The sequence below is a fragment of the Erinaceus europaeus genome, chromosome 16 (genome assembly GCF_950295315.1).
Source record: "Erinaceus europaeus chromosome 16, mEriEur2.1, whole genome shotgun sequence".
Lineage (NCBI taxonomy): Eukaryota > Metazoa > Chordata > Mammalia > Eulipotyphla > Erinaceidae > Erinaceus > Erinaceus europaeus.
The window spans coordinates 77,731,058-77,862,565 of record NC_080177.1 but is presented as its reverse complement, the minus strand read 5'-3'; the positions used below and the strand labels follow the sequence as shown (position 1 = coordinate 77,862,565).

Here is a 131,508-nt window from a genome sequence, read left to right as displayed (position 1 = left end):
CTTTTTTTTTTTTTTTTTGCCACCAAGGTTATCATTGGGACTCAGTGCCAACACAATGACTCCATTCCCCACACACACTTTTTTTTTTCTTTCTGATCTGCAACATTATGTAGTTGCTTGTGAAACTTCCACTTTGCAGGTGGTATCCAGGGGCTTGAACCCTGCTCCTTGTACGTGGTAACGTGTACAGTCTGCCAAGCACTCCACCACTCTGCCCTGTGTTGATGTGCTCTCAGTGACACAGCACACTGCTCTCTAAGCCAGGGCCAGAGGAGTCCATGGTGCTGCTCACTACAGGGGAGGCAGGACTCGGTCTTCTCCCTGCCACAGTCCACACGTGGTGGGCCATCCTTTGGGGAGACTAACCTGCAAGGACCGTAATTCCCCTCTTTCCCTATAGATAAGTTCAGAAGCCATAGATGTATTAAAAATTATTATGCAATTATGTCATGAAAAGTACAATGATTCACCAAGATACTCCAAGGGTCTGATAATTGCTGCATTGACTGATTTTTTTTTTTTTTTTGAAATCAAATGTAACATTTTTATGAGTGGAGGTGGGGTGATCTGACTCAAACCCAGCCCGGGGACTTCTGTCATTCTGCCAAACTAGGCTCCTTCCCCATGGGTCCCTGACTCTTGGAAGATTGTCTCTGCCAGGCAGCACTGTGTCCTGTAGCAGGCAAGCCCTCCACCCCTGGGCCCCATCTCCTCTCTGGGACCTGGGCCAGCCCAGATGTTTGAAGACACGCACATACGCACACACGCACACTCACCCTGCCCTTCCTCTAGTGCATGTTTCTCACGCTCCAGGACGTTGCCTCCCAGGCTGCATGGCCCCTGCCTCTCCTTGTCACCATCAGAACAAGCCCTAGACCATCCTCTGATTAGGGAAGCTGACAGAGGAAAAAGTACAGGGCTACTCACACATCTGTGTAGCTACAGCGGCTGGCTGACCTGCCCTAAGCCCTCAAGTGTCGTCCTGCAGCACTAGGTGTGGAAGCTGCCAGCCTGAGTGCCAGGAAGGCACAGGGTACATGTGTCTGCTGTCCCTCTTCTAGACTCCTGGGAATAAAGGAATGCGTGTGGATTGGAGGCCCACAGGAGGGGATTTCCATGCAGGATGATATAAACAGGACATGTATGTGGAGACGTGTTTGAAGTCAGTGTAAACATCAGCCAGTCCTGTCCTTGTTTACTGGGCTGCACTGGAGAGCACAGGCCCTGAAGTTATTTGGCCTTATCTAGTAAGAGGCCCAGCAGTTATAAACAGGTGGTCAGTGCCTGAATCCAAACAGGATTCTTCCCCAGGGCATGTTTGTGACAGTGTGAGAAATGTATGGCTTTCTCAGGCCCATGGCGCTCACGCTGAACACAGAAGGAGAAAATACTAAGACAAGCTTCAGAAGAACAAACCTGCTCCCCCAGCTCAAAAGCATTAGCTGCAGATAGGCCCCCAATCCTGTGCTATGTCCATCACAGACTTTGCCTTGGGTCCTCTTCAGCCTCCTCTGTGAGTGCAGGCCTGCTGTCCTTGTTTTACAAGTGAGAAGATGGGAGCTTCCATAAGCTAATAGCATCCCAGGCTCGCACACAGACGCAGTGGTAGAATCTGCCTTTTACCTTGAGGAGAGTGGGACTGGGTCACCTTGCATGGCCTCTCTTCTCTTCTCTTCTCTCCTCTGGAAAATAATATAATCTGATTTTTGCTTTTCTTTCTTTCTTTCTTTCTTTCTTTCTTTATTTTTCTTTCTTTCTCTCTCTCTCTTTCTTCCTTTCTTTCTTTCTCTCTCTCTCTTTCTCTTTCTCTTTCTTCTTTCTTTCTTTCTCCCCTTTTTTTCCACCAAGGTTATTGCTGAGGCTCGGTGCACCTCCAGGATCGTTGCTAGGGCTCGGTGTCTGCACTACGAATCCAATTCTCCTGGAGGCCATTTTTCTCCTTTTGTTGCCCTTGTTATTGTTGTTGTGGTTATTATTGTTATTGTTGTCGTTGTTGGATAGGACAGAGAGAAATGGAGAGAGGAGGGGAAGACAGGGAGAGAGAAAGATAGACACCTGCAGACCTGCTTCACCGCTTGTCAAGCGACCCCCCTGCAGCTGGGGAGCCGGGGGCTCGAACCCAGATCCCAACACCATTCCTTGCATTTTGCGCCATGCGCCCTTAACCTGCTGTGCTACTGCCCGGCCCCCCTTTTTTTCTTTTCTTTTTCTTTTCTTTTCTTTTTTGACAGGACAGAGAAATTGAGAGAGGAAGGGAGATGGAGAGGGAGAAAGACACCTTCAGACCTACTTCACTGCTCAAGAAGGATGCCACTTGCATATGGGGAGCTGGGGTTTGAACCTGGGTCCTTGTACATTGTGATATGTGAACTGGGTGTGCCACCACCAGCCCGCCAATCTGACATTTCTCTAAATTTTCTCCTCAGAGCTGGTTGGCCAGCAGAGGAACTCAGCAGACAGTGAGTTTGCAGCCCAAAGTGGCATCACATGCAGAAATGCTTCTGGAGCTACAATAATAAAAAAGACTTTAACCGTCTCTCACAATGCACTTTGTTTAACTCTGAGAAATATAACAATTTTTTGCCATTTCACTCACACTTCATTTGTTTTGTTTTGTTGTAGAGAGCAGCAGAGACCACGACACTGAAATTTCGTTCAGTTCAGTGGGGGCAGGACTTGAACCTGGGTCGCATGCATGGCTAAGCCGTGCCGTATCCACAAGGGCCACTTCACAGGCCTTGCTCTCTTTATCATTTAAGTGTGTGGTCCTGTCGCGGGAAGCTGCATGGCCACTATCACCACCCGTTTCCAGGATGCCTCTCATCTGACAAAACTGAAACTAGCTCCCCACCTCACCCTCCGCCCCTGACAACCACCATTCTACTGTCTTGAGTCTCACCGCTCTAAGTACCTCAGTTAATGGGAATCACACGGTGCCTCTTCATGCCTGACGTATTTCACTTAATGCAAACTTCTCAAGGTCCACCCCTGTTTGTTACGTCTTATTTATTTTTTTTGAGAGGGGAAGAACAAAACCAGAGCACCGCTCCTGAACATGTGGTGCTGGGTGTCATGCGTTTAAGTCTTTCTCTCCACCTCCAAGGTCACACACACTCACTTCTTCTTCTTCTGTTGAATGAGTGAAATGCTGTTATTAAATCTAGTAGTTGAGGCCCCACACCTATGGACATCTAATCTTTGACAAAGGGGCCCAGACTATTACATGGGGAAAGCAGAGTCTCTTCAACAAATGGTGTTGGAAACAATGGGTTGAAACATGCAGAAGAATGAAGCTGAATCACTGTATTTCACCAAATACAAAAGTAAATTCCAAGTGGATCAAGGACTTGGATGTTAGACCAGAAACTATCAGATATTTAGAGGAAAATATTGGAAGAACTTTTTTCCGCATAAATTTTAAAGACATTTTCAATGAAACGAATCCAATTACAAGGAAGACTAAGGCAAGTATAAACCTATGGGACTACATCAAATTAAAAAACTTCTTCACAGCAAAAGAAACCACTACCCAAATCAAGAGACCCCTCACAGAATGGGAGAAGATCTTTACATGCCATACATCAGATAAGAGTTTAATAACCAACATATATAAAGAGCTTACCAGACTCAACAACAAGACAACAAATAACCCCATCCAAAAATGGGGGGAGGAATTGGACAGAATATTCACCACAGAAGAGATCCAAAAGGCCAAGAAACACATGAAAAAATGCTCCAAGTCTCTGATTGTCAGAGAAATGCAAATCAAGACAACAATGAGATATCACTTCACTCCTGTGAGAATGTCACACATCAGAAAAGGTAACAGCAGCAAATGCTGGAGAGGGTGTGGGGTCAAAGGAACCCTCCTGCACTGCTGGTGGGAATGTCAATTGGTCCAACCTCTGTGGAGAACAGTCTGGAGAACTCTCAGAAGGCTAGAAATGGACCTACCCTATGATCCTGCAATTCCCCTCCTGGGGATATATCCTAAGGAACCCAACACATCCATCCAAAAAGATCTGTGTACACATATGTTCTTGGCAGCACAATTTGTAATAGCCAAAACCTGGAAGCAACCCAGGTGTCCAACAACAGATGAGTGGCTGAGCAAGTTGTGGTATATATACACAATGGAATACTACTCAGCTGTAAAAAATGGTGACTTCACCGTTTTCAGCCGATCTTGGATGGACCTTGAAAAAATCATGTTGAGTGAAATAAGTCAGAAACAGAAGGATGAATATGGGATGATCTCACTCTCAGGCCGAAGTTGAAAAACAAGATTAGAAAAGAAAACACAAGTCGAACCTGAAATGGAATTGGAGTATTACACCAAAGTAAAAAACTCTGGGGTGGGTGGGTGGGTGGGGAGAATACAGGTCCATGAAAAATGATGAATGAAATAGTGGGGGTTGTATTGCTAAATGGGAATCTGGGGAATGTTATGCATGTAAAAAAAAAAAAAAGAAGAAGAAGTAGAAACGCAAAGCAGAAATTGACTGAGTTTGGAGTATGGCACCAAAGTAAGAAAGCAGAAGTATACTAGAGTTTGCAGTGAGTACCTGCCTAATACTTCCTCTCCACTTTTCCAAGCTTTGGGTCCATGATTGCTCAACAATTTGTTTGGCTTTGTATGTTAACTCTCTTTTCAGTCACCAGGTTCCAGGTGTCATCAGGATGCCAGCCAGACTTCCCTGGATTGAAGACACCACCAATGTGTCCTGGAGCTCAGCTTCCCCAGAGACCCATCCTACTAGGGAAAGAGAGAGGCAGACTGGGAGTATGGACCAACCAGTCAACGCCCATGTTCAGCGAGGAAGCAATTACAGAAGCCAGACCTTCTACCTTCTGCAACCCTCAATGACCCTGGGTCCATGCTCCCAGAGAGATAGAGAATGGGAAAGCTATCAGGGGAGGGGGTGGGTTATGGAGATTGGGTGGCGGGAATTCTGTGGAGTTGTACCCCTCCCACCCTATGGTTTTGTTAATTAATCCTTTCTTTAATAAAAAAAAAAAAAACTGTAAAAAAAAAAAATCTAGTAGTGATATAGGTTAGAGATGGAGGTATGAGCACATGGCAGGTAGGAAGGTTCATGTTTTGGTCACTGGACTCATCATAAATATAGAAATTCTTTTGCATGTATTTTGCCATTACTCTAGTGTCTTTGTTTTTTAACTTCATAATTTTTTTAAAAAATTATTGGGACTAATGGTTTACAACTATTAATGGTTTACAACAATAAATATAGTTGTTGGTACATGTGTAAAATTCCTGTTTTTTTTTTTTTTCTTTTCTCTCCAGGGTTATCACTGGGGCTTGGTGCAGGTACTACGAATCCATTACTCCCAGTGTTTACTTTTTTCATTTTATTGGATAGGACAGAGAGAAATTGAGAGAGGAGGGGGGAGAAAGAGAGAGAGAGAGAGAGAGAGGAAGATACCTGCAGACTTTCGGCCTCCCTGCAGGTGGGGAACAGGGGCTTGGACCTGCTTCTTCTGTATGGTGACATGCACACTCACCAGTATGGCATTGCACGGTTGTCCCCCACCAGACACACACTCTTTATTTTTTTTTTTTTTTAAGTCAGAACACTTCAGCTCTGGCTAAGCTGGTGCTGAGGACTGAATGTGGGCCCTTTGGCACTCAAGCGTAAGTCATCTTTTCATAACCATTATGCCATCTTCCTAGCCCAGCATACTCCAGTGCTTATAGGTGATGTTCCAGGAGGTTGTATCGGTCTATTCTGTTTCCCTAACACTTTTCCCCAAGTGTAGACGTCTTCTGTGGCCATGTGAGCCGGACTCCTAGGGACCGTACTGAGTGAAGGCCTGTGGGGAGGGCCCCCTGTGAGCCATTGTGTGCCCCCCATCTAGAATTATGCCCACGTCCAGTCTGCTGCTGCCCTAGTTTGTCCTCAGTCTCTGAGGCTGTTGTTTCTAGGAACTTTCCACTTAGGCATTTATTTATTTATTTTTGTATATTTATTTATTTTCCCTTTTTGTTGCCCTTGTTGTTTTTTATTGTTGTTGTGCTTATTATTGTTGTTGTTGATATTGTCATTGCTAGATAGGACAGAGAGAAATGGAGAGAGATGGGGAAGAGAAAGAGAGACACCTGCAGACCTGCTTCACTGCCTGTGAAGCAACTCCCCTGCAGGTGGGGAGCCATGGGCTCGAACCAGGGGTCCTTGCGCTTCATGCCACTAGCGCTTACCCTGCTGTGCTACCGCCCGACTCCCTATGCATTTATTTTTATATTAATCCATTCTCTCCCTTTTTAAAACAGAGACCCCCATGCCAGGATGTTAACCTTGCCAAAATGACAAGGCCTGAGAATGTAGATGCCAGACTCCAGCCCAGGCCCACCCACTGCACAGGCTCCCATCAGCCCCTGCGTCTCCCACCCCAGGGCCCAGCCAGCCTCCATGACTACACAGTCCGCCAGCATCCCTCATGGGAGCCCTGTTTGCTCTGTAGTTACACTGTGTGTAATCTGCACAGGTGAAATAACTTTTTTTTAAGTTAAGAATTCAAAACATGCTGAAAACAGAAAGGTGTCTCCAAGTCTGTGAGTAAGACCTGGAGTGAACTGCAGTCGGGCTGTTAAGAGTCCATCCAGCTTGTTTGGCTGAACATTTGTATGTTTTGCAGTTAGGAGCGTGTGCGAGCTTTTGTTACTGTTTGTTATTTGGATGGTTTTGATTCAAGAGGACTTCCGGAACTGGCTGTAGTAGTATGTAAACACAGTTTAGTAGCTTCTAAAAACTCAGAAATTCTCAAATCTGAAACGCATGTGACCCTAAGAGCTTTGGCTAAGTAACTGGAATCTAAATATATCTGATAGGATTGTAGTTAAGGAAAAGTTGTCAGAGTAAAGAATGGAGACCTACTTTGCTGCCTATCTATCTTTGCATGGCATTATCCTCTAAAATAGGAGCCCAGGAAGACAATTTTTGAAATGACTAAAGATTAGTAATTAGTATTAGTAATATCCATCCCACCCCATTTAAGCTGAGCTTTGGAAAACCTATTCTCTTGTCTTCTTTGCTCTGTATGCAGTTTCATGACTCCCAGGCCACTTTTCATTCTGTTTATTTCAGATATATGATGTGAGAGAGAGGGAGAGACACCACCACAGCACTGGGGCTCCCCCTGCTACCAGAATACTTCTTTGTGGTGCTGGGTCTCAAACCCAGGCCATGCACATAGCAAGGTTGGCTTACTACTACTGGCTGAAAGTCTTTTGCATAATCAACTTTTTTGTCACTGGGGTTATCACTGGAACTCAGTGCCTGCATGCTGCATGATGAGTCTACTACTCCCAGCAGGCTTTTTTTTTTTCCTTTTATTTGATAGGACAGAAAAATTGAGAGGAGGTGGAGAAAGACACCTGCAGATCTGCTTCACCACTCGTGAACTTCCCCTCTGCAGGTGGGGAGTGGGGGTTTGAGCCCAGGTGCTTGTGCATGACAGCTGGGTACTCTGCTCACCATTCTCACATAACCAAATTTTCTTTAAAACAAAGTTGGAGCTTTATAGTCCCAATACCACTTTGAGGCCTGAAGTTCAAAAACAATGAGAAGCAGAGCAGATGTCCGATCCAGGTCTGTCTGCCCCTCAGGACGTCTTCCTCCCTCCCTCCCTCCCTCCCTCCCTCCCTCCCTCCTTCCTTCCTTCCTTCCTTCCTTCCTTCCTCTCTTTCTAGAACGCTACTCAGGTCTGGCTCATGGTATGAAAGTTTTTTTTTTTTTTTGCATAACCATTGTGCTATCTCCCCAGCCCACCCTGAATCTTTTTTTTTTTTTAATTTCCTTATTGGGGAATTAATGTTTTACATTCAACAGTAAATACAATAGTTTGAACATGCATAACATTTCCCAGTTTCCCATATAACAATACAACCCCCACTAGGTCCTCTGTCATCCTTCTTGGACCTGTACTCTCCCCACCCACCCACCCACCCAGAGTCTTTTACTTTGGTGCGATACGCCAACACCCTGAATCTTCCTACACCTCCCTTTTGTATGTGCATGTACATGCACAGTTACATTTCTGGCCCTGTCCCAGGCGCAGCTAGTGAGGGTACAGGTCTTGAAGAGAAGCACATGTCCCAGTCAGCAATTGCTGGAGCCTTGCTGGTGGACCCCAAACTGCCCCCCCTAATGCTGTGTGTGTTTTGCCTCTCCAGCCTGTTTTTCTGTTTGTTTGTTTTTGTCTTTTTGCAGCAGGGTAGGGAGTAAGAAATCATGGGCTTGGTATTTGGAAAGGAGGGCACAGAGAGGAAAACAGAGTGGGAAGGTGGTGCCTTGGCCGCCCACACTCCCATAGGGGAGTTTGACTGAGCTCAGACAGCCAGGAAGTCCGGTGGGGACAGGGAGTGGGGTTTTCTGGGAGGAAGAAACTGTTCCCTTTGCTGAAGGGGCTCTGGATAATTCCACTCCCCGTTTTCTGCCAAGCTTTATCTTTGCCAAAGAATTTACACAGTTCCCTGGGGCCTCCTGCTCCACAGCTGTTGCTTCAGTAAAAGGTTCAAAAAAATGTTGGGGGGGAAGTGGGGGGGTAAGGGGGTGGTGGCGCACATGCACGTACTGGGTTAAATGCACATAGTACAGCGTGCAAGGATCCGGGCTTCCCGCTTGCAAGGGAGGGCCGCTTCACAAGAGGTGAACAGGTCTGCAGCTACGTGCTGTTCTCCCTATCTTCCCCACCCCTCAAGCTCTCTCTGTCCTAGCCAATAAAAAGGAAAAAATGGCCTCTGGGAACAGTGGATTCTTAGTGCCTGCACCAAGCCCCAGTGATAATCCCAGAGGGAAAAAATGGCCATGGGAGGAGATTAAAATGTGTTTTATGGTGGTCCAGGAGGTGGCACAGTGATAAAGCTTTGGGCTCTCAAGCGTGAGATCCTGAGTTCAATCCCCAGCAGCCTATGAGCCAGAGTGATGTCTGGTTCTTTCTCTTTCCACCTATCTTTCTCATAAATAAATAAATAAATAAATAAATAAATAAATAAATAAATAAAATCTTTTAAAAAATGTGTTTTATGTATTTTTACCAGAACCCTACTCAGTTCTGGTTTATGGTGGTGCCAGGAATTGAACCTGGGACCTTGGAGCCTCATGCATGAAAATATTTTGCACCACCATTATGCTGTCTCCTAGGCCTTAATTTTCTTTATTATTATTTTTTTAATAGAGTCAAATTGAGAGAGAAGAAAGGTAGGTTAAGCACACGTGGCACAAAGCACAAGGACCGGCATAAGGATCCCGGTTCAAGCCCCGGCTCCCCACCTGCAGGGGAGTCGCTTCACCAGTGGTGAAGCAGGTCTGCAGGTGTCCAACTTTCTTTCCCCCTCTCTGTCTTCCCCTTTCTCTTTCCATTTCTCTCTGTCCTATCTAACAACGATGACATCAATAACAACAACAAAAGTAACTACAACAGTAATAAAAAACAACAAGGGCAACAAAAGGGAAAATAAATAAGTAAATAAGGACCCCTAGAGCAGAGCAAGGAGGCAGGGGCCTCCCACACTGAGTGACGCACATGGGCCTCAGACTGAGGGACTGAGGGACCAGGGGAGTCCCATTCTGAGTGAAGCTGACAGGGTAGTTGGTCCGGCAGTGTGTGCGCGCGCAAAGAAGTTTAGGATCCTCGGGAGAGAGGCCAGGAGGCTTCTGGAAAGGTGTGTTTAGGGTGGGCACGGAGCAGACAGAGGAGATGGGGCCGGGCAGGTAGGTGAGTGGTGACTGACGGACAGCGAAGGCTGTGGGGCTCTGCAATGGGGCACAGTTCAGGCTGTGGGCAGGAGGGACCTCCTGGAGGAGCTGGGGAGATTCCAGGAGCAGCAGGCCCCACATCCCAGCAGCCTCGGAGCCTCCGTTCCCTCAGGCCTTCTGCCACCCCAGTGCGCCCCCTAACTCAGGTGCCTGTCTGCACCCCCAGAACCCCAGGCTCATCTCCTGCCTGACTCCAGGTCGGAAGGGGCTGCTTTCAGTCTCTGGGTGCTGTTCCAGGCAGGTGCACAGGGCAGGGCTGGGGGGGGGTTGCTGAGAAGAGCCTTGCGGGGTGCTCACCCCTTGCTTCTGCCCCAGCTAAAGACAGTAGGTCACTCGAGTTGGGCTCCCAGTCCCACCCCACTGCGTTCAGGGAGCACCTTGGACCCTGCCGGGGGAGGGCAGCCACAGGGGCCGTGGGGGTGCCGCCTCAGAGCAGCCCAGTGGCCAAGACTCAGGACGGGCTGGCTCTGCAGACAGTTTTGTTTTGGTTTTTGCAGCCAAATGTGCTGAAATTTCTTCAGCCTGTGGAGAGTCTGGATTGCAGATACAGAGCCTTGGTTAAGTACTTGGAGCGGTGGCCCAAGTCCTGATATAAATCACAAGTTCTGTCCTGTCTTTATTCTCTCCTTTTTAAGGCCTTCTTACTATTTCTCTCTCTCACCCCTTGTGGTGAGACAACAAGAAACCAATCTCCAAAATATAGAGAACTTTATTGCTAGGTAGGGACAACTATTTGGGGACTGGGAATCTGGAGTGGGGAAGGGGAGACAAGTGCAAGTGAGAAGTCCCCCCCCTCCCAGGGTTGCCCACCAGTCAGTCCCCCAGGTCTGCGTGCGGCCCTGCCAGCACCCAGGACGTGTCTCAGATAGAGACTTGGGTCTGGAGCAGGTTTCATTCGCCCCCCCAGGGGAATCTCCTTTGGGAAGCATCCTAAACTCCCCGTGTGGGTGAGTATGGGGGGGGACTGGGCTGGGGGCCCTGCCAGCACAGAGCTGAGCCTGAGTCTGGGCGCTGGGGAAGAGGCCCACACTGCCTTCACCCACGCCCCAGCCCCATCCTCCACCCCAGAGCCCCAGGAATCTCTGCTTTGACTGCAAACAATGACTGAACAAATGACGACACCAGCCAGGTCAGCTGGTGCAGAACAGGTTTCATCCTTGTGAACTGCAGCGAGAGACAGAACACTGGCAGACATCTATGTTCATCAGAGATATTGTTCTGTAGTTTTCTTGTTTGGTTGTGTCCCTGTCTGCTTTTGGTATCAGAGTGATGTTGGCTTCATAGAAGCTGGAAGGGGGTAGAATCACATTTTAACATTTAAGCAAAAAAGTCAGTACTTGTGTAGTGTTTTGCACACCACAGGACCTGTTTCTGTGATTCTCCAGGGCAGGTGTGCACACAGGGAACTGCATGGGGTGTGCTCTCTCTCTCTCTCTCTCTCTCTCTCGCCTCTTTCATCTGCTGAGGGGTCTGGGTGTGAGCTGCTTCCACCCACAGAGAAGAAACAAGCTGGGTTAACGTTTTGAAGCCCTGAAGTTGAGCTTGAAGACTGTTTTCAGAGGCTCTTACATCTCGATGGGTTTTATCTCTTTAGTAAACGCAACTGTGGTTTCTAACAGGTTTCAGCTGTTGATGCCACCCGAGCCTTACCTAAAAAAAAAAAAAAAAAAAAAAAGCTTATTAATGAGGCTGTCTTTTAAAACTAATGCAATCAGTTTTTCAAAAGGACTCCCGCTGACTTCTGCCTGCTTTACCCTGAGCTCCCCCAACGTGGAAGCGCCCGTCTCCCCTCCCCAAGGCCGAGGGAGGGAGCGGCCCCGCCTCCCGCACGTGTGACCCGCGCAGACGCCACTCCAGCCGGGCTGCGGGCTGCGGGCCCCTCGCCGCGAGATGCGGCCGCTCCTGCTGGTGCCCTTGCTGCTCGCCGCGTCCGCGTCCGCGTCCTCGGTGAGTGCGGTGCTGGGGGACCTGCAGCGGAGGTGGGTGCAGAGCCCCCCGGGCGGCGACAGCGACAGCGACAGCAACCCCCCCAAGTCCAAGTCGGGGAGGAGGGGCGCCTTGGGGAGCAGGGGTGGGGGGGCTCGAGGGCACCGCGGGTGCGGGGTGCGGGGTGCAGGCCTGTGAAAGTTCCGCCGCCCCCTCCCAGGAAGATGGGGGTCGTGCAAGCGTCAGACCCCCCCCTTCCTCGCTGGTGAAGGTGCGGGGTCGGGTGGGCTGTGGCGCCTCATAGCCGCCAGGGAGCCAGTGTGGCCGCCCTGGGAAGAGAGGAGGCGCCCACCCCCCACCTGGGGCCGGCACAGGACTTGGGGAGGCCGCGGAGCTGGTGAAAGGCGGCTAGGACAGCAGGGGATGAGTTTTAAAATCGTGATTCTAATTTATTTCAGTTGAATGGTTGCATGGGCTGCGCACCTGCATGACTTCGTGACTCCCGGGGACCCCCCCACCCCTGTAATTTTAGACAGACAGACCACAGCACCAGTCATGCATCTGCCTGGCAGATGCTCCCACTGGTGGAGGACTTGAACCCCGGCTCTCCTGCATGGCAAAGTGTGTGCGCTGCTGGGTGACCCAGCTTCTGGCCTCCATCTGTTTAAGTAGTCAAACGTGGCTGGCTTCCACATTGGGCAGCTTGGTGAGGCCTTAGAGTGGGCTTCTGAGGGGGACTTCCTGGGCCCTGGATATGCAGGGACCTTCCAGACACAGCACCCACCTTGGCCCTGCAGGTGGCTCCCACCCAGCTTTCTCCAGGCTGACAGGGTGGAGGGCACTGAGGCAGCCAGGCTGTCCCTTGAGACCTATCTGTGGTCTGAGGCCGGTGCTGTGGCTGGTGGGTTGGTTTGTCTGTCTAAAATTAAAAAGGGTAGAGTCATGCAGGTATGCAGGTGTGCAGCCCCATGACATCAATCAACTTAAATAAATTAGAATCCACAATTTAAAAACTCTCTTCCGGGAACCGGATGGGGGTGCACTTGGTTGAGCACACGTTACAGTGTGCAAGGACCTGGGTTTGAGCCCCCAGCCCCCACCTGTAGTGGGAAAGGTTTGTGAGGTGTGAAGCAGGCCTCTCTCTAATAAATAAAAATAATTTTTAAAAAAGAACAAAAATGAAAAAAAAAACATTGGGGGCCTGGGCGGTGGCGCAGTGGGATAAGCGCACATGGCTCCAAGTGCAAGGACCAGTGTAAGGATCCCGGTTCGAGCCCCCGGCTCCCCACCTGCAGGGGGGGTCGCTTCACAGGCGGTGAAGCAGGTCTGCAGGTGTCTATCTTTCTCTCCCCCCCCCGTCTTCCCCTCCTGTCTCCATTTCTCCCTGCCCTATCCAACAACAACAGCAGCAATAACAATAATAACAGCAACAACGATAAACAACAAGGGCAACAAAAGGGTAAAAATGGCCTCCAGGAGCAGTGGATTCATAATGCAGTCACCGAGCCCAGCAATAACCCTGGAGGGGAAAAAAAAAAACCCCAAAACCCTCATTTCCTCAGTTGTCCTAGTCACGCTGCAAGAGCTCCACAGCCTCACGAGTCAAACTGCTGTCCAAACTGGGAGGCCAGGGAATGACAGCCGTGGACATGTTTGTGAGTGAGACAAAAAACGTTCTATGGGCAGGTGGGGTGCGCCCCCTGCCCCCAGGCACAGGACACAACAGCCCAGTGTCCTCAGGCCACCTCCACCTCCTGCAAGCTTCCCACGACACATCTGCCAACCCGTAGTCCTCACTCCTTAGGTCCTGTTTCCTGGGAGCCTGGCTGTGGGCTTCTTCCCAGCTTCTGGTTGTGGCGCCAAAGCCAGACTCCAGGGTGAAACCCGGGACCACCCTAAGAGCTGCAAACCACCAGGCCTTCAGTGCCACTGATCTGCAGATGGTGGTGCCCACCCCAGGCCGCTCTGCACACACAGTGAGTCAGCGTGTGCCAAGCAGCTGGTTCTGTTGGGTGCTTTCTCCTTAGGAACACCTGCCTCCTGGCAGCCCGTGAGTGCAGTGGGCTGGGCCGGGCCAGCTGAGAATGCTTCCCCTCACTGCTCCCAGCACACATGCAGCTGCTTGGGTCCCAGTTCTAGCCGGGCACAGACTTCCCTTGGGGTCCCAGGAGCCCCAGCACTTCTGAATGGCTCTCAGTGCTGACGGGAGGGAGCTAGGACAGAACGTGCAGTACATGTCGGAGGAGGAAGCCGCAGAGGTTCTGCACCCCCACCCAGGCCGGTGCGGGGAGGCCCCCAGGACGTGGACTCCTGGCCCCTCCCCACCTGTGGGCATGCACCCTCGTGCCTCTGTGTTCACCCATCAGGCACTGAGCCCCGGGGGTGGGGGAGGGCCCAGCTGCTTCTGCTTAACTGCAGAGAAGCAGGGTGCAGCTGAGTGGGGTTGGGCTGGGCTCCAGGCTCTGGCTGCCGCTACCCCGAGAGGCTGAGGCCAGCAGCTGCTGGTGCCTGAAGTAAGGGGAGGTCTGTGGGGCTTTGCACTCAGAGGGCCCTGAGTTCAGGCCCCTTCTCTTCCCCTAGCCCCCCATCTTGAAGACGACAAAGTGGCAGGGATGTCCCTGTGGATCAAGGAGGTTTGTGTGGTTGTTTCAGGTCTGGGTCAGAGGGTGACTGCAGTCACCGGCTGTGGTCTGCAGGGCCAGCGTGGACAGCCCCTGATGACAATGTCTAATAATGTGACGAAACGGGGGGTGGCGGTAGTGCCCTCCAAAGTTCCTTCTCACCTCAAGCAGCACCTACCCTCTTAAACTAGGAGCTTGGCTGGGTCCAATGGTTAAGTGCACACATTACAGTGCGCAAACCTCTGGTCCCCATCTGCAGGGGAAAGCTTCATGGTGAAGCAGGCAGGGCTGCAGGTGTCGCTCCCTTTCTAATTATTTTTTTTTTGCCTCCAGGGTTATTGCTGGGCTCGGTGCCTGCACCACTAATCCACCGCTCCTGGAGGCCATTTTCCCCCTTGTTGTTGTAGCCTTGTTGTGCTTATTGTTGATGTTGTTCATTGTTGGATAGGACAGAGAGAAATGGAGAGAGGAGGGGAAGACAGAGGGGGAGAGAAAGACAGACATCTGTAGACCTGCTTCACCGCCTGCAAGTGGGGAGCCGGGGGCTTGAACAGGGATCCTTACGCCTGTCCCTGCGCTTTGCACCTCCTGTGCTTAACCCGCTGTGCTACCGTCTGACTCCCTATTTTTTTTTTTAAAGATTTCATTTATTAATGAGAAAGATAGGAGGAGAGAGAGCCAGTCATCACTTTGTGACATGTACTGCCAGGGATTGAACTTGGGACCTCATGCTTGAGAGTTCAACGCTTTACCCACTGCGCCACCTCCTGGACCACACACCTATCTCTTCTTTAAAAAGTAAAGGTTCTTTAATTAAAACATACATACACACACACACACACACACACACACACACACACACACACACACACTTTTAATTAAAAAGTAAAACTTTATGGTCTGGGAGGTGGTGCACTGGATAGGGCGTTAGACTCTCAAGCATGAGGTCCCAAGTTCAATTCCTGGCAGCACCTTCCGCCTCCCAGCAGACTGGGATCAGGTCATCTCTTTGGGGCTCTGGCGTCTCACTCCACGTGTGCCCCCACCCATCGGGGCTGCTGGGTCCATAGACGTCTGGCTGAGAGCAGAGGCTTGGCGTGAGGTCGACCCTCCCTGTGCCGCTTGTTCCGTCTCTGCCCCACTTGACTTGAATGTGCGAGGGGTGGTTCTGGGGTCAGATGAGAACTGGGTATTCGACAGGATCGAGTCTCTCTTGCTGAAACACTTATTTGAGGTTCTGTAAGAGGCACAATTCCCTGTGCAAACCGCTTCCACTGGAAGGTCTGCTGCCCTACAGCTGGCTCACTCACTGCAAGGTGCCTGCACTGCCATGAGGAAAACCTGGCTTCAGTGACCAGCACCATGTGGGCGGTGCTGTGGCCATGGAGGAGGCCCCAGTGTGTGTTCTCTCTCTCTCTCTCTCTCTCTCTCTCTCTCTCTCTCTCTGGATGAAAAAGCGACTCAGAGCAGTAAAATGGTGCGTGTACGAGGCCTTGTTTCCACTGAGAATAATGACAGAGTGAGAGCGGATTTGACGCGGGATCTGGCCAAACCTACCAGTCCTGTGCGCTGCCCATTGTGCCGCCTCCTGCCTCCCTGTGCCCTGAGCATGTGTTTCCCCACAGGCTCCAAGGGTGAGGCGGAGCGATGCCTGGGGCTCCTGGGGCGGCTGGAGCCCCTGCACACGGACCTGTGGAGGAGGCATCAGCTTCCGGGAGCGCCCCTGCTCCGCGCAGAGGTAGGGGAGGCCAGCCTGCCGGGGAGGGGGCAGGGGCTGCGCCCTGGACCCTGTGATTCCGGCCCAGGCTCTACAGCTGGCTCACCGCCTTCTCACTGTCGGAGGAGGGTCGTCCTCAGTTCCTTGCGTTGTTTGAAACCTGGGCTGAATCACTTTCCTTTGTTTCATTCACATGACAAGACAGAGAGAGAAGGGGGCAGACACCCCAGCTCCAGAGCTTCCCCCCTTGCTGTAGGGCCTGCGTGCAGCAGGCCTGGCATCCTGCCCTGAGAGCTGGCTCTCCTGCCCGGTCATTCCTAAGCCGCGTGGCTTCTTGCCCTTAGCGGCCTTGTCAGGTGTCTTTCCACCAGCGGCGGCTTGTTGAGCACCTACTATGTGCTCTGATAACGGATGCCGCCTTGAAGGAGTGGGCCAGGGAGATAACGAAGTCACGCTTTTCATGAGCGGTGCTCCCCCGTGGAAATAAGTGAAATAAACGTGTGTCCTGGTGAATGGCTCACTTGGATACTGTGCTGCTTTGCCATGTCTGTGACCCGGGTTCGAGCCCGGCCCCCCCATGCACTGAAGGGAGCTTCGTTGCTGTGGCCTCTGTCTGTACGAAGACATGGGGAGGGCGAGGACGCCTGCTGTCCTCGGTGGGTGGTTTCAGGGCCTATTCCCGAGGTCCTGCTGTGCAGAGGGGCCTCACGTGCTGGGATCCCAGCCAAGTTTACCCCAACACAGGTCTGATCATGCCAGGAAGTTGACTTTGAGTGGATAGACTCCCAGGTGGATAAACTCCAGAACAGTTCGGACTAGGCAGGGCGTTGAGAGGAGAATAGAGGAGCAGGGAAGTGGCTGCCCGGTAGAGTGCACACTTCACCGTGCAGGAGGACCCAGGCCTGAGCCAGCCCCCGGCCACCCCGTGAGGCTTCATGAGCACGACAGAGAGACAGAGACTCTGCTGGGGCAGGGACTGTGCAGGCCCAGAGCCCCAGTGATAGTCTAGTGGGCAAAGAAAAGTCTTTTTTTTTTTTAATTTTATTATCTTTATTTATTGATAGAGACAGACAGAAATCGAGAGGGAAGGGAGGGATAGAGAGGGTGAGAGACAGAGAGACACCTGCAGCACTGCTTCACCACTTGTGAAGCTCTCCCCCTGCAGGTGGGGACTGGGGGCTCGAACCCAGGTCCTGGCACATTGTAACGTGCGCTCAACCAGATGCGCCACCACCCAGCCCCAAGACAAGACTTCTGAGCTTGGTTTCTCCTGGGAACAGCCGTGAAGCCCACTCCCCTCACCTGAGGGGATTTGTGTAGGCGCACCCCCCACCCTGTCGCCCTCTGCTTAGTGTTGCCCACCGGGGCCTCCCCACAGAAACTGGGAGGCCCTGCAGGGGAGCCTCAGGAAGGACACAGGACGGGGCTGTTGGGTGGTGTGGGTTTGGGTCTTCCCAGGGCTCTTGACCCTCAGGCCAGACGGGGGCCCCGGCTGCGTGGGACCTGCCCGGAGCTACCGCATGTGCCACCCAGAGGTAAGGCCCCAGGTGTGTGTGTGTGGGGGGTTCCAGCTTCCGGGACCCCGACTCCACGGACGCTCTGGCCCCTGGGGCCCCTGTGCGGCTCCAGCCCCCTACTCACCTTGGCTTGGAGTCTGCTGGCCCATAGCCGGGGGACCCCAGGAGCCCTTCCCACCCCCACCTGCCTTGCCCCCTCCCCAGTTCACCTCTGGGACATGCAGGGGAGCACAGAGGCCCTCTGGGGGTGGGCTTCTCCTCCTGAAGTTGAGCCTTGACTGAGGAAGGGGGCTGCAGCCCACTTTCCCTGGACCCTCAAGCTTGGCAGGTGGGAGGAGTGGGCCCCAGCCCACTGCCTCTGCCCGACCCGCAGAGCTGCCCCGAGGGTGCCCCTGACTTCAGGGCCCAGCAGTGCGCAGAGTTTGACGGCCAGGAGTTCCAGGGGAGACGGTACAAGTGGCTGCCCTACTATGCAGGTGGGTGGCGGCTGCACGGGGCTCCTGCGCTTCCCCCACAGTGGGGAGCCGGGGCTTGAACCCAGGTCCTTGCTCATGGCGGCATGTGTGCTGACTCACTGCGTTTACTTTTTGGCCGCCAGGACTTCACCCAGCCCGTGTGCCTGCCTACAGGGTTCTACCACTTCCAGCAGACTTTTTCTCTCTTCTTTCCCAGAGAGAGAGGAGGGAGGGAAGGAAGGGGGGGTCGGGACGGACACCACTGCACCGTCTACTGCTGAAGGGGCTTCCCCTTTGCTTGGTGCTCCTTGTGGGAGTAGGGGGCTTGAACCTGGGTCCTTGAACAGGGTAAAGAATCCTCTCTGAGAGTCGGGCGGTGACGCAGCAGGTTAAGCACAGGGACCAGCGTAAGGATCCCAGTTCGAGCCCCTGGGTCCCCACCTGCAGGGGAGTCGCTGTGTTTACACTTTGGTGATTATTATGTATTTATATTATATACATTTTTTGCCTCCAGGGTTATCGCTGGGGTTCGGTGCCTGCACCACAAATCCACTGCTCCTGGAGGCCTTTTTCCCCATTTTTGTTGCCCTTGTTACCCTTGTTGTAATTCGTTATTGTTTATTCCCTTTTGTTGCTCTTGTTTTATTGTTATTGATGTTGTTGGTGTTGGATAGGACAGAGAGAAATGGAGAGAGGAGGGGAAGATAGAGAGGGAGAGAAAGATAGACACCTGCAGACCTGCTTCACTTCTTGTGATGTGACCCGCTTACAGGTGGGGTGCCGGGGGCTCAAACTGGGATCCTTGCACCGGTCCTTGAGCTTTGTTCCACGTGCGCTTAACCCACTGCGCTACCACCCGATCCCCAATTATATGAATGTTTTACAAGCATTTTCTCATGTCACTGTATAGTCTTCATCTTCACAATTATATATATATATATATATGTGTGTGTGTGTGTGTGTGTGTGTGTGTGTGTGTATGTGTCATTGCTGGGGTTTTACTGTTCCAGGTCAGCTAGCTTAGAGAAAGAGAGAGAGAGAGAGAAAGAGAGAGAGAAAGAGAGAGACCGTGTCATTAAAGCTTCTGAGATTGGCTTTGACCCTGAGTACCTGGATCAGGTGCAGGAGAAGCAGGTACACTGTCTAGGCAAGCTTTCTCTCTCTCTCTCTCAAGATAGAGACAGGGCGGGGTGGGTGGATGAGAGAGATCACAATTCCACATGTTGACTGACTTGTTAAAAGCCATTGGAGGCCAGAGAAGGGGCATCTGTGGCCTCCAGTGGCTTTTAACAGGTCAGTCAACATGCGGAATTTTTATTTCTAGATGGTGATGTTTGACTCAGAGCGTAAGCTGTCTGAGCACTGGGGCTCTGACTAGTGCTGAGAGAGACTGAGAGACGCTTCTCTCTCTCCTGGGGTTTTCCTTTTGTCTAGCAGCCAGAGGCACAGCTGTCTCCCGGGGCATGTCCCTTCTCCCGGGGCGGGGTGCGAGTCTGGATGCTCGGTCTGAGGGCTTTCTCTCCCAGTCAGTGTCCACGTGGGGCCCAGCTGGGCCTGGTGCTTCAGGGTATCCTGTGCTCCCCCTTTCCCGCCGCAGCCCCCAACAAATGTGAGCTGAACTGCATCCCCCATGGGGAGAGCTTCTACTTCAGGCACAGGGAGGCCGTGACAGACGGGACACCCTGTGAGCCTGGCGGACGGGACGTCTGTGTGGATGGCAGCTGCCGGGTGAGTCCTCCCCCCCCCACACTGAGGCCAGGGGTCTCAGGACAAGACTAGCATTTAGGGTGTTAGGGTGCCTGGCTTCACAGACGCCCCTCAGTCCCTCCCTCTGCCCTCTGAACGCGATTTCCCTCATGTGGGATGGGGCACCGTTCTCCAGGGACAGCTTTGTGAGCGGTGCTGTAGCGTCTCCTCACTCTGTCTCTGTTTCTGCTTGTCATTGAGAGGGGAAAGTGTCCTCTGGGAGCAATGTGGTTTCACAGGCACAAAGCCCCTGTGAGGCCTGGTAGCATGAGAGGGGGCAGGGAAGATGGTGTAATGGCCATGCAGACTCTCACGCTGGAGGCTCCTTGGCTGCAGCTTCCATCCCCGCACCACCACGAGCCAGGGCTGCAGTGCTCTGGGGAGCACACACTCTGGAGGGGTTTGGTGCAGGCACTGGGTGCTGCTGCTGGAGCCATCTCTCCCTGCCTCTCTCCACCGCGCTGGTGTTAGGTGGCCATTTCCGTGGGTGTCCCAGCCCGTAACACTCGGGGGTGGGCGTGGTGGCCCAGACTCCCGAGCTCTGCCATCCTGGGGAGACCCCTGCCTTGGCTTGGGGCTTCTCCAGACCACTCTGAGCAAGGGGTATAGCCCACTGATGGGGCCGACCTACCTGGGGGGCTCTCCCAGTGTGGTTGGAAGGGGGTCCCTCCCACAGAGAAGTGCCAGGGTCACTGTATTGCTTGGGACTGTAGACTCTGCCTGACCCCCGCCAGGCCCTGACCCCTCGGCTGTGACCCCTACTGCCTGTCTCTACCAGGTGGTCGGCTGTGACCTCAGGCTGGACTCCACCCTGCAGGAAGACGAGTGTCTGCGGTGTGGGGGCGATGGCTCCACGTGCTACCCCGTCACGGGCACCTTTGATGCCAGTGGCCTCAGCAGAGGTGGGGGTCCAGGGGCCAGGACAGCTGAGACATAAGCATCCGTCCCCTGTGCCTACCTCACCATCTCACACCCTGGCTAGGGCTCCAGGCCAAGGGTGCGACCCAGCGCTCAGGTCATGTCTAAAGGGTGGGGCCAGGCCTGTCACGGGAGCTCATGTGAGTTGGGGCTGTGCCCCCCAACCCAGTCTCAGCTCACCTGCCACACCTGCACCCCCCCCGACCTCCCGTGTCCCCTCCAGCACACGCTCCCCAGCCTGCCCTGCCCTGACACCCCCACAGCCTCAGTTCTCTGGGGGACAATCTTCCTGTGACTTGTGCGGCCCCAGGATCTCTCTGCCCCTCAGGCTACAACCGGGTCCTCGTGGTCCCCGCGGGCGCCACCAGCATCCGTGTGGAGGAGGGGGCGGCCAGCAGGAACTTCCTGGGTGAGGGCTGGGGCTGGGTGGGGGCGTGTGCAGGCGGTGTGGAGGTGGTGCCCACCTGGGCAGCTCGAAAACGGACCCCTCTTCCTCCCAGCGGTGAGGAACGTTCGAGGTGACTACTACCTCAACGGGCACTGGAACATCTCGGCTGCCCAGGCCCTGCCCGTGGCCAGCACCCTCCTGCACTATGAGCGGGGGGCAGAGGGGGACCTGGCCCCAGAGCGGCTGTATGCCCGTGGCCCCACCTCAGAGCCTCTGGTCATTGAGGTGAGCTGGGGGGGAGACAGGAGGGAGCTGGGGAGACAGGAAGGGGCTGGGGGACCGGAAGGGGCTGGGGGGACAGGAAGGGGCTGGGGGGACAGGAAGGGGCTGGGGGGACAGGAAGGGGCTGGGGGGACTGGCAGGGGCTGGGGGGACTGGCAGGGGCTGGGGGACTGGCAGGGGCTGGGGGGGACAGGCAGGGGCTGGGGGGGACAGGCAGGGGCTGGGGGGGACAGGCAGGGGCTGGGGGGACAGGCAGGGGCTGGGGCTGGGGGGACTGGCAGGGGCTGGGGGGACTGGCAGGGGCTGGGGGGGCAGGATGGGGCTGGGAGCACAGGGTTGGGGTCCATGAGGGTGGTGGCTCTCGGGCCGCCCTCAGCCGGGACCTTCCTGCCTAGCTCATCAGCCAGCAGCCTGGCCCCTGGGTGCTCTTCGAGTACCACCTGCCCCGGGCTGCTCCCCAGACCCGCGTCCGCTGGAGCCACGGCTCCTGGAGCGACTGCAGCGCCCAGTGTGGTGGAGGTGAGGACTGGTGTGCTCGGGTGGGCGAGCCCATGAGGGGCCTGTGTGGCAGAGGACTGCGGGGCTCAGTCCACAGAGGGCCCCCGCCTGAGCCCAGAGAACCCTTGTGGGCTTCCCAGAGGTGGCGCCATCTCCCAGGAGATGTTCCCCCAGGGCGGCCGAGGCCGGAGCCCTTGGCCCAGAGTCCATGTGCCGGTGACCCTCCTGTCAACGGGGCCGGTGGTCGCCTGGGAAGCGTGCAGCCCACGTTGGGAGTCGGAGTGGGGCTTGGTGACTGTCGCCGCTGGGGCCCGCAGGTCGGCAGTCCCGCCTGGTCGTCTGCACCGTGGACAGCGAGGCGTCCCCGGACCACGAGTGCCGGCACCAGCCCCGGCCGGCCGAGCAGCGGCCCTGCAGTCCTCAGCCCTGCCCGCAGACCGGCCAGTGAGCCCCCACCCCCCCCCCCCCCCCCGTCCCTGGCGCTCGGCAGTGAGGGGCCCCGACTGGGTCAGGGGTGCGAGGAGGGGGGACGGCTTTTCCCTCAGCGTGGAGGGCGGGGGACAGTGCGGCCCGGGGCTGGGCCGCCCACCGGGTGTATCTGACCCTGGCGTTGGTGGGGGCCGGCGGATGTAGCGGAGGACCCCAGGCCTGGCCGCAGGGCACCTAGCCGGGCAGGTGCGGGGGGCCGGGCCACGCACAGAGGGGCCTGCACCGTGCTGGGAGCAGACTACTTGGGGCCCAGTGGCCGCTCCTCTGGGGGGCCGCGGCGTCCTGGCTGGGGGGAGGGCTGGATCTGCACGGCAGGGTGGTCCTGTGCCCCTCTCCTGTGTGTGAGGGTGCTGGCACCCCAGCCCCAGCTCCGCGCCCCAGGCCCCGCGCCCCGCGCCCCGCGCCCCGCGCCCCTTACCGGTGCCTGCCCCCCACCTCCCCAGCTGGAAGACAGGGCCCTGGGGCCCCTGCTCGGCTTCCTGTGGCGGCGGCTCCCAGTCCCGCTCCGTGCACTGCGCCTCGGCCGGGTGCTCGGGGTCGCGGGGGAAGCCCCCCAGCACCCGGGCCTGCGGCCTGCAGCGCTGCGCAGCCTGGAGCGCCGAGCCCTGGGGAGAGGTGAGGCCTGGGAGTGGCGGCCGGGAGGCGCGGGCCCCTCTAGGGAGAGGCTTTGGCGTGGGGTCGGGGGGCTGCTGGCCTCGGGGTCTGGTCAGCCTGGGCGTGCAAGGGGCAGGAGCACCGTCCGTCCGTCCGTCCCGTCCCGTCGCGACAGTCTGTCCTTGCAGTGCTCCGGCAGCTGCGGTGCTGGGGTCCGGAGGCGGAATGTGACTTGCCGGGGGGCCGGGGGCTCTCCGCTCCCCAGCACGGCGTGCTCCCGGGCAGACCGGCCCCCCCTCGCCGAGCCCTGTGCGCGCGACTGTCCCCACCTCAGCGACCGAGCCTGGCGCGTCGGCACCTGGAGTCTGGTGAGCACTCGGCCGCCCTTCACCCCTCACGGCTGCTGCCCCTGCTGGCCCCGGGGTCCTCGGGGGGGCTGCCGTGTCACCAGTCCCCCCCACCCCCGTGGGTGCCACCGGTCTCAGGACCTCTCTCTGTCCCTCACTCCTCCCGGGGTACCAGTGCTCCCAGAGCTGCGACTCGGGCACCCGCAGACGCCGGGTCGTCTGTGCCCTGGGCCCGCCGGGCTACTGCGGGCGCCTGCAGCTGCCGAAGCCGGTGGCCGTGGAGGCCTGCAACGCGCAGCCCTGTCCTCTGCCCCCCGGTAAGCAGGGCCCAGGGCGTCCAGCCCAGCTCACCCGGTCCTCGGCAGTCCCCTTCCTCTTCCTCCTCTTCCCGTCTGAGTCACCACTGCTGTCAGCATCTCCTGCGCGACACCCCCTCTGTTCAGCATCGGAGAGCAGAGAGGTGACAGCACTCCACGGGGTGAGCCTAGTCCTCGTCTCCGACTCTAAGAGGACGGAGCTCCGAGCTCAGCATCGAGGAGAGTGTGTCTGCTCTCTTCCAGCCCCCGAGGTTTAGGGCTGCTGACACGGCTCAGCTGGACGGTGTGCTCAGCCTGGCCCCCACTGCTTTCGAGCCTGCGGCTCTGAGGTCCCAGGTTCAATTCCCAGCACCACCATAAGCTTGAACTGAGCAGTTTTGGTGTAGAGAGAGAAAAAAAAGACTTTATGCCTGGGTTGGGGTAGCAGAGGGCCGTGTAGAGACTTCCCTTCTTGAGACTGAGTCCCAGGCTCAATCCACCAGTCAGGGCTGAGCAGTGTTCCGCTTGGTCTTTCTCTACCATTCTCTGTACTTTTCACACCCCTATACACTCCCAGATGTGTGTGGTGTCGGGGTGAAGCTGGGATCTCATGCCTGCAAGTCCTGTGTTCTTGTCCTGACGTGTTTCCCAGACCTCCCTGGTTTGCATTCAGTGCTGACACTATGACCCCACCACTCCCGGCGGCCCTCCCCCCTTTTATTGGCTGGGACAGAGGAATTGAAAGGGGAGGGGGAGACAGGGAGAGAGAGACAGACACCTGCTTCACCGCTCGTGAAGCTTCCCTGCAGATGTGAAGCGGGCTCCAACCCAGGTCGTTGTGCACATACTGTGCTGCCATCTGTGCCCAGTCCCCAACCCTTCCTTCCTTGTCATACCCCCCTTCCTTCCCCCAGAAATCAGAAGCTGGCAGGTGTTTGCCAAGTGAACGCTGTCTGCGTGCAGGGGAGGGAGGTGGTCCGGGGGAGGCTGCCCCCCCAGCTCCTTCCCTTCCTGTGTCTACTGGGAGCAGGGCTGCAGGGGAGGAGCTAGGCTGGTGACTGCTGGGGCTGTGGAGACATGATGCGGCCCTGTGAGCCAGGAGGGTGAGAGGCAGGCGGGTAAGAACGGGTGTCGGTGCCGACGTGAATCTCTGCCCCTTGCTCTCTCCTCCCCGCCTGTGCAGTGGGCCAGAGTGGTGGGTAAGGGGCCGGCAGTGCTGGTGGTGAGGCTGTTGGGGGGCCCTGGGGCACATCAGCCTGGGCCTGACCTTCGAGGTACGTGGGCAGGAAGGGTCCTGGGGCTCCCACAGGTCAGACTCTTTGGCCTCAGCAACCCTGGCTGCCTTCCTGGGAGAGGGGCCCCGCTTGGCCTGCGGACTGGTAGGATTGACCTCAGCAGGTAGGAGGGAAGGGCCTAGGAAGAGCTTCAGACCAGGCTCATGTCTGTCAAGTGAGTTTCAGTTACTGCTGCCTTTTTTTTTTTTTTTTAATTTTGCTCCTCCCCCCCCCCTTTGTTGCCTTTTAAAAATAATTTATTCCTTTTTGTTGCCCTTGTTGTTTTATTGTTGTAGTTATTATTGTAGTTATTGATGTCGTCGTTGTTGGATAGAACAGAGAGGAGGGGAAGACAAGAGAGGGGGAGAGAAAGATAGACACCTGCAGACCTGCTTCACCGCCTGTGAAGCGACTCCCCTGCAGGTGGGAAGCTGGGGTTCGAACCGGGATCTTTACACCGGTCCCTGCGCTTAACCCGCTGCGCCACCACCCGGCTCCCCGCTTTTTTTTTTTTTTTTTGCCTCCAGGGTTGTTGCTGGGGCTCAGTGCCTGTACCTGAATCCACTGCTCCTGGAGGCCTCTCCACGCTTTTGTTGCCTTTGTCGTTGTAGCCTTGTCGTGGTTATTACTGTTGTTGTCGTCCGTTGTTGGATAGGTCAGGGAGAAATGGAGAGAGGGGAGGATCCAGGAGCCTCACTCCGGTCCTTGTGCTTTGCGCCACGTGCGCTTAACCCGCTGCGCCACCGCCACCGCCGGCCCCCCGTGCTGCTGCTTTTGTGCTTAGAAAAGCTGTGTGGGGGGGGTCGAGTCGCTTCACAGGCGGTGAAGCAGGTCTGCAGGTGTCTATCTTTCTCTCCCCTCTCTCTCTGTCTTCCCCTCCTCTCTCCATTTCTCTCTGTCCTATCCAACAACAAAGCAACGTCAACAATGGCAATAATAACCGCAACGAGGCTGCAACAACTAGGGCAACAAAAAGGGGGGAAAATGGCCTCCAGGAGCGGTGGATTCATGGTGCAGGCACCGAGCCCAGCAATAACCCTGGAGGAAAAAAAAAAAAAAAAGAAAAGCTGTGTGTGCACCGTGGCGCGTGGGGAGCAATGAGGAGCACACCTGGCCAGGAAGGCGCTCAGCCAGCTCCACGCCCTTGTGCGGGACGTCCTGGCTGGAGCCCAGGCCCGACACAACACTGTGGTGGCACCAGGCCGAGGGCTGGCGCTGGGATGTCTCTCCCCTTTCAAAAGCTTTGAAAGCTGACCTGAGGCGATGGCACAGCACGACACGAGGCCTTGGGTCCACTTCACGGTGGGCCTGGGGGGAGGCTATAGGAACTGCCATCAACAACACTTAGTGCATCTACTTAGGAGGATGACTGTCAGTTGTTTTCGTAGTGCCAGGGAACACTGCCAAGGCCTCACACACAAGCTGTAAGCACAACTCTGCCTCAGCTTTTCTGTTTTAAAGTCTTGGCTGTGCTTACTCCCTTTTAAAAAATATTTATTCCCTTGTTTTTTTTTTATTGTTGTAGTTATTGTTGTTGTTGATGTCGTCATTGTTGGGTAGGACAGAGAGAACAGAGGAGGGGAAGACAGAGAGGGGGAGAGAAAGACAGACACCTGCAGACCTGCTTCACCGCCTGGCCTGTGAAGCGACTCCCCTGCAGGTGGGGAGCCGGGGGCTCGAACTGGGATCCTTCCACCGGTCCTTGTGCTTTGTGTCACCTGCGCTTAATCTGCTGTGCTACTTCTGTCCCAGTTTTTAAAAAACGTTATTTGTCTTGGACAGAGACAAACTGAGAGGGAAAGGGGGGGAGGTAGGGGAGAGTCAGAGAGACACCTGCAGGCCTGTTTTCAGCTGCAGCTTCTGCCCTGCAGGTGAGGACCAGGGTTTCAATCCAGGCCTTGTGCACTGTACTGTGTGCTCTCAGCCAGGTGCCACCACCTGGTCATGTGGAGTGGTGCTGGGGACCAAGCCCACACACCGCCTCTGTTCTGTGCATTGCGTCCGCGTCCTCACCTGCAGCTGGTGAGCTCACTGTGCCTCTGATTTGCATTTCCTTGCTGCCCAGCCACCTCGGCCCACGTGCTTCTAAGTGGTGTTTGTTTACTGAGAAAAGCCTGTTGTTCTGCTCTGCCCATTAAAAAAAGTCTTCTCAACCTATTTTTAAAATTATATGTGCTTTTTAAAAAAAATACTTATTCCCTTTTGTTGCTCTTGTTTTATTGTTGTAGTTATTATTGTTGTCGTTGTTGTTGGTGGATAGGACAGAGAAATGGGAGAGAGGAGGGAAGACGGGGAGAGAAAGACAGACACCTGCAGACCTGCTTCACCGCCCGGCTCCCTAATCTGTGCTTTTTAAAGAATGCAACTGGGGATGGTACAGGTGGTTTTACACCTGGCTCTTACTAGCTGAGCCTGGGACATTACAGTGACTGAGGACCCCTTTGGAGCAGGGCCAAAGTCACAGGCCTGCTCATTTTCACTTGTGTCCTGGGCAACCCAGGCTCTGCCTGGCCAGTGGGTGTGAATATGTAGCCATCATGGCTGGGCACCACCATTCAGCCCGCCACTCTCCTGCCTCTTCCCGTGTCTGTGGCCGCCCCTGCTTCCTGAAGAAGTCCCTCACACGCAGGCTGTCAACACCAGCCCCAGACACTCCCCGACGTCTCTGGGCCTTTGGAGGACCCCCACCGCAGGTGAGCAGCCAGAGTCCAGTTTCTGTATCTGTGTGGATGGTGGCCTGGGCTTGGAAGGACGAGGGGTGGGACAGGTGGGCGTGTCACGTCTGTCCTCCCTCTTTCTTTAGCGTCCAGAGACCAGGACCCCCACCTGCCAGCCTCAGGCCCAGCCCCGTCTCTGCAGCAGCCCCTGGGGTCTGACTTGGGGGGCCGTGACTGCAGACACAGCCCCCACGGATGCTGCCCTGACGGCCACACTGCCTCCCTTGGGCCTCAGTGGCAAGGCTGCCCCGGGACCTCGTGTGAGCAGAGCAGGTGGGTTCCCACACTGGTGCAAGGGGAGGTGTGCACAGCCCTGGGGCCTCGACTCCTCTCCCGGGGCGACTGGTGGGCGTGTGCACAGGCCCTGGCTGCTCTGCGCTCAGCCTGCTGAAATACAGCTTGGGCCCCATCAGCACTAAGCTGGACTTGAGAAGACTTGAGAGGAGACAGACATTGCAAGAGAGAAAGACAGCACTGCTTATGAAGCTTTCCCCCTGCGGGTGGGGACTGGACACTCGACCCCGGGTCCCTGCACAAGGCAACGTTGGTGTTCTCCCGAGTTCACCACCACCCCAATGCTTAACTTTTTTTTTTTTAATTTATTATTTTTTTTCAATATCGGAGCACTGATCAGCTCTGGCATCTGTTGGTGCAGGGATTGAACCTGGGACTTTGGAGCCTCAGGCATGGCTGTCAGTTTGCATCACCGTTATGCTGTCTACCCCCACCCCCCACGTTTAACTTGAGGCGTCAGGTTCACCAGCAGGGTGCAAGGGCCTCAGCTTGCCCCGTCCTCACCAACATGAGAGCATTAACACACCCTGGAGTGAGCCCTGAGGCCTGCTGGCTACTAGGGTGGAGACGGGAGCCGGCAAATGGCATGTGCTGCGCGGGTGGGGCACGGCAGGGACGCCAGGCCTGTGCTCTGTACAGGAAGGGCTGCGCCAGGGCTCAGAGACGTGAGGATGCTGGGGGCGTGCCAGGGGCAGGAGCTCCTGCGGTAAGTGTCCCCCACCCCACTGGGAGTTACCTGGGGTCTCATCTAACAGTCTCCCGGAGTCTGACTTCTCCTGCCACCTCCCTCTAGGAACCCCAGGGCCAGCGGTCCCAGCAGGATGAGCCCGGTGCCTGCAGGGGCTCCCGGTTTGGCTGTTGCTATGACGACGTGGCCCCTGCGGCCGGCCCTCTCGGGGAAGGCTGTGCAGGTCAGCCCAGCTACGGTGAGCGGATGGATGGTCCTGTGCTTCTGGTGGCCAGGCTCTTGTCCCCGTCCCCACCTGCCCAGAGCAAAGACCTTTCTGTGGGGCTGGGCTGGGGGCCGGGCACCCGCTGACTCGCCTGCTCTTGCCCTCAGCGTATCCAGTGCGGTGTCTGCTGCCCAGTGCCCTGGGCTCCTGTGCAGACTGGGCTGCCCGCTGGTACTTCGTCCCCTCCGTGGGCAGGTGCAACCGCTTCTGGTATGGCGGCTGTCACGGCAATGCCAACAACTTTGCCTCCGAGGGGGAGTGCATGAGCAGCTGCCTGGGGGCCCAGCGTGCACCTCTCCGACCGGGACCCTCCCATGCACCCAGGGCCTCTGCCCAGGGCACCCGTGGAGAGGGGGGTGGGAGCGGGCCCGGGCCCACAGGCCAGAGTAGGCCCTTGCCTTCTGGCGGCGGCGGCATCTTTTGGCCAGAGCAGGAGCCCAGGCCCAGCGAGACCCACCGCACTCCACCCTACGCAGAACAGGCCTGGGGCCAGGAGCTTGGGCCCAGAGCCTCCACTCTGGGTGGGGGTGACAGGGGACCTGCTCCTCCCTCCCACGGCTCCTCCAGGTAAGGCCCCCTCTGCCTAGGCCTCCTTGAACCTCGGATCCCCCCATTCTGCAGAGGGGGATGCTTGGGCTCTGCTGGGTTCCCGAGGCCACAGGTGTCAGGGGCTCGGTGGCTCATGGGAGGGACCCTCTGGCCGTGGATGGCCTCTAAGCCCTGGGGCAGCTGTGCTGAAGGGCGGCCCTCAGCCCCCCCCCCCCCCCCCCCCGCGCCTCCAGGGCTGGCTCGGAGCCTTCGCTGGTGCAGGCGGCCCAGGGGCAGCTGGTGCAGCTCTATTGCCCAGACAGCGCCTCCCGTGCCGGGTGGCGGAAGGACAGACAGCCCATTGCCTCGGACAGGTGTGCGCGACTCCTCGGGGGGGTCTGGGCTCTCTGTCGGCGGGAGCTCACGCGCCCGGGCCCTTCCCCAGGCACAGGCTACAGCCCGACGGCTCCCTGCTCATCGGCCCTCTGCGGGCGGAAGATGCCGGCACCTACAGCTGTGGCAGCATCTGGCCGGGCCGGGCCTCGCGGGTCCACCTTCGTGTGATGGGGGGGGACGTGGCTGTGCTGAAGGAGGCTCAGCACAGGAACCCAGCCCAGAACCATAGGAAGGACACCGTTTCCTCATCACAGCTGAGGCCGCAGACCAGGTAATGGCAAGGGAGTGAGTGACCCCCACGGGGCCACCTGGCTGCAGCTCTCGGGGGCTGAGGGGTCCCCAGCCCGCTCACAGCTGGGGGGAGGCTGTCCAGCTGCGCCCGGCAGGTAGACACGCGGCGTCATCAGAACCCGCCTGTGGGAATCTGGCTGGTGCGGGGCGCCTCTTCCACAGGCTCCGTCTGGACCGGAACCAGCCCGGGGTGGTGGAGGCGTATCCCGGCCAGCAGATCCGGCTCACCTGCCGTGCGGAGGGCTTCCCGCCCCCGACCATCGAGTGGCAGCGGGACGGGCAGCGCCTTGCCTCCCCCAGGTCGGTGGACGGGGCCCGGGAAGGAAGTGGTCAGACCCGTGTTGAGCCTGCCCGGGGAGGCTTGTGTCTCCAGGTTCGCACAGAGGCTTAACACCGACTGCTCGGCTCCAAGTGGGGGCCCCAGCGTTCACGGGGCAGGGAGGGCGCTGACACTGCCTCTGAAGATGGGGCCTGGAGTGCAGCCGGGCGGTGGCGCACCCAGCACCGTGCACAGGATCCGGGTTCAAGCCCCGCTCCCTACCTGCAGGAGGGAAGCTTCACGAGCGGTGGAGCAGGTCTCTCCCGTTCCCATCCGATACAATGGCCGCCGGGGCAGTGGATGTGTAGTGGATGTGCTGGCAGCTGGCAGGCCCAGGGAAAGACAGGCCGGCGCCGTGCTTGCTTGGCAGACACCAGCGGCATCCTGACGGCAGTCTGGTCATCAGCCGCGTGGCCGCGGAAGACCGAGGCTTCTACGCCTGTGTCGCCTTCAACGGGCAGGACCGAGACCAGCACTGGGTCCAGCTCCGAGTCCTGGGTAAGGCAGCCTGTGGGAGCAGCACGCGGGACGTGCGGGGAGGGCTGCGTGCTGGCCGACGAGCCTGTGCTTGGGCCCAGAGGGGCTGACGATAACAGGGACGCCCTCCGCCGTGACGGTGCCTGAGGGGGACACGGCCCGGCTGCCGTGCGTGGTGGCAGGAGGAAGCGTGAACGTCAGGTGGTCCAGGTAGGTCTGCCGCCCCCAGCCCCCGTCACAGCCTGGTCTCTGACTTGCTGTCAGACTTGCACCCCCGCTACTGCGTGTCGACATCCCCAGTAGCTCTGGCTGCGGAACGTTTGGCAACATCTCCCTGGAGGTGGAGAGCCACTGGGCTGCAGCTGCTTGTCAGCCAGCCCGGTCCGAGGCCCCCGCCTCTCCCCGCAGGAACGGGCTGCCGGTGCGGGCCGACGGCCGCCGCGTCCATCAGTCCCCGGACGGCACGCTCCTGATCCGCAACCTCGGGGCCGGGGACGAGGGCTCCTACACGTGCAGCGCCTACCGCGGGAACCAGAGCGCCAGCCGCAGCACGGAGGTGAAGGTGGCCCCGCCAGGTGAGCAGGGCGGTGGTCGTCACCATCCCCACTGGTTCCACAGCAAATCAGAGACACTGGGCCTAGAACCCGGCCACCCTCATACTGACCATCTTAAAAACAGGAGACAAAGGAGAGACTGCTGGAAGTGGGGACCAGGGTCTGGCCCCGCAGACCTCTCTAGAGTCAAGGGATAGGATGGAGGTGACGGGTCTGCTCAGGTCCAATGGGGAGTCAGGAGAGTCCCATCCACAAAGAAAAGGTTTTTTTTTTTTTTTTTCTGCCTCCAGGTTTATTGCTGGGGCCCGGTGTCTGCACTGAAAATCCACTGCTCCTGGAGGCCCTTTTTTGTTAGCTTGTTGGAGAGGGGAGAGAAAGACACCTGCAGACCTGCTTCACCACTTGCAAAGTGACCCCCTCTAGGGGCTCAAACCGGAATCCTTGTGAGTGAGGGTCTCTGCACTTTGCGCCATGTGCGCTCAACCTGCTGCACTGCCATCCGACCCCCAGGAGGGTTCTTTTTAACTGCTGAGTTGTTGGAAAAGCCCTGAGCTATTTTCCCAAGGCCACAAGCACTCTGTTCAGTATAGGTAAGGCTCTTCCGGGCTAGTGCTCTGCTCTCCTTAATGGTAGAGGAAACCCAGACAAACGGGCAGGTGGGAGAAGGCAGCTCTCACCAACCCAAAATGTACTTAGGGCTGAACAGCAGCACGCCCACAGCATGAACGAGGCTTCTTGTCCTTTCTGTTTATTTTCGCCCCCCCCCCCCAAGACTGACTCCAGTACAAATCCACTGCTCCTGAAGGCCATTTTATTGCCCCTGTTGTTGGATAGGACAGAGAGAAATTGACAAAGGAGGGGAAGACAGACACCTGCAGACCTGCTTCACCGCCTGTGAAGTGACCTCCCTTCAGGTGGGGAGCCGGGGACTCGAACCAGGATCCTTTTTTTTTTTTTAAATTTATTTTTTAAATTTTTTTTATATATTTATTTATTCCCTTTTGTTGCCCTTGTTGTTTTATTGTTGTAGTTATTATTGTTGTCATTGTTGTTGGATAGGACAGAGAGAGGGAGAGAAAGATAGACACCTGCAGACCTGTTTCACTGCTTGTGAAGCGACACCCCTGCAGGTGGGGAGCCAGGGCTTGAACCAGGATCCTTATGCAGGTCCTTGTGCTTAGCGCCACCTGCGCTTAACCCGCTGCACTACAGCCCGACTCCCAATGAACCTGGCGCCATGTGTGCTTAACCTGCCGCGCTACCGCCCAGCCCTCTCCTCTCCGTTGCAGCACTGGTCGCCCCGCTGAGGGACCCCGGCAGGGACTGCATTGACCAGCCTGAGCTGGCCAACTGTGAGCTGATCCTGCAGGCTCAGCTCTGCGGCAATGAGTACTACTCCAGCTTCTGCTGCGCCAGCTGTTACCGCACCCAGCCACAAGCCCAGCCCGTCTGGCAGGACTCACCTCGGCATCACAGGCAGCTGCCGAAAGGTTTGCCTGAAGATGGGTGAGGGCAATTTTTATGGCATCGCAGGCCGGTCACTAGTGCGGACTAGAGCCCAGGCCCAGATGAATCTCAAACACATCCCAGAGAAACTGGTGTGGGAAAATGAGGCCAATGTCACTGATTCCTCACCCCACCCTCCAGGGAGGAAATGACAATTAAAAAGAAAATCAGTAATCTACCCACACCAAGTGGAATTCATCGCAGGGATGGTTCAGTGTGTGTAATACACCAAAAGGCTAAAAGCGTGTGGTTCTATCAGAGGCTGAGAAAGCATCCAGCCAGATTCAACACCCATTGATGATCCAGACGGACCAGAAATCAGAAGGACCATTTCTCAACATAGTAAAGGTCCTACATTCCACCAGGCCCATGGCTGACGTCATTCTCAGTGGGAATAACAAAGCCTCCCCCTCAGATCTGGAACTACAAGGACGGCCACTCTCTCTACTGTTCAACAGAGTCCTAGAGATCCCTTTTCAAACATTCAGGCAAGAGAGGCTGAGGAAGAAATCAAGCTGTCACTGGCAGCAGCAGATGGCATAATAGTATAGAAAACCCTAAAGTCTCCACAGAAAACCTGTGCGAAACACCAGTTTCGTACAGTGGCAGAATACAAAGTGCACAAAAATAAATCTGGGCAACTCTGCACACTAAAGGTGAGTCAGGGAAGGGAAATGGAGAAATTCCATTAACAACGGCATAAAAAAAATACTATCTTGGAGTGAATTTTAAAACCTCAAGACGAACTGTTAAAATGGTCATGCTTTCAAGAGGGGTCTCCGGACTCAGCAATCCCAGTGGCATTTTTCAAGGCAAGTGAACAAGCCAAAAATGTATGTGGAACTATGAAAACAGAACCAAATTCTGAGGGGGAAAGATGAAGGGATCATGCTCCCTAACTTCAGTTTATAGTATAAACTGTAAAGCAATCACAATTGAAACTATGGGGTGTTGGAACCAAGGACCCAGAAATAAACGCATATGAGTCATGCCAGTGCACGGCAGAGTAGAAAGCCTCAACAAACGTAGCTGGGAAAACTGGACACCTATGTGTAGGAATATGAAACCAGATCACCACTTAACACCAAAATTAAGCCTAAAACTATAAAGTACACAGAAGACTTCAGTGAAACTCCAGGACCTTCACATCAAAGACATAGATACTTGGAGACTTGCCCTGTCTTGGGCAAGGATAATTAAAGTGTCTACAGTTTGAAAGAAAACCCTGGTGATGAAAGGAGGCATGCGGCAGCGCAGGTGGCACAAGCACCAGTGTAAGGATCCCAGTTCGGGCCCCCCACCTGCAGGCGGTCACTTTACGGGCCGTCAAGCAGGTCTGCATCTTTCTCTCCTCCTCTGGATTTCTGTCTTACCCAACAATGATGCCAACACTAATAGCTACAACAATAAAACAAGGGCAACAAAAGGGAATAAATATTAAAAAAAAAAAGGCAATCCATGGGTCTAGGTGGTAGCACAACCAGTTGAGCCTACATGTTACAGTGCACAAGGACCCAGGTTCAAGTCCCAGGTCCCCATCTGTAGGGAGAGAACCCTGTGAGCAGCAAAGCAGCGCTACAGGTGACTCTGCCCTCCAATAAATAAAATTAATTAAGGGCAACTCAGTAACGAAGAAGATACCTGTGCAGGGGTAGATAGCATAATGGTTATTCAAAGAGACTCTCATGACAGACTCCAAAGCCCCAGATTCAATCCTCTGAACTACCATAAGCCAGAGATGAGCAGTGAGATCTGCCCCCCCCCCATATATATATATATCTCTCACCACACAGCTGACAATGGTATCAGACACAAAGAAATCACACACTTTTGGCCCAGGAGATGGTATAATAGTGAGTGGTAGAGCTTTGGACTTCCGAACATGAGGCCCCAAGTTTGATCCCCAGCACTGCAGATGCCAGACTGCTGCTCTTTTCTGCCCGTCATGAAATAAACCACGCAGCTCAGAAGCCTCAAGTAACTTAAAATATCGGGAAGGAACATCAGCAGCCAGCTCTTGAAGGAAAATAGAGAATGCCCACTGACATAAACAGGAAAGGAAAGTGTTGGCAGTGAACTGATGAAGCCCTTATGAATCACAGTACCAGGACTCCATAAACAAAAATGGAAATAACTTTAAATCCAGCAGTATCACTGCTAGGCATATATCCACAGCACGTAATCTTTGTTCAGAGGAACACACGCACCAACTGGAGAAAGCAGTTACGGGATACATACTCAGTGGTACTTCAAAGGACATTACAGTCTCAGGTCAAAGATGGATGGAACTGGCCGTGACAAAGCTCAGTGAGAGGAAACGGCCAGAGGGCTTCACGCGTGTGTAATAGAAAGCGCACGGTCCTGCCAAGAGGAGGCGCCAAACCGTCAGGCGTTGCCAGAACTGCGGGTGGTGCCGTGAGGCTTCTAGTTTGGGAACCGTTACTGAGTCACCAGCAGACACTCGGCACGTGCTCTGCTCCCACCAACGTTGCCAGTCCCCCGGGGCCTCTGTGCATGTCGTGAAAGCGACTGTCAGGCTGAGGAGAGGGACTGGGGACGGAAGAGCAGCAGCAGCACTGTCTTCTGAGCACGGAAGGACTGGAGAAGCCAGGGTCCTCCTCCGGAGGCCACACAGCCTGGCTGAGGACTCGTCTCTCCGTACGGAGCTGCGGGGTTTGTTCTGTGCAGTGAGCGATGAGGGCCAGATGGCGCACCTGGCTAAGCACACGGTGCACAAGGACCCGGGTTCAAGCCTCTGGTCCCCACCTGCAGGAGGAGAGCTTCACGAGTGGGGAATGGTAAGGCTGCGGGGTCTACTTCTTCCCCTCTTCATCTCCCCCCTCCCCTTCCACTTTCTATCTCTATCTAGTAATAAAAAATTTTTTTAAAAGACTTGCTCAACCTCTCTTAAACTAACAACAGTAGACTTGAGGAAGGCAGTGTAGTAATAGGCCAGGCTTAAGAGTTTGAAGAAAGGCTTCCCCACCTCTCAGAACCCCCAAATCCACTAAAGAACAATGAATTTGGGAGTCAGGCGGTAGCGCAGTGGGTTAAGCGCGCACGGTGCAAAGTGCAAGGACCGGCATCAGGATCCTGGTTCGAGCCCCCAGCTCCTCACCTGCAGGGGAGTTGCTTCACAGGCAGTAAAGCAGATATGCAGCTGTCTTATCTTACTCTCCATTTCATTCTGTTCTATCCAACAACGACAACATCAGTAACAATACCAACTACAACAATAAAACACGGCAACAAAAGGGAATGTTAAAAAAAAAAAAGAAGGGGGTCGGGCGGTGGCGCAGCGGGTTAAGCGCAGGTGGCGCAAAGCGCAGGGACCCGCGTAAGGATCCCGGTTCGAGCCCCCGGCTCCCCACCTGCAGGGGAGTCGCTTCACAGGCGGTGAAGCAGGTCTGCAGGTGTCTATCTTTCTCTCCCCTTCTCTGTCTTCCCCTCCTCTCTCCATTTCTCTCTGTCCTATCCAACAACGAACAACATCAACAATGGCAATAATAATAATAATAAAAAAAAAAAACAACAAGGGCAACAAAAGGGGGACAAAATGGCCTCCAGGAGCGGTGGATTCATGGTGCAGGCACCGAGCCCAGCAATAACCCTGGAGGGAAAAAAAAAAAAAAAAAAAAAAGAAAAATGAATTTAATGAGTTCCCAAGTCCCCTTCCACCCCAACCCTCTACAGAGCTTCCAGAAGGGGACTAGCAGAGACGGCACAGTGAAGACCGGCATTCTGACAAGTGGCTTCTTCCCAACACACTGGCTAACAGCATCAGACTTCATGGCCCACCTCTTAATGAAAGCAGCACAGGTCATAAAAAATATTAAGGAATGGTCACTTTCACTTACCAGAGCTGGTTTTGCTGTGGAAATCAGAAAATAGAGTGACTTCACTCTGCGGGTGGGGACCAGGGGCTTGAACCCAGGTCCTTGCACACATTGTAACACGTGTGCTTAACCAGATGTACCACCACCTGGCCCAAGGAGTGACTTTTTTGCTTTCCCTAGTTTAGTTAAACCAGTCCTTGCTTTACTGGGTCCATACTTCAGAAGGTAAGTCGAAGCAAGAGTCAAACTCTCTTCACCCTGTTCCACATACGGGCCACTAGAGTGAGTTAAAAGCGTCCCAGGGAGTTTAAGATGTACCCAGAGCGGAAACTGAGTATTTCAGCTTCAGGCCTCTCAGGGCCTGGGGTGGGGCTGAAGTTTGGCATCTCAAACCACCTCCTGGAAGTCCAGGCTATTGCTCTGGACCACACGCCAGCAGCAAGCACCAGAGATGCACTCAGGCTCAACCAGGGCCGAAAGGACAATTCAACATTTTTAATTGACTTTTTGCAATACAATTTTCTAGTCATAAAACTAGACCTAGCAGCAACAGTGGAGAGACCAAGGCTAAAAACTCCAACGAACAACAAGTGAGCTCATTTGGCTAGTGAAGAAAAAGGGAAAGGATAGCCCCTTCGTGGGCAAAGGCTTCTACCACGAACATTTATTTTTTTTGTTAAAGCAGTTTATAAATTCTTATCAGTACAAATATGTATATATATATAATATATATATATATATATATATATTTTTTACATTTGATTGTAAGGCCAGCGTTCAAAAGTGAAGATGAGATGGTTCTCACGTTGTTACCGGAGGTCAGGTGGCTGTTTTGCTCACCACAGGAGAGGGGACACATACACACAGCACTAATAAAACCTGAATTTCCATCCCCACAAAACTCGGGAACAAAAGACAAAACAAAACCGTCCAAGACCCACGTGACAAACCAACACAGTAAACTGTATTCCCACCAATGGATCACCTCGGTGTTAAAGGATTAACATAAGGAAATAGTAGCAATATAGAAAAGAAAAATACGGATTTTTATCGAGTGTGTTTAGCTTGATTCTGTTCACCTATTGGTATTAGCATTTCCTCCAGCACAATACTGTTCTTCCACCTCCTTTATTTAAAAGCACGACCTGGTGACTGTCTTGGTCCTAAGCATGATTGCTGCTGCGGTGCAGGATCACAGTGGACACACACTGGATCCTCTGCCCTGCCCTGCCCTCTCCACTAGGTGTCAGTGGTAGATCATCTTATGCACAATTTCTTACAGCTAACCCTTTTACCTTTGGCAAGATTACTTACAACTCATACAACTTTTTAATATTGATAACTATTTAAAATATTCTAAATGCATAAAAATAAAGATTTTGGCTTTCTGATATATATATATATATATTTATAATATTTATTCTGTTACTCAAAATGGAAGCTCAACTTTACCCCAAAATATAGCTCTGCGGGGTGGCTGCTGCCGTGCCCTGGAGGGACGCCTGGCCGCAGAGCCACCTGTCCCCAGCCCAAGCTCAGGCCCATCCTTGATGTGAGTCAGGTCGCCGAGAGGCCTGCACACTAGGGCCCAGCTGGCTTTCCGCTGTGTTTTTTATTCCAGTAAATGTGCTTCAGACACAGGTTCCTGTCCAGAGAAGTCTGCCTGTTGCCGGGGTCTACAAGGAGCTGAGGGCGGGCGTGTAGCAGCACCGCCTTGACGTCCCTGTCCTCTTTAGGAATGGTTTTCTCTCCTCCTGCCCCTGCCCTGCATATGCCCCTTGGGACCTTTGGGATTAGTAACAAGTGTACGCATCCCAGGAACACGAAAGTTCCTCTTGCTCCTTTAACCTCCACCCCCACCCTTGCCCAAGCACAGACAAAATACAGAAGGCGGAGGGACTGCTTAAAGTTCGATCTCAAATGTCTTCTGTAAGTCGCTGGAGAAGGGGTTGGTGGGGGAGGGGTTAGAGCGCTGCTTGGACTTGCTCTCGAGCGCAGCCCACTGGGCTTCGAAAGGATCCACCGGGCAGGCGCCTCCGGGCGCCTCTGTGTGCTCGTCTCCTACGGTCAGCCTGCCCTCGTCTACACCGTTGAAGGCCGCAGACCCATTGAGGTGCTGAGCAGGAGGCTTAAAGAAAGGGCTGGCGGCAGCACCGCTTGGCTCATACTGCGGGAACGTCTGCTGCTTGACCAGGCTGGGAGACTGGTGGGGGTGGGCAACCTGAGCGTGGCCTGCAGTGCCGAACACATTGGCTACCATCTGGGATGGAGTGATGCCCACCACTGGCACACTGGGGGCTGGGTAGGGCATGCCGTTGGCCACAGGGTAGGGCTGGGCAGGGACAAAAGCTGGCGGCAGCGGCGGGACCAAACCCACCGGCAGCGGCGGGGAGCCGAGGAATGCACCCCCCTGGAAGGGCGGCACCGGCTGGGGCACGGCAGCGGGCAGGTGCGGCTGGTGCATGGGCTGCAGTGGCGCAGCTGGGGCCGGGGGCTGCTGGGCCCGGACACTCTTGGACACCTCTTCTAACCAGCGGTCGGCCTCGGACGGAGTGCGCCTGTGGCCAGCCTGGAAGGGACCTGGAGAAGCAGCACCAGAAGACGGACCCCACTCGGTTCCTGGAAGCAGCAGATGGAGAGAGACAAGAACGAGAGTCACTAGAGGCTCTTCTCACCTGGAAACTCGGGTCATCTGAATGACGCTCATGTTGCACGGCCCCCCCGCCTCCCCCCGGACATTCTGCAGTTTGGCAGGTGGCGTGACAGTGTGACCAGCTGAGGTGCGACAGGGAGCCTGTGTGGACATCTCTATGATTCAGTCAAAGGAACCGAGGCAGAGACTGGCGCCAGAAACTCCTTCCCACGGCCGTGGCTCACCCGGGCTCAGAGACCAGAGGGCACACGCTCAGCGACCCACAGCAATGCAGCTCTGAACACGTGAAACCACCAGGGACTTGGTGCCATTTCTGTGGCCCTGCCTGCCTTCCAGATACGTGTCCTTCTGATCAACTACTTTCATTGCTACTTCATTTCCTTTTTTGGCTTTATAGCCAACAGATGTTCATTACAGAAAAACCAGAAGACACCCAAAGGCAGCACTACAGCACAGGGCCCTGCAGGCCCGCCATCCACGGGGCAGGGCCTCTTCCTGCGGGCAAGCGCACACGTCTCTGGAGCCAGCGACGGACTCGAGCGAGGCCCGTCTGCATTTTATCCAAGTCCTACTGGTGGTCCAGTCCTGTAGTCCCAGGAACTCTCCATCTAACATCTCCTCCTCCGTCCTTTCTGGACAGTATTTTAGCTCTTGGAGAAACTCTTCCCTGGCCCCTGCTCATGTAAATGGCCGATTTGCAAACCAGCGTCACATATCCGGCCCCAGAATCCTCACCACCATCCTTGGCCACCTTACCCGAACGTGTGGCTGCAACTTCCTTGTTAGCAGCGTCAGGGGCATGGGCCCAAGGGTTGGTTTCACGCACAGGCATTGCTACGGGTGCGAGAGCAGTATGGGCTGGCTTAGCAGCAAGCACATGGAAGGCTGGGTCAGTGCCATTAGCTACAATGGGAGCAGACAACATCAATGGAGTTAATTCATGCAGGGTGTACGGTGACCTGTGGAGCAGGTCAGCCGGGCCAATGTGCAGCGCTGTGAGGCAGGCAGGCAAACCGGGGTGGGTCTGGACAGTCATGCCACCTTTTGACGGCTACATAATCTCTTGGCAAAGACAGAAGCAGAGACTGTAAAACTGCTATCCTGGGGCTGGGAAGCAGCTCACCTGGTAAAGTGTACGCCCTGTATCATCGGGGAGGCCTGAGCACTGAGCTCCAGTACCACAGGGGAGCACCACCGCACCAGACTAGGTATATGCTTTCAGGTGCTTAATGCAATCTTAAACTACAAAATTAGCACGACCTGTCTTGTCTGAAGAGGGTTTTGTTCCGCCCTTGTTAATGTCCATGGACTATGCAGCAGCGCTGGACTGTCTCTCCCTGTCTGTCTCCCATGCCCAGACATGTGGATCTAAAATGAGCAAGTCCACCCGAGACTGGTGGAGCTGGGGCTGCACACACTGCTGTACTGGTAAGGACAGAGGGCGGACGGGACGACAGCATAATGGTTCTGCAAGAGCCTGAGGCCCTGAGGTTCCAGGACCAATGCCCAGCACCACCATAAGCCAGAACTGAGTGGTGCTCTGGGGTCTCTCTTTCTCTCTCCCCTCGTATTTACTCTCATTACAATTAAAAAGAAAAGAGACAGATGACGGTATCAGGAAAAACTCAAGTGTGGGGGCAGAGAGGGAAGGAGCCAAGAAAAACCAGTTCAGATTAAGCTGAGTGACCAGTCTAGTCGTAGGCAGAATGGTCTGAGCAAGACATTTCTCCCACTTTTCTAAAAGATCAGATTATAGCAGCAACAATAAACGGCTGTTGATTCTTTTTTTTTTTAAGTTTTTTTTTTAATTTATTTATGAGAAAGATAGGAGGAGAGAGAAAGAACCAGACATCACTCTGGCACATGTGCTGCTGGGGATTGAACTCGGGACCTCATGCTTGAGAGTCCAAAGCTTTATCACTGTGCCACCTCCCAGACCACTGTTGATTCTTTTTTTTTTTTTTTTTGCCTCCAGGGTTATTGCTGGCCTCGGTGCCTGCACCATGAATCCACCGCTCCTGGAGGCCATTTTTCCCCCTTTTTGTTGCCCTAGTTGTTGCAGCCTCGTTGTGGTTATTATTGCCATTGTTGAAGTTGCTTTGTTGTTGGATAGGACAGAGAGAAATGGAGAGAGGAGGGGAAGACAGAGAGAGAGGGGAGAGAAAGATAGACACCTGCAGACCTGCTTCACCGCCCGTGAAGCGACTCTCCTGCAGGTGGGGAGCCGGGGGCTCGAACTGGGATCCTTATGCCGGTCCCTGCGCTTTGGGCCACGTGCGCTTAACCCGCTGCGCCACCGCCTCACTCCCTCAGCTATTGATTCTTAGCATGTTTTATCTCACTGAGAGGGAACAGGGTGATAGAGAGGGAGAAAAACAGAGACACCTGCAGCCCTGCTTTAACACTTGCAAAGCTTTCTCCCTACAGGTGGGGCCTGGGGGCTCGAACCTGGGTCCTTGTGCACTGTAACATGTGCACTCAACCAAGTGCACCACCACATGGCGCCGTCAATTCTCTCAAAAACCCCAGAAAGCAGATGCCAACCCCACATTACAGATGAGGGCCAGACTAGGTATATGCTTTCAGGTGCTTAATGCAATCTTAAACTACAAAATTAGCACGACCTGTCTTGTCTGAAGAGGGTTTTGTTCCGCCCTTGTTAATGTTTACAACAGCTCAAAGTACTTAATATTCTTTGCTCATCTCCCTTGAATCCACCACTCCCAGTGGTCTTTTTTTCCTTTTTATTTTATTTTACTTTATTAGCCAGGACAGAGAGAGACTGAGAGGGAGATAGAGAAGGAGAAAGAGAGAGGCACCGGCAGACCTGCTTCTCCACCTGTAGGTGGGGAGCCAGGGGCTTGAACCTGGGCCCTTGTGCATGGTAATGTGTGCACTCAAACTGAGTGCTATGCCCGGCCTGCTACCCAGCTCTTTACCGTGCTTACTGCAGAGTAGAAAGGCAGCTCCTTCCCCTGTCCTGGCAGGACGATCATTCGCCAACCATGCTTACGCTGCTGCTACCAGTCACGGTCAGCTAGTGGAAACATGAGCTTTCCCCCACGGACTGGGAGCCCCTTAAAGGAACGAGGAGGAGCAAGTTCTGCACGGCTCTGCACAGCCGCCCTGGGAGCAGGAGAGCCAGTGATGAGCAGGCACTGTGCTCAGAAAGCCCTTGGCTTGGAGTCCTCGCTGTGCCTCTTTTTACCTGTCTACAGCAATGCCCAGGGTTTCTGTGGGGAACTGGATGAGATCTTAAAAAACACACGCGCCTGGGGCCGAGTGGCGGCACATATGTTACAATACACAGGGACCCAGGTTCAAGCCCCCAGTCTTTTCCCCCTGAAGGGGGAAAGCTTTGCAAATGGTGAAGCAGTGCTGCAGGTGTCTGTCTCGCTCCATCTCTATCACCCCCTCCCTTCTTGATTTCTGGCTGTCTCTATCCAATAAAGGTAATTAAAAATCATTTTATATATTTACTTATTTTCCCTTTTTGTTGCCCTTGTTGTTTTTCATTGTTGTTGATGTCATGGTTATTGGACAGGACAGAGAGAAATGGAGAGAGGAGGGGAAGACAGAGAGGAGGAGAGAAAGACAGACATCTGCAGACCTGCCTCACCGCCTGTGAAGTGACTCCCCTGCAGGTGGGGAGCCGGGGGCTCGAACCGGGATCCTTACACCGGTCCTTGCGCTTTGCGCCACGTGTGCTTAAACCCTCTGTGCTACCACCTGACTCCCTAAAAATCATTTTAAAATGCATGCGTCCTCAACAGTCGTGTGACTGTCCTAAGCGCTCAGTTAATTGTGCCTATAAGTATTAGGTGAAATGAAGCGCCGCACAGTGCACACAATAATAAAGGTTGACCTGGACTACAGAGATAGCCCCCAAGGAGAGTGCCCGCACTGCCATGTACATGACGCTTGTCTCGGTGTGAGTGCCCGCAGCCTTGATGCAGTGGCGCCCCCTTCTGGAAAGTGTCTGGAAACTGCCTGTGCATAGGCCCTGCCCACCCCCCCCATGAGAGAGAGAGAGAGAGAGAGAGAGAGAGAGAGAGAGGGAGAGACTGACTCTGCCTGGAGGAAATGCGTACAGTTAAGTATACAGTATAAGATTCCTCCACTAGAGAACAGAAGCAACCGCTGGCACAGCTATATACAAGATGCTGGGTACTATACCCCAAACCCTAACAAAGGGACTTTTCAAAGTTAACCCAATTACCAAATAATGTGATGATAACAATAACTATCCATTGTCTTCTTGAACCCTAAGACAGCAGGAACCTCACATCTCCACTATAGAGCCTATATTTCCCCCAGTCCTGGGACCCTAGGGTGAGGCCCACTTTCCTGCATGCCTCTCTCAATTCACATCAAATTATTGCATCCACCAATCACAACCTAATCAACGCAACGAGTGCCACCCCAGCACGCTTCACTTCAGACTGTGTCCAGAGACTTCACGTGTGGAATGACAACCCTTTAGCTTCATTACTTGGGTCAGACCTTTCCTTTCATAGGATTCTCTAATTCCATTCCAGGTGGTTCACTTCCTAACAAAATCCCAAAACCTAGATATAGACCAGGTCCTCTGAGATAGAGCCTATGTTCACACGTGTCCATAAACCAGGGCAAAATATATACCTGAAAGCAGAAGTACACAATAGTCTGCAGTGAGTACCCCCCAACACTTCATCTGCACTATTCCAGCCTTTAGGTCCATAATCGTTCAACAATTTGTTTGGCTTTGTACGTTAACTCTCTTTTCAGCAACCAGGTTCCAGATGCCAACAAGATGCCGACCAGACTTCCCTGGACAGACAACCTCACCAATGTGTCCTGGAGCTCCACTTCCCCAGAGATCCACCCTACTAGGGAAAGAGAGAGGCAGGCTGGGAGTATGGATCGACCTGTCAACGCCCATGTTCAGCGGGGAAGCAATTACAGAAGCCAGACCTTCCACCTTCTGCATCCCACAATGACCCTGGGTCCATGCTCCCAGAGGGATAGAGAATGGGAAAGCTATCAGGGGAGGGGATGGGATATGGAGATTGGGTGGTGGGAATTGTGTAGAGTTGTACCCCTCCTATCCTATGGTTTTGTCAATGTCTCCTTTTTTAAATAAATAAATAGATTCCTCCACTAGAAGCAAAGCTTCCTAGAAAGAAACAGCCACGACAGGAGCTCAAATCTTTCAACATCTGAAATTTAAACCACACAGACCATTTGCTGAATGATTTGCAGAAACCCACCGGCTCTGTAGCTCTATGATTTCTACTAACTCTTCAATGCCAGGAAGCAAAGATTTCAGACACTTGTTATAAAAGAGGGAAACCGAGAGTCAGAAGAAGCCCATTTCCCTTTGTGAGCCTCTTGTGCTCGGGCTTCTCAGCCTTGGCTTGCACTGCTGATACTGTGGGCTGGACAGTTCCTTACTGTTAAGGGCAGGAGTCTTGTGCGTTGAAGAACACTTAGTAGCATCCTAGGTCTTGATCTGGATGCCACTAACACTCCCCACGCCACTTCAAATCATGAAACTAAACACATCTCCAGACGATGACCATCAAATCACACCGAGGTGAAAAGTCACCTGACATGAAGATGGTTCCAGCATGTGCTGGGGAAAAAGCTCAGTCTGAGAGAGCCCTGCCTTGTACGCCTGAGACCCAAGTTCAATCCCCAGCACTGGCTTTGTGAGAGCTGAGCAGTGCTCAGTTCATCTCCCCCCCCCCCCCCCGTCCCACCATCATTCTCTCTCATAAGCCTTTTAATAACAACACAGCCATACTGAGGAAAGCATAATGCTAGAAGCAACTCTGGTCACTTGCTTGTGCCACTAGCCTGGACACTGCCTTGTCAGTCAAGGGGCCAGTGAAGCCGCCAGCTGGGCCTGCAGCAGCTCCTACCTGGAAGCTGGAGAAACAGCTCACACGGAAGGTGCACCTGCTCCCCTGTGCAGTGGAGGGAGTTTCAGTGCTGTGGTGCCCGCCTCTATCTGAAAATAAGTCAGCTCACAGCAGTGAGACCCCAGTGATGAGGGCGGGGGGAGCTATGATGGCGACAGAAGAGAGAGAGGGGAAGAAACCCCTGACAGAATGGGGTGAAAGCTGGTAAGTACAGGCAAAGTGCCAAATGCAGACTCAAGAATTAGGAAGGGGCACGAAACACACAGACATTAAGAGGGGTATTAATGAGTCAGACATTATCAACAGACATACAGTGGGTCTGACCAGCTTTCGGGAAGCTCAGGATGCCAGCTTACAGTCAGTGAGCACGCCAGTGCGTACTGGCTTCAAAGAGAATAGCTGAGCAGGCTGGGAGGACACTAACCTTGGAAGGCAGGAGACTGTGGAGCAACCGTCGTTACTGGTTTGGTCATCGGGGCAGATGAGAAGGGATCCTCAGAGGGGGTGCTGAAGGCGTTGGTGATCTGTGAGCACAGGGAGCTGATGCTCTCTGCTTCCCCTTCTACTTCTGGCACTGCGAAACACACAGAAAATGGATCACGGTGAACTCCCCAAAGCACAACAAGCAAACCAACCAATGGATTAAGCCTGGGATCTGGCCATGAAGCATGATCAGTGCTCTCTCAATAAAGTTTCTCATTACTGTGTTAGATCTGTTATGACTGATTCAGTAAATTGTGTTTAATAATAATCTAAGTAGAAAATACAAAAAAAAAATAATAGAAGAAGACGGCTCCTGAATGAACAGCCGAAATGAAGCTGCGTGAGACACAAGGTGACACTTCACACTGCATCCCTGAGGCCGAGGAGACGTCTCGATGAGCTAGCTGACAGGCAAGGCGACAAAAACAAATTCAAACTGCATCAAAGCAAAGGCCTCCGGGGAAGGTGGGGGGCAGGTGGGCACAGATGAACTGTGGGGTCCTGGTGCATAACCAAATTGTGCCCATGTGCCAGTAACTGCACTGTAAACCATTAACCCCTCAAGTAAAAAGGGGGGATAGTGAGACAGAGATAAAGGAGAGATGAGAGGGGAAATAAACATGAAAAAGGGGCCGGGTGGTGGCGCACCTGGTTGAGCACACGGATTACAATGCGCAAGGACCCGGGTTCGAGCCCCCGGTCCCCACCTACAGGGGGAGAGCTTTGTGAGTGGCAAAGTAGTGTTGCAGGTCTCTCTCTGCCTCTCTCCCTATCACCCTTTTGATTTCTGGCTGTCTCTATCCAGCAAAAAAAGAAAATAAAAATAAAAGAAAAAAAGGTTTTTAAAAAAACATGAAGAAAAACAATTTCTCTGGCTTTCAGATGGGAAGACAGAAAGGGCCTAGCTGCCTCACTGCCAATCTCCAGAGGGCTCTGTCTCCTTTCTTGTGTGATCCTGCTGAGAGCTTGGTATTCTCTTTCCGGGCCAGGATCATTAGATCTTTCTAGATCTGTGTAACTCTTCTGTAACCTAATAGTTACCAAGACTGGAGTCTGAGTTAAATTCTCAAGCCATTTAACAGCTTCTCCAAAAATGGGTTAAAGCCAGGGGCATGAATGTAAGCTTGGTTCACTTCTCAGTAATAAGTCATGAGGACATCATCACTCATTTTATCCAAAGCTCCAAGAATATGAGCTAATATATATATGCATGTATGTATGTATGTATGTATGCATGTATGCATGTATATATATATATATATATATTATATATATGTATAAACTGAGGTGCAGGACTTTAGAGGCTTTGTTATTTTTTTTAAATTATCTTTACTTATTGGACAGAGATAGCCAGAGATCATGAAGCTCTCCCCCTGCAGGTGGGGACCAGGGGCTCGAACCTGGGTTCTTTGGCACTGAGTGCTTAACTAGGTATGCCACTGCCTGGCCCGGAGGCTTTGTTCCTAATACAGACTGAAGGATGCTTCTGTGTCACCGAGGAAGCTAATCAGAGACAGGGGAATTGAGAGGGGAGGGTAGAGAAGAGACAGTAAGACACCTGCAGCCTGCTTCACTTGTGCAGCTTTCCCTCTGCAGGTGGGGACCAGGGGCTTGAACCTGGGTCCTTCTGCACAGTAATGTGTGTGCTTAACAAGGCGCACCACCGCCTGGCCCCGAGAATAATAGTTTTTATTGCTCTTCTGTTCCAGAGAGAGTCTGAGAGTGAGACACTTGAAGCCTCCAGAGTTTTAGTTGTTTTTTTTTTTATCTTTTTTTTAAAATTTATTCCCTTTTGTTGCCCTTGTTGTTTTATTGTTGTAGTTGTTGTCGATCTCGTTGTTGTTGGATAGGACAGAGAGAAATGGAGAGAGGAGGGGAAGACAAAGAAGGGGAGAGAAAGATAGACACCTGCAGTCCTGTTTCACCGCTTGTGAAGCGATTCCCGTGCAGGTGGGGAGCCGGGGGCACAAACCGGGATCCTTACACTGGTCCTTGTGCTTAGCGCCACCTGCGCTTAACCCGCTGTGCTACCGCCCGACTCCCAGAGTTTTAGTTTTTTTTTTTAAATATTTATTTTATTTATTTATTCCCTTTGTTGTCCTTGTTGTTTTATTGTTGTAGTTATTATTGTTGTTGTCATTGTTGGATAGGACAGAGAGAAATGGAGAGAGGAGGGGAAGACAGAGAGGAGGAGAGAAAGATAGACACCTGCAGACCTGCTTCACCGCTTGTGAAGCGACTCCCCTGCAGGTGGGGAGCCAGGGTTCGAACCAGGATCCTTATGCCTATTCCTTGCGCTTTACGCCATGTGCGTTTAGCCAGCTGAGCTACCACCCGACTCCCCAAACTGAGATTCTTACGCGGGTCCTTGTGCTTTGCCACGTGCGCTTAACCCACTGCGCTACCGCCCAACTCCCTTTTTTTAAATATCTATTTATTTATTTATTTCCTTTTGTTACCCTTGTTTTATTGTTGTTACTAATGTCATCGTTGTTGGATAGGACAGAGAGAAATGGAGAGAGGAGGAGAAGACAGAGAGGGGGAGAGAAAGACAGACACCTGCAGACCTGCTTCACCGCCTGTGAAGCGACTCCCCTGCAGGTGGGGAGCCGGGGGCTCGAACCGGGATCCTTATGCCGGTCCTTGCGCTTTGCGCCACCTGCGCTTAACCCGCTGTGCTACCGCCCGACTCCCCAGAGTTTTAGTTTTTATAGGACAGCTGTGCAGACCCTCAGCAGTCATTTAGCTCAAACACTTTACATTCCACCACCACCAGGGGGAGCACCCTATTGAGACAGTTTCTCCTTATTCTGCCGTAGCGATGGCTTGAACTGTCTGAGAGAGCAGGGCCTAAGAAAAGCACTGACCACACCTGCCGCCTCGCGCTCCAGACCTCAGGACAAGGACAGAGCTGCACAGAGCTGTGTGGCAGCTCTGAGGTCGTGAACGTGCCAGCAGGTCTTAGGTCTACAGGAGGCCCGTGTGCAGTTTCCTCCCTGTGGAGCCGGCCAGGCACAGGGACGACGAACACTTCTCTGTCTGTGTCTTCCGGGATTTCTGACAGTAACGCTGTTTGGTTAGATGTGAGCCTAACGCCTTTTAAATTCATTCCTAGCTGGGTCCCAGGCAGGAGAATAGGAAGGGAGACTTGAGAGCCTTGATGTTTGGAAGCTGGCTGGCTAAGAGGTCGTGCACGTCCACAGATAAACCACAAACCCTGTAGACAAGCCGCAGAATCCCCATCATGACTATTTGTTGGGGTAATTCTTTTTATTTTTATTCGTGTCTCCCTCCATGGACCAGAGTTTTCTCCCAGCAGAAAAATGGCACAAGATGAAGCAGTCAGCCGGGCTCAGAGACGGAGGGTTTGCTCCACGGGCCGAGGCGTTGCTGCTCCGTGCATGGGACCCTGTACCCTCCTCCAGGGCTCTGTGCCTGCTCAGTTCCACCACCTGTGTTATTCCCCCTCCCCCCTCCCCCTTCAAGATTGAGGGTGAGAACAGAAAGGAAAGACATGGGGTCGGGTGGTGGCGCACCTGGTTGAGCTACGTTACAGTGCTCAAGGACCCAGGTTCAAGCCCGGTCCCCACCTGCAGGGGAAAGCTTCACAAGTGGTGGAGCAGGGCTGCAGGTGTCTGACTCTCCCTCATCACCTCCTTCCCTCTCAATTTCTGACTGTATCTACCCAGTAAATAAGCAGAGATAATTAAAAAATACAGGAGAAGACGGAGTGAAGGGGAGACACCGGGTACTGATCCGCCGCCTGTGAAGCCTCCTCTCTGCATGGTGCCTGCATGTGGGGGGGGGGTCGGGGCTCGGGCCCGGGTCCTCCTATGTGGTGAAGTGTGAGCTATTTCCCGGCCCCCATTACCCCCTTACCTGCATTTTTTATGGGGAAATCAGTCTTCCTTTGCATTGTGGAAGGCAACTCATTGATGCGTAAGGAGAGTTGGCGTTTGAAGGGTGACATCTTCTGGCTAAGAGCAGGAAATCCCCGGAAAGAGCCTTGGCGAGCAAGCTGTTCTATGGGTGCGTGTCGGCGTGGGATGGCATGAGGGTTGTTCGTCTCCAGAGAGGCCGCGGCATCCAGAGTGGGCGACGTGGGGGAAGATGGGGAGGGCACAGTGTTGCCAGGGGTCACTGATGAACCAACGGCTGTCTTATCTGTTTCACCTCAAGAAAACCAATAAAGATGACCTTAGCAATCATTTCTCTTAAAATTATTTGAACTGGAACAGCTGAGGGACTCAAAAGTCCCCTCAAGTCCCCTGACCCATCTCTTCCCTAACACTGATTAGAAGCAGTTCCCAGAGCGCTTCTTTCTCAGACAAGTAGACGGTTGAATAACCTAGTCCATGCTACACAGTGCATCTACGAGGACACGAATGCTCAATCTCTGAGTCTCATGCAGCGATTCGTAACTTAAGACTTGGAAAAAAAAAGCTTGCTCAAGTACCCAGGCCTTCCTAGTCTGAGTTCCTTTAGTCTGCTTATTTAAGCGTGGCATCGTCGGTCAAATAAACCCGAGTTTAAGGAGGGTTCAGGTGGTGGGGCATGCCTGGCTGAGCGTACATGTTACAGTGCGCAAGGACTCAGGTTCAAGCCACTGGTCCCCACTTGCGGGGGGAAGCTTTACAAGTAGTGAAACAGTGATGTAGGAGTCTCTCTCTCCCAGAGCACTGCTCAGCTCTGGCTTATGGTGGTGCAGGGGGTTGAACACCACTGTCCTCACAGTCCCATGTAGATGCTGAAACTCGACTAGTTTGGCAGCTGTTCTGTGATATCTGGTGTTAGTTAAAGGATATTTCAGTCTGAAAGCCACTGAAGCAGACCAAATAGCAATACTTTTAACGTATTAAAGACCAAATACTTTTAAAGTAGAAGCAGCAAGGTGCTTTTAATTCTGAGTGCAGCACCTGAGACCACTCGGCCATCCTGACTTCCTAAGGTACTTTTAATTCTTGGTAACATGGCATAAATGCTGTTAAGATGGGCAGAGTCGTGGTTGACAGTAGATGTGCAGAGGCCCGGGTTCAAGCCCCAGTCCTCACCTCCCATCTTATTTCCCCCACCTCTCTTGACTTCTGTCTCTATTCAATAAATAAAACAAATACAGTCAAAGACAAAAACGTGATCATCAATACATTTCAAATAAAGTATGTATATGTTGTTTTTAGCTTAATTAGAGATGTTTAAGTCAGCTCTAGACTGCTAAAGATGCCTCCTAAAATCACGAACCCGTCTTTGAAGAGGCACTGGGGGAGTGTCCCGTCAAAGTCAAAGACTGGGGCAGGAGAGTGGGTTTTCAGGCCCACCGTAAGGGGCTGGGGCTGAGGACACAGATCTTCAGTGGTGAGAACAGTATTAAAATATACTATTAACTTATTTTCAAAAGAAAGAGAGGCATTGGGGGTGGGGGAGATAGGATAATGGTTATGCAAAGTGCCAAGGTTCAATCCCCCACACCATAAGCCGGAGCTAAGCAGTGCTGCAGTGCTCTGAAACAAAAAAAAAGGAGCATTACAAAGATATGCAAAAGGATACAGTAAACCATCAGCAAAATATCAGTCATATCTATTTTAACTGAACCGCTGAATTCTAAAATGTTCCTTGTTGGACTTCATCCTAGGCATGCAAAGCATTGCCCAAGTCCTACTGCTCAGTTCGGAAGCACATCTAAGACCAGCCCAACACAACAGACTATATACTGAGTAACTTCACTGCTTGTGCAGACGTTTCTGCTATGTTGTCCAGTGTACCTGAAAAAACTCACATTAGGCAAAATCACAAGTGAAAATCAACAAGGCTATGGGGCAATCAAGTTAGGTGCTAGTTTTTCAAGATCTATTTATTTGCTTTTCTGCTGGGTGCTCCAGACACCGCAATACAGCTTCCTTTGCACGCCGCTCTCAACCCCAGGTCCTCAAGCCTACAAGAACCTATCACAGAAATTGCCGCACCTGGGGTACAGACCTTCCAATTTTCATGTTAGTATCTTTGAAGCTTCTTCAACTGGACTCCTAGCTTCCTCGACAGCTTAATGTAATGGGGAAAGTATATACTTATGAACCAAACGTTCAGATCTCCAGTTTAAGGGCTTCATATACGGCCAGGGGTCCGCCCTGTGGGAGTTTGGCCCCGAGAGCTCCAAATTACTACCTGTGGGGAAAGTTACCTTCAACAAACACACACTGTCTGCTACAAGACGGTACCTTTCTTGGCATCTTGCATTTGCTTCATGATCTCCTCTCTTTCTGCTTGCTCGGTGGCTGTGGTGACGCGGAACGACCCTTCTCTTGTAAAAGTGGTTCGACTGGCATCAAAAGTAGCTGTCACTCCACATTCTTTCTCTCGCTTCTGCTTGCGTTCCAAACAGGCTGCAAAAGCACAGCCTACTGCATGGCTTAGTCTTTCACCCTGGAACATAACAGAGGTTTAAAACATTTTTTTTTTTAAGATTTTACTCACTAATGAAAAAGACAGGAGAGAGAGAGAGAGAGAGAGAAAGAACCAGACATCTCTCTGGTACATATGCTGCTGCCAGGGATCAAACTTAGGACCTCATGCTTGAAAGTCCAGTGTTTTATCCACTGCACCACCTCCCAGACCCCAGTTTAAAATACTTTTACAATCAGTTATGGTGCCAATAATTACACACTGGCTTAGAATACAAATAAGCCATTTTTAAAAAACTGCTATCAGGGTTATCACTGGGGCTCTGGTTCCTGTACAATTAATCTACTACTTCTGGTGGTCATTTAGTTTTCTTTCCTTTTTTGGTAGAGATTGGGAAAGGAGTTGGGGGGTGGAGAGAGAGAGAGAGAGAGCACTGCTTTGCTGCTTATGAAGTTTCCCCTATGCAAGTAGGAACCTGGGGTCTGAATCTGGGTCATTCTGCATGGTAATGTGTACACTCCCCTACTGTGCCACTGGGCCCTTGTTTTTGGAAGAAAGAGGAAGAGATAGGGGGAGGGGGGAGAGAGAAAGGGGGAAGGGCAGGCTTTAATCTGGGCTGCACACTCGGAGTCCATGCACTGGCCTGGGTTCCAACACAATGTCTGCCTCAGCAGTGCCCAAGCAGCTGTGTGGAGCAGAGATGCCGGGGAAGCGCTACATGCCAGCCACCTCTCGGGGCAGCAGACAGGCCTACATTCCACCCGGCCTTGGATTCTGTGTTTTGTTTTGAGGAGGCTTAATGGCTGGCACTGGACTGTCTGACACACAGACACAACCTCTCGTCTTCCCTTGACAGGAGTCTAGGAGACACTTGCTCCCCCAGCCTTGGGTCTCCTCCCCATCAGACGCCAGGACCCCAATGTCCCTCCACCCCACTCCTTTCTCGCTTTCCCCATAGTCCTTTGCAATACACCATACCCAGAAAGCTTCACCTTCTGTTCTCCTGTACTGTTCCTTTCTGGGCTCTTTGTATTTTAAACCCTTCTCTAATTGGGAAATAAAAGTCAGAGTTGATATAATAGCTATTGGCATCACTAACAGTGAGGTATCTGAGAACAGGGAACCCTTAGTGATCTTTTCAAGATCATACCATGCATGTATCTGATCCTATTGACACACCTGGCTTTGAGTAAGTGATTTCACTGCATTTTATGTATCAATATTTGATAAGATTACACATGGCAGCTTAGAGATGGACAGACTTACTCTTTTATAAATCCTCATAAATTGCCACTAACTTCTTAAATGACAAAAAGCTACACAGTGAAGCAAGAACAGATGGAGAAGGTGCCAAAAGCATCTCCAATCGCCTTTACATCTAAACTGAGCTCTACTAGAAGAGGTCCAATTCTCTTTCAGGCTAAACCCTGCTAAGAGTTTGCTGATTGGTAGTCTTCATAAAGTTATACTGTTTGGACTCAATAATTTAGGAATCATACACTCGATGCTATACATTAAAAAACTCCCAATGTTCTTTTTTAAAATTAATTATTTTTAAATTTTATTTATTTTCCCTTTTGTTGCCCTTGTTGTCTTTTTTTATTGTTGTTGTAGTTATTATTGTTGTTGTTATTGATGTGGTTGTTATTGGATAGGACAGAGAGAAATGGAGAGAGGAGGGGAAGACAGAGGGGGGAGAGAAAGATAGACACCTGCAGACCTGCTTCACCGCCTATGAAGCGACTCCCCTGCAGGTGGGGAGCTGGGGGCTGGAACCTGGATCCTTACACCGGTCCTTGCGCTTTGTGCCACCTGTGCTTAACCCACTGCGCTACCGCCCGACTCCCCCTTTTAATTTATTTTTATTTTTATTTTTATTTTTTTTCCTCCAGGGTTATTGCTGGGCTCGGTGCCTGCACCATGAATCCACCGCTCCTGGAGGCCATTCCCCCCCCCCTTGTTGCCCCTGTTGTTGTAGCCTCGTTGTGGTTATTATTATTACCATTGTTGATGTTGTTCGTTGTTGGATAGGACAGAGAGAAATGGAGAGAGGAGGGGAAGACAGAGAGGGGAGAGAAAGATAGACACCTGCAGACCTGCTTCACCGCCTGTGAAGCGACTCCCCTGAAGGTGGGGAGCGGGGGGCTCTAACCGGGATCCCCACGCCGGTCCTTGCGCTTTGCACCACGTGCGCTTAACCCGCTGCGCCACCGCTCTTGGGGGCCATATTTTTCACCTTTTGTTGAATAGGATGAGAAATTAAGAGAAGAGGGGAAGATAGGAAGAGAGAAAAAGAGACACCAGAAGACCTCCACCGCTTGTGAAGTGACCCCCTGCAGGTGGGGAGCCGGGGGCTTGAACCAAGGATCCTTGTGCTGGTCCTCACACTTGACACTACGTGCACTTAACTGGGTGCACCACCGCCCGGCCCCCAGAGGAAACTGCCTGGCCGAGTGAACCTAGAAGCAGTTCAGCCGGGGCTCGTCGTGCTGGGGACTCACCGTGTCCTTCACGGCCATGAAGCAATGGCAGATCCAGCGCCGAGTGGTGCCGTCACGACATATGTAGGAGAAGGCTCTATCAAAGTTCCTGTCTGGGGCACAGAAAGACACCTTTTCTATTGTCTGGTCAACTATGAGGTCCTAGAAAAAGGGAAGCACAAAGATTGCAGAACTTAGGAAGGTATGCAGCTTTCTCAGAAGAAACACAGGATGCTCGTTTCACAATCCAAAATGCCCATTTACTGCAGGGAGGCGAGGACAGCTAGTTCTGAGGTCACCGGTGTGAATACTGAAACTATGACTGAGGGGGAGACAAGAAGTACTGTACCCTGATGCCTCCCCTACCTCATAAGCCAGCGCCTAAAGAACACAAGCTTTTTGATTCTAATTTTATCACGGTAGAATCTATATTCAGTGAAGGAATCTATTATAATCAATTTAAAGATAGTTCACATTTAAAAACAGTTCCTGGGGCTGGGTGGTGGCACGCCTGGTTAAGTGCACATACTGACTTGTGCAAGGACCCAGGTTTGAGCCCCCACTCCCCACCTACGGGGGGGAAGCTTCACAAGTGGTGAAGTAGGTCTGCAGATGTCTATCTTTCTCTATCTCCCCCTCCTCTCTCGATTTCTTTCTATCCTATCCAACTAAAAAAAAGTAAAGAATGACTACCAGGAATGGTGGGTTTATAGTGCTGGCACCAGGTCCCAGTGATAACCCTGGTGGCACTAAAAAATAATAATAAGTAGTTGTCTGTATTCATACAAAGAGTTTTCTCTTTCTTAGGTTTTCCTAAGAAGAGCACAGTCCCTTAACACACTAGTGAACCCGTATGGGGAAAATCATATATAAATATAAGAAATTCAGAAAGACTTTCCTTTTGAGTATGACTTTTTCCTGTTTCTCACCTTGTTGGGTGTAATGGTTACACAAAATACTTTTTAAAACCTTCAGGTTCTGGGACCAGGTGGTGGTGTGTTGAGTGCCATATTACAGTACACAAGGGCCCAAGGTTCAAAGCCCTGGGGGAGGCTTCATGAGTGGTGAAGCTGCAGGTCCTCTCTCTCTCTCTCTCTCTCTCTCTCTCTCTCTCTCTCTCTCTCTCTACCTCTTCTTTCCCTCCTTCCCTCTCAGCTTCTGTCAAAAACAAACAAATAAAACCTTCATGTTCTGAGGCTCTCCTGTACGACATACCAGTGCCCTAGAATGTCTAGGTGGCCGAGTGGGGCTGAGTGCTCGAGCATACACTCAAACAGAAGGGCTTTCCCACAGCAGCAGTGTGCACATCACTGCTGTTTCATAAGCTTCTAGTTATTTTAACCCTGAATTCTCTTGGCTCACTATGACTTTATTTTGGATGACTACTGGCTTCTTAAGCAGAGAGACTCAGTCTTCTGGACTGTCATTTTTCTTATTTATATGTAGGAATTCTTTACAGATTATACCATACACACCACACAATTTCCTTTCTACTCTTGATGGATCCAAGGATGATAAGCTACCAATTCCTCTCCTTTAATGCAGAAAGAATGTCACTAACACCAGTGCTGTAGATAGCCAGCAGGGGGCAAGGTTACAAGCCGTGGTAGAGATCAACTAGAAAGCTTCCATGTGTGACACTGATTCAAACATCAATGAAACACCAGTTCCAAGGCTGAACTACAATCACTTCTGTTTTCAATAGTAGTGTGCACTCAGGAACCACACTTTGCTTGCACTTAACAGTCAGATGGAAGGTCAAAAGAAACTAAATTGTATCGAAAATGCCCATTATTACTTGTACTGTCTCCTGCTCTTAGCGACATTTATAGTTTTCTTAAAATGGTCTTGGTTAAAATTTATCCACAATTTATGTCTTCCTAGAAAATTCTAGTGATTAAATAAAAGTACTTCTTGTGCTCTCCAAGGGCAGAGTCTGTCTCTGTTCTTATTTGGACAACAAAATCATTTTCTCTCAAATGCAAAATGAAACTCATGACTTGAAGTGCTGCGTAGGTCCCAAGTAAATTTAGCCAAATGAGACACTTACTAGTCCTTATGATTTCTCTTAAGTTGGCTTTTCAGTTAAACAGCAGATACTCAGCTCAAATATCACTATCTAAATAACATATTTTTTTTTATTAAGGAGAAATTTCAGATGAATGCTGTCATTTTTATACCAAACTTCAAGCATTGACTTTGATTATGTAAGAACAACAACAAAGCTAGTTCTTACAGTAAATACAAATGCTTAGTATGCTAAACATACTGTGTCATGTGGAACAAAATGCTAATAGAATTCTATTTTTCATAAAGTAAATGAGTTAACTAAGCTTGCTTCCTGAACATTAACTAGTATTCAGAAAACCATACTTTGGACGAAGTCAAAGGATACAGAATGACACTAAAAACTAGGAGATTACATATGACCATTAGGAACAGAAAGCATATGAGCAGAAACTAATATTTAAGCTTATAAAAAGTTTACCTTGGTTTTTTCATCCACAACTCTGAGTCCATCTGCTGATACCCACAGGACTGCCTTAACAGCTTTCTTTCCAGTCTTTTAAGAGAAGCCGAAAAGGGAAGGGAAGGGAAGAGAAGGGGGAGACATACACATACATATATTAAAATAAGTCACTTTCCATAAGAAACACTGACTTTTGCCTTCCTAAAGTCACAAGTACAGATCGAGTCCAAGTTCAGGAGGGGTGGCAAAGCCAGATACTCAAACCAAACTGCAGAAACATCCAGGACATAAAAAAAACAAGCCAAGGCCATTACTTTAGGAACACAATGCAAAACAATACAAGTAAGTAAAGGGGTAGGGACAGATGGAGTTAAAAACCAATATACCACATTCTGGAAAGGGGAGAAAATTCACAGCTAGATTCTTCATCCATAAGTAAAAAAAAAAAAAATCAACCAAGGAAACCAAGTCAGGTAAGTATCAAGTACATAAGGAGTTACACCACAAGTAGCTTCTAAGTGTGTTCAGAGAAGAAAGTCACATTAAGTCTAAATTGAGATGATCATTGTACTGATTCAGCCCAATGAGTAGGGTAGGATACTTGGTCATCTGAATATCTCATGTTAACGACTCAAAAAGTCTTCATTATTATAATAACAATCTTTAAAAACCATGATTCCTTCATTTAGAATCAACACAGAGCTGGCTTAACTCTTGACATTAAATGCATGGAGACATTATAGGAACACAGAAGAACTGGAAGCTTGAGAAAGTTATCTTTACCATGACATTGCTTTAATTGGCCAAGAAAGGGCCTTGTGGTGAGACTAAGTGGGAACATGATGTATGGTTCTTCCATAACAGCATGAAAAATGGGAAAGTGAGAGTTTGTAATAGAAACTTAACTGCTTCCTTTCCTTTAAATGTTCCAAGAGTACAAACGAAACCGAGCTGAGAATAGTCACAAGGATATTCAAACAGAAGGCAATGCACATACAACCAAGTGCGCACAGAACAGAGCCCAAGGTCCCGAGCAAAGGTCCCAGTTCGAGCCCCCGGCTCTACACCTGTGTGTGTGTGTGTGTGTGTGTGTGTGTGTTGTGTGTGTGTGTGTGGGGTGCGGTCACTTCACAAGCAGTGAAGCAGGTCTGCAAGTGTCTTTCTCTCTCCCTCTCCATCTTCCCCTCCTCTCTCCATTTCTCTGTCCTATCCCAAAAAAAATTTTGAAAAAATGGCTGCAGGAGCAGTGAATTTGTAGTGCAGGCTCCAAGCCCCACTACAGCCACAGAGACAAAGAAGAAAGAAAGAAAGAAAAAGAAATATTTACTAGTTATTACAAAATAAAACACAACAGCAGCACCAAAATAAAAGACTCTGGGGTGGGTGGGGGCGGGGAGAATACAGATCCAAGAAGGATGACAGAGGACCTAGTGGGGGTTGTATTGTTATATGGAAAACTGGGAAATGTTAAGCATGTACAAACTATTGTATTTACTGTTGAATGTAAAACATTAATTCCCCAATAAAGAAATTAAAAAAAAAACACCCAGCAGTCCAGCACGGCACTCTACTGGGTGAGAAGCGGCTCCTCACTGCGGCTTTGGTTTCCGTTTTCCTAATGCTCAGTGATGAAGTTTTCAGATGCCTGTTGACGATTTGTGTCTTTTTGCAAACCTGCTCACTCAATTATTTTTTTCATTTAAATTATATTACTTGTCTTTAAACTGTTAATTGCAAAATCCATTTATATATACCAAAAAAATCCTTATCTGATAGGAAAAAAAAAGTCTACCACTGTGTGTGTGGAGGAATGACCTTATTTAGAGAAGTGTGTGATTCACTCTGGGTTTATCATAGCTACCTCACATCTGATGAGAGATAGTGGAGGTCAGATAGGAGAAATATTTAAGGAGTTTATAGTTCACTGAAAAGTGATACTCAAATGAAAATACAAACAAGCAAAACATACCAGCAAGTACTACACTAGAACTAAAAAATCATTAATATCGGAAAGGAAGCACGCTCAAATATATTTGTGGAATCAGTTATTCAAAGGCGAAGATAGGTGGCCTGAGGGGTGGTGCAGTGGGAAAAAAGTGTGAGACTGTTTGATCCCAAAATCACATATAGCAAAGTGATATTCTGGCTCTCCCTACCCCCTCCACAAAATGTAAGGTGAGGAGAAGAAAAACAGGTGCTGTGCTAATTTTTCTAGATAGCCCAAGGGTGGGTAAAGGGTGGATAGATGATAGAACAGAGAGACATAAATGCAAGTCAGAGAGAGGACAGAGGACTGCAGGTTCAGACAAACTGAGATGTCTGGAATATGCAGGCAGACACACCTACCAGGCAGAAATGAGCCGTGTGGGCTTGGTGGCCCACAGAAGTCTATGATGGGATTTTAGACTTGGAGACAACCACCATGGAAGTATTAAGAAGGTCAAGGACAGGGAGACACTATCAATGATACAGTAATTGGGAGATAATGGAGCTAAGTCCTTCAGATATAAGAAACATAATATCCAGAGAGACAGAGAGAACTAGGGAGAAACTAAAATTAAGGGAGAAAGGTTTCAAGAAGTACTGGGTGGTTCAAAACATCAAATGTGGCAAGTTAAATAAGGAAAGATGCGAAAAGTATCCACTGGATTTCCTAATAGAAGTAATAGAAGACATGGCAAAGTTGTGATGTCTAATTACTATTATTTTTTGAGCAGAGCACTGTTCATCTCCGGCTTATGGTGGTGCAGGGGTTGATCCTGGGGGATCTAAGTCTCAGGTATGAAGGTCTGATTTGTAACCACTATGCTATTTCCCTAGCTCCGTGATATTTACTTTTATGTGACAAAATAGCTAGATACAGTGGTCCGGCTGACTGTTCAAACACTAGTTTAGATGATGCTGCGAAGGCATTTTGTGAACAGAATATTTACAATCAACTGACAACAGGCAGAAGACAACACCCTTGACGTGTGCATAGCTCTCAGCTGCTAAGAAAACCTCAGCTCCCTGGAGGTTCCCTAGAGTAGCACTTCCAACTCGTTTATGAAAAATTCTGCCTGAATCTCCAGGCTTCTAGCTTGTCCTACATAGTTCAGGCTTGTCAACCCCTACAATCACATGAACCAATTCTTAAATAACAGTTTCTATACACATATACAAATGTATCTAGAAAGGTGTGCAGATTTCTATGTCTGATCTGTGTATCTGTCTGCTACCTACCTATCTAAACAGATGGTGGGCTGGTTCTCTGGAGAACCCCGATTAGTAGAAAAGTAGACCAAGGATGGCTTGAGAAGGAAATAAAAGGTGAGAAAAACACCAGTATTAAATACTCCTTTAGAAAGCATTTCTACAAAAACAAGGAGAGACAGTGGAGGATCAAGCTAAGTCTCTGGTGACTGTGCTAACTAGCACCACACATCAGAAACAGTGGACTTTGGTGGAAGACAAATGAGTCTTACGACTATTCAAAAACTAAGCAAGTTATGTTGTTTTCTGAGTTTCCATTTTTCACCTGGAAAGGCTGTGGAGGGTGCCCCACACTTACGGACGTCTAACTTCTGACAAGGGGATCCAAAATATTAACTGGAGGAAGGAGAGTCTCTTTAACAAATAGATCCAAAAGTGAAGAATGAAACTGAACCACTACATTCTACCACACACAAAAATCAAGGACTTGGATATTAGACCAGAAACAATCAAATACTTAGAGGAAAAAACTGGCAGAACTCTTTCCCATCTAAGTTTTATAGGTCTCCTCAGTGACATGAGTGTAATCACAGAGAATACAAAAACAAAAATAAACCAAAGGGACTACATCAAATTGAAACACTTCTGCACAGCAAAATGAACCCTTACCCAAACAGACTCCTTACAAAATGGGAGATCTTTACATGCTATATAGCAGACTAAAATATATAAAGAGCTCACCAAACTCAGTAACAGCAGCAAAAACAAACAAACAAAAAATAACCCCATCCAAAAGTGAGGAAAGCATATACACAGAATATTCACAAAGAGACTCAGGACTGAGCTCCAAAGTCCCAAATTCAATCCCTGCACCACTATAAGCCAGAGCTGAGCAGTGCTTTGAATGGAGATATGTACTTTTTTTTCCCCTCCATCAAAGCATCAAAGAAGAGATCCAAAAAGCCAAAACTGGGAAGCAAACCAGGTGTCCAACAACAGATGAGTGACTGAGAAAGTTGTGGTCTATACACACAGTGGAATACTCAATTATTAAGAATGATGAATTCACCTCCACCTAATCTTGGAGCTTGAAGGAATCATGTTAAGTGAGAGAAAGCAGAAAAAGAAGGATGAATATGGGATGATCTCACTCATGGACAGAAGCTGAGAAACTAGAACAATGTTGGACTGAGTTTGGTGCACTGCACCCAAAGGACTGTGGGTGGGAGGAGGCTCTAGGTCCTGGGCCTGGCGCTAGAGGAGGACCTAGAGTGGGGGTGAAATGCTTTGTAGAAAATCGAGAAATTTTACACATGTATCAACAACTGTATATACTGTAACCATTAATCCCTCCCAATTAAAAAATGTGTAGGGTGGTCCAAGAGGTGGTAAAGTGTTGGGCTCTGAAACGATATGCTGAACTCCATCCCCATCATCAAATGTGCCAAGGTAATGCTCTGGTCCCGCCACCCCATAAATAAATCAGTCTTAAAAAATTCCGGTTCGAGCCCCCGGCTCCTCACCTGCAGGCGGTGAAGCAGGTCTGCAGGTGTCTGTCTTTCTCTCTCCCCGTCTTCCCCCTCCTCTCTCCATTTCTCTCTGTCCTATCCAACAACAGCAATAACAATAACAATGGCAACAAAATGGAAAAAATGGCCTCCAGGAACAGTGGACTCATCATGCAGGTACCAAGCCCCAGTGATAACCTTGGAGGCAAAAAAGAAAAAAAAAGAAAGAAAAAAAAATTACCAGAGTATTCATAGTGCCTAGTAGGTAAAAAAGGTAATAAATAGTTGGTAGCCATTTATTATTTTACTATTTAGTAAAGTTTAAACTTCCCCTAACAGGAAGCCTTCCTGAGATTAACACATACTTCCAACAACAGGCTTATATGGGGCTTGGGAATGGGGGAAGGGGGAGAGTCAGAGGCCTAAGAGAAAGTAATTCAGGCCTTCTAGGAGGTGTGTGGGATGGGACTGAAATGTAAATTTAGACAGGAAGCTGTGTCTTCCTTGAAATGGGAAAGTGGGGGAGGCTGAGTAGAAATAAAAACAGGTTTGTGATGGAGGGAGTCGTGAGGAAGTTCACTCCAGAGAAGCACAGATCTCCCTGTGAAGGAGAAGAGACTGCCTGGTTCACTTGCTGGGGAGAGGAAGGCAGGGCAGACAGCACAGTGACTCAACACAAGCTCGAAGCAGGCCCTTGTCTGGCTTTGAATTCAGGCTCTACCACTCCCTAGTGAGACCGCGAGCAAATGGCTGAATTTCTCTGAATTCTTGGTTCCCACACAAAAAGACAGTAATAGTCACACGTACGTCATGGGAATATTGATAGCAACATGACTGACAGAACATCACGCAAAAGGTTTAGAACGAGGGTGATTAAATGAGAGGGAGTCCAGGAGGTGGTGCAGTGAGTAAGTGTTGGGCCCTGGGGTAGAAGATCCTGACTGAGCCTCACCCAGCATGTCATGGGCGGAGTGACTGGCTCTGCGGTCTTCTCTCACCCTTTTTCTCTCAACTTTTTTTAAAAAGAAAATGAAGGCTGGGAGAGAGAGCATAGGATTATGCAAAAAGTCTTCAGGCTTGAGGCATCACAAGGTCCCAGGCTTAGTCCCTCGCGCCACCACAAACCAGAATGGAGCAGTGCTCTGGTAAAAAAAAAAGGGGGGGGGGATATGAAAACTTGGAAATGGGGTGTTTCGGGCAAACTGGGACAAAAATTCCCTCTACCAAGAACTGTCCGTGTTTAACCAACGCTTCTGCAGCAGTCGGTATGTTGCTAGAAGGTAAGCTCTTTGAAGGTAAGGTTCTCCCCACTTACACTGTTCACTATTTTATCTTCAGGGTTTAAGAAAAATGCCTGGCCAAGATCAGAGATTGAAGAAATTATTTGTTGAAGGAATAAATGTGTTAAATATCTGCTGTGGGGATTAAGAGACAGCTGATCTGTGAGACAGAAGACTGCCGAATGGCCCTGCCAGTCCTGCATGAGATTTCAATCTGCAGTTGTAGTGATCTGCTCATTATATAACCGTAGTCTATAGTGACCAGTATCTAAGACAACAGAGATGGCTACAAGGTTGGGCAGGACGAATGTGGTAAAAATAAAAAGGCATTTTAGAACCTGGCTGTTCTCGACTCAGCCTCCTTACCGTCTACAGGGAAGTAAGATATTTCTTGGCCCAATCATAGTTATACAAATCTCTCTGCCTTTTGAGGTACCTCTAATTTTTTTTTTTTCCTCCAGGGCTATTGCTGGGCTCGGTGCCTGCACCATGAATCCACCGCTCCTGGAGGCCATTTTTCCCCCTTTTTTGTTCCCCTAGTTGTTTCAGCCTCATTGCGGTTATTATTGCCATTGTTGACGTTGCTTTGTTGTTGGATAGGACAGAGAGAAATGGAGAGAGGAGGGAAATACAGAGAAGGGGAGAGAAAGATAGACACCTGCAGACCTGCTTCACCGCCTGTGAATCGACTCCCCTGCAGGTGGGGAGCCGGGGGCTCGAACCGGGATCCTTATGCCTGTCCCTGCGCTTTGCGCCATGTGCGCTTAACCCACTGCGCCACCGCCCGACTCCCGAGGTACCTCTAATTTTTATGGTGCTGTACTAATGTATCAGCGAGACACTGTGTTTTGTCCTGTTTCATGACCTCTGACTACTACATAGAAGAAGAAAACAGGAAATCCTTGTGTTGGTCCACACAGTGAGATGCAGGTTCTCAAACATCACAGTGACTTGCCAATTTGCTACAGTCAAATACTGAGATGTTAGTAACCAAAGATGACTATAGCTGAAATTAAGTACCAACTCCTTCTCACAAAATCTATGTAGCAATGCTTCTGTACTACTTGTGAGCTCTAGTCTTTCATTCTGATAACAGATTCCTGGTCATTTATTAGAAAGTGAGAAAATGAGTTTATTCTATCCTGATGTGCTCTACAACTCACTACTTAAATCATTATCCTAGGAGAAAAGGTCAAAGTTAGCAAACTAAAGAACTAAAAGATAGCACAGAGGTAAGTATGGAATGTAGCTATCTTTATCCTAGTGACATAAATACCCTTTGAAACAAACTGCTGTAACACTGCAGAAACCAAATGTGGTAATGGGAGTGTAACATTGAGAGTTACTTCATCAGGGCTGGGGTGAGAGTTCAACTGTAGAGTGAAGGAAGTGGAGGTGGAGAAGAAAGACCTCCAATACCAGCAGTGCCCCTGGAACAAGTCGGTAATATTCTTAGGCTGACAGAGCCTTACAACTGCCTTCATCTAACATTCTGGTCATATGAGGAGCCCTGACTTCCAGTCGGGATAGTAAGCCGTTCCTGTGAAGGACCAGTTATCAGGTATTTAATGCCACACAGGCTCTACTGCAACTGCTCAGCTCTGCCACTGTGGCACAGGAGCAGGTACAGGAAATATGCAAACAAATGGGCATCGCTTTATTATTACTATTTTAACCACAGCACTGCTCAGCTCTGGCTTATGGTGCTGCAGGGGACTGAACCTGGGACTTGGGAGGTTCAGGCAGGAGAGTCTCTTTGCATAAGCATTATGCTACCTACCCCTGCCCGGTATGGCTTTGTTCCAACAAAAAATTCACAAAAGTGAATAATAATTTGTGTTTATTTTATTTTATTTGGGGCATAATGTGTGTTTATTTTTTAAATCATCTTTATTGGATAGAGACAGACATTGAGAGGAGGGGAGGGAGAGAGGGGGAGGGAGGGAAAGAGAGAGAGAGAGAGAGAGAGAGCTGTAGCACTGCACCACTTACAAAGCTTCCTCCTGCAAGTGGGGATTGGGGGCTTGAACCTGGGTCCTTGCGCATTGTAACGTTCGGTCAACTAGGTGCACCACCACCTGGACCCCATCATTTGATGATCTGATATGATCCATAGAGAGTGATCACTGATACATCGTTTTTGCAAAACAATTCACTATTTTGAAATAGTCAAGGGGGTTGGGCGGTGGCGCGCTGGGTTAAGCTCACGTGGCATGAAGCGCAAGGACCCGTGCAAGGATCCTGATATGATCCCCCAGCTCCCCACCTGCAGGGAGGTCGCCTCACAAGGGGTGAAGCAGGTCTTCAGGTGCCTATCTTTCTCCCTCCCCTCTCAATTTTCTCTGTCCTATCCAATATATCGGAAAAATATGGCCTCCAGGAGCAGTGGATTCATAGTGCAGGCACCAAACCTCAGCAATAACTCTGGAGGGGGAAAAAAAAAGTCAACTTCTTTGGTATTAAGCCCCCAAATTCTTCTCTTCCTTAAAAATGTGTTTATAGCTTATCTATTTTCTTATTTATTTATTTATTCCCTTTTGTTGCCTTTGTTGCTTTATTGTCGTTATTGGATAGGACAGAGAGAAATGGAGAGAGGAGGGGAAGACAGAGGGGGAGAGAAAGACAGACACCTGCAGACCTGCTTCACCGCCTGTGAAGCGACTCCCCTGCAGGTGGGGAGCCGGGGGCTTGAACCGGGATCCTTGCCGGTCCTTGCGCTTTGCACCACGTGCGCTTAACCTACTGCGCTATGCCGGACTACCAGCTGATCTATTTTCTACTTCAACTCAGATCTAGATCTGAAGTGTTGTTTGATTCTAAAGTTCTGATTATCAAGGTCTCAATGAGACGTGCAATTAATCAACATAATATTTGTAAGCAAGGCAATTCCGCTGGGCATACGCCAGGTAAAAGCAGAACAGCTAACTATTCTAATGTAAGCCAAAGCCAAAGCCAAGAAGGGCTACGGAGACACACAGAAGCCTAATTTGGCATAGCTATGAGATGCTAAGAAGCAGTAGTGGCAAACAGACCAATTTGGGCAGAAGTGGCATAGCAAGTCACTTTGGGTGACAGTTATGTGCCATTCTATTGTACAAAGTTCTTTCCGTTACAAACCAAACAGGTCTTCAAGGGTACCCAGTGTGTAAAGAATCGCAGATCAGTCTGTCTGTCATACCTACACACAAAGATAACCCAGTCATTATAGAGAAGTAACAATACATGAACAGGCAACCATATTACTGTGCCTTGTAATACATAAGAGACTTTTTTTTAAATTTACTTATTTCCTTTTATTGCCCTTGTTTTATTGCTGTTGGATAGGACAGAGAGAAATAGGGAGAGGAAGGGAAGACAGAGAGGGGCAGAGAAAGACAGACACCTGCAGACCTGCTTCACCGCCTGTGAAGCTACTCCCCTGCAGGTGGCGAGCCGGGGACTCGAACCAGGATCCTTACACCGGCCCTTGCGCTCTGCGCCACATGCTTAACCCGCTGCGCCACCGCCCGACTGCCAAGACTTCTATTTTTTCTCAGGAAACTTGACTTCATTTTTACTTAAGCCGAGAAGGGCCTTAAAATCTGTAATTTGACGGTATTTAAATTTCTGAGCAAAATTGTGTAATGAAAAAATTGTGGCTTATAATTGCAAAAGAGTGATAGTATTCTCAGTATTCTCAAAGGACAAACAAGTGAATGAAAAGAAACAATTTTCTAGAGATTTGAGACATGCAATATCTCCAATGGTGGCTTCTCTAGAAATACAGTGACTTTTAATCTGGAACACTTCCCCCCAGTTTTTCAAAGTGAGCCGTCAAGGGGTGTGGGGGTGGGGTTGGAAGGAAATGGTGTGGGGTGGGGTGTGGGGTGGGGTTGGAAGGAAATGGTAAGCATGTCGCGCATCAGCATCAATCAGCTGGTGACGGAAAGGTTTGGGGAGACAATTTAGTTTTTTATAGTTTTCCAAATCACTTTTAATTGAGGGGGGAGGGGGAGCTAGGGATTATTCTAATAGTGGATTTAAAACTCCACAGAAATCCGTCCAATTCATCAGGCCCCTTTTCCCTGTGAAGAACCCTCACCCCCCTTTGCCATCCACACCCAAAACTTGCTCTTACCTCCTGTTGCTTTCTGTCTATCCCCAGAATATTCTCTCTCACCCCAGTGGCCCTATTCCTGTTTCTTGGTCTGAAAAGTCTTTCTCCTCTAATTTACTTTGGCTTCTTTTTGTTGTCTGTTGTCACTGGGACATTGTCACTGTTCTGGGTCTACTGGAGAGAGAGAGAGAGAGAGAAAGACTATGGCACTGAAGTCTCTCCTAGTGTGGTAAGCAGGTACACCCACCAAGGTGAGCTACCTTGAAGGTCTGAGTCCACATTTTAAAGTCTCACCCGGCAAGTGTCATCTCCTAGAAGCCTAAATTGCGGCCTTGTGGTCATCCTCTCTCTGTCCTACTACCTCTCATTGCTGTGATTTGGCGGGCTCCTCATTCTCCCCCACCGTGTGAACTTGAAAGCAGTGTGTTTTGTCATTCACAATGGAAATATTCTGGAGGAGCTAAGTGGGTATATAATACGCAGCAACGAGCAAATAGCGTGTTTTCAGAAACTTATGTTTTAGTGAGGAGATGAAGAGACAAGCAGAATATTCATGGCAAATAACAATATCCTGTCAGGAAAATGAAACTGGGAGGGAAATACTGAGTGCTTGTATATGAAGTGTGGTAAAATACAATGTTCAGTTAATGCGTCACTTTTTTTTCCCCTCCAGGATTATTGCTGGGCTCGGTGCCTGCACCATGAATCCACCGCTCCCAGAGGCCATTTTTCCCCCCTTTTGTTGCCCTTGTTCTTGTAGCCTCGTTGTGGTTATTATTATTGCCATTGTTGATGTTGTTTGTTGTTGGATAGGACGGAGAGAAATGGAGAGAGGAGGGGAAGACAGAGAGGGGGAGAGAAAGATAAGACACCCGCAGACCTGCTTCGCAGCTTGTGAAGCAACTTCCCTGCAGGTGGGGAGCTGGGGTTTGAACCGGGATCCTTATGCTGGTCCTTGTGCTTAACTCACTGCGCCACCACCCGACCCCCCACTTTTTTTTTTTTTTTTTTTAGTAAAGACTGGAAGGGTAGCAAGTGTATCGTGTGTGTGTGTGTGTGTGTGTGTGTGTGTGTGTGCGTGTGCTAGAGGTTATAGCAAGTGCAAAGGTCCTGAGGTAGAAACATGCTCAAAGACTAGCAAGGAGGACACTACGGATAGATCAGAAGGAACAAGAAGCAGTGGAAAGTAATAAAGGAAAGGGACCGAGGTGATTCATACATAATTCTTAAGGTCCCAGAGATCTTGGCTTTTACTATGAGACGGGCAGGAAGTCACCTGAGGATATGGGACAGTAGAGTAACACATTTAGAGCTCCGCCCTATAAGGCCACTCAGGCTGATGTTTTCAGAAGAGATGGCAGGAACACAATGGTGAAAGCAGGGGAAGTAGGACACCATTACAATAATTCAGGTGGGAGGAGAAACTGGCTGGGATGAAGGCAACCATGTGGAGGCAGTAACACAGGGACTAGAAGAAGTAGAGATGGCATAGGAGAAAGAAGCCAAGATCAGATTCTGGATTTTCAGCAAGAGCAGAGACAGAGCTGCTGTGTACTGAAATGGGAAGAGACTGAAAATGGGAAGACTGAGTGAAGTAGTTTCAGGGAGAGGTTAGGAGTTTTGGTTTCTGACAGCAGATATGAGGTTCCTGCTAGACATCAAAGCAGAAATGGCTGATGCTGGAGTTCCAGCAGGCTATCCTGCACATTTTGCTTATATTTATAAGCAAAATTTATTTATTTTTATTATTTTATTGCCACCACGTTTATTGCTGGGGCTCGGTGCCAGCACTATGAATCCACCTCTCCTGGAAGCTATTTGGTCCACTTTTGTATTAGACAGGACAGGAAGAAATTGAGAGAGGAGGGGAGACAGAAAGACAGCTGCTGATTTGCTTCACTGCTTCCTTGTGAAGTGTGGCCCTGTGGGTGGGGGGTGGGGGTTTGAACCCAGGTCTTTGAGCATGGTTGTGTGCGCTTAACCATGGCATTAGGTAGGGTAGCCACTGTCATTTACCACTAGCTGACTGACAGCTTTGAGCTTATTTCTATTTATGTATTTATTCCCTTTTGTTATCCTTGTTGTTTTATTGTTTTTGTTATTGCCGTTGTTGCTGTTGATAGGACAGAGAAAAAAGGAGAGAGGAGGGGAAGACAGGGGGAGAGAAAGACAGACACCTGCAGACCTGCTTCACTTTCTGTGAAATGACTCCCCTGCAGGTGGGGAGCCGGGGGCTCGAACCAGGATCCTTACTCCAGTCCTTGCGCTTTGCGCTCCATGCGCTTAACCCACTGCGCCACCGCCCGACTCCTGAGCTTGTTTATTTCTTGTGAAATGTAGTTTCATGAACTACCATATTTGATTCCCTGAGCTGTTGAACAGAAAATTAGGAAGGTCAGAGAACATCATAAAGCATAAAGCTCTATACAAATGTGACCTGAAGTGATCCGGGAGCTCTCAAGCATGAGGTCCCAAGTTCAATCCCTGGTAGCACATGTACCAGAGTGATGTCTGGTTTTTTCCTCTCTCTTCTATCATTTCTCATGAATAAATAAATAAAATCTGTCTTTTTAATGTGACCTTAAAGGTAGACTGAGTAGTTGAATGGCATTTTGTATATTCTATGCTCAGTCAGTCCCTCATAAAATGGGGATACAGATTACTTAGCTCATCAAGTTCCTCATATATATTCAAATTATAAAATCATTTTCAGATGTTAAATATTATCTAATTACTTAATAAAATATTTGCCTAATAGGATAAAATACACTAATGAGCTGTACGTAGTGATTTTTAACATACTGAGAACATTCATGGCTTTCCTAAGAAAAGACATTTAGTGCTGCTAGTTTTGGGGAAAATATTTCAGGTTCTCAGGGTTCCCCCTCTCCCCCTTCACACTTTTAAGATGGATGAGAGCTTATAATGGGTTAATAGCAGTTCAACAGCAGATTCAGGCTTATCTGTTTCCCACCACTAAAGCTGTGAGAGGTATCTGATGGTGCAGGAGGACGGAAATGATGGGTCAGGTTCAGGAAGCAGCTTGAGGCAAACAGCAAGCGGCCCTTTTGGCTATCAATGCAGAATCAGGGACTTTCATATACAGGTGTCTGATGGACAATAACCTGGGTCCACCTGCATATCAGAGGTCAGGCTCAGGAAAAAACTAGTATAGTCGTGGGCCCTTTGGAATATAACTAAAATAGACCCACTAGCTATCTTCAAAATGGAGACCCCAAATCTTCACCTGCACTATTCCAGCCTTTAGGTTCACGATTAGTCAACAATTTGTTTGGCTTTATATGTTAACTTTTTTCAGCCACCAAGTTCCAGATGCTAGCTAGCATGATGGCAACCTGACTTCCCTGCCACCAATGTGTCCTGGAGCCTCGCGTCCCCAGAGCCCTGCCCCAGTAAGGAAAGAGAGAGGCAGGCTGGGAGTATGGATCGACCTGCCAACGCCCATGTTCAGCGGAGAAGCAATTATAGAAGCCAGACCTCCCATCTTCTACATCCCACAATGACCCTGGGAGTATGGGTCCAAACTCCCAGAGAGTTAAAGAATAGGAAAGCGGGAGTCGGGCGGTAGCGCAGCGGGTTAAGCGTAGGTGGCGCAAAGCACAAGGACCGGCATAAGGATCCCGGTTCGAGCCCCGGCTCCCCACCTGCAGGGGAGTCGCTTCACAGGCAGTGAAGCAGGTCTGCAGGTGTCTATCTTTCTCTCCTCCTCTCTGTCTTCCCTTCCTCTCTCCATTTCTCTCTGTCCTATCCAATAACGACAACAATAATAACTACAACAATAAAAAAAACAGCAAGGGCAACAAGAGGGAATAAATAAAATAAAATAAATATTAAAAAAAAAAAAGACTAGGAAAGCTATCGGGAAAGGATGGGATAGGGAGTTCTGGCGGTGGGAACTGTGTGGAGTTACACCCTTCTTATCCTATGGTTTTGTCAGTGTTTCCTTTTTATAAATAAAATTTTTTTAAAAAGTGTCTGATGGGGAGTCGGGTGGTAGCACAGCTGGTTAAGCGCACGTGGCACAAAGCGCAAGGATCGGTATAAGGATCCTGGTTCGAGCCCCCGCCTCCTCACCTGCAGGGGAGTCACTTCACAGGCAGTGAAGCAGGTCTGCAGGTGTCTATCTTTCTCTCCCCCTCTCTGTCTTCCCCTCCTCTCTCCATTTCTTTCTGTCCTATCCAACAACAATGACAGCAATAATAACTACAATAATAAAACAACAAGGACAACAAAAGGGAATAAATAAATAAATATTAAAAAAAATTTTTTAAGTGTCTGATGGAAATACTTCTTGCTAACTCATTCTATTTTCCTGGGCCATTAAACCATAGATGGTGAAGTCTAAGAAAGTATCAACACTTATGAGAAATCGTACTGGACAAAACCACCTATGACATACTGTACAAAGAGTCTTCATCTCTGAACTTTTATTAAACCACAACTGGCCTGGCAAACTCAACACACATCAAGTCTTTCACTAGTCCAGTCCATTCCTTGCATGGGAGTGAGCTGATCCGCAGCAACCTGAAAGACTTAGAAGGCTCCAATTTGAAGGGAAGCTTTTTATTTAAAAACACACTCCTGTGGCCCGGGAGGTGGCGCAGTGGATAAAGCACTGGATTCTGAACCATGAGGTCCTGAGTTCGATCCCCGGCAGCACATGTACCAGAGTGATGTCTGGCTCCTTCTCTCTCCTCCATCTTTCTCATGAATAAATAAATCTAAATTTCTTTAAAAACCACACACACACTCCTGGTAAGATTATGAGTGCTGTCTTCTTGCCGCCTCTGCCCCTGTCCTGGGTTTCCAAACTCTTTCAATGATGTGTTATAATTAAAATTCTTGTATTTTAGAATAAAATAACCCTGTCATAAAACCATTTTGCTTCCTCAGTACTGTAAGAATACAAATAGTGACATCTCTTCACAGATGCCACTGTGGGATATCTTAAAAAATCTTGTATAAGTCAAAGTCAGTAGTGATCTAATTATAAAAATTAAACAACTAGAACCGCCGAAAAAAAATTAACTAAAAAATGTAAATTGGCTATAGAGATAAAATCCAACATTAAGTTACTATTGTTTAAACAAAACAGTGAGTTCTCAAGAAGTTTTGTATTTAGTAGTATCTATAAAGGTTAAATATGTGAAATATTCAGCAATAATATGTTAACTAATAAATATAAACTATAGTATAGTAGCAATATACCGATACAGATAGCACATTTGCCAATGGTACTGACAGGTGACGTAAGAAGAGCGGTGGTCTAACAGTCACTGTGAGTCTAGGCTCTGAAGACAGATCTGGCTCAAGTTCTGGTTTCTATCACTTGCTCTGTGAATTAAAGCAGGTCATTCAACCTTTTTAAAATTCTGTTTCCTCAGAATTGCAAACCAGGGAGAATAATAATTTCAGGGTTATTGCAAAAACTAAGTGAGATGACTCAATTTATTTTTCATGCCATATAAACTTATCATGTAGCAAAGGTGGTGAAAACATAGGCACAGCACTAACCAGTCAGCTACGCTGCAGACGCACTGTGATCCCACTGTAAGCAGCAGTCAGTATTGCCTCCTTGGGACTGATTTGGAGGTGAGGCCTCTATCTGTTCCCCAACCCATGTGAGACTCTTCAAAAATTGTATTATACATGTTTTTCCCTGTAAGTTAATATTTCTTACAATCTACCCTTTATATACAAGGTTATCTTAATTTATGTAGACATTAAAAACTGATTACCTGAAAGACAATTAAACTTTTATGATGATTGTTGTGATGTGGAATTGGTTTGAGAGATTCTATTTGGGAAAGAAAAATATTTCACAAATATATTTCCTTAACATTTATAGTGCCTATTTACAATGATGCTACTGTATACAGGGTTTTTTCTAGATAGGGATTCCTCACTCTATGAAGCTGTTAATTTGACTGAAACCCAAATTTCCACTAATACTATTCTTCTTTTTTAACCAGAGCACTGTTCAGCTCTGGTTTATGGTGGTGCGGGGGACTGAACCTGGGACTTTGGAGCCTCAGGCTGACAATGTTTGCATAACCATTATGCTGTCTACCCCTGCCTGCTCCACTAATATTTTTCACTGTGACACATTATTTGTTTCTTTTCTTTTTCTTTTTTTTTTTTTTGACACCCACAGACCTGCTTCACCGTCTGTGAAGCGACTCTCCTCCAGGTGGGAAGCCGGGGTCTCAAACCGGAATCCTTATGCTGGTTCTTGAGCTTTGTGCCACGTGTACTTAACCAGCTGCGCTACCACTCGACTCCCGTTATTTGACTTTTCATTTCAGACACAGAATTTGCTGAATTAACCACTCAATCTAAAAATTCTTCAGATATTTTTTACATTATAGCAGAATTACCCAAACAGGAACATGTGAAAAAACCAAACAAACAAAAACAAAAGCAAAAAGTTAGTCATCTGGAAGGTGGCGCAGTGGTTGAAGCAATGGACTTAAAGACATGGGGCTCAGTATCGTGTCTCAGAGTGACGCTCTGTGTTTCCCAACCCCCAACTCTTGTGTTACTGAATCTTTTTTTTCTTCTTTTCAAGAGTCAGAACTAAAGTGGCTAATTCTGAAGGAAATGGAAACCATTTGTACTTTCATAAAAATCTCCAAAGTAACAAACCTACCCAGTGTGGGAGGGGAGAACATGATAGGATTTTAAAGCAACAGAATTTAGGTAATTTATATTCAACTATCTAATGATAGTTCTTTTATTGCCTCAGTTTGAGATGCTTTGGTAGACTAAACATACTTGAGCAAAAAATTTTAGAAAACGATCTGTGTACTGTCACCTTATATGTTTTATTTCTATGGAATCTGAACATTAAGCAATCATTTGAGAAGCATCTATAGAGAGGACACTGATGTAGTTTTCATAGCTTAGTGCACTGGGTTAAAGTCACAGAGGAATCCTCTAACTTGAGTCAATATACTATCTCTTCACCTAAAACATAACTTAGATTGGAAAAGAAAAGATCACTGTGAAATTTTGGTACACTCAGTTTTCACCTGAGTTTAGTATTTCTCCATTTCTTCATTATTGGACATAAAGCAAAATCCGATTGTTAAAAATTCAAGTTAGCAAGAAAAAAAATCAGTTAGCATAGTAGGCTAATAAGAACAGTTAATTAAGAAAAATCAATTTATTTTAACATCTAGCTTTATAGTCTTCACTGCTCTGGGATGATTTTTTTTTCAGAGGGGGAGAAAGAGGAGAGAGGGGGAGGGGGGGGAGAGAGAGAGAGAGAGAGGGAGGGAGAGAGACGGAGAACACGGAAGCTTTCTTCAGTTGCTGGGGGACACTATCTGACTGGGCTATTTTACCAGCTTCCTGGTCTTGTCTTTTCTTGGGTGCTGGGAGACTGAAACTGGGATGTCTGTGCCACAAGCATGAGAGATCATTGCATAATCCATCGTACTATTTTCCTGGCTCTTAACACCTAGTTTTGAAGAGGGTTTTGTTTTTGTTTTTTAAGATTTTATTTACTAATGAGAAAGATAGGAGGAGAGAGAAAGAACCAGACATCACTCTGGCACATGTGCTGCCGGGGATCGAACTCAGGACCTCCTGCTTGAGAGTCCAAAGCTTTATCACTATGCCACCTCCCAGACCACAAAGAGAGTGTTTTAAAAATCTACATTACTTATGTGGAATTTGCTATGAATCATCAGATTTAGTATTAAGAGATACTCAAGGGAGTATTCAAAGATAGTAATTTTCAAATTCACTATTTCCACACACAATCAATTCGTGCACAGTGATAATGGCAAGAGAAGAACTTGTCAACCAGATCAGTATTCTCTACAACCTAGCCTTCATAGATAACGCAGTCTTAATTACCAAAGCTGTACTTCTTTTTGACAAACATGTCAGTGCTATACTAGGGGTGTAACTCCTTATAAAGCAAGCACAAATGTGGCATCAAACTTACTTTTCCAAAGAAGCCTTTGAAGAACTTCCTTTCCTGGAGGAACAGGGGACAAGTCGAGCGCTATTACTGTAGGGGCTAAATGTCCCAGTGTTTCACATCAATAAGCACATACAGAGTTGAGTCACGGGCAAAGTGGGAAAGGGAGGGGGAGCTTCAGAGTTATCATACCAGGAGTGGCAAGGGAAAAGGGAGGGTGCACGGAACTGCAGGGAGTCACACTGTGCGGCCTAAGGATCCACGGGCAGAGTGAGAAGAGTCATAGCCTGTGCCCACGCATGGCAACCAGCTGGTTTAGTATTCCCCATTTACTCTTTGAAACAAAGATAATTCAAATTTGGCAGCAGAGAGAAAAAAAAAAAAAACGGTTCTGATGAGATTGGCATTGAATTTGATTTTTGTTTTTTGCCACTGGGCTTATCCCTAGGACTTGGTGCCTATCTGGTGGATTCACTGCTCCCAGCAGCCGTTCTACCCCAGCCAGCCACTTCTCTCCATGTGGTAGACAGGGTGAAATGGAGGGAAGAGAGACACCTGCAGCACTGCTCTACCACTGGTGAAGCTTCCTCTCTGTCAGTGGGGACGAGGGTCTTGAACCCAGGTCCTCACACTTGGCAATGTGGGAAATCCATCAGATGTGCCATTGCCTGACCCTAGCATTTAAAATTTATAGCAGTGACTACTAAACAGAAGACCAGCTCCATATACACTTTCCATTTACAATTAGTGTTAACTATATGTAAGTCATAAAAATGTACACCTTTGAATGGCCACATAGGCACACATAAATGTACGAGTATGGGACTAGGAGACAGCTCCTCAGAGCACAAACGTCACCCAAACACAAAGCCCTGGGTTCAAATCTTGGTACCATACGGGAGTTCCTTGGAGGGTGTAATAGTGCAGGAATGCCTCCTCCCTCTCACAATAAATAAGGAAACAGTCTTTTTAACATAAGACTTGCTTAAGAAAATTTAAGTGTGCATAAGGATCCCTGTCACCCTTTTTCTTATTGAATTTAAGATTGCATTTAGAGGATTCTTAATTCAATCCACTAGGATTGGTTTTTGTGTATGTCTGTGCCAATCAATTCTGTAATAGTCACTGGGAAATAACAGATATGCTCTATTCCAAACAGAGTAAGTCCACAAAGGACACAGGCTAATGCTCTTAACTGAACTGAGAAAACAAACCGGAGTGCCAAACCACATCTGTGGATCACAGCAAAGTGAAAGGAACAGGGTCTACTTTTTCTTTTCTTTCTTTCTTTCTTTCTTTCTCTCTCTTTTTCTTTCTTTTCCCTTTTGTTGACCTACTTTTCTTATTAAATGCTACTATTTTAGAAGAAACTTGCATAGGCATTACATATACAATTCTGAAACTATATAGGTAAGAGAGATATAGTTAGCTGTAGTCCCAACATCATTTTAACAGTATATATTAACTTTGAAAACTGGCCATCATTTAAAATTTGAAGAATTTATGTCAAGTTGGTTAAGTTCTAACATATGCAAGAAAGCTTAAGTCCTGCTTCCTAGCTTTGCTTGCAGTATATATACTTTACCCCTCTTCTTTTTGTAAAATCCATTTTTTGATGTCTACAAAAAGATAACTGTTACGAAACTTGACTCAAATTACAAACTCACTCATTCTTACACACTAGTTTATTTTCTCCCTAAAATTTGAAAGCCACAAATAGCAAATGATTCCAAGAAATTATTTTAAATTTGAACTGGAAAAATAGGACAACTGGGGATCATCACTTTAGTAAAACAGTGCTTATTTCTGCTGCCAAGTTTGGAGACCCTTAGTTCTGTTAGACTGTGAGTAATCACCAGCTTTAAGGATGCAGACAAGAGTCACCACATTTGGGGGGGAGGGGGAGGGAAAGAGATCTGTTAATATTAGTGCCCAGAAAAGCTATTGTTAAACATGGAGTTTGTCTGCTTTTATAAAAAAAAGATATATCAGGTGTTAATGAATAAAGTTGATGTGAAAAAATGCATAAAAGATAGTTATTAGAGAATAATATTAATGTTTTTTAAAACAATTATGATTCTTTTACCTGCTAAAACAAGAACACATATTAAAACAAATATATCAAATAGTGAATAAAAACCCCAACATCTTAGAAACTGACAGCTTAATGAACTAGTCAAAAACCAAGACAATGAGAGACATTTACAGAGACAATGGGAAAAGCAGCCCTTTTAAAAGGAAGGGCATACTGGAGGAATGCCAAGATAGTCAAAGCAGACTGATAATGACATCACTCCTCATGCTGCAACGCCATCAAGGCGCTGATTGGCAAAGACTCCTTCCTAGCACTTGCCTATTTAATCTCAGTCCCTAAATGGCTAATTTGTGAAATCATGACACGAAGTAGATGACTGTAAGTAGTTCTAACTTTGTACATAAAAAATTAAAAAGTAACATCTTGTGCTCTGAGAAGCATGTTTAAAATACTATCTTGTTTAGTTATATTTTTTCATTTGAGAAGATCAAGTATATTGGTAACTTGTAACTGAAGTTTAAGTTTTCCTAAACTGTAAGGAATTACTTCAAGGGGGAAAACTATTATTACAACTAATCCTGTTTCCTCAGTTCTCCCAAATTTAAATAGCACCAAAATGTTAGGTTTTTTTTTTTTTTCTTTTCAGTTCAAAGATCATTCAAGTGATAGGTTTGATATTTGTTTCCTTAACTGGTACATCCAAGCTATATATTTCTTTAGACTTTAAGATTTTACATTCAAACCAGTTACAAACATGCCTTTTCTTCTTAATTCTTCTATAGGCCTATATACCTTAACATTTGTTTTCATTTATTCAAAACACTAAGAGAAACCTTTATGATATTTAAAAACCAATTTCAGAGGTGTAGTTTTTGAGAAACTATAAGCACCTGACACAGCAGACTATATGTGTGTGTGTGTGTGTGTGTGTGTGTGTGTGTGTGTATTAGATAAATGTTTGGTGACAGGCAACAAAAGGGAAACTAGAATTTCTACATAGCAGAAATGTGAAAAGATAAAAATCAAATTTTTGTCCACTATTAGGGAGAAGAATAACATCTTTAAGAGTTTTAAGTTTCTGCAAGCTTCACAATATACATAAGAATATCTGTACAGAAGGGGAGTGGGAGTGGGAAGGGGTAGATAGCATAATGATTATGCAAACAGACTCTTGGCTGAGGCTCCAAAGTCCCAGGTTCAAATCCCACCATTAACCAGATTTGAGCAGTGATTTAACTCTGGACCAAAAAAAAAGGGGGGGGGGCGGGGGAGAGGGGGAGTTACTAAGTATAACAAATAGGAAATTGACTCTTATCCCCAATTCAAACTTATTTTAAAATATTTTTACTTATGTAAAATTATATATAACACTGATTCTAAATCTAGATGGGGTTCTGGAATAAAAAGTTTGTTTGTAAGTGGACAATTTTCTTTCCTTCAAAGCTCAAAAGAATAAGTACATCCAGTAAAGTAATTAATTTAAAAAATGGTCAATGTATTCAAAAGGGATCTTCTAGAGGTTTACAAAGGGTTCCATAAACTTTAAAGTATTAAACAGAAGATAGGGCTAGAATGATTATGAGATGCAATTTAATCACACATTCATGAATGAATTGTTTTCTGTAGACTCATTCCAGAATATTATTTGAGAGGCCATTGTGTGTCAGACATTATTAGAGGCAAAAGAATATTTACTTTTATTGTAGAACTGGGGCCTTGTACTTGCATGATTTCCCGGCTCCCGGCCACATTTTTTTTTTTTTTTTTTGATAGAGTCAAAGAGGAAGACAAGACAGGGGGAGGTACCACAGCACTGAAGCTTTACCAGTTGCCACAGCAACCCCCATGTGGTGCCAGGCAGGGTTGAAACCTGAGTCACCTGCATAGCAATGCAGGCACCCCACAAGGTGAACTGACTCTTGGGCCCCCAAAATAATTCTTCATGGGTTGTTCTGGGTACCAAATCTCTGGTAGAAAGTTTAAAAATAACTACATTTTATTATCTAAGTAGTTACGTATCTAAAATAATCTTGCAATGGTTTATAATCTTGGTGGAAAAAATTCAAGGCTAATTAAGGGTCTAGGTGTTCAGTTCAGTGGTATAAAGCTCTGGGTTCAATCCCCTGCACCAACAAAAGGTTGAAAGAAAGACAAAATTCATTCAACTAAAAATTTAGCTAGATAATTCAAGTTAGTAGTTTTTAGTATTGTTAAAAATAGTATTTTGTTTATGTACTACATATGATAAATACATTACCTATAAAGAGACATTTCTACTTAAAAATTAAAAAGAACAATTTCCTGGTATCTCCTTGCAAACTGAGCCATCCCTACCTATTCTTCAACTAAGGCTTTCAGCAGCTGGGAGGTGGCTCAACAGTATAGCACAGGGTCTGCACATGTGAGCCCTGAGTGCATATGTCAGCTGGCCTAGCTCTCAATAAATAATGGATAGGTCTTAATAAGAGGCTCACTCCACAGTCATGCTCTAGCAATAAGTAAGATTTTAGGAACTATTCATAATTTGTTTAGGGTTTATCTTGTCTACTATGTTCACTGATTTGTCTATTGTGTTTTAGTCAGCAATATTCTAAGCATTCTTTAGGGCAAATTACTTTATTACTTGAAAATGTTCTTAAACATTTTTGACCAACTCAAGCTATTTTGTTAAAAAAAAGATTGAATTTATCTTTCCTGGAAAATTGCATTACCTGAAGCTGTATTTAATTGGAAAATATAAGCTGATGACTGAATATATACAAATTATAGTTTCTTTTTTAATATATATATTTTTAAATAATTTATTTATTCATGAGAGTAAGAGGACAGAAAGAACCAGACATCACTCTGGTACATTGCTGCCAGGAATTGAACTCAAGACCTCATGGTAGAGAGTGTAATGCCTTATCCTCTTCGCCACCTCCCAGACCACGGTATTACTTACTATTATTTTTTTGTTATTACTTATTTTTAATGAGACAGAGATAAGAAACCAGAGCACTGCTCAGCTCTGGCTTATGGTGGGGCTGGGGATTGATCTTGGGACCTCAGAGCCTCAGGCATGAAAGTCTTTTGTAAAACTATTATGCTGCCTCACCGGTCCTATAAATTATAGTTTCATATACAATATAATACCTGGGTATAAGTCCCCTTAACAGTAATGGTAATTAGAGAGCATAGTAGACTAGCAAGCAATTCAATCATTTAAGAATTAATCAAATCACCATAATCCAAGGCAAATAGTATACATGTATATGTGTATATGCATTTATGTGCATGTCTCCATTCATTAATTTATCTTAGGATTTTGTCTACTAAAACCAATCACTTTTCTTCTTCCCTGTCTATAACAAAATCAAGCATAAAAAAAAGGCCATCTCTCTCTAAGTTGGTTGTTTCATTCATTTTGTACATATACTGTAGAACTACAGATAAGATCATACAGAAATGTACCAAGAAGCAGAAAAAAATTTAAATGATCAAGCAGACTGAGAGAGATGCACTCATTAGTAGCCAAATGTGGCAGCCTGCCATATCAGCAAACCCAAAGCAACAAGTACTCAGTGCTATTGGGGCAAAGGCATGCAGAAGTGACAAAGCTTTCAGAGCAAGAGGGAAAGGCCACACACTGGAACAGAGGAAGGCTGTGAAGAGGGTTGTCAGTTTACGAAACATTCTTCAAACCTATTCAAAATATGAAATCACACTAAGCCTTTGTAAACTCTAAACTCATTCTCTTATCAAATACACAGGCATGTGCCTGGATTGTGTTCTATGGCATAACATGTAAACAGTATTTATCTTGAAAAAAATACTTTCATTTGAGTATGCTGAATCTTGTGCTAAGAGCAAGAGAAATATGTTGCTCAAGTTACAGAGGGACAGAGAAGAAAATGAGGGAGCAGGAGTCAATAAAATAACAAGCCCCTCCCCTTCCAAATGTAAAACCTCATTTTCCATCAACATATGTCTTTGCTTTTTCCTGGAAAGCTGCTTCATATGGTAAATTTAAATCAGTACTTTAAACCAGTTATCACCTTACCCTAAGACACTGACTGTAACAATTTCATTATACTGGCTTTAGAGTACTTTTGTTGTAAGATTTCATATCAATTGTCTAATGAGTTTCCAATCAAAAGCACCATATGGATAATGCCTGGCATAAACTGAAGAGGCTGGGCTATAATCTTTATCTCAGATGGACAGTATGTTTTTTTTTACTTAATGAGTCCATACTTTGTGCCTTAAGAGAAACACTGTTCTGTATGTAACTACTGGATAGTTAAAATTAACTCAACAAAATCTAAACTTATAGTAGGTACAAAGATTAACACTGAAAACCATAAAATACATACAGCTTTCAATCTTTTTACAGCATCTTCACAGATGTGCATGCCTCTTGACTCATCAACTTCAACGTGGCCAAGGTACTGTAAAAATGAGAAAATAGTTAAGAGCTACAGCTATGTAACTTTTTTCTTTTGCCCCAAGGTTATCACTGGGGCTCAGTGTATGTATAGCTCAACCAGTCCTAAAAGACTTTTTTTTTTTTTTTGCCTCCAGTGTTATCACTGAGGCTCGGTGCCTGCACTACAAATCCACTGCTTTTGGAGGCCACTCTTCCCATTTTGTTGCCCTTGTTGTTGTTCGATAGGACAGAGAAAAATGGAGAGAGATGGGGAAGAGAAAGAGGGGGAGTGAACCAGACACCTGCAGACCTGTTGCACTGCTTATGAAGTGACTCCCCTGCAGGTGCAGAGCCGGGGGCTCGAACCGGGATCCTTATGCTAGTCCTTGCGCTTTGCATCATGTGCACCTAACCTGCTGAGCTACTGCCCAGCCCCTGACTTTCCCTCCCCCAATTTTTAAAAATTGTCTATGTATTTATTGCATAGATACAGACAGAAATCAAAAGGGAAGGGGGTGATACAAAGGGAGAGAGCTGGGGCTAGATGGTGGCGCACCTGGTTGAGTGCACATGCTATAATGCACAAGGACCCAGGCTGGAGCCCTGGCCCCCACCTGCAGGGGGAAAGCTTTGCAGGTGGTGAAGCAGTGCAGGTGTCTCTCTGTCTTTCTCTCTTATCACCCCCACCCTCTTGATTTCTGGTTGTCTCTATCCAATTAATAAAGATAATTTAAAAAATTTAAAAAGGGAGAGAGAGAGGGAGGGAGGGAAAGAGAGAGAGGGAGGGAGGGAAAGAGAGATAGGGAGAGAGGGAGGGAGAGAGGGGGAGGGAGGGAGGGAGGGAGAGAGAGAGAGAGAGAGAGAGAGAGTGTGCTAGCTGCTAAACTGCTTCACCATTTGCAAAGCTTTCACCCTGCAGGTGGGGAGCAGGGGATTGAAGCGTGCACTCAACCAGGTGCACCACCACCTGGCCCCTTCTTCCATTTTTTTGCTAGTGGCAGAAACAGAGGGAGTGGTGGCAGACAACTGCAGGACTGCTCCAATGCCCGTGAAGCTTTCCTCCTGCAGACAGGACCAGGTCTTGAGCCTGGGTACTCAGGCACGAAGGTTATTTCTATGTGTACCTGACTAGCTGCTATGCAGCAGCTGTTAAATGGCAAAAATTAAGCATCAAAATGCTTGCACTAAAGGGGGGGGGGGGCACGAAAGCAGAGTTGCTAAGTTGCTTTACTTCCCCTTTCAATGTTCTCACTGAATGAGATTTATGATCGTCCCAAAAGAGCTGTCACAGAAGAGTAAGAGGAGGAGGAGATGGCGACAGCAGGCACTAAATGCTACCGAACTCTAATCAAGGTGCTAAGTGGTAGACTACAACAAGGATATACACAGCAGCAACAGGAAAAGGCAAAGTCATAGGAGAGGGGAGGGGAAAATGGTGATATGATTAATGCTGGTGAACCAATGCCAATTTAAAAAAGATTCAATAGATAGTATAAGACACAATGCTCACGGTAACCCAATGACATTCTTCAAGGAAGCCGAACAACTTGTCCAAAACTGTGTACAACTACAAAAGAACCCCAAACTGCCAAAGTACTACTTAGGAAAAAAATAGGAAATAAACAGAGGCACCACACCAATTTTAGTACATATCACAAAGCGACAGTCATTAGACAGCATGGTTCTGGAAAAAGAGTAGACACTTGGATCAATGGAACAGAATCAAGAACGCATAAGGAGCACACACATATAAAGCCACGTAATAAAAGATGAAGGGGCCCAAACCACTCAGTCGGGGAGAAGAGACTTTCTTCATCTAAAGGTGCTGGGGAAACTGGACAGCCACATGAGAGAAGTGAAACCAGACTCCCACTTAATACTATGTATCAAAATGGATCACAGACCTAGACATTAGACCAGAAACTCTGAAATCCCTATCTCTGACTCCTCTCAGACGGAACTTGAAGGGAAAGCGTTAGGTGGCATGAGTCAGGAAGAGAGGGCCAGATACTGTTCTGACCTCACTCATAAGTGGAACTTGGGAGACATGGACAAAGGGAAAATACAAGTAAAACTTGGACAGGGGAGGGTACTACACTAAAACACAGGGCTCGAAGGAATGGAAGAGAGGAACTTGGATGACTCTGGGGTCTTAAGTTGTGGGTGAGAATGTTCTGTAGACAAGCATCACATGGAGATGTGGAAACTGTACTCATGTATCAACAACTGTATTGTAAGCCATTAGCCTAAGCCACCACGTCCCAACTATGAAGAGGGGAGAATTTTAGAAATGGTGTAGTGACCCCACACCTATGGACATCTAATCTTTGACAAAGGGGCCCAGACTATTACATGGGGAAAGCAGAGTCTCTTCAACAAATGGTGTTGGAAACAATGGGTTGAAACATGCAGAAGAATGAAACTGAACCACTGTATTTCACCAAATACAAAAGTAAATTCCAAGTGGATCAAGGACTTGGATGTTAGACCAGAAACTATCAGATACTTAGAGGAAAATATTGGCAGAACTCTTTTCCGCATACATTTTAAAGACATCTTCAATGAAACGAATCCAATTACAAAGAAAACTAAGGCAAGTTTAAACCTATGGGACTACATCAAATTAAAAAGCTTCTTCACAGCAAAAGAAACCACTACCCACACCAAGAGACCCCTCACAGAATGGGAGAAGATCTTTACATGCCATACATCAGACAAGAGTTTAATAACTATCATATATAAAGAGCTTGCCAGACTCAACAACAAGACAACAAATAACCCCATCCAAAAATGGGGGGAGGACTTGGACAGAATATTCACCACAGAAGAGATCCAAAAGGCTGAGAAACACATGAAAAAATGCTCCAAGTCTCTGATTGTCAGAGAAATGCAAATCAAGACAACAATGAGATATCACTTCACTCCTGTGAGAATGTCATACATCAGAAAAGGGAACAGCAGCAAATGCTGGAGAGGGTGTGGGGTCAAAGGAACCCTCCTACACTGCTGGTGGGAAATGCAAATTGGTCCAACCTCTGTGGAGTACAGTCTGGAGAACTCTCAGAAGGCTAGAAATGGACCTACCCTATGACCCTGCAATTCCTCTCCTGGGGATAGATCCTAAGGAACCCAACACATCCATCCAAAAAGATCTGTGTACACATATGTTCTTAGCAGCACAATCTGTAATAGCCAAAACCTGGAAGCAACCCAGGTGTCCAACAACAGATGAGTGGCTGAGCAAGTTGTGTTATATATACACAATGGAATACTACTCAGCTGTAAAAAATGGTGACTTCACCGTTTTCAGCCGATCTTGGATGGACCTTGAAAAAATCATGTTGAGTGAAATAAGTCAGAAACAGAAGGATGAATATGGGATGATCTCACTCTCAGGCCGAAGTTGAAAAACAAGATCAGAAAAGAAAACACAAGTAGAACCGGAATGGAATTGGCATATCGCACCAAAGTAAAAGACTCTGGGGTGGGTGGGTGGGGAGAATACAGGTCCATGAAGGATGATAAATGACATAGTGGGGGTTGTATTGTTATATGGGAAACTGGGGAATGTGATGCATGTACAAACTATTGTATTTACTGTTGAATGTAAAACATTAATTCCCCAATAAAGAAATTAAAAAAGAAATGGTGTAGTGAGTGGTGTTACTCTCCCCCTCCTTTGTCTTACTTTCTGGAAAAAGAAACAAAAGCTAATTTATTCATTCATTCATTTATTTTTGCAAACTAGTAACATGATTCAAACTATACCTTAATATGGGCATAGTTTTAGTTTAGAGAAACAGAAGGGATGGGAAAGAGAAAGGAAGGAAGGAAGCAAGGGAGGAAGGAAGGAAAAGAAAAGAAAGAAAGAAAGAAAGAAAGAAAAAGAAAGAAAAGAAAGGAAGGAAGGAAGAAAAGAAAGAAAGGAAGAAAAAAAAGGCAGGAAGGCAGGAAGGGAAGAAGGGGTTCAATACAGGGAATTATGCTAGCTAAAGGAATAGCTAGTACAAAGAAGAGAACAATATCTCACATGAACGGACACTTAGTGGCACAATCTTCTGTTCCTGTCACAGACTTCACTTTATGCTCTTTTCAGATATTAGGAGAGACAGTGGTTCTTCCTGGTACAATTCCTGGTACTGTTCAAACTCACTATTCCAGAAATGTGATAAAAACTGGCCTGCTTCTGACTAGACTGAGAAAACATGTCCACTGACACAGACATTATTCAAGAGGCCTCTTCTCTGAGACACTATCTCACTGAAGAACTGCAGCTGATTTATGCCTTAATGGCTAAAATATTTGACACTGGCACTTCTTTTGTCTTTTTTCAAACTCCTTCTGAGTAAGGGACTTTTATTCACAAAAACGCACTTGCGAGAAACTAGTGTGTGGGATTTCGCTTTCGGATGAATGAAGCCGTTTTTACTCTCCCTGACAGAGGGAGAAAGGAAAAAAAAAAATCAGACTTCCCCCATCCCCTTCAGAAATGTTAGCCATGAGAAGAAATGCAGAGCTCTGATGTGAAGGACTGTAAAGTCAGCAGTTCCCAGAATTAACAAAAATGTGACATAATAGCCATTAACTTATACGCCGCTTTAAGGCACGTTATCACAACCTATGTTACACGCATCATTTCCCAAATACAGGATGCCAGGTGTGTAGAACACTGCGTCGATACTTGTTTGGGCACTTTAACTCAAGAGAAGTAGATTAATCAAATTAACACAAGTTATCTTAACTATAAACTTAGACTGTAATTATATCTGAAATCACAGACCTAAGTATATGAACTAGGTCTTATCACAAAAGCTAAAAAAACCTCAAGAGCCAAAGTTCAAATGTTACTCTTAGCTGTCAAAAGGTTAAATGATTTAGGTGAGATCTTGAATAGCAAGAGCCAGAAATAAAACTCAGATATAATTTGACTCCTCTTCTTCCCTATCCCACATGACCTTACTCTTCTATTTAATTAATGGCCTATAGTTTAATGCTTTTACATATTACTTATTGCTGTTTTTTAAGTGGTTGAAAATAAGGAGTCATTCAAGTAATGTTACATATAGCTGAAGCAGGACCTAGATCATCTTAGTTCAGTATTTCTCTCATAAATGAAATTACCCTGTGTTCCTAATTCACTATACCACTGCTAACCAAAGAGCAAATATGGTGAGCTCTGCTTTATAGAAATATTATAGCTGATAACTGAAGAAAAAAAAAGGGCAGAATTGTAGTCTCACCATTTTGTAACCTTTGATGAATAATCCTAGTAATGATCACCAAAAAAAGATAATCTGCCAGCTATTAGATGTCTATGTTATTAGTTCCCATCACCAATAAACTATTTTCGGGGAAAACTCAGAGCTAAATCCTAGAAAGTCTCTAAAACAACCAATTAATAAAAGATATTGGAAACAAAGAAATATGTTCAAAGGAGTCTGCCATTTTCAACCTGCTGAGAGGTGAAGAGTCCCTAGACATCGGCTCTTACGGAGGAAGTATGGTATTGAGGGACCCATCCCCTCATGTATTCTGAGCTCTTAACTTTACCAGATTGTATTCATGTAGTTCAAACCATAACCCCATTGCGTGTTAATATAAACCATGTCATTTTAATAAATTACTTTTCCAAAACTATCTGGCTTAGTAGTAAAAAGCGGATGTTTTCATAAATATTCAATCTGTTGCAGTATGTTGGTTTGAATTACATGGATACAATCTGACCTCACACAGTTACATAACTGGAAAACAAGGGCTTCAGGGCCTATGGCAAGATTTTCAGGACCCCACGTGAGAACTAGGTTAAAGTAATATTTGACTTTAACATCTAAGTGCCTCCTCCATGATATCATGCTGTGCTAGCAGCAAGAATTATAAGACAAGCTTTGAAACCTACTTCATCAATTATTCTAATACTAAGTTGTTATACTTAAATAGATTCAGGTATATTTAAACATATCAATCAGTCAAATTCCACTCGATTACTGTCTGATTGAATTTGAGCGTCTCTCCTATTCTCTAGAGTAGCTTCAAAGACTAACTCTACTGTCTCTCCGCTCGCTTCTACAGCTGCTTTCACTTCCCATTTCCTTGAGACAATGTCTTCAGAACAGAACCTCACCGATCTCAGGTAAGCAACAAAACAAATTGAGAGTCTGTACCCTCTTTTCCACCTTTGCTGAGGGCAGGGCAGGGCAGCGGGCGGCTGCTGGGTCACCAACTTATAGGTTTTGAACCTAATTAATTTAATTTTTTAACATATTTATTTATTTATTCCCTTTTGTTGCCCTTGTTTTATTGTTGTAGTTATTATTGTTGTTGTTATTGATTTCGTTGTTGCTGGATAGGACAGAGAAAAATGGAGAGAGGAGGGGAAGACAGAGAGGGGGAGAGAAAGACAGACAGACACCTGCAGACCTGCTGCACCGCCTGTGAAGCGACTCCCCTGCAGGTGGGGAGCCAGAGGCTCGAACCGGGATCCTTAGGCCGGTCCTTGCGCTTTGCGCCACGTGCACTTAACCTGCTGTGCATGACTCCCTCTTAGTAGCTTTTAGACCTCCTCCTCCGGGCTGTCTTTCTATCACCTCTCTGGCTACTTATTCATGCTTATTCTCCTTTGAAGAGACTTCACTGCCTGTCCTATGTTGGCCCTCCTCTCTTCTTACTTTCCTTAGGCAATCTCATTCATGACTTTGACAAAAATATACTCAATCCTTATTCTAGAGGAAGCCGTATTTACAGATTTTCCAGCTATAAGATTTATCTCAAAAATCAACTCATGATACTTTCAAACAAGGGGCAAGTCCACGTGTACATCCTATTAGCTCCTGAAAAGGAGCTTCTCTTCGCCTCCCCACCCCCATCCTTCTCCACTCCCCTACAACTGCCTATAACTCATCACTGGTCCAGAATTCAGCAGTTTCCGTAACAAGGCCAGATAAAGCCCGGCTTTATCTGACTGAGGAAATGTTGCTATTCCTAGGCTACAGGAAAAGTTTGCAGGTTTTGATTCTCCTACCCCATTCCGGGTCACTGTATGTGAAGTGTGGAGTAGGATGGAGTTGAGAAGGAAGGAAGATCAGAAGAGGACAGGAAAGATTTCAAAAGCCTATTTGGAAAGAAAACACACACACACACCCTAAGTAAGCTGTCCTGCTCGCATAAAATAGAAACTTTCATAGTGCGTGCTCATCTCTAAAGCATATACCATGCATTTCTTATGAAAAAGGAGAATTACACTGAACTATATTGACTCTTACTTATTTTATGCAAAATACTTAACACAGCGAGTGAGGCAGAATAAAAAGAGGGTTACTTTCTGAAAGTTCATGGCACACTGGTGTGTGTGTGTGTGTGTGTGTGTGTGCGTGTGCGTGTGCGTGTGCGTGTGCGCGCGCGCGCGCGCGCGCATGCACTCCACTCCACTCTGAAGGGCTCACTTTCAATGAACTGTTCCAGATAACAAGATTTCTCATACTACAGATTATTGGTTATTTTCCACACAGAGGAGCATCAGCTCTTACCTTAACAGGGAAGCTACATTTTCCAGTACGAACCCCATCTTCATCTGTCTGCCACTGGTGAGGCCGACTGGCTTCTGGAACATAAACATCTTTCTTTCTCCTAAAACTCTGTCGTAACTTGTTCATTTTAATTTTTACAACCTGCAGAAGGGTAAAAGAAAAAAAGAAGTAGTTAATGCCTTCTCACATATTTAAACTTTGGGTTAACCATCATAATTAAGGACAAGTGAGCCAAATTAAAGGAATATGTGCAATAGGTACAATTCTTCCGAGTAACACAAAGCTTAAATCATCTCACTCTCTGAAACAACTACTACTGGTTTATGTAAAACAATGATAAGCTCTGGTAGAATCTGAAGAGATGTTTTTCTGGGGCCTGGTGGTGGCGCACACTGTTAAGCACTCATATAACCAAGTGAAAGGGCCAGGGTTCGAGCCCACACTACCCACCTGTAGGGGTACACTTCATGTGGTGAAGCAGGAAAAATGGCTGCTGGGAGCAGTGGCTTCCTAGTGCTGGCACCAAGCCCCAATAACAATCCTAGTGGCAATAGGAAGGAAGGAAGGAAGGAAGGAAGGAAGGAAGGAAGGAAGGAAGGAAGGAAGGAAAGAGAGAGGAAGAAAAAGAAAGAAAAGATGTTAAGAATTTTCAAACATTTTAATTATTATTGTCCAGTGATTATATAATCCTTTCTGAGCTATCTCTAATATTCAAACTCCTGAAAATGTAAATTTGTAAAACATAGGCCCAACAACAGACCAACAACTTCTGGAAACTTTCGTATTTATCAGAAAAAAAAAATCATTCTGAAACACTGAAATCTGAGTACTTTCTTGGGCATACTATTACAAGACACTAAGCAAAGCAAGGTATATATTCACCTTAAAAATTTCTTTTAAATTGTCACCAGGTTTATCACTGGGGGTTTGTGTCTACATAATGAAGCCATTGCTCTTGGCAGCCATTTTTTTCCTTCTTGTTTTTCCCCCTTTGATAGGTTACAGAAGGGATGTGGAGACACACACAGAGAAAGAGAGAGCACGGGAGAAACACTTGCAGCACTCATGAAGCTTGGCCCTTGTCGGTGGAGAACAGGGGCACAGACCCAAGTCCTTACGCATGGCAATGTGTGCACTTAAATCCAGGTACACCACCACCAAGCCTTGTATGTTCATCTTTTTAGTATATGTGCTGCCAAAGCGAGCAGAATATGCATCTTTTTTAATAAGGTGTCTTACCCCCACACACACACACCAGTTTCTTTTAAACATACTTAAGACTGGTGGACTGAACAGTGGCATAATGGCTAAATCACTGGAATCTCAAGAGTGAGGTCCTGACTTTGATCACCAGCATCTCATGTGCCAGAGTGGTGCTCTAGTTCTATTTCCTTCTCTCTCTCATAAACAAATAACAATTAAAACATTTATTAAAATAGAGTTCTGGGGAGTGGGGCAGTAGCGCAGCGGGTTAAGCACATGTGGCGCAAAGCGCAAGGACTGGGTAAGGACCCCGGTTCGAGCCCCCTGGCTCTCCACCTTCAGGGGAGTCGCTTCACAGGCGGTGAAGCAGGTCTGCAGGTGTCTGTCTTTCTCTCCCCCTCTCTGTCTTCCCCTCCTCTCTCCATTTCTCTCTGTTCTATCCAACAACAACGACATCAGTAATGACTGCAACAATAAAACAGCAAGGGCAACAAAAGGGAATAAATAAATATTTTTTAAAAAAACATTATTATTATTAAAATAGAGTTCTGTAAAGATTACTTTTTTTTTTTAATTTTTACCAGAGCACTGCTCAGTTCTGGCATATAGTAGTGTGGGGAACTGAACCTGGGAACTCTGGAGCCTCAGGCATGAGTCTCTTTGCATGACCATTAGGCTATCTACCCCTACCCCATTATTCAAAAAAAAAAAAAAGAAAAAGGTATTTCTTATGAGCACCATGACATCAGAATATACTCTCAACATCATTAATCGTTACCAAAATGAATGGGATCTACTTTTTCAGTGACAAAGGTCCAAATCCTATCATTAACTGTAAATTTACAAGTACTAAACTACAGCTATACTTTTGTTATTATTGGAAAAGGCACTTATTTAATGTTTTCTGAGGAGCAGCAGGCATCACACTACGAGGAAAGAAGACCCGAGACAGCAGAATACTTAAGTCAGTGAATAATGAGTAAGTGTTTGTTTACAAAGGAAATCTCAATCTGAAACCAAATCCTCAAGTTTCCTGATAAGCAGAACTGCTCATTCTCTCCCTGAAGGATTTAAGCACCTCAACTAGCCTGAAAGATCTTCACTTGAAAAATGATGCGACAGAACTATAGAAAGGAAACACTGTCCCTGTTCGAAGTGTTAAATAGCAAGGACTGAGCATTAACTTCCACATGACACCAATCAAAGATGTGAAAATCAAAGTTTGGAGCCAGGTAGCATAATGGTTATGCGAAAAGACTTTCATGCCTGAGGCTCTAAGTCCCAGGTTCAATCCCTTGTACCACCACAAATCAAAGATGAGCTGTGCTCTGGAAAAGGAAAGGGTAAAAGGGGAAAGGGAATGTGCAACACTCCAGCAGAATTATTACTAACTAGTTATTTTACACAGAGAAGTCATCTTGAAAAGGGAAAAAAAAATCCTCATAATAGTGATGCAAAAACTAAAGGCATGGGCTTTCCTGTCCTTTATGTTTTAAATTTGATAGGGCAGAGAAATTGAGGGGAGACAGACACTTGTAGCACTGCTTCACTGCTTGTGAAGTTCCCACCTGCAGGTGGGGATCCTGGGTTTGAACCTGTGTCCTTGCTCAGGGAGCAGGTGCGCCACTGCCCAGTGGCCCTATGGGTTTTCTAAAGATGAATTCTCAATTCAAAATTGATTTAGAGAATCTATGAAACAGATATTAAATAACCAAACAATCTGGGAGGTACGTGGCTCAGTAGGTGTGTGGCCCTGGGTTTGATCCCCAGTACCACATGGAACTAACAACAAGCCGAGGGAACTCCCTGGAGGGGGAGTGGCTTTCTCTCACCCACTGAAGGTCTCCCACTGAAGGTATCAGTCCTCACTCTGACTTCTTAGATGATCACTTTTGGAGAAATAATAACATGAACTTCATAACTATTATGATTACTCAGTGGTACTTTTAAAAAATTATTTGTGAGAGACCAGAGTACTGTTCAGCTCCGGCAGGTACAGGGTCAGGGGTAAATTCTGGGATTTCATATATGTAAGTTATTTATTTATTTATTGCCTCCAGGGTTATCACTGGGGCTCAGTGCCTGCACTAGAAATCCACTTCTCCTGGAGGCTATTTTTTCCCTTTTTGTTGCCCTTGTTTATCGTTGTTATTATTGGATAGGACAGAGAGAAATTGAGAGAGGAGGGGAAAACAGACAACTGCAGACCTGCTTCAACGCTAGTAAAGCGACCCCATTGTAGGTGGGGAGCTGGAGCTCGAACCGGGATTCTTACACCGGACTGTGCACTTTGCACCATGTGAGCTTAACCTGCTGTGCCAATGCCCGGCCACTCATATATGTAAGTTCTATGCTATGCTACTGAGTTATCATCCCTAGTGCTACACTTAAGCCTTGCTATTATATTCAAATTTCTGTATTTGGGTATAATAATGTTGTCTCAAATATATTGATTTAAAGTTAAAATAGTCGCCTCTTATCTCTTAATCCTTAAAAAAACACCCCCCCCAAACAATTTGGGTCTAAAAACTGAGAACTAAGTATGTATTGTGGATACAGAAATCAAGACACCTTGTCTTATGAGGTGGCTCTCTCCCTTCATAAGAGGCTAACTTCTGTAGTGGTAACACAGTTGACATAGTAATAGCACTATGCACAGTATATTCTACAAGTATAGTTTAGGTTCAAGACACATTTCCTACAGGAGACATTACCTGAGTTATGGTTTTAAGAAAAATCACATTACCCATACATGGTGCAGAATAAAAAGAAAAAATCTATCAAGCAGAGGCAACAGCATCAACAAAAGCACAGATGCAGGAGATCAACATACAGATGGCAATTCATGAAGGGAAACAGAAATGGAGCTAGAGAAGGCAACAAAAACCCTGATTTTATTGGCAACAGAAGTTACCCTAAGCTTTTCAACACATCAGTGACAAGGTCAAAGTTAAAATTTAGGTAAATACTATGGTGGCAGAATAGAAAACATATCTGAGAGCAGAAAGAGAAGAACTAGAAGGCTTTTAAAATTGTCGGGAAGTTACTGGTGAGTTTCAACAAAAGCAGAAGTGGCACGCGGGGGGAGGGGCAGAGAAAAGTCTAGAAGGTATGAATAGCAGTGAGACTTGAGCCAGTGCTTCAGGAATTCTGCACAAGACGTATAAACCTTTTTGCATACTAATTCATCTGAGCAAATAGTTTGCATCAGGGCAAAGATCTCTCCTGATAGGAAAACACTGTTTCAAGAACCTTTTCTTGTCATGACTTAATTCTGAATACTATGTTATCTATTTTGTCAATCCAGCCACTGCATCTCCTCGAAGAACTGTCTTAACTACATGAATCTAGTACTCAAAACCTTCTAAATCCCCTAAGTGCCAAGACTCTGTCAGAGTAGTGCTCGCCCTCAGTGTGGGTAAGTTTAATAAACTCAGCTTTGCTTGATCAGTAAGATTCTCTTTGACGGTGTCAGGCGTTAACTTGCACAACAAGTTAAGCATAAGCAAAGCGCAAGGACCGATGTAAGTAGTCCCGGTTCCCACCTGCGGGGGGGGGGGGGGGTCGCTTTACATGGCCATCAACTTCCATCTTTGTTCAGATGGCCCACCTGCTTCTCTGCTGCATGTTTGTCAGTTTCCTGATTAAAATATTGAGGGGGCAGTACTTTAGATTTGGGGGGAATCACTAATATGATCTGAAAAATTCAAAAAGGGGGGTCGGCAGTAGCGCAGCAGGTTAAGCGCACATGGTGCAAAGCACAAGGACCGGCGTAAGGATCCTGGTTCGAGCCCCCGGCTCCCCACCTGCAAGGGAGTCGCTTCACAGGTGGTGAAGCAAGTCTGCAGGTGTCTGTCTTTCTCTTCCCCTCCTCTCTCCATTTCTCTGTCTTATCCAACAATAAATGACAACAATAACAATAACTACAACAAGGCTACAACAACAAGGGCAACAAAAGGGAGGGAAGTGGCCTCCAGGGGCAGTGGATTCCTGGTGCAGGCACTGAGCCCCTGCAATAACCCTGAAGGCAAAAAAAAAAAAAAAATTCAAAAAAAAAGTGATGGAGCATATATACTCAATAGAGCGCTATTCAGCAGCTAAAACAAAAGGCTATGATGTGTCCTTTGGGACACAATGGGTGGAAGGGATTGAAGGACAACTATGGGATGACTTGATTCATATGCAGAAATAAGACAACTGCAATGCACGAGCTTAAGAAAAAATATATACACATGAATATAGTCAACCCTTATCTATGACCTTGGGAGAACTACTACAGTGGGTATCGCTGGAGGGGGCATGGCGCACAGAACTTTGGTGGTGGGAGTGGTGTGGACCTATACTCATATTATCTTGTAATCTTAAAGATCACTATTAAATCACTAATAAAAATAAATATCCTGAGAAAGGAAGAAGGAAAGGGAGGGAGGGAAGGAGGGAGGGAGAAGGCAGCGAACTTGCCGAACATCCTTTCTTACACTTGGGATACAGAGATGTAAATACATACCTAACTGAAACCTCTAACACAGGGTAAGAAAAGTAAGTCAGAGTTACTTAAGTCTCATTTTCATACCTAAAAATGCTTGGTTTACATACTGTGAGATCTTAGAAGTATAGTCTGTCTCTGAGTACAAAACAGTCCACCTACCAGCCAAGTCCCTGTGACATCAGATCTACTGGAACCCTGCACCTGCCCCTTCACCCTGGTTCCTTCCAACAACCACAGCAGTTTTCAGAGCCTAAGAATTACTTTGGTTATTATTATTTTTTTTTTGCTAGTTCATTTGTTTTAGTTATCTATAGTCTACATGAGTAAAACCATTCAGTAGTTTTCTCAGTTCAGGATGTATTTGATTTCATATCGTGAGGGGGGCAGGGGAGGAGTGGCACTCTGGCACATGAAGCACCAGAGATGGAGCCGGGAGTCTCAGACTCAAGTTCACTCGAGCTTTTCAGACACGCACTTATTTTACTTGGCACCATGTCCACTTCCAGCCGTTCTGTTCTAGATGACACAAGTCATTTCTTTAAATGGCAAAATAGTATTTTACTGAGTGTATATATCCCATCTAAGTCTCGCATTTTTTCTTTTGCAGAGCTGGGGACCCAGGCATATATATATAATGTCGCTGCTTCAGATGCTTTTCATTCATTTAGGCAGAGACAACACAGCACCCGAGTTCTGTCTAGAGCTGAGTACCTTCCATGTGCTAACAGGGAAGGAAGCTGAAACTCAAGCTTGGCAAGGCTGTGTCCCATCCAGTGAGTTCTCTAGTCCAAATTTCGCGTAAAACAAAAGGGGGTTGGGCAGTGACAAAGCAGGTTAAGTGCACACAGTACGAAGAATAAGGACCTGTGCAGAGATCCTGGTTTGAGCCCCCAGCTTCCCACCTACAGGGGGTCGCTTCACAAGTGCAAGTCTGCAAGTGTTTATCGTTCTCTCTCCCTATCTTCCCCTCCCCTTTCAATTTCTATCTTATAAAAAAAAAATAGAAAAAATGGTCACAGGACAGTGGATTCGTAGTATAGGCACCAAGCCCCAGCAATGACCGTGGAAGAAAATACTAAACAAAAACCCACACAACTTAGTAGGGCTGTATAAATAGCTCACTTGGGAATGTGCTTGCTTTGCCACACATGACTGTGGTTTGAGCCTGGCCCCACACCACCCTGAAGGAAGCCATAAGTGGTGCTCTGGGAACTTTTCCTCTGAAACAGGCAGTCTGGAGTGGTGATGCGCTCCAATAATAATGAAGAAAAAAAATTAAAAGGAAATACTTTGAAGTGACTTGTCTCACTTTTATTAAAGTGAATAGTGTTGAGTATTTGCCTGTCCAGCCAAATCTAGAATGAATCAGACACTTTGAAGGCTCACTAAAGGAATTTTTTTAATTTCAAATAATCCTTTATTTCAAATAATCCATCTCCCTTTGTAATTCTTAACTAGCTGGGCATTCCACAGCACCACTGTTGACGTCATCTATGATGTCACGAGGATGGCGGCCGTCAACACTGCAACCCACAGACTGAGCAGCCCCAGGATCTCTTTGATGCTTCCAGAGAGTTCTCTAGCTAAAGATCGGTGCCTCAATTTGTCAGGCAATGCTGACAATTGCATCAGAAGTGATGTTCCCACTGTGCTCCATATTTTTCTGCTTCTGTCTTGTCTTATGGTTCGATGAGGGCTTTAACGAGGTCAGAGGCAGAGGGCACCACCTCAGTCTGCGCCTGTCTGTCCTGGGTTGTCAGTTTTACTATAATCCTCAGACCCTTCCAATCACCAGCAGCCTTAGCAATGTCACCAACATTTTTTGGAGATAGACCGAGCGGCCCAATCTTGGGGGCCAGGGCCGAAGTGGCACCGATCTCCCCACCGGTGCATCTCAGTACATGACTTTGATCTCGTTGGGGTCGAACTGAGGCGCCATGGTGGAGGCGGCTGATGTCTGATGAACCCGGATTCGGGACGACCAAAGAAAGTTGCACCTTGGCCTCCTCCGAGCTGAAAACCAAAGTGGATTTTGTTTCTTTTGCCACCTGGGTTGGGTTATTGCTGGGGCTCAGTGCCTGCACTACAAATCCACTGCTCCTGGCAGCCATTTTCCTTTTTTTTTTTTAAAGACAGAGAAAAGTTGAGAGAGATGGGGAGATAAAGACACATGAAGGCCTGCTTCATTGTTTGTGAAGCCTCCCCCCCTGCAGGTGGGGAGTAGGGACACAAACCAGGGGCCGTGAGCATGCCAGTGTGTACACTCAACTGGGTGTGCCACCTACCAGCCCCCAAGAACTGTAATTCTTTTTTAAAATTTTATTTATAAAAAGGAAACACTGACAAAAACCATAGGATAAGAGGAGTACAACTCCACACAATTCCCACCACCAGAACTCCGTACCAGAACTATAATTCTTTACAAGTTTTTTTTTTAATTATCTTATTTATTGGATAGAGATGGGTAGAAATCGAGAGGGAAGGAGGTGATAGGGAGGGAGACAGACAGACAGACACCTGCAGCCCTGCTTCACCCTTTTGAAGGTGGGAACCAGGGGATCGAACCTGGGTTCTTGCGTACTGCAACATGAGCGCTCGACCAGGTGCGCCACCACCTCGCCCCCCAGAACTCTTAATTCTTACGGCAACAGAACTTCTTTTATTTTATTTTATTTTAATTTATGTTTTTCTTTGCTCTATAGTTATACCTGCACTTGTAACATTAGACCACTCTCAAAGTATAAGGACTTGCCATATAAGACAGGGGCATGGTTTAGGAAATTCAGAGGGAAAAAATATCCCACATACTTGACAGGAGATATACAAGGCACACTGAGGAAGCCTGACCCTGACACCACGTTTACCTATTAAAAAAAAAAAAAAAAAAAATCAAAGCTATCCAAAATGGTCAAAGTATTCTAAAAGTTTTTAGTTGACTTAAAATGTAATTAAATCCCTGGGCAGATGATCCCACCAATGTGTCCTGGAGCCCCACTTCCCCAGAACCCCACCCCACTAGGGAGAGAGGCTGGGAGTATGGCTCGACCTGCAATGCCCATGTTCAGTGGAGAAGCAATTACAGAAGCCAGACCTTCCACCTTCTGCACCCCACAATGACCCTGGGTCCATACTCCCAGAGGGTTAAAGAATAGGAAAGCTGGGAGTCTGGCAGTAGCACAGCAGGTTAAGCACGCATGGCACAAAGCGCAAGAACCTGCGTAAGGATCCCGGTTTGAGGCCCGGCTCCCCACCTGCAGGGGAGTCGCTTCACAAGCAGTGAAGCAGGTCTGCAGGTGTCTATCTTTCTCTCCCCCTCTCTGTCTTCCCCTCCTCTCTCTATTTCTCTGTTCTATCCAACAACGATGACATCAATAATAACTACAACAATACAACAAGGGCAACAAAAGGAAATAAATATATTTTTTTTAAAGTAGCATTAAAAAAAAAGAACAGGAAAGCTATCAGGGGAGGGGACGGGATACGGAGATCTGGTGGTGGGAATTCTGTGGAGTTGTACCCCTCTTATCCTATGGTTTTGTCAGTGTCCCCATTTTATAAATAAAAAATCTTTAAAGTAATTACATAAATTACAAAATCATGGGTACCATTATCAAAACCTGAAAAAAACAGAAGCACAATTTTTCTTAGACTGAACTTTTTTTTCTTCAGAAGACTAATCTCACAGGCTTAGCTCTGCAGTTAGAGACAAAAAAGATCATATACTATTGAAATAATATTAGAAATACCTGAAATCATCCACAATGTAAGAACTTCACTCTCTTACCAAATCTACCACAGTCAGGCTCCCCAGAATCTAAATTAATATATAAGTGGCATCCCCTTTTTTTTTGCCACCAGGGTTATTGGATAGGACAGAAAAACAGGAGGGAGGAGATAGAGGGAGAGAAAGGCTGGGTGGTGGTGCAGTTCGTTGAGTGCACAAGGAGCTGGGTTCGAGCCTCCAGTCCCCACCTGCAAGGAGGAAGCTTGATGAATAGTGAAAGGGGTGCAGGAGTCTCTCTCCTTCTCCCTTGATTTCTGGCCGTCTATCCAATAAATAAATTTAAATAAAAAGAGGGAGAGAGAGAGACACCTGCAGACCTGCTTCGACACTTATAAACCTTCTCCCCTGCAGGTGGGGCACTGGGGGATGGAACTTGTGCAAGTTGTTGTGCTCAGTACTATGTGCACTTAACCTGGTGTGCCAACGCCCAGCCACTAAATGCTCACTTTTTTTAAAAATATTTATTTTATTTATTTATTCCCTTTTGTTGCCCTTGTTGTTTTATTGTTGTAGTTATTATTGTTGTTGTCGTTGTTGGATAGGACAGAGAGAAATGGAGAGAGGAGGGGAAGACAGAGAAGGGGAGAGAAAGACAGACACCTGCAGACCTGCTTCACCGCCTGTGAAGTGACTCCCCTGCAGGTGGGGAGCCGGGGTTCGAACCGGGATCCTTATGCCGGCCCTTGTGCTTTGCGCCACCTGCACTTAACCCGCTGCGCTACAGCCCGACTCCCTAAATGCTCACTTTTATAGTGTTCTCTGAACATGGCTGAACATAAGCACTGTGATTATTATTTACCAGAGCACTGCACAGCTCTGGCTTATGGTGAGACTGAGGGGGTGGGGATTAAACCTGGGAATTTGGAGCTCAGGCATGGAAGTCTTTCCATAACCATTATGCTTTCTCCCCTACCTTGTAATTTTACTTATTCTTTATTTTGTATAGGCAAAGCAACTAAGAGGAAAGGAGAGAGATGCCTATAATACTGCTTCAGCATTCATGAAGCTACCCCTTTGCAGGTGGGGGTTTGAACCTAGGTCCTTATACATGGTAACATGTGTGCTGTCACCCGGTCCCTATATAATTCATTTATTTTTCTTTTTTATTCTTTGCCTCCAGAGCTATCACTAGGGCTCAGTGCCTGTACTACAAACTGCTCCTGGAGGCCATTTTCCCATTTTGTTGCCCTTGTTGTGGCTGTTATTGTTATTATTGTTATAGCTGTTACTGAACAGGACAGAGAAATCGAGAGGGGAGGGGAAGACAGATGCAGGAGAGAAAGAGACACCTGCAGACCTGCTTCACCGCTTGCAAAGCAACCCCCTGCAGGTGGGGAGCTGGGCTCCAACATGTATGCTTAACCCACTGCACCACCATTAGTAGTGAGCAGCCCCCATTCTAATTTTTATGTGGTGCTGGAGAATAAACTCAAGGCCTCCGCATAAGCAATACCATGGAGTGGCCCAATTTTCTATTCGTTTTATTGAAAAAGGAGAGAGGGACAAAGAGGAGACAGATTGCAGAAGGGAGAGAACAAGAGAAGAGGTAATCTATTACTCTACCTGGGTTCCATTCATGACACTAAGTCTCTAACCCAGGGCTGCTCACATTTCAAGGTGTGTGCTCTACTGGGTAGGTAAGCAATCTCCCAACCCTACCACTGATTTCTCTACCATACTCCTCTCTTCCAGAATTCTACCTGGAAAGTTTGGAGAAAAAAAAAAAACCACATTGACTACTCATCTGGGGGAAAAATAATCATTGATTGTTTACTCATTAAAATCTAAGCTGGGGAGTCGGGCAGTAGCGCAGTGGGTTAAGCACAGGTGGCGCAAAGTGCAAGGACCGGCGTAAGGATCCTGGTTCGAGCCCCCAACTCCCCACCTGCAGGGAAGACGCTTCACAAGCGGTGAAGCAGATCTGTATGTGTCCGTCTCTCTCTCCCCGTCTCTCCTCTCTCCAATTCTCTGTCCTACCTAACAATGACGACATCAATAATAATAACTACAGCAACAATAAAAAACAAGGGCAACAAAAGGGAAAATAAATATTTAAAAAATTTTAAAAAAAAAATCGAAGCTGAGCAGCCAGGAAAATAAGTCAGCTGGTAGAGCACAGGACTTGCGTGTCTGAGGTTTACTTAGTCATCAGCACTGCATGTTAAAAGAACACAAATCTTTAAAAACAAAAAGGATGCCATCAAGTCATCATTAAATGCATTTCATTTAATTTTCTTTCATTTCTGTCGGGTTGCTGGAAAAGTCATGACATATTTTTTTGTCTTTCTATGCAAAAATGCATCATGACTTTACAGAGAACCCAATACCTTTGTGAGGTAGAACATGCTCTTGAAAATCGGAGTAAAGGAAAAAGTCCTTGATGTCATCAGTTAAAGCAAGGAATTCCAGACTCAGCATGGCCAAATGATTTAAAGTAGGTCATCTAGCCAACTCCCTATTCAATCAATGAATGCTGAAATTTCTGGATTAAATATCATCTTAGTGGCCTATTTTGGACAACAGGAAGTGATTTAAAACTTATTAAATTGTATCGCTGGCTCAGTACCCCACCTACACAGGTGCCGAATGAAGAGCATGAAAGGACAGCTTCACCAGCGACCGCAAACTGAGTATGTCCAATGTGTAACTTAAAGAATTACTAACATTCACTTTATTATTTTTTAATCAGACAACTGTTTATTTTATTTTAAATTTATTTTTATATATTATTTGTGGGAAAGAGAGCAGTGCTGTAGGTATGGAAACGTTTGTGGATGTGAGGGCGATCTGGCTGCGACATCTGTCACCCCACTGATCGCCAGGATTGATTTGGCTATCTGGCTGGCTAGACAGGTGTCCCCTTCCTCCCTCACTGCCTCATGGGCGTCCCCCCAGAAGCTGCCCACTCGGTGGAAGAGGGTGGATGGCCTTCCCGGAATAGATACGGACCGGTCTTCAGTGGGAGGCATGAGTAGCTGCGCTCCCCTGCTGGAACTTCCAAACTAGCTCTCAAGAATTAAACATTTGCTTATAGAACAAAATGGTTTGGTTCTGATATAGTAAGGACCAATTTAGTAAGGAACATCTTGATGAAGAAGGGCAGAATTGCTGAGAATGCTAGCCTACTTTTTACACTGATTTTCCTCCTCTGAGCATCTGTCAAGTGTGAGATGAGAAAAAGGTGCTGGAATCTGGAGAGGCAGGCCAGAATAAAAATATATTTGGTTCCAAGAGCTTAAAAGAGAAAGAGATAAATGCCACAGGAAAAATTTTAGAAGGTCAGAAACAGTTCGCCCCTTTGCTGACAAAGACTTCTCTTCAATTTATAGGACTTTCTAATCTGACTCTCCTCAAAATCCTCACCCCTTATCTAAATCAGCAAAAGCTTAGAAAATCTAGCTCAAGTGCTTGCATGAATCTCCATCTCTAGCAACAGAGCCACAACCTCTTGCAAATGTTTCTCAGCTGAGCTAGTGTAACTCAGCTAATGGTATTTATTTCAACATCCTCCGTTGTCCTGTGTCTAAACTAACCAGTGCAATCTTTAGAGAGAGCACAACGCCGATACAAAAAGACATTCATGTCTGATGCTCTAAAATCCCCGACTCAATTCCTAGCACCACCATGAGAGTTGAACAGTGCTCTGGTTAATAAAATATTAATAAAGTAAAATATAAAATAGGTCATGGCACTACCTAGCAGTGAAGTAATTTTATCAATTGGCATCTTCAAATGAAATCCCTTCTTGGTGTTCAGGGAGGCAATACAGCACTGACTTATTACTGTAATTCACAATGCCCAACAGGAAATACTTGAACAATGCTGTGTAACTGTTAGTGGAGTAAGGTAGAGCCATTAAATCTCTTACCTTGCGATGACACTCCCAGCTGTAAACTTTACAGAAGATGCAAATTATTTTCTAATTTAAGTCTGTCTGAAGTGCTTCTCTCAAACCATCCAAGTTCTTATACTCATACATCAATCTTCAGGCTAAATGTCATCTCACTGAGGTTTTAATTTTAAATACACCCCTCCGTAATTCCTTATTACAATACTATTTTCATTTCTTCACAATACTTTTTTTTAATTACATTTATTTATTTTTTGATAGAGACAGACAGAAATCAAGAAGGAAGGGGTAGAGGGAGAGAAACAGACACACCTGCAGCCCTGCTTCATCACTCGCAAAGCGTTCCCCCTGCAAAGAGGGACCAGGGATCTGAGCCTGAGTCCCTGTGCACTGTAACATGAGCTCAAACAGGTGCGCCACCACCCAGCCCTGTAATTTTTTTTTTAACAATAACATTTTTAATTTAAATTTTTATAGAGCTGAAGTCATGCATATGCAGTATTTTAAAAATATTTTATTCATTTGTATCTCTATTTTATTTTAGAGAGAGACAGTGACAGGTGGAGTGGGGAGCCAGAGTCCTTCAACTCTGGTTATTTATTATGCTTGTGCTGGGATTAAATCAGGACGACTTCAGAACCTCGGAGGAAAAGCCTTTGCATACAACTACGCTGTCTTCTCTGCCCACCTCCGCACTATCTGACCTCTCCTAGGTCACTTTTTCATTCAGAGAGAGGCAGAGACGTTACAGTACCTGAGTCTCCTCCCAGCGCCCTGGTAGTAATGTCAACTGGAATTTAGGGCAAGTCACATGCTTTACCTAGCTAGCTCTCTCTCTCTGGCCCCCGCAGAGCAAAAATCTAAGACAACAAATGACTACTTTGAACAACTTTATGTAAGATACTTTAAATAATTAAAAACAATAGGCGGATTCCTAACAGAAGACATACAATTCTAAAAACAGAATCAACTAGAAATAAGAATCCTAGGCCAGGAATATAGCTCAGCCTGCTAGAGCACAAGGTCTACAGGCCAGAGGCCAGAAGTTCAATCCCAACAGCTGTTTGTGCGAGAACTAAGCAGAGCTCTGGTCCACCTAAAGTCAAAGCAGCGAGCAAAAGCACCCACCTGAAGCGTAGGAAAAACCTGGTAGAATTCAATACTCACTCTTCACATGCACATAAAACCTTGGCCAGCTAGCAAGAGAATGTCTGCAAGTGATTTATCAGAAATCTACAGCCAACATTTGTCCTAATGGCGACTCATCTAGAACCCTTCCTTTGAAAAAGGAGCGCTTGTGTGTAATACTGCAGAGCCTGGCAGCACAGTAAGGAGCTTGCACTGACACACACACAAGGAAAGAAGAAATCATTTACATTTACCATGATCTAATAAAATCATATAGTCAGATTTCTAAACATAGTTCTAGATTAAAAAACACCTCAAATCACAGCAAACTGAAAAATGAAGAAAAATATACTATTTACAATAATTTACAGTTGTAAGATGGCAAACGCTAGAAGAAGAAGAACAATAGTAAGAAATGAAATGGGGGGGGCATTAGACAACATGATGGTGATGCAAAGAGACTCTCATGCCTAAAGCTCCAAAGTCCCAGGTTTAATCCACACCACCATTAAGCCAGAGCTGAGCAGTGCTCTGGTGTTCCTCTGTGTCTTTCTCTGCATCTCTCTCAAAAATAAAATACTTAAAAAATAATAAAAATAAAAATATCTAAGAGAAGACAAGAGCTGTTTAGAGATTTTTTTTTTTAATTTAGTGAAAGATATTGTAAAATATCCATTTACTAAGTCACTTAATTTTTATAAGATCCTTAATCACTAGATAAGGTCATCCATTAATATATTATTTATAGGAAAACCGAGGTATTGAAAAGTTACATAACTTTCCCAATGTCACACATTTATGTGGAGAAGCATATGGATTCATACTCAGATGGTCTGTCTTTAAGAGACCAGACTTTCAATTACCATGTTATATTTATTTTCATAATAATTAAAAGATACATAAAAATATCATGGACAAAAAAAAAAAAATCACCGCTAAAAATTATCAGTAGGACCCAAACATTTAACCAATAATAATAGGAGTAATATAACTTATCATAGGTTGATGCTTGAGACTTCCCAACTATTTCAGAGTTGCATAGCCATGATTGAGAGTTCTGAAGTTGGACAGACCTGGCTCTGAGTCTTGCTTGGTTGGGCCCTTACAAGCTGTGTGACTTTGGACAAGTTTCGTAACTTCACCAAGCCTCAGTTTCCTCATCTGTAAAATGAGAATAGTAAACATCTCATGAAGTTGTTCTTAGTGACATAACTATTGCTACATGCATGGTATGGGTAACTCCAAAGAAAGCACAGATACACAAATGAAAACAGAAGAAGGTTCATAATCTCCCTCAGAAAGGAGGACTTTATTACTGTGATAGTAGGAAAATGATCTCTCCAGACTCCGTGGCAACTCTAAACTCCACACATCAAAGTAGAATCACAACCGTCTCTAGTTTATAACAAATAATTTCCATAGATAAAAGTTCAATGATGGGAGCTGGGCGGTAGCACAGTGGGTTAAGTGCACATGGCACAAAATGCAAGGGCAGGCGTAAGGATCCCGGTTCGAGGCCCCCAGTTCCCCACCTGCAGGGCGGTCGCTTCACAGGCAATGAAGCAGGTGTGCAGATGCCTTTCTCCCCCCGTCTTCCCCTCCTCTCTCGATTTCTCTCTCTCCTATCCAATGACAACAATAACTACAACAAGCGCAACAAGGGCAACAAAATGGGAAAATGGCCTCCAGGAGCAGTTTGTAGTGCAGGCACCGAGTCCCAGCGGTAACCCTGGAGGCAAATAAATAAATAAATAAATAAATAAACAAATAAATAAAAATTTTAAAAAGTTACAAAAAAAGTCCAATGATGAGAGGTATGAACACTATACAAATCATATTTGTTGAAAGTTCCTACAAATTCCATTTTACCCATATCCTTTTCTAAGACTATTCACAGTACCTTCAAACAGGAAATGTTATTAAGGATTGATTCCTGGCACTAGTAAAAAAAAAAGATTTTAGTTACACACACACACACACACACACACACACACACACACACACCAAAAACCCTGGAGGCAGAAAAAAGAAAATTGACCCAGAGATCAAAATTACAAAGGACAACTTCTTCAAAATGACCTAGATAACCTCCATGTGTACACAAATACCCCATGTTACACAACTCTATCTGTAACCACCTCCTTTCATGAAGTAAAGCTTAAAAGTCTACTCATTTTTTTAATTTTAAGTATTTATTTATTCCCTTTTTGTTGCCCTTTGTTGTTTTATTGTTACAATTATTGGTGTCGTTGTTGCTGGATAGGACAGAGAGAGAAATGGAGAGAGGAGGGGAAGACAGAGGGGGAGACAACAAAGACAGACACCTGCAGACCTGCTTCACCGCCTCTGAAGTGACGCCCCTGCAGGTGGGGAGCCGGGGCTCGAACCGGGACCCTTATGCCAGTCCTTGCACTTTGTGCCACGTGCGCTTAACCCGCTGTGCTACAGCCCGACTCCCCAAACTGCATCATTCTTGTACATTTTAGTGAAATAAAATACACAGAAATCATGCATGTCTTAAGTGTACAACTCAACTGCTTTTCACAATCACAGATAAGTGACTAGTACCAAGAGTAAAAACAGAACATGAATCCCACCCCAGAAGTTCCCTCTTCCAGCCACTGTACCTTTGCCCAACTTACTTTGAAGTAAGTTTTTTTAAAAATTTTTAAAAATATTTATTTTATTTATTTATTCCCTTTTGTTGCCCTTGTTGTTTTATTGTTGTAGTTATTATTGTTGTTGTCATTGTTGGATAGGACAGAGAGAAATGGAGAGAGGAGGGGAAGACAGAGAGGAGGAGAGAAAGACAGACACCTGCAGACCTGCTTCACCGCCTGTGAAGCGACTCCCCTGCAGGTGGGGAGCCGGGGTTCGAACCGGGATCCTTATGCCAGTCCTTGTGCTTGAAATAAGTTTTAACATCATTTTGCATGTGGACTAGTACCGTATCAAAGCGAAAAAATTCTATCATAATTAAATTCATATTCAAATGGCATTTATTTCCTTAAAGCTACTGATTTTCTCAGGCTGGAATCCATGTTGCCTTTAATCAACCTCACAACTTAGTTTAGAACCTTGTCTGTAAAAGGTACCTAATACACTGGTGTTTAATAAATAACTAGAAAAAAAACAGCTCCGTCTTGGGACAAAAGGTGAGTTAAGAGTCTAATGATCAGAAAAAAACTGAAAGAAACGGGGACAGGGATAAACACCACCACCACAAGGCGGTGCTCCTCCCCCAGAGAGAACGAGAGACAAAGAGCGAGAGAGACAGGAGGAGAGACGCCACTGCACTGCACCGCTCCCCATGCAGAGGTTTCCCCTGGGCGCGTGCTCTCGGGCGGCAGCTGGGCACTCAGACCCTGAGAAGTGTGCGCTCCACCACGACAGCCACTGCAAGACAGCTCATCTTGGAGGGAGCCCACTTCCGTTCTTTGCTCCCTGTCCCTGCCCCCACTGTATTATGGGGTAAGATCTGGTGCTGTGGTGATTTGTGTCTTACCCGCTGTCTGTTAAAAAAAAAAAAAAAAGTAAGCCTGGAGCAGTGAAGCCCCAGTGACAACAACAATAACAAAAAATAACAATGTTCTTTACAAATCCTGGCATAATTTAGCATTTGTTTAGAAAATCAACTACCCTGGTCTTTGATGTCTTTCTATGCTTCTTCCCACAAGGCCTCTAATATATAGTTCTAACAACTTCTTAATTTCCCTGAGTTAATCCTATTTGTTCTTTTGCATTGGACAGAGAGACAAATAGAGAGGGGAGGGGAGAGAGAGGGAGGGACACAGAATCACCTGCACATTTCATTTCTTCACTATTCACAAAGCTTCCCCCTGCAGGAAGGGACTTGGGGCTTGAACCCAAATCCTTACATATTGTAGCATATGCACTAAAGCAGATGCATCACCACCTAGTCCCCAATTCTATTAATTACCTTCCTTCATTCATTCTTTCCTTCATTCCTTCCTTCCTTCCTTCTAGAACACTACCCAGCTCCGGTTTATGGGAGTGCTGGGATTGAACCTGGGACTTTGGAGCCTCAGGCTGAGTGTCTTTTTGCATAACCATTATGTTATCTACCTTTGTTTAAATGTCACTGTCTCAAAGTAGTTCTCAATGCCTTGTAGTTCTTTATTGATTATTACAATGTAAATATATGCACTAAATTCCTCTTACATGGAAGAATGTAAGCTCATGAGGGCAATCCTCAATGCAAAAACTCATGTGCTTAAAATTATCATTAATACTGTGTATCAACATTGTTGCTTAATAAATTAATTGAAACATCCATTATAAACTATCCTGGAGTGGGTTGTATGAAGCTTATTCTCCTGGCAAGAAAAAATAAAACTTTAAAAACTAAATTTAAGTGGTCTGGGAGGTGGCACAGTAGATAAAGCACTGGACTCTCAAGCATGAGATCCTGAGTTCGATCCCTGGTAGCACATGTACCAGAGTGATGTCTGGTTCTTTCCTCTTATCTTTCTCATTAATAAATAAATAAAATATTTTTAAAAACCTTAATTTAAAATACAGGGGAGGGGGCGCGGGTGGACCAGCCCAAGGATCTTGGTTTGAGCCCCCAGCTCACCACCTGCAGGGGGGCTGCTTCACCAGTGGTGAAGCAGGTCTACAGGTGTTTTTCTCCCCGTCTTCCCCTCCTCTCTATTTCTGTCCTATCCGGCAACAACAGCAGCAATGGCAACAATAACAAGAGTAACAAAATGGGGGAAATGGCCTCCAGGAGCAGGCAAAGCCTCAGCAATAACCGTGGAGGCAATAAATAAATAAATAAATGAATGAATAAATACAGGGGGACTAGGGAGTGGTTCACTTCGTAGAGCACACACATTACCAAGTACGAGGACTTGGATTTAGACCTACAGCCCCCACCTGCAAAGGCAGGGTCAGGAGCAGTGGAGCATAGCTGCAGGTGGCACTCAGCCTCTATAAAAAATGATACTCGGGAGTCGGGCGGTAGCGCAGCGGGTTAAGCGCAGGTGGCGCTAAGCACAAGGACCAGCGGAAGGATCCCGGTTCAAGCCCCCGGCTCCCCACCTGCAGGGGAGTCGCTTCACAGGTGGTGAAGCAGGTCTGCAGGTGTCTGTCTTTCTCTCCCCCTCTGTCTTCCCCTTCCTCTCTCCATTTCTCTCTGTCCTATCCAACAACAATGACAGCAATAATAACTACAACAACAAAACAACAAGGGCAACAAAAGGAATAAATAAATAAATATACTTTTTTTAAAAAATGATACTCAAAACGCCACCAGGAGCCATCCTGGAGGCATGTAGGCACAGAGCCCTAGTGATGACCCTGCTGGGAAAAATAAAGAAGGCAATCAAGTGAGAAGTGAAAATCTAGAGGAGGAAGGAGGAAATGCAGCACCAACTGCACCTATTTCTCCACTGCTTCTCCTCTTGAGGCAACTAGCTGCAGACTAGCGCTTCTGGCAGGTTCATAGCACTGCAGCAACAATGAGTTTAGTGCTTATCAAGACAGGCAGGATTTGAGAAACTAAGACTCCAGTTTCTGTGCCTCCAGATATTTATTTACTAAACCCTTACCTATGTAAGGCAAGAGGCCAAAAGCCAAGCAAAATGCCTATTCAAAAAGAAGAGGGTAAGCAGAGTTTTTGGTAGTCTGAGTGCTAGGAAAAGAAATTTTACACTTCAGGGCCTGCCAAGGAATGGCCCTGGCAAACATCCCAGGATTCCATTTGCTACCTCTGAAGGACAACACTATGGAAGGGGAAACTGAATCTAAGCCAGCTCTCAAGAAGTCTGAAACAAAGCTTTAAGTCATTGCAAGGCTGCACTGGATCAAGGTCACGGGCTACTATGTTTAACTACCACCAGAAGAAAATGAAGCCTTCTCTAGAGAAAAATATCATTGAGAACTTTTTTTTTTAAATTTTTATTCTTTGTCCCCAGTGGGAGACAGTTATTTTTTTTATTTTAAATGTTTATTTATTCCCTTTTGTTGTTCTAGTTGTTTTATTGTTGTAGTTATTACTGTTACCGTCGTTGTTGGATAGGACCGAGAGAAATGGAAAGAGGAGGGGAAGACAAAGAGAGGGAGAGAAAGACAGACACCTGCAGACCTGCTTCACCGCCTGTGAAGGATCGATGCCCCTGTAGGTGGGGAGCCGGGGGCTTGAACCGGGATCCTTAGCTGGTCCTTGCGCTTTGCACCACGTGTGCTTAACCTGCTGTGCTACCGCCTGACTCCCCCCATTGAGAACTTCTATGATACCTTACACACAATAGCTGACATTCATTTAAAAACTTACCAAAAGACAGTCAAGAGAAACAGCAGACAATAGAAAAAGATCAAGGGTGGGGGAGATAGCACAATGGTTATGTAAAGAGACTCTCATGCCGAGACTTTTAAGTCCCAGACTACTCACTCCCTGTACCAACATACACTGAGCTGAGCAGTATTCTGGTAAATTAAGGCCCCACTCCCCACCTGCAGGGAGGTCGCTTCATAAGTGAAGCAGGTCTGCAGGAGTCTACCTTTCTCTCCCTCTCTACCCTTCTCTCCCAATTTCTGTCCTACAGAGAGAGAGAGAGAGAGAGAGAGAATCTACCACAAGTGGTGGATTCATAGTGCTGACACCAAGCCCCAGCAACTGAAGGCAAAAAAAATTTTTAAAAAAGATCAAAATTTCTTTTTCAAATGTTATAGCTGTCAGGCAGATTTTAAGATTAAAAAATTTTTTTCAGCTGTTTCACCGCCTGTGAAGTGACTCCCCTGCAGGTGGGGGGCCAGGGTCTTGAACCACAATCCTTGCACTTTGCACCATATGCGCTTAACCCACTACGCTACGGCCCGACTCCCAGTACTTTTTTTTTTTAATATTTATTTTCCTTTTTGTTGCCCTTAGTTTTTTGTTGTTGTTGTTGTAGTTATTGATGTCGTTGTCACACAGGACAAAGAAAAGGGGAAGACAGGGGGAGAGAAAGACACCTGCAGACCTGCTTCACCGCCTGTGAAGCGACTCCCCTGCAGGTGGGGAGACAGGGGCTTGAACCGGGATCCTTATGCCGGTCCTTGCGCTTTGCGCCACGTGCGCTTAACCTGCTGCGCTACTGCCCAACTCCCCCCGTACTTTTTTTTAAGTGATTTTAGTTAAACTTCTACAGTTTAGAGGTCTTCCATGTGAACTGAATGAAATGTCTTTAAATCATTTCAGATAATTAAATATTGTACTATCATTTCAGATAATTAAATATTGTACTATTTTATTACATGTTCCCGAGCAACAGCTTACCATCCTTTTTAATCCTCTGCTCTGTCCCCATCTTATCTACCACAAGTGAAGAAGTTGATCAAGTGCTGGTACAATTCCACAGATTTTTTTTGTTTTACTTTTCAGCATTAAGTAGGTCAGTTTTCTGCTCCAGTGGTTGTTTTGGCAATAAGGTTTTCTTACTAGAATACAGTGGCTACTCTGCCTGTCGAGCACGTAGCACAAAATAAAAGACTTTGAGCAATTCTCCTGTAGGCTACTGATTAATAGAAGAAAATTCCTGAGTCTTAACTGAAATCTGACAGAAAAGCAAAACAAACAAAGCAAATTCCAGTTACAATTTTGTTTTAAGTAGTGAAATGTAAAGATTTTGAGACTGTGTGTGTTCACAAAGGAAAGGTAATGAATCGAGCAGATAGTTAAGAATTCTAATAAAGGGAGTCAGGCGATAGCGCAGCGGGTTAAGCACACCTGGCGCAAAGCGCAAGGACCGGCGTAAGGATCCCGGTTCAAGCCCCTGTCTCCCCACCTGCAGGGGAGTCGCTTCACAGGCGGTGAAGCAGGTCTGCAGGTGTCTGTCTTTCTCCCCACCCCTCTTTCTTTTCCTCCTTTCTCCATTTCTCTCTGTCCTATCCAACAACAACAACAACAACAATAAAACAACAAGGGCAACAAAAGGTAATAAATAAATAAATGTCTGACCTTAAAAAAAAAAAAAAAGATATAAGATCTCAGGTAGAGGAGATAGCATGAAATTAAGCAGAGTAAATGACTTAAACATATTAAGGTTTTTTATTATTCTTTTTAGATTGAGAACTTCATTTTATATTTTAATCATTTGTACAATCAAATATTAAAGAAGAAACTGAATAAGAGCATATTTAACCAGCTTATTTATTTCATAGCAACTCAAAGGCTCCTGAAGGGGCCAGATTAATATCCCCTATGAAAGTAGTTCAAATGAAAACAGACTGAGATAATAAAATTTACTAGGTATATATTTCTAAAATATTTCTAGAATTCTGACAAGTTCTAGGAGAAAATTTAAGTTAAAATCAAATCACTATCTGATATGTCTATATAATACACTTAAGCCCAGAAGAAATAAATTACATAAAAGATTATAAAATATGCTGACATTCACTCCACCATTTTGGACTCACTGTTGAAACAAAATTTTTAGAAATACAAAAAACTGGGGGTCGGGCGGTAGCGCAGCGGGTTAAGTGCACATGGCGCAAAACGCAAAGACCAGTAAGAATCCTGGTTCCAGCCCCTGGCTCCCCACCTGCCGGGGGGGGGGGGGGGTCCGGGGGGGGGTTGTTACTTCACGAGCTGTGAAGCGTGTTTTTCTCTCCCCAACTTCCCCTCCTCTCTCCATTTCTCTCTGTCCTATCCAACAACAATAATAACCACAACAACGAAAAAACAATAAAACAGCAAAAGGGAAAAAAATGGCCTCTGGGAGCAGTGGATTCGTGGTGTTGGCACCGAGTCCCAGCAATAACCCTGGAGGCAAAAAAAAAAAAATACAAAAAAATTCTATGTTTATCTCTACTTAAAATAAGGGGTCTCAGCGAAGGGAGCACATAGCTGAATGCACACATTCTGCTTAAGGGCCCAGGTTCCAGCCTCTGTCCCCATCTGCACGAGCAGTGGAAGAGGCCTGCAGGTGTCCTCTCCTCTCTCCAGTCCTCTGCACTTCCCTCTTTCCTCTTTCTCTGTCTTATCTAATAAGACACAAGGGGCAGGGAGACGGCTTCCAGGAGCGGCGGACTTGTAGTGCCAGTACTGAGCCCCAGAGATCACTCTGGTGGCAGGAAAAAGGAAACAAACAAACTAAAATAAGCACACTGCTAAATTTATTCTCTTAGACTGACCACTTTCCATTGCCAGACTATTAGCTGTAAATAAAATCAAATTTATCCAAGTAAAAAAATTATATCTGCAAGTCAAAATATTCAATGGTTATAAAGAAAAAAAATTCTCATCATGATAGAGGAACAAGTTCTTATCTCCACACTCATGTTTTTAATGTACTTACTCCTTGACAAATGTCACAAATTCGGCCAAAGATAGTAAGAAGCTGAGATAGATTATTTATTTATTTATTTATTCCCTTTTGTTGCCCTTGTTTTATTGTTGTAGTTATGTTGTTATTGGTGTCCTCGTTATTGGATAGGACAGAGAAATGGAGAGAGGAGGGGAAGACAGAGAGGGGGAGAGAAAGATAGACACCTGCAGACCTGCTTCAGTGCTTGTGAAGAGACTCCCCTGCAGGTGGGGAGCCAGAGGCTCCAACCAGGATCTTTACGCTGGTCCTTGCGCTTTGCGCCACCTGCACTTAACCCGCTGCGCCACCTCTCGATTCCCACTGAGAATTTTAAGACCACAAAAGCCACCAAGGAATATGAGAGTTTTCATTTATACATAGACTGATCAAAGATTATGATATAGCTAATTTGTTAGCTGGTTCATTTAACTTCTATCCATAGTTCAGTTTTAATTCAAATTCTCAGAATTTAGTTTTACTATGAAAAGTCATACAAGATGGCTTAGCCTATCTCTATGAACCTGGAATCATTCTGAAGCTAGTATGCTAGCAATAGCCCACTAATAGAATTCAAATCTACAGGAAACAGAAACAGAGGTGTCTAAAATCGAAATCATTTTTGAGACCAATAGTCATCTTAAGAAAACTACCTCAAGAATAGGGAAGGAAAAAAAAAAAGCTGGGGGGTCAGGCAGTGGCACAGCGGGTTCAGCGCACATAGTATAAAGCACAAGGCCCAGCAGCAAGGATCCCGGTTCGAGCCCCAACTCCCTGCCTGCAGGGGGGTTGCTTTACAAGGTCTGCAGGTGTCTATCTTTCTCTCCCCCTCTGTCTTCCCCTCCTCTCTCCACTTCTCTGTCCTATCCAATAAAAACGGAAAAAAATAATAATAAAAAATGGCTGCCAGGAGCAGTGGGATACGTAGCATGGCAGCAAGTCCCAATGATAACCCTGGAGGCAAAAAATTTTAAAAAGCCTGCTTAAAGACAAAACACCAAACTCAAAACAACTTATTTTCTGACTCTTGGTCTTATCTCACCTAGGAAGAACACAGCTGTTTTAGCTCTGGACTACCACTTATCAGGAATTCCATCCATCTTGGAATTCGTTCACTTACTTGAAATTCCACCCTAATCCCCATTAACTTGTTGGCAAGGAGAATGGAATTTTTTTTTTTTTAACAGACGATGGTATCCTGGCTAAGTTTGCTATCATACCTTCTTTGCTATGGTTCTTTCGTCCTGTACTATATCTCCAAAATGGCTGCAATATAACAGAACGCTCAACTTGGCATCAGAAAACGCATTCTAAAACCTAACTGCCCCTTCAAACTATATGACTCAGTATTCTATCATGTCTCTGGCCTTTGTTTACATGTATCTTCTCCTTCCACCTTATTAGATGAGCAAAGGCGTGGCACAACACTTCAGTGGCTCCCTCCGGTTCCTCCTTCCGGGTGTAACCTCCCCCAAAAAAATTATTTAAAGGAGGAGGCTTAGCTGTGCACACATGCATGAGGCCCTGGGTTAAGTTAAAAATATGGGGGTAAAAAGTCATCCTAAAGTTATCATTGCTTTAACTTGCTTTTAGAAACAGTCATTTGGTTTTGAAATTTCATTCAACATGAAAGTAGAGTGAGGCTTTTGTGTTTATCAAAGGGATTTTTTAAAATAGTGTCTGCTCAGACATCAAAGATCCCATCCGTCTTTGAAGCCCTCCCCACAATAGTTTTATCCTCGCAGTCATTACCCTGCACTGTCAGTCTTCTTCTAAGACAATTTCTTGTGGAGTAAAAATCGATCCTACAACCTTTCTCACTCTTGATACTGACAATAGGTACCAGCACATAGGAGGGCCTCTAGAATGTATTTGCTGAAATGTCCACATTCAAACTCTTTTCTGCACTAATGTAGGCCACTTTTAAACCAACCTCAGACTCGGTTTTCTCTTCAGTAATAGATACACAAAGCCATATCCTAATTCATGGCATTGTGTGAGGGAATAAAGCACTGGATTTGGTATGTATGCAGGTGGCTATCAAAAAAAAAAAAAAAAAAACTACTTTTTTTTTTTTTTCCTCCAGGGTTATTGCTGGGCTCGGTGCCTGCACCATGAATCCACCGCTCCTGGAGGCCATTTTCCCCCCTTTTTGTTGCCCTAGTTGTTGCAGCCTCGTTGCGGTTATTATTGCCATTGTTGACGTTGCTTTGTTGTTGGATAGGACAGAGAGAAATGGAGAGAGGAGGGGAAGACAGAGAGGGGGAGAGAAAGACAGACACCTGCAGACCTGCTTCACCGCCCGTGAAGCGACTCCCCTGCAGGTGGGGAGCCAGGGGCTCGAACCGGGATCCTTACGCCGGTCCCTGCGCTTTGCGCCACCTGCGCTTAACCCACTGCGCCACCGCCCGACTCCCAAAAAGCTACTTTGTAATGAGAAGTGGTTCAGTAGGTGGGGAGTATTCCATGTGTGAGGCCCCACACATGGGGGGAGGGGGAGGGGTTTGGGGAGGGAGAGGGGGAGGGGAGGGGGAGGGGAGGGGAGGAGGAGAGGGGAGGGGGAGAGGGGAGGGGGAGAGGGGAGGGGGAGGGAAGGGGAGGAGGAGAGGGGAGGGGGAGAGGGAGGGGGAGAGGGGAGGGGGAGAGGGAGGGGGAGAGGGGAGGGGGAGGGGAGGGGGAGAGGGACCCTCAATTCAACTCCTGGCACCTATGTGCAAGAATGATATTCTATTTTCTCTCTCATTAAGTATCTGTAAATATTTTTAGAAATTGTAAAGAATTCATCAGTTAAAAGAATTTATCAGTTGGGATAGGGTAGGTAGCATAATAGTTATGCAAAGAGACTTGTGCCTGAGGCTCCAGAAGTCTCAGATTCAATCCCCTGCACCACCAGAAGCCAGAGCTGACCAGTGCTCTGCCTATGTGAACTGTGCGTTATAGTAACCCTAACAATAATATTATGAGAGTTTTTTTTTAAAGCTCAGCTGTGCAGAGAAGAAAACTGAAAGACACACAAGTTAGGAGATTTGACAACAGTTAAGTAGCTATCCAAGCTGCCATACTCAAGTGAAAGGTAAGATGAAACAACAAAGAATAAAGGAGCTATTATTTCAACGCCAAAGTTTTTTTTTTTTTTCTTTTTCCCAGAGCAGTAACTCCGAGAACTAGCAATTCAGGTCAGGAATATAAACTCTGTAGATAAAAGGAAAAAATAGTGACTGTTTGAATTATCTGGAGATTTCAAGGCTGCATAATGCGAAAGTTCAGCAATCTTACACTAAGTCAATCACAAGTATAAGCATTTATTAATGTCTTAAAATTAACTGCTTGATTTGAGTCCACAGCACTCACTGTAGGGGAAAAAAGGTATTGGGGACCAGGGGCTGGCACACCTTGTTAAGCATACATAGTACTAAACTAAGCACCCACGTCTGAGGCCCCAGCTCCCCACCTGCAGTGGAGACGCTTCACAAGTGGCAAAGCAGGTCTGCAAATGTCTCTCTCTCCCCCCTCTCAATTCTCTGTCCTAGCCAATAAAATGAAAAAAAAATGGCCACCAGCAGCAGTGGATCTGTAGTGCTGGCACCGAGCGCCAGCGATAACCCTACAGGCAAAAAAAAAGTTATTGAAGGATAAAGGTTAAGAGTTACGGCCAATTTTAGTATGTGAGACTGCTCTTTAATAAAAAATTAAAAAAATCAAAATGAGAAAACACTGAGTGCCACTAATCAGGTCCAAAAAAAAAAAATGGCAAACTGCCTATATTATCCTTTTCAGCACTACTTGTAAACTCTAGCTCCTAACCTAATAAAAGCCTTTATTAAATAAAGTACTTCCAGGCCTGTTGGCTATATAAGCCAAACGGTGTCACAAATTTTTGCTGGCATCTTTTCCCTCCTCCTAAAATATTGGCACTATCAGTAGCAATGTTCCTAAAAGCAGGCCTTTGTATTTCCTTGTCTAAAGGCATGAATGAGATGTGGCATTTCCTCTAATAAAGCCATTTTGCTCTCTAAGATCAGAAACCATACCCATATTTTGCTAAGGTAGTAAACTGCCTCTTAGATGTACTGCCATTCCATATGGTCTCACAATTAGCTAAGGGCAGCTCTACATTACCCGGGATGGGTGGTGCCATCCTAAATAGTTCTCTGACCTCTAAATTTCTGTTTACATGAGGGTAGGGGCTATGCTGTTAATTAATAGTTCCACTACCTTGGTGAGAAAGCTTATAAGTGAGGGCAGTGGAGGATAGACACACAGAAGGGAAACTGTACAATTTGTTAGAAGAAGATCTTTATGGCATTCTAAGGCAAATGAAATGGTCAAACCAGTCAGGATTTGGAGCTATCCTCTCGTGTGGTGGAAAAGTAGGAGGTTGGCTAGAATTGAAGATAAGCTGCAGTTGTGACCTCCACTTCATCCATTTCTCCCACACTTCATCACCACCTGCCTCAAACACTCACCAGTCAGTCCTGCTTATCGATGAGTTTGCTATTTTACAGTCGGCATATAAAAGTGATCTTTCAGTACTTGTCTTCTTCTCTGACTCATTTCATTTAGCATCACACAAGATTTTATTCTTTTTGATGGTCAAATATATCCTAGTCTGTGTGTGGTCATGCAGCAAATAGCCTTGTGACCAACAACAGATCACATATATGAAGGTGACCCAACAGGCCTAATTAACTGTGTAGACTAGACCATCAACATGACTATTACACTCTGATAGTCACACAATAACGAACTCAGCTAACATCACGTCCCATAGCCTCATAAGTTTCTCAAAATGTGCTTTGTGTCAATCAAGGTGTGATTACACAACACAATTTCTCTGTTCATTCATCTAGTCATGGACACTTGTTATTTCCACATCTTGGTTATTAAATGATACTGCATTAAAAATTAGTATGATAGTACAATGCTTGTATATTTTAGTATATTTTAGCATCCAATGCTTTATCCACTGCTCCATCTCTGAACGCTCTTCTCCCTGTGGCCCCCCCAACACGGGAATATTTCTCTTCAAGTTGTCCCATAAGCCTCATAAGTATCTATTACATTATTATCTAATACATTTGTTTTAGCTCTTCCCTTTTTACTGGTTACTTTTATTGTATTTTTTAAGGTCAGTACTTTTTAATTAATTTATTTATTCCCTTTTGTTGCCCTTGTGTTTTTTATTGTTGTAGTTATCGTTGTTGGATAGGACAGAGAGAAATGGAGAGAGGAAAAGGCAGAGAGGGGGAGAGAAAGATAGACACCTGCAGACCTGCTTCACCGCTTGTGAAGCGACTCCCCTGCAGGTGGGGATCTGGGGGCTTGAACTGGGATCCTTCAACCGGTCCTTGCACTTTGCGCCACGTGAGCTTTGATCCTCTGCGTTGTCACCTGACTCCCTCAAGGTCAGTATTCTTTCGCTATGATTTATGGTTGTTCATAAAAGATTGTTATTCACAAGAGAGAGCTGGAGTATTATTCGGACATACAAGATATGGGGAAGAAAACCCGGGACCTCATGCTTGAGTCCAACGCCTTGTCCACAGTGCCGCCTCCCTGGACCCCCTTTTCATGATTCGTATTAATACTCATCCTATGTCTTCTACTTTTTCTTGGTTAACATTTTCTTCATTGAGATTCTCACTTCAAGGACCATCTTTAGAACTGCTGGCGTCTTTAGGAAGTTTACCCACAGAATATGCAGTTTTGTGCAAGTTCTTCTCTTAACTCACCAGTGTGGGTAATTTGCTGTCTTCTCCTTATGTCTGCTGCTCCATGCAGACCTGAGCTAGGGCTCTGCACCTGAGCTAGCCTGCATGGCAGCAGCAGTTCGCTGTCACAAGTGCTTGACAGAGGATACAGCACTGAAGCTGTGACCAGGAGGCTGATATGAGAACAGCTCAGTAGTCACTAGGCTGCCATCACTGTGGGTTTGAGTCTAAAAGGAAGCTTTCAACTCTAGTTGGGCGGGCAGAGAACAGAATCTGGCAGGCTGTGTGGGCAGGCAAAGGAGCAGGGTAGACAGTGCCCTTAAAAGCTGAAAGGGTTAGATTTGTTTGCTAGCAGTCAGGTGTAGACTGGTGAAGTCAGATCTGTCTGTCTTCCTAGAGTCAGTACTAATGCCTCACTCCCCATCTAACTCTGCTGCTAGGTGAAACTTCTGAAATCTGCACCCAGGATCTGTTACCACAGAAACCTAATTCTTCTTTTCGTTAGTGATTTAATATTGATTTACAAAATTGTATTGTAATAGGGGTATATAATTCCATACAGTTCCCACTGGCGTTCTGTGTCCCATCCCCTCCACTGGAAACTGCAGTGGTTCTCCCAAGGTCACCGATACGGGCTGACTGTGTCACTATCTGTATCTCTGTATGCTTATATTTCCCCCATTTTTCAAAGGTCCTGCTTTCACTTCCTTTCTGATTCACCCCTAGACCTATGACTACTTCCAAGTGTCTTTCCTTTTTTCTCTATCAGTAGAGAAGAGCAACAGTGCCTGGCTTCCTCTAGTGATTTCCAGATTTGCTTTCCTTTCATTGATGGTATAAAAACAAGATTCCTGGGGAGACAGGTGGTAGCGCAGTGGGTTAAGCGCACACGGTGTTACGGTTCGAGCCCCCGGTTCCCCACTTGCAGGGGAGCCACTTCACAAGCATTGAAACAGGTCTGCAGATGTCTATCTTTCTCTCCCTGTCTTCCCCTCCTCTCTCCATTTCTCTCTATCCTATCCAACAACAACGACGACATCAATAACAACAACAATAATTACAACAAACAGGACAACAAAAGGGAATAAATTAATAAATATTTTTTTTAAAAAAAAGGTTCCTGGTGACAAATGCTTCAGATCCTGGTTGGATGGGAGTACAGAGACCTATGGCTTTACTTCCCCTGTCGTTTACCCCTCTGGAAGTATGGACTAAAATTCTTCTGGGGTACAGAGGTAGGAATTCTGGCTTCTGTAATTGCTTCTCCACTGGACATGGTCATTGGCAAGTGGATCCATACCCCCCAGCCTATTTCTATCTTTCTATGTTGGGGCAGGGCTCTGGAGAGGTGAGACTTCAGGACACATTGGTGAGGTCATCTGCCCAGGGAAGTCAGGATGAAATCCTAGCATCATCTGTCACTTGGTGGCTGAAATGCAGTAAGATGGAAAGCAGGACAAAAATGTAGAAACCTAATTCTATCATAGCCCCAACCATCCCTTCAGCAAGATTACAGCAAAAGATCATCAAAAAGGCTGCCACCACAACTCCTACTCAGTTTATAGCCTTTCATTTCTAAAGACTTTTAAAGGAACACATTTCTAGGAATTTATTATATGACTATTATCAGACCAACCAGATAATTTACATCAATATTAGTGGTTCTCAAGCTGTGGCATGCATCAAAACCACCTACAGAGTTTATAAGATAATTGATTTCTAGGTTCCAATAGAAGATTTTATGATTTTGATGGTCTGAGTGGAGGTAAAATTTTTGTACTTCTGAGAAATCTGCAAGCAACACTGATGCTGTTGGGTCCAAGGAAAACACTAAGTAAGAACCAGTGATCTAGATAGTGGCTTTCCTAATGTGACTGAAGTAGGTATGTTTTTATTGATTTTGTGTGTATATGCAGTTGTGTGCTAGCAAATTTGCTCTAAGATAAACTAGGCAGGGAGGGTAAGCTCTGCTTTATATTACGACTACCACAGCTAGTATCAAGCTATCGTTGAATTAGGCTTGTGTAATTGTCAGCTTGGGTATCAGAGCTAGCTGGCTCAAACACACCACTTACAAGAACATCTAAAATGAGATGGCAGAGGACCTAGTGGGGGTTGTATTGTTATATGGAAAACTGGGAAATGCTATGCATGTACAAAGTATTGTATTTACTGTCGAATGTAAAACATTAATTCCCCAATAAAGAAATTAAAAAAATAAAATAAAATGATAAGGCAAAAAGTAGTAACAGCTATCTTTGTACAAAAAAAAAAAAAAAAACCTTTATGGTTTTACTTTTTCAACGGTCTACAATTAAAATGATTAACATTATAAAAATAAAGTGAATTTATCCATTTAAGAATTTCAAGGCTGGAGAGATAGCGTAATGGTTATGCAGAAAGACTTTCATTCTTGAGGCACTGAATGCCCCAGGTTCAATCCCCAACATCACATAAACCAGAGCTAAGTGAGCAGTGGAGGAGAAAGAAAAAAAAAGTTTCCCTAAAATTAAAATATAGTATTATCTTTACTGAAAGAGCAGTGATAGTTAATGTAGCCCTACATTTCACACTTGCACTATTCTTTCATCCTGGTCTTGCCAAAGTGAAAGGAGAGAGTCTCCATGGCCAAGTGGAAAATCTCTTAACTAAGTCCTAAAGCATCAGCAGCTAGATGTTGTCTTTATAAAATGAAGTGTTAATATCTGCTCTATAACCCAGGCAGAAAACAGACTGCAACAACAAAAATGAAAGGAAGTAGATCGTAACTACATGCAAATTTCTATAAACTGAGTTTCACAAAGGAAGCAAGAATGTAATCCCTCTAGCTTTGTTTTTTTAAAGATTTTATTTATTTATTAATGAGAAAGATAGGAGGAGAGAGAGAAAGAACCAGACAGCACTCTGGCACATGTGCTGCCGGGGATTGAAATCAGGACCTCCTGCTTGAGAGTCCAGTGCTTTATCCACTACGCCACTTCCCAGACCACCCCTCTAGCTTTTCTAATCAAAGTATTTTTTTAAATTTCTTTTATATTTATTTATTTTCCCTTTTGTTGCCCTAGTTTTTTCACTATTGTTGTAGTTATTATTGTTGTTGTTACTGATGTCATTGTTGTTGGATAGGACAGAGAGAAATGAAGAGAGGAGGGGAAGACGGAGAAGGGGAGAGAGAGACAGACACCTGCAGACCTGCTTCACCGCTTGTGAAGCGACTCCCCTGCAGGTGGGGAGCCGGAGGCTTGAACCGGGATCCTTACACTGGTCCTTGTGCTTTCAGCAACTACACTTAACCCGCTGCAATATTGCCCGACTCCCTCTAATCAAAGTATAGGCTTGACTGACAAGCTGCACCAAGTATAGTAAATGAAACAAACAAAATAATATAAATGCCTCAAAATAGATTAGATAACTTAAGAGCCATGAAATGGGTTAACATGCACCTATTACAAGGTGATACAGCAAGTCTGCCAACATGGGAATAGGGTAGAAATTGTTTAAATGAAAAAATGCAAGTTATGAAATTGTATACACAGTTCTATTAATATATATTTGTATACATATGAATTTGCATGTGCAATAATATTTAAAGGCCGGAAAAGCATAGCCAATGATAAGTCTTTTCATTTTGTCTCCCTATGACAAGAGAAAGCTAGCAGTGCCGGCTGCCTTCAATGCTGTGCATCTGACGTCTATGAGAAGGCTGGCCATTCTGAGGCGCCTGTGTCATGAGGTGGGCTGGAAGTACTAGGTAGTAACAGCCTCCTTGGAGGACAAAAGAAAGGAAAAGGCCAGGATGCTTTACCAGAAGAAAAAACAGCGTATAAGATTTCAGAACAGGCCAAAAGCGAAGCAGAGAAGAAAACTGACAAGCTCACAGAGGTCTTTAAGCCCCATGACTTGTAGTCTGAACCCAATAAACTTGTCTGTTTTGGTATTTGTAGTTGGGTGGCCTGCCTGTCCCTCCGTGGGGCCCCAGGATGTGGGGAACCCACTAGGGCGGCAGGCTAAGCAAGGACTGGGAACACAAGGTTGTTTGTTACTACTGCTTAGGAACAGAGTTTTTATTTTAAATTTTTTTTTAATTATCTTTACTTATTTACTGGATAGAGACAGCCAGAAATTGAGAGGGGTGTGAGAGAGACACCTGCAGCACTGCTTCCCCGCTTGTTAAGCTCCCCCCCACCCCCCGCACGTGGGGACGGGAGGCTTAAATCCAGGTCCTTGCACAATGCAGTTGGGGCATGAACCCCGCATAGTGATCTCATACAACTTCTGATGCCCCAACACCTTAACTTCTGTCAGTCATCCCTTGCTATCCACAGGAGACCGTTTTCAGCACCGCCAGACATGAAAATCCAGAGATGCTCACGTCCCATACCTTCATTAACCACCAGACACAGGCATAAGCAGGCAAGTCTTCAATAAGCCCAATTCCTAGTCCCCACCCTTCAGCCATTCCACGTCACAGCACAGGCTAGCCAAGACTAGCTGGCCCACCAAGTGAGCTCAAAATGCAGATGCATGAGCACACTAATCATCAGTATGCTTTAAACCATTAAGTTTAGGGTGGTTTGTTCTGCACCAATATTCAACTGTAGTATGTAACTTATAAATAAAAGTGTGTGGGGGGGTAGCGTATAATGGCTATGCAGAAAGACTCTCATGCCTGAGGCTACGATGTCCCAGGTCCAATCCTCTGCCCTACCATAATCCAAAGCTGAGCAGTGTCCTGGTAAAATTAAACAAAGTAATAGAAGATAAAATAAAAGTTGGAAGCCAGCGAAATGGCTCACTTGGACAGTGAGTGCACTGCTTTGTCATGCCTGCATCCCAGGGTTTGAGCCCAGCCCCCACACCAGTGAAGGAAGCTTCGGTGCTGTGGTCTGTCTGGCTCTCTAAGAATAAATGAATATAATTTGGAAAATGCACAAAAGAAAAAAAAAATCACCCTAAATTCACCACTGTGATTCTGACATATATTTTACAGTCAAGAATGCATTTTATCCTCTCCCAGGATACTTTGCACTCACCTGTCTTGAGGTATCTGAGGGTCGCTGGCCCACCGATATTCCACCTTCAGGTGTGGCCGAGACCTTGGGTTGCAACTGCAGCTGCACTGGTCCTCTTCCCAAAAGTAGTTGCTTACAGCCCAAGTCTGGAATTTTTCAAGGAAATAAAATGCTAAATATAGAGATCTTTTCAGTTACTGATCCAATCTTTGAGTAAAAGAGAAGGACAATATCAGCCTGGGAGTGGCAGAATAGTACACACGAGGCCCAGAAACACACAGTAAAAGGGAATGATTGTAGATAGCACCACAAACAATGCAACAGTCTTGTTCTGAATAAACTGATAAGAAAGGGGGCGGCGCTGGGGGAGAAGGCCAATCCACTAAACAAACTTGGTTTGGACATCTTCCAGAAGACAAGTGGAAAGAAGGCGTGATGTGCAAGTATCTTCTCCCGTTTCTGGGTTGCTTGGTCATCCCTGTGAGTCTGTCTGCATTTGCTGTGAAGCTTCAAATCTGATGTGTCGTGTAGTCCACGCTCATCTGCTTGAAGATTCAAGCATAGACATCACTAACATGAAGATTCTGCAAAGTTTCACCAATACTTTCTTCTATAAATTTCAGTTTCTGACCTAGCATTCAGGTCTTTGGTCCATTTTGACTTGATTTTGGTGCTTGGTGGTGAGTGGTGGTCAAGTCTAGTTTCACTGTTCTGCCTGTGGCTGCCCAGTTGTCCCAGCACCAGCTGTTGAGGAGACCTTTACCCCTACTGAACGGTTTTGGCCCCTCTGTCATACAGCAGGTGGCTGTGTGTGGGGGGGCTTATTGCTGGACTCTAGACTCTGTTCCACTGACCCACGTGTCCATTTTTATTCCGAGACCACGGTGATGTATCTGCCACTGCTTTATAAACTCAAGCTGAGAGGGCGGTGCCTACACTGTCTTCCCTTCTTTCTCAGAATGACTTGAGCTATTCATGGAGTATGATCTTCTATCTCCTGATCCCCTCTCAAATTCTCTCTGTCCTATCGAATAAAGATAAGTAAATAATTGGGGTGGGGGGATGGACACCAAGAGTTGTAGATTCATTGTACAGACACCAGGCCTGTTAATGCAGAGGTGACACACCAAACATTCATGCCTGATGTCCCAGAGTTGGCAGGTATGGCCGGAGAAGACAGCATAATGGTTCTGCAAAGACACTCATGTCTGAGGCTCCAAAGTCCCAGGTTCAATCCCACACACCACCATAAACCAGAGCTGAGCAGTAATCTGGTAAAAAGAAAAAAAGAGAAAAAGAAAGAAAGAAAAGAGGAAAGGAAAGGAAAGAAATGGAAGGAAGGAAGGAAGGAAGGAAGGGAGGGAGGGAGAGCTGAAAGGTTGTTTTTTAATCAGTTCTTTCCCCCTACTTTTGTTGCCTTTGTTTTCTTATTGGTGTCGTCGTTGTTGGATAGGACAGACAGAAATGGAGAGAGAAGAGAGGGGGAGAAAAAGACACCTGCAGACCTGCTTCACCGCCTGTGAAGTGACCCCCCTCCCCCGCAGGTGGGGAGCCAGGGGCTTGAACCAGGATCCTTGTGCTTCACGCCACATGCACTTAACCCACTGCACTACCACCCAACTCCCCAGAGTTGGAAGGTTTAATCCACAACATCAACAGAAAAATAAAAAGAACAAGCACCTATAAGGGAGGTCAACATGGACTTCCTATATCTTCCTGAAAAGGCAACATAAATTTCTAATACAGGTTCCTCCCCAAAACCCCACTAAGGGAGTCGGGCAGTAGTGCACGAGTTAAGCGCATGTGGCATGACCCCGGCTCCCCACCTGCAGGGAAGTCGCTTCACAGGCGCTGAAGAAGATCTGCAGGTGTCTCTCTCTCCTCCCCTCTGCCTTCCCCTCCTCTCTTCATTTCTCTGTCCTATCTAACAATGACATCAATAACAACAACAATTACAACAGTAAAAAAAAAAGAAAGAAAAAGAAAAACAAGGGCAACAAAAGGGAAAAATAAATATTTTAAAAAATTTAAAAACCCACTAAAACAAAAGCTTTCTGATGTAGCCACATTTGAAAATGTACATGGGTAACGTGACTGACAAGCTTTTTTTTTGAACACCAGGGCACTGCTCAACTCTGGTTTATGATGGTGCAGGGGACTGAACCTGGGACTTTGAAGCCTCAGGTGTAAGATCTCTTTGCATAACCATTATGCTCTCTACCCTGCCCACTTTACAGTTAAGCTTTTTTAATGCCTAATGTGAAGAAGAGAAGTAATTTTTAAACAATACATCTTAATATAGAAATGATCACACATCCTACAATTCACATTTTTTGAGGAAACATTTTTGTCTGTATATAGAAATCCCATGTATATAGAAATACCATGACCATCACAGCTACAAATAAAAACTGACACAAGTGAACTGAACTGGAAAATCTGATTTTCCAAATCAGTTAGCAACTCTTTTAACACTCTGCACAGGGAGTTGGTTAAGCACACGTGGCACGAAGCACAAGGACCGGTGTAAGGATTCCGGTTCAAGCCCCCGGCTCCCCACCTGCAGGGGAGTTGCTTCACAGGCAGTGAAGCAGGTCTGCAGGTGTCTATCTCTCTCCCCCGTCTACCTCTCCTCTCTCCATTTTTCTGTCTTATCTAACAATGACGACATCAATAACAATAGTAACTACAACAATAATAAAAAACAAGGGCAACAAAAGGGAAAAATAAATATTAAAAAAAATTTTTTTAAAACTCTGCACAAGTAAAATTTGTCCATCTACTCTGTAGTTGCATTCCTGAGAATGCTTAGTGTGTCTGAAAACTTGAGGCTTAAATGTAAAGTAAAATTAAGCATAAATGGGTTTTTAAGGTCTGGGGAAATGTTCAAAATTCACACAGAATTGCCTCCTATCTTGTGGGTTAGAAGGCGCTGCTGCTCCCTGACCCTCCTTAATTGTGGCAACCAAAGCCGCAGTCTCAGAAATCCAAAATATCTCACAAGGGAATATTAAGACCATTAAGAGTCAGTGACTTCAAAACAGACTAGGTCTCAACGTGGCCTTGGCTGGAAGGACAGCAAAAAGGCTTTCACGCCTGAGGCACTGAAGGTCCCAAGTTCAATCCCCAGCACCACCACAGAGCAGTTATTAAAGGGGGGGAATTGAAAAATAAAAAAATAGGGGCCAGGTGGTGGCGCACCTGGTTAAGCACATACACTACAGTGCACAAGGACCCGGGTTCAAGCCCCTGGCCCCCCACCTGCAGGGGGAAAGCTTCACGAGTGATGAAGCAGAGTTGCAGGTTTCTCTCTGTTTCTTTTCCTTTCTAGCTCCCCCTCCTCTTGTCTGAATTTCTCTGTCTCTACCCAAAAATCATAAAATTATTAAAAATAAACTTAAAATAATAGCAAGGCCTCTGACACTGGTGTTTTCTTGACACCAAGCAGCTGATTTGGTGATCAAGTTTAATCAATTGTCAACCCTGGCTAAGGTAAAGAAATTAATATCAGGGAAAAATGGAAAAGCAGAACATTCTCCCTAGGTGAAAGTGATTTGTCAAGCTAAAGGCTGGCAGCATTTTCACCCACATAATGGCAATCTTTGAGGACAGGACGATTTTGCTGGATATAACAATATGCAGTTGAAACATTCTAACACTCAGTAGGTCCAGTGTTTAAAATATTTTTATTTAGTTTCAATCTTTTTTTGTTTGTTGTTATAGTTATTGTCGTCATTGTTTGCTTAGGACAGAGAAATGGAGAGCGGTGGGGAAGACAGAGAGGAAGAGAAACCTAGACATCTGCAGACCTGCTTCACCGCCTGTGAAGTGACTCCCCTGCAGGTGGGGAGCCGGGGGCTCAAACTGGGATCCTCATGCTGGTCCTTGCACTTAGTGCCACCTGTGCTTAACCTGCTGCGCTACCGCCCGACTCCCTTTAGTTTCAATCTTTATGGCATTTCTATGAAACAAATACCATTATTCTTTTCCTATCACTTACAAGTTAGATTTAAATATTACAGTCAAAAAAATCTCAAAACATGTCACAATTCCCAGACACACATAGAAATTCTGCATACTAACAAGTGTTCTGGGGCCACCATGTATATAATTAAACTAAAACACAGAAACTGGCAGGAGTTAGGTGGCGACTCACCCGGTAAGGGAGCACACAGCATTACCACGAGGTAGCTGGCAGAGGACCTGCGCTCAACCCGCCCCCCGCCCCCCGCCCCCCACCCCTGCAGGTGGTGACGCAGTGGGCAGCAGGTTTCCCTCCTCTACCTCTCTCCCTGTCTTTGTCTTACTATTAAAAGGGGGCGGGGTGGAAATGACAATGGTTATGCAAAAGACTTATGTCTCAGGCTCCAGAGTCCCAAATTCAACCCCCCAGCACCACTGTAAATCCAAGCTGAGCAGTGCTCAGGGAAGAGGAAGAGGAAGAAGAAAAAAACAGTAATCATTTGGAAAATCTTACAGTTTGGTGGTGGGTGGTGGTATACCTGGTTGAGTGCACATGTGACAATGTGAAAGGACCCGGGTTCAAGTCCCCAGTCCCTATCTGCAGGGAGAATGGTTTGCGAGTGGTGAAGCTGTATTGCTAGTGTCTATCTCTCCCTCTCTATCATCCCCTTCCCTCTTGATTTCTGACTGTCTCCATCCAGTAAATAAAATAAAGATTAAAAAAAATTTTAAAGAGAAAATCTAACAGTTTTCATCTATGTAGCACCTACTCTATGTTCTGAGAATTGTTCTGAGCATTGTTCTGAGAATTTACAAATGTACATATCATGTTTATCGGAACAAACAAACACTAGACGGCGGGTATAATTCTTATTTTAAAGATGGCTCAGAAACCATGCATTGGAAAGATAAAAGGGCTTCTAAATCAAGATGGTACAGTAACTCCGTGTGTGTGTGTCTGTGTGTGTGTGTGTGTGTGTCTGAATGCTTAAATGATATAAATAAGCAGCCGTCTCAGAAACTGTATCGAGATCTCTTACACAGTGATAGGAACATAAATGCAAAACGTTAAGCACCGTTGAAGTCAATGAAGGAGATGAATTCGAAAGACCAGTAAAGTCACCTGAGTCTCAAGAACAGACGACAACTAACTGCCACTGTGTTTGTCTGTGTTTGTATTCTAAATGGCATTCCACCCTCCATTTCTCAAGTGTCTGACTATTCAGGCTGTTTCTAACGCTTCCTTGCACCCTTTAGTATTTATAAGATAAACCTCACTACTTAGGATAACCAAAATGAACACTTTTTTTTTTGCCTCCAGGGTTATCACTGGGGCTCTGTGCCTGCACTAAGAATCCCCTGCTCCTGGAGGCCATTTTCCCCATTTTTGTTGCTCTTGTTATTATTGTTATTGCTGCTATTACTGTTGGATAGGACAGAGAGAAATGGAGAGAGGAGGGGAAGACAGAGAGGGGGAGAGAAAGACAGACACCTGCAGACCTGCTTCACCGCTTGTGAAGCGACTCCCCTGCAGGTGGGGAGCCAGGGGCTTGAACCCGGATCCTTGTACTTCATACCATGTGCACTTGACCTTCTGCACTACTGCCTGGCCCCTGAACATAACACTTTAAGCCTTTTTTCTTCTTTCTCAACAAACCAAAACCATTATTATATGAAAATATATTTTACTACACTGTAGTCACCAAAAAAAATTTTTAAGTGGTAGCTTTTACAACTCCAAAAGATACCACCCAGATTTCCCACAATTAAAGTGTCTTTATAGCTAAAAATCAAATTTTAAGTGACAAAGGATATCTCCAATTTATCAGCCAGACACAGGACTTTCCTACCACTAGGAAGGGAGTGGTTTCCAGCTTTAGGATGACACAATTGAAACGTTCTGGGAAATAATTGAAAAAACTCTTAAAAAGAATAACTTAGAATGAAAAATGAGTTTTCAGGTCTGCAAAACAGCTCACCTGGGCAGTGTGCGTGCTTTGACTAGCCCCCACAAAGGCAGAGGAAGCTTCAATACTGTGGTGTCTTCATGCCTCTGTCTTTCTATCTGAAGAAGGCAGCCTACACGGGAGTTAGGCGGTAGCGCAGCGGGTTAAGCGCACTTGGCGCAAAGCAAAAGGACCGGCATAAGGGTCCAGGTTCGAGCCCCCGGCTCCCCACCTGCAGGGGAGTCGCTTCACAGGCGGTGAAGCAGGTCTGCAGGTGTCTATCTTTCTCTCCCCCTCTGTCTTCCCCTCCTCTCTCCATTTCTCTCTGTCCTATCTAACAAGGATGACATCAATAACAATAATAATAACTAAAAAAAAAACAATGAAGAACAACAAAAGGGGGAAAAATTAAAAAAAAAAAAAAAAAAAGGCAGCCTACAGCAGTGAAGTCTGGCCACCGCCACCACCCTCCCCCCCAAAAGCATGTTTTGTTTAGTCAAACAAGTGTCAAGTTGATCCACTGCTTAAGGACTAATTAAGCTGTGTAATTTTAGCTAACCTAACATAGTTTAAGGCTCTCTAGCTATAAAACAAGGACATTTTATTTATTTTTACCCCAAATGCTGTTCAGCTCTGGCTTATGGTGGGGCAGGGAATTGAAGTTGGGACTCTGGAACCTCAGACATGAGAGTCTCTTTGCATAACCTCTATGCTATCTCACCTTTGCACTCCTCCGCCCCAAACAGGGCACTTTAAAGTCTCCTGGCCTCTATTTCTAACATTGTAACATTCTTTCAAACAGCTGACAGGAATGTTTGCTAAAAGAAGACACTCAACATTTCATAATATTTTCAAGAACATCAAAGAACTTTACAAAAGCTAATGGTATTCGTTCACCACTTTCTCCCAGAAATCTAAAAACATCTGGCTAGCTTTCAAAAATACTTAAAAATATGGCAACATGTTATATTCTACAACTTCAATATTTTTAGATCACTTACCTTTTAGATTTAACTTTTTAGATTTATATATATATATATGATTATACATATATCATAGTGTATATCATAAAAGTCCAGGAAACATTCAATTACCACTGAAATCAAGACACAGAATAGAGAGAGCTGGGAGTCGGGTGGCAGTACAGCGGGCTAATTGCTCATGGAGCAAAGGGTCCCGGTTCAAACCCTGGCTCCCCACATGCAGGGGAGTCGCTTCACAAGCAGTGAAGCAGGTTTGCAGGTGTCTATCTTTCTCTCTGTCCTATCCAACATCGACAACAATAGTAACTACAACAATTAAACAACAAGGGCAACAAAAGAGAATAAATAAATATTTTTAAAAAAAGAATAGAGAGAGCTGGGGGCACCTGGTTAAGTGCACATTACAGTGCACAAGGACTGGGGTTCAAGCCCCTGGCTCCCGCCTGCAGGGGAAAATCTTCACAAGTAGTGAAGCAGTGCTGCAAGTGCCTCTCTTCCTCTCGATCTCCCCTCCACTCTCAATTTCTCTCTATCCAGTAATAAGTAAATATTAAACATTTTAGAAAGAACGCTGATTAAATATCCCCCAAATCCTTCATCTTTCTGTCCCACCCAGCCGCAACCATTAATTTTCTGTTCCCATGTTTTGCTTATTCCAGCAGCGTCATCAGAGTCGAATCCGACAGCTTATGTGGTCTTTGTGGGCCAGCTCCTTCCGCTTAACACACTCCATACCCATGCTTGCTCCGTGCACTGCCCACGTGGCTTCTTGTATATGGGCATAGCAATTTTATCAACTCACCATTTAAAGCACATTTGGGTTGTTTCCAGTTGAGGCAATTACGACATGAGGATAGAGCTTTTTCGGGGACCAGCTTTCTTTTTATATCTTTAGAGCAGGGTTAGCGCACCAGGCAGAGCATATGTATTACCATGCATGAGGACCAAGGCTGAAACCCTGGGGCCTCAGTAGCTGCAGTTCTCTCCTTTCTCTGTCCCCCCTGCCTAAACACACACTTTTCCTATCTCTTTTCT

At 46.6% G+C, this 131,508-nt stretch overlaps 2 protein-coding genes and 1 pseudogene across 11 annotated transcripts; 1 reads left to right on the top strand and 2 right to left on the bottom strand.

The window, feature by feature from the left end:
• The first annotated feature begins 11,651 nt into the window (after positions 1-11,651).
• Positions 11,652-38,471, top strand: PAPLN (papilin, proteoglycan like sulfated glycoprotein). Of its 4 annotated transcripts, none has more exons than XM_060175497.1 (25): positions 11,652-11,723; positions 15,949-16,061; positions 17,515-17,575; positions 17,931-18,033; positions 19,610-19,740; positions 20,537-20,660; positions 21,005-21,085; positions 21,177-21,349; positions 21,742-21,865; positions 22,162-22,288; positions 22,777-22,948; positions 23,116-23,295; positions 23,450-23,591; positions 27,457-27,537; positions 27,648-27,834; positions 28,495-28,561; positions 28,649-28,781; positions 28,916-29,375; positions 29,591-29,710; positions 29,782-30,003; positions 30,186-30,323; positions 30,713-30,840; positions 30,921-31,029; positions 31,228-31,394; positions 38,351-38,471. In XM_060175497.1, the coding sequence occupies exons 1-25, from the start codon at positions 11,667-11,669 to the stop codon at positions 38,431-38,433; spliced, it is 3,483 nt and encodes a 1,160-aa protein (XP_060031480.1). In that variant the 5' UTR covers positions 11,652-11,666; the 3' UTR covers positions 38,434-38,471. The 4 variants fall into 4 exon arrangements, with proteins under 4 accessions (XP_060031480.1, XP_060031479.1, XP_016043017.1 ...); XM_060175496.1 differs by lacking the exon at positions 38,351-38,471 and adding an exon at positions 32,663-34,077 and having other exon boundaries at positions 27,460-27,537; XM_016187531.2 differs by lacking the exon at positions 38,351-38,471 and adding an exon at positions 32,663-34,077.
• Positions 37,196-123,730, bottom strand: NUMB (NUMB endocytic adaptor protein). 7 transcript variants are annotated; one of them, XM_060175509.1, is made up of 13 exons: positions 123,603-123,727; positions 104,621-104,708; positions 89,544-89,634; positions 89,094-89,234; positions 81,518-81,592; positions 75,152-75,184; positions 57,119-57,193; positions 54,652-54,792; positions 51,967-52,171; positions 49,634-49,927; positions 45,696-45,845; positions 40,125-40,271; positions 37,196-39,334 (listed from the first exon to the last, which is right to left on the bottom strand). In XM_060175509.1, exons 4-13 carry the CDS (start codon positions 89,217-89,219, stop codon positions 38,619-38,621), a joined length of 1,962 nt encoding a protein of 653 aa, XP_060031492.1. In that variant the 5' UTR covers positions 89,220-89,234; positions 89,544-89,634; positions 104,621-104,708; positions 123,603-123,727; the 3' UTR covers positions 37,196-38,618. The 7 variants fall into 7 exon arrangements, with proteins under 7 accessions (XP_060031492.1, XP_060031491.1, XP_060031496.1 ...); XM_060175508.1 differs by lacking the exon at positions 104,621-104,708 and having other exon boundaries at positions 123,603-123,730; XM_060175513.1 differs by lacking the exons at positions 40,125-40,271; positions 104,621-104,708 and having other exon boundaries at positions 123,603-123,730.
• Positions 94,384-123,729, bottom strand: LOC132533498 (large ribosomal subunit protein uL11-like; annotated as a pseudogene).
• Positions 123,731-131,508: the final 7,778 nt, after the last annotated feature.

Coding starts and splice junctions, on each gene's coding strand:
- PAPLN (XM_016187531.2), top strand. CDS start 11,667: ATGCGGCCGCTCCTGCTGGTGCCCTTGCTGCTCGCCGCGTCCGCGTCC. Junction 20,661..21,004: donor TGCCAGTGGCCTCAGCAGAG/GTGGGGGTCCAG, acceptor TCTGCCCCTCAG/GCTACAACCGGGTCCTCGTG. Junction 29,376..29,590: donor CCCTCCCACGGCTCCTCCAG/GTAAGGCCCCCT, acceptor CCGCGCCTCCAG/GGCTGGCTCGGAGCCTTCGC.
- NUMB (XM_060175508.1), bottom strand. CDS start 89,219: ATGAACAAGTTACGACAGAGTTTTAGGAGAAAGAAAGATGTTTATGTT. Junction 57,194..75,151: donor TCAAAGGCTTCTTTGGAAAA/GTAAGTTTGATG, acceptor TTCTCTTAAAAG/ACTGGAAAGAAAGCTGTTAA. Junction 40,272..45,695: donor ACAGTCTCCTGCCTTCCAAG/GTTAGTGTCCTC, acceptor CTCCCATTGTAG/CTAATGGCACTGACCCAGCC.